A 144,179-nucleotide genomic window follows, 5' to 3' on the forward strand; every position below is an offset into this window, starting at 1 on the left:
AAATTTATCCTTAATACGATACGATACTTGATTTTTCATTATTGCTAAAATCGGGTTCTAAACCCCAAGCGTATATTATTCGGTTTCTAAACTGGAAAATATTGTAAATTGATAGACAAACATTGTATTAATTACTAAAAAAGATACGCCACTATGAACCTAAAAGAGGAAGGATGAAAAAATGTAAAGAAAATTCAGGAAGGAAGGGTACAATGGACTTAAAATTTTCCTGTTACCCAAAGTTATATAATCACGTTATCCTATCGTTAGATAAAAACCTTTGGATACTTTTATTGAGTTTTGAAAAGTCAGTTACTAACTAATCTACAGAAAGATTAATTTTGTTGATCATCATTGAGGATGTAGATCAATTTCTCATCATTTGTCTTATCCCTTAAAATCCCTGAGAAAATGTGTCATTTGCCAGCAACAATAGAAAGATAAACATTGTGTTGAATAGTTTCTAAATGAACTAAACAATCAGATAATTCATAACAGAAGCTTGCTCATGAAATCATGGCGACACAGTGCAATAAAATCTATCGAAAATGGACAAAATGAAAATATATTTGTTGTAAAATCATAAAAGATACAATCACAACCCAACTGTGAAAAAAATGAATATTATTTTATGTTAGAGCACTGTCAAATAATAAAATATATTAAAATTAATGGCTACGCCACTAAAGACCCATAGAAGCAAATAAGAAGCTATATTTTTATATGAAGAGAAATACAATTTACTTCACTAATATCATTTCTATGTGAAGTATTAGGTGATCGATTAGGATCTACTAAATAACTAACTTTTTTTATTAATTTTACTTTTTTTATTATATTGTTCATATTTAAATCCTACACTTCTTATGGTATATGTTGGCATCCTTGATACTCTTTAAAAAGGATAACAACATCCATAAAAGCGGAGCTATAAAATTAGAAGGTGGGACAAACGAACAATAACTCTTGTAGAGTGTCAAAATTTTATTTTTAAGTCTAAACAAAATTTTACATAAAGTTGAAAAATACTGTATAAGAAAATAATTTCATTCTTAGGATATCATACTAAAAAGTTGTTAGCAATTTAGCATGTTTGGAAGTACGGACTTTCTGGTAACTATTGTAAAGTTGCTACACTTCAAATCGTACCTAACTGTTATAAGAATAACCACATAAAGTTTGAAATAAATAGGACAATTATAACATGTCTTAATTAACTAAAAAAGCTAACTGTTACAGGCTACAAACTTAATATCAATAATTAAAGTAAGGCTTCGCTTTTAAAAATCATCGCCATATACATTCCTTCTAAAATAACGTTTAAATTTCGAGTAAAACATTTTTCTCAAAATTAAAATTATCCATTACTAAATAAGTTAGGAAATACAATTACTTTTTGTTAATAAATATTTGTTGTAAGTGAGAGAAAAATAATAAATTCTTTTAGAAAAAGTAATTTTGCCAAGAAAAACAGTTGAAGTAAAAAAAGTTTGAAAATTATATAGATGCTAGCAAACTATTATTTTGCAATGTGTTCCTAAAATGAAGCAAATCTTAATATTGGCAAAATTTTGATGTATTTAATTATTTTCAGAACGTATCCTATCCTATGATATAAATAGTAATTTTTTTGATTGAAGCTTAAGATCTCAATAACTACTGAACTGATTAGGTTATCTTTTTTGGTTCACATAGGTCTTGTGATGATTTAAGGTTATTATATCTTAAAATCTAAGTTTTGGTATGGCTTTAGGCTATTTTTCTAGCCCCCTTCTTCCCATTTGAATACAGAGCTCCTAGATGTTAGAGGCGCAGCCGCTAGTAAAGCATAAACTAGGAATATGGTATCTAAGGAAAACCTATCGTAAGCTAAACGAAAAAAAATATTTGAAGATAATTTATTTATCGCATCGTATTATACACAGATTTCCGCGGATATCAAAATGAAAAATTATAAGATTAAAATTAGTTTGTTTGACCCGAAGGATCTAACGCCCGGCTTAACAAAACTGGTATTAATTTTATGGTTTTTATTTCAATATTCGTGGAAAACGATGCTGTACATAAATTTCCAGTATGGATAAAACCGGTTCTAATCCAGCGGAATTTTTAAGCCATATTAAAAAAAATTCAATACCAAACTCTTTTTGGCGTATTTGTTTGGACACTTTATCTGGCAAACCTTGGGAACAAATTCTTAAGTTTTACCCAGGTTTTTTTTACCTGGTCATCAATGCATTTTTTTCTCTCAAAAAAAGCTTAGCTACTCCAAGTTTCAATGTGTAGTTAAGTTTGTGTGTAAGTTATGTTGGTACCAGAACAGATCTATAGAATAGATGTATATACAAATTAATACCTGCCCCCCTTTTCCAAGGACTTTTTTAGTCTGCTAGTATCTATTTTCTGCTACTTGGCTGTTTTAATATTACCGAAACTATTGGTTGATTTTCAAAGACCAAATTAAGAGTCGACACAAGGTCCATGGGATGGTCATACGTAGTTATTTAACCCTCTTCCCTCTCTAGTGATTTACTTTAATAGTACCAATTCCAAAGCTTCACCATAAATGTATTTTCCCTCGGAATAAGTGTAGCTACTCTATGTTTTACTGAGAATAAACGTTTCACTTTTGTCCTTTGTTATTTTAGATACAGTTACAAAATGTGTATAGTTTTCTTCGGGACATTTCTGTTAATGGAAGCATAATTAAACTATCTAGGTTAATGTACCTCTGTTTCTTAAATAAGTTTTGATGAGGTTTTTCTCATATTTTAAAATTACTCTATTGTATTAATTTAAAATTGGAGAATCTAAAGTTAAAATTTTAAATAGATATTTTTTAAATAATTGTTTAAGATAATAGACAGCTAATTTCGTAACCAATGAATTTAAACATATTTGTTTTATTTGTGAAGAGTTCTTACTGTGAATCAGTTATTTTTAAGTGTGAATTTTATCTTCATGGATTTTGTACATATATACTTAAAATTCTACAAATGACGGAAAGCTGGTTTGATTAAATTATTTCACTATTTTATAATTGAAATTAAATCATTGGGATCCTTTACTATTAAGTAGTAAGTATTTTTGTATGTGAGTCTTTTAAACGGCTGGAGCAACCATTCACCAATTTCTATAGCAACATTAAAGCTTCTTTAAAAAGTAAAAGAATTAAGGGTAAATGGTCTAAATAAATGTGGATCCTGTGCCGACTTTTAATTGGGTATTTGAGTTTCAGCCAATAGCGTCGGGAATATTAAACAGACAAGGCGCAACAAAAGATTGGAATCCATTTGTTAGGTCCCCAACACTGGGGCCAGTTAGATGTCTGGTTTATACATATTTAATTATATATTTATTGCCCCCCTAAAAGTTCAATTCCTAAAGGTGAACAGGGGTTACTAAATGCTATTTTCATAAATGAGCTTCGCTTTTTTTGAAGTAGTTATCCTTTTTTAAGTGTGTATTTTTTCCAATTATATTTGTATGGTGTTTATGGCGAGTTTTCACATACCAAGATTAGGTTACTCGGATGCTTTGTATTACATTTTTCAGATTCTTCATTTAGACATTGTTATTGGATTTAATTTTAATAGACATTTGTTGATTATTTAATTCATTTACTTTTATTTTAGTCTTTTCTTATCATGAATTGTAAGTTCTTGATTTTAATTTTAGTTTTTAATAACTGTTTATATCCAACGATCTAAGGTGATGAGACAATGGCCTAAAAATTGATGTATATACCCAATTATAATACACAAAATTACAATTTATGCAGATTAATACTAGTGGTTGAACCTAATTAACCTACCAATCAAAATTAAACAAAATTCCTCTAAGTTGTTAAGCAAACGAATAAGAAAGCGTTATCATGAAACTTTTAGAACTACTGTAATAAACATCCCAATGTCCCCTCCCTCCCTGGTTTCTATCCCAGGATAAAATGTAAACCAAAACTGGTAATAAATAGCTGCCACTAACTTCCCTTTCAACCAACTCTCTGCCAGGCTGCTCAATTTGTATAAGACAGTGTAGATATAGACTCTTAGCTTTTATTTAGTTTTTTTAATAGTAAAGGATATAATCTTAAGTTAAGAATATAGTTTTATAAAAGCTGCCTTATATTTTGATTGCACTTCTTTGGCAAGAAGTTTTAATCTTGTATTGGAATGAGTTGCATCTATTTATGTTGCAACTTTTTTATCGGATATAATTATCCTTCTCGTCTAATTTTTGGATACTAATTCATATTACAACAAGGTACAATGTTATAGGCAAATCATCTCTATAGTTGAGTCCTAAAAATGTAAGTAAACAGTGTTTTATTTTATTTAGATGTTGTGCAACAAATTGACTAACTTTTTGTTTAGACCTTTCAAAATATATTCTTCTAATTAAGTTTTGACATTCTACAAGTGTTGATGTTGTTTGTCCTACCGTTTCAGAGTTTCGCTTTTTTAGCCATCCTTGTTTTTTTTTGTAATAACAATGCATGTTATTTCTAAGCCTACTCTATTATTGCTCTAACTTTTAGGCATTTATAAAAATCTTTAAATTTAACCCTTACCAAAAATGAGAGAAAAGGATAATTTTATAATACTAAAACTAAACTTTCAAACAAGAGAAGTTATATTTAAAAGGCTTTTAGTAGTAATAAACCTTTTAAAAAATTATAGACAAAGAAGAACAAAGTAAAATACAGTATGAACCTGTTAAAAAATAAAGCAATATGTAATATATAAAAAAAGTGTAACATTTTAAATCTTCTTTTTGGAAGGTATTGGCAATAATCCACTGATGTTTTGATACAGCTTCTCAACGGAATATGTTTTTGGCTTATTTCCCTTTCCCTTTTATCTCACAAAGGATACAAAAAAAGATTAAATTTTGAGGTTAAACATGAAAAGTTTACGGTTAATATTTTTCCTTTATAAATGTTATATGCTTGTCTTATTGTGTTAGCAAATAAATAAGCCACAGTCAATACATTAAGGTTGGACTTTAGTCACCATCTTAAAAGTCAAACACTGATAACACCCCCCCCCCCCCCATAAAAAAAGAAAAAAAGCCTCCAGGAAAAGTTAAATCTTTTTAGTTGTGCAGTTCACATTGGATATATTTTTTGTAAAATCCTTTTGAGTTTAGCCTCCAAAAAAATGAGTTTAACAAAAAATATATGACAAATAGGCATATCTATAATACAAAGTAGCTTGATGTCTGTCTGTCCTTCCGTCTGTCCGTCCGTCTGAAGCTTAAGATCTTGGTAACCACTGAACCGATCGGATTCTACTCTTCAGGGTATATATCTATTGGTCCTGTGGTGGTTTTAAGCTATTTTCTTGGGGGGTGGGACACCCCCAACCCTCCTAAAAACAAAAAATCTCCCCCTTTTTTTTTTGCTGAAGATTTCCTCGGTCCTTTATGTTTTGTATAAGATTTCCTTGGTCCTTTATGTTTTGTATAAGATTTCCTTGGTCCTTTAACGAATTTCCCCTTAATTCTTTTATCACCTCTTGGGGCAAAGCCCCTAGAGGCTAGGGGCGAAGCCGCTAGTTCTATAAAAAGTAGATCTAAATAAGTTCTTCGGTTACCGAGATTTAAAGCTTCCTTCCTATTTGTAACTCAGTACTGAAACCATTTCTAACTAAGAGAGTTCAACGGATAAAGGAACACTATCGTAAAATTAGCAAAAGAATATTAAAAAAGATAAAGCAGTTGCCCTCAAAGTGCCTTGTCCTACAAAGAACCCTTATCCCCCTCCCTTTTTGAGTTAACGTGGGGTATTTTATATCTTTTAAATTTATTTTATTTTAGATCGAGTTAGGTCAGTTTAGTTTTAGATACATAGCTCTTAAAGTAAAACAGCTGGAGATATATTTATTGTTTGCTTTATTTATTTGCTTGTCTTTGCTGTGTTATTTAAGGACAAAATTGCCCATATTAATCAAATGAAAAAGTATTTATAAATTGATGAAAACAATTAACAATTAATTCAATTAAAGTTCTTTGAACCTGTTACTTTATTTTTATCTCATGGGATTTTTTCGTAGACTTTTTAGAATATTTTTATACACAATATGACACAAGGATTATAACCTCTGATAGTAATAACTGTAGTGTTATTTTACATTCATTTATTGTTTAAGAAAACCTCTATTGTTTGTCAAAATCATCACCACTGCCCTTTGCACATCCTTTACTTTCCTTTGATTCTATTTGCTCCTTGTTTTTAAACATCTAATCTTATCCATCTTATTATGTTTATACAAAACAGATTATCATCACTAATTTGAAAATAACTTTTTTCTTATGTTAAATTTATTTTGATCGATTAAATTCTGCATTTTTGTAACAAAAATATGTCATTATCCAGATCTATATATGATAAAAATCCGTTTTAATGAAGTAATGTTGTTCTGAAGGCTAATTTGACCTTATTATTTGCTTGATTCACTTCTACAAGAAACAAAATTAATTCAAAATTATTGATAAAATCGAAATATACCTTTATGTCTTAGCATAGTGTATTTTTTTATATTAAAAATAGAATCAAGACATTACTTTAAAAATCAAGCTTTTCTTATAAAATTATAACTATTACGTACGTATGTTATTCTAAAACTAATTTCTGATATTCTGATTTTTGTTTTTGATATTTTGGTTGGATTGTCTAAATACTGTGCTCCGCCTATTGCAAAGCTTATTTGTTGTTAGACAACTGTTATTTAATAAGTTTGGTCAGGAGGTAGGAGGGGGGGGGGGGGGAGGGTTGTGGGAAGAAGAGGTTATAGAGGCAGGAAATAGAAGGGTTGCAACAATGAGGACAACTCCATAAAAGCGAAAATCAATAAAAATTTCTTGGATGATGTACCAGATCTTTATGTACTCTAATCAATCATACTTGCAGCTGGCTAAAATTTCACTACCCCCATACCATTCCCATCTACTGCATGAACAAACTGACTAATAAATGAGGTCCATATTGGCAATCTAAATTGACGACAAATTTCCCCTTGTCAATATATCCATTTTGATTAAAAGAATAAACGGTGATAATAAATTCCGAACATTTATCAAATTTGAAAATGTTCAATAGTGATAAATTGAAGTTCTATCATGAATAAATTTACGAAAAGAGCTAAGCGTTTCGTTATAAGGATATATCTCAAAATTTAGAAAAGTTTCGCAATTAAAAAGTTGGGGAGGGGAGGGGGGGTTAGTAATAATTTTGGAGGTGGGAGCGCAAGCATTAATAGAAAGGTTCTCAGGCAATTATAAAATCCAACGACTTCCTCCGGATTTTTGGACCAGACATTTTTCTTCTATGTCTATCTATCTATCTCTTCTTTCTATCTAAATGCTTTTTTTAGAAGCAAAGCAATTCTAAAAGTAAACTTTCTCAGATCTAGAATATGATTTTTTACAATTTTTTACAAAAATTTTGACAACTAATACTATAATTTTATGATGAATTATCCTATTCATCTTATTTTTGGAATGATTTCTATGACAACAATGTACAATAATATAAGCGAAGCGTCTCTATAATAAAATCTTGATAATGAAGTTTCTGTATTTACGCAATTTTGCAATTTTACAAATTAAGGTTCTGCTTATAAATTTCTGATACTCTACAAGAGTTATTGTTCGCTTGTCCTTTCTTCTGATTTTAGAACTTCGATTTTATGGATTTTGCCATCCTTGTTTTGTAATTTTTATCCAGTTTTAATGATGGCATAATATCTATCAAACTATGATTATGCGGTAGTTTTAGTTTCAATTGACTTATTTGTAAATAGCCTTGATAGAAAATAAGAATGATTACGTTTGATTAGAACAAAGCTTTCGGAACAAATAAGAAAAATAAGAATTGGCGAAAAGGAAAAATAAAGAAAAGATATGCTAAAATAATCGATATATTATTACTTGGATGTTGCACCAGATTTTCATGTACTCTGATAAAGTGATGATCACAGCTGGCTAAAAAAACGATACCCTCCATCAGCCCCTTAATCCCATCCTCGCCCATCCTACTTGATCAATGCAATGAACAATAAATTAGGTCCATATTAGCACGCTAAATTGAGGCATTATATCCAGCATGTTTAAATTTTATAGTATTTTAGAACTATTTAATAATTAGGGAAAATTTTCATGTTTTATTGAGTATGTTAATCTAAATATAATTTAAAAATGTCATAATAAAGGATTTATTTACAATACCTATCAAAATTTAATATTCCTGTTTTTTATCCTTAGTAATTTAATTATGTTATTGCTGCGCTACTTATATAAAGTATTAAATAATACTTATTTTTTAATAATTAGCTAATTCATGCGATAAAGCTTTAAAAAATATTTTTCTCCCAATGATATTAGTTTCAAAATAATAGGTATTAAGCAAAATACTCTTAAACAAGAACAACTATTTTCATTGCTTTGACAACAACAGAAAAAGGGATAAAGGTGCAGTCAAATAATTATTAGAATATTCATAAAGTAAGTAAAAATGATAAAACATATTTACATAAGTAATAGTTATTTCTCGTATCGTATTATAAACGGCTTTCCGCGGATATAGAATGTACAATTATAAGATTAAAACTAGTTTTGATCTTATGATTGTACATTTATATATTCGTAGAAAACTGGATATAATACGATGCTAGACATAGTTTTTTCGTATTCATGAGAACCGGTTCCTATCCACCGGATTCAAATGAATACGAGAAAATCATTTTTCCTCGTTTTCATTCGAAACCGGCGGATTAGAACCGGTTCTCATCAATACAAAAAACTATGTCTAGCATCGTATTATATCCAGTTTTCTACGAATATAGAAATGTACAATCATGAGATTAAAACCAGTTTTTTTTATCCCGTGCCTTCGGTATCTCGGGGCTAAAAAAATAAATTGTACATTCTTTCTCCGTGGAAAGCTGTTTATAATACGATAGGAGAAATAACTTTTATGCAATACTATCATATAAAGTATTGTTTTTTTTTTCTACAAGATCTTACTGATTTAATACAAGGCATCATTAACAAAGAAAAGTTTCACAAAGGCCCCAGGATGGTTTTAAGCTATTTTGCTGCATTTTCTTTCCAAAAAGTTATTGTCATGTCACTAGTGTTCAATGAACTGTTTATAAAGTCAATTTTCCAACCTTGTATTAAATGAGAGCATGACAAAACAGATATAAAAAACAATTCCAAGCTATAGAATAATTGCACTGCTAAACATTTTTCATGTGCAGACTTTAATTGAATTATAGAGAAGGCTACGCTTTTAAAAGCTGGACCCACCAAGATGCTTTAATCCGCGATTATTTGTTGATAGCCATTCAATGATTTAAATGGATATATAATTACTTGGATGTTGCACCAGATTTTCATGTACTCTAATAAAAAGATACTTGCAGCTGGCTAAATTAACAATACCCCTCATACACCTCCTTTACTCCAGCCCCACCTACTTTAAGAACGAACTGACCAATAAATGAGGTTCATAGTGAAATCCTAAAATGACTACAAATTTTACACTGTTAATATATCCACGAATTATAAATCCATTAATAATATAAATGGCGGGGGTATTGTACACTTTTCAGTAAAGAGAAGGGTGGGGGGGGGGGTCAAAGGATAAAATTATGAAAACAGGATAAAAATTATAATAATAATAATAATACTTGTTGAAAAATTAATTTTATGTTTTTACAAAGCAGAAAATCTATCAAATTTGAAGTAAATAGAATAATAGTTAAAACATAAAATAAACATTTTCACCAAGATCAAAATCTATTCCGATAGGTATTTATTAAGAAAAACACGATTTCCTGCTTTATAGATATTAGATTATACAGTCAACCACCAAATAACTATTAGAAATTCTTTTAGTTTTTAGTGAAATACTTATTTTCAATAAATAATTCAGAAAACTTATTCCCCATCCCCCAAAATATACAAGTCATCTGTTGTTTCTTGAATAATTATTAATCATTGAGTACTTGATGATCTATTTTGGGGGATAAATTCAACCCTTTTTGTATCTTAGGCGCCGCGCTATTATGCAAAGGAGTCATGGATCTAGAGGGATAAGACAAGGGCCGATAAATTGATGCTACCCAAATTTACTCTTTATGTAGATTAATGATTGAACCTTTAGACACTCAACTAAATGAACCAACTGATCAATAGTCAAAATAGATATGACAACGTATGAGAAAACGTTGTCATAAAACTTTGGGGACTAATGTAATGAACAGTCCAATGTCCCGTCCTTCCCTTCAAAGGAGTAGTTATTGTTAGTAGGGTAATTTGAATAGGAAGGGGATTATTGAAATCAGAGTAATAGTTTAATGACAAATTATTTATAAATCAAGCTTTCATCTTTTCTAAGGGTGAAGCTTTCTTATATTAATGGTCAGTCCGTAAATGAATTTTGATTGGTTGATTCATTAGGTTTAGTGTCCAAATGTTTCAACCAATAATTGTAATCTGCAGAAGAGGTAATTTTGTGTATTATCATTGGGGATACTCATTAATTTATTGGTTAATGTCTTAGATTATAACATAATAATTCGTATCTAGGTTATAAAAAAGTAATAAACATATAAATTATTTTCAAACTCTATATAAAGCCAACACACTATTTTTATATGACTTTAACTTTGTCCACAATTATGGTCTATAGTCGCAATTAAAGCTTCCACAAGTTCCTAAAATGAGCATAATATTAGAATTACAGTAAAATTAACACCCTTTACAACCTTCTATCATGATGTGATTATAAGAAAACTTTATGACTTTAAAACCCCGCGAAAGATTTATCATTGTTTCAATCATTTGTCCGTGAATGCACTTATAAAATACACGTTCTTTCAAACTGTAAAAATTAATACTAAATGCTTTGATTATCCTACTCATCTGATTGTTGGGCTAATTATTCCTAGGACAACAAGGTACAGTATTTTAAACAAAGCATGTCTATAATCAAGTACTTAATAGTGAATAGGTATGTGCTAAAACAGTTTAATATTCTGCTTATTAAATTTTGATACTTTACAAGATTTAGGCTATTTTTAAATACAATACAATCAATTTATGTATATCTTTTACAAAGAACAATTAGCTATTTCCTATCAAAATATTGTTCAAATTAAGGAACACTTCTATTTTTGAAAGACAATAAATTAAAGTTGATTACTTACTGGTCTAATATTATTCTTATTATTACAGTATAATCTTTAAGTTTTAGAAGCAAACCTTTTGTATAATAAGTGTCAGCAGTACGTCCGCCAGTTCATCTGTCTGAAGTATCCTTATAAAAAAGTAATAAGATCTGTGTCTGTGCCGATCTCGCTTACCGCTATATCGATCTGGTTCTCCTTTACAATGTAGTTTCTCATAGGTTCTGGGAAGGTTTTAGCTATTTTGAGGGAGTGTACCACAACCCTTTTTTCTTTTTAGGACTAGGGGTCGAAATCACCCCCCCCCCCTCTCCATCTCAAGTACCCATAGAGGCCTTGAAAAAGAGAGGTCAAAGATTTCATTTTTATATAGATTATCTGATCCATAATTTTAGCACAAAGTTAAGTAAAACCATTTTTTAATTTGTAGAGTAGATCCGCTGTTCAAGAAATTGTTAATCTTGTTTTGTGTATAATAATCTTCTACTAGCATTAATTCTAGATTATAATGTTTTATAATGCTGTATTGAAAAAAATAATAAACCAACTTCGATCTAAGCAATTAGTAAATAAGTTAAGGGAACTTACTTCACCTCTAGGGGCACTTAAGAAAGAGGGAAAGAGTTAGGTCGACCCTCTGCTTTCAATTTATCCTTAAAAAGAAAAAGTAGAAATCCTTTTTTAGAAGTAGAGGATTTTTCAAGGGGCGATTTCTCTAAGGAGGGTGTATTAGATAATTCAAAACCTTCCATGGACCTACAAGCAGCTTTACTGTAAAGGAGAACCATATCGACACTGTAGTTAGCGAGATATTAAGCTACAGACAAACTTCACATTATGAATATATATTCGAATATGTCTTCCCTGATTGACTAATCTAAATGTTATAACTGCGCTTTTTATGGATATATTTGTGCTTGTTACTTCTTGTTGCTTAGAATTTTTGATTGGCAACGTTAATTAGAATTTGTAATTTAAATCCATAACACAATTACACTTTTATTATTATAGTCGCGTACTAAATATGTTCATTCAATACAGTCAATATAATAGCCTGAAAGAAGAATATGATGACAGGACGCACCACCTTATTTTGGTTTACCTCTGAACCAAATCTTGCTAAATAGGCAACCAACACTTTGATTGCAATGCCTTTGTCTGTAAATCATAAATGTGCATGGTAATGAGTTTTGCCTGTTTTGGGCCACGGCATTCCAACTACTCTAACTATTCTATATGTTATGCACCTGAATAGCAGTTGTAGGAAACAATTTTAATGTCTTTAGTTATGACGCGAAATAACAATAATGATAATAATAATGTTTATTTGGTGCTGCCAGGTACCCCCAGCTTAGGAGATAGCCCATACAATACTCTAAATTGCTGCTATCTATCGACAATTTAGAGTTTACATTATGATGTTTATTCTCATACAAAAATAAAATAATATAGACTAAGACTTAAGAGTTTAATTATTAACTAAGTATAAATAATTGGTGGAAAATAAGGAAAATTTTAATTTCAAAGTCTTAACTTTATGATAAATTATATTGCATAAAATCTGCTCAGGTCTAATATAAAGCTTCCTTAAAAATAAGATCCAGCCATTTGTTTTGTCTTACTGGACCTACGTAGAAACAAAGGCTAAGAAAACATTTTGTTTCCGTTTGGTATAAACATATAATTCGTCATTTCTTATTAAATTCTCAAGACATATTAAACATATTAACTTGTTATAAACTTCCGCATTTAAAGACAAACAAGGATTGCAACATCTATAAGTAGCGAATCTTTGAAATATAAACAATTAACTATAATACAAAGTAGAACGATATCTTTCAATCTCTGTTTGTTTGTAGCGAAGGATCTCGCTGGCCACTAAACCGATTGGATTCTCCTTAATAAGGTATTTTCTCATAGGTCCCGGTTAGGTTTCTAACTATTTTGGGAAGGATTCTACCACCCTCCCAAGAGAAATCACAAAAAATTGATTTTAAAAAAATATTCTCTTTTTTTTGCGTAGAGACTTGAACGCAAATTAGACAAATTATTTCTAAAATTAGATATTTGAAAAAAAAACACATTTAAATTGCCACTAGAGGCCTCTAGGGAAGTAGCCGCAAGTATTAAAATAAAGTAATTTATCTATTAGCCAAATCTTCACAAAAAATGTGCATTCTATCTCTGATACCATGCAAGTAGATTTGCCATATCTTTGTTTAAGCATGATTGATAGACCAACAAAACAATTATGTTTTATATTGAATAATCTATATGATGCTCTTTTGAAAATCAGTCGTATGTCTTTAATAGCAGCTAAGTAAACCACATTTACCCCATAGCTTTAGGGACTGCCGGACAGATACATAGTAGCTTCGCTAATAATAAGAGAACTAATAGATTGATTAAGGTTATGGACCTATACAATTTTACTAAATTGTACATTCTATATACGCTAAATTTTGCTGCTCTATTATTTTATCACTTAGGATTGCTAGAAAGTTATTAATGCCGAAGTATCTCGCCAACCACTAAACTGATATGATTTTTCTTTACAAAGGTCCTTGTTTCTTAATGATTCTGGGAAGGTTTATAACTATTTTGAGGGAAAGGTGGCACCGCCCTCTAAAGATATATCGCAGTTTTCTTTGGATATTAAAAGAAAATCATAATATTACTACCAGTTCTGTTAGACCGGGCCATTGGTTTCCAGAAATAATAAAACTGGTTTGAATCTTATAATTTTGAATTTAATTGCAAAAAGCTGTCTATAATACGATGCGATGAATAACTATTCTTCCAATACACTACATAATTTTGATTGGTGAGGAGTTGTTAATCCAATTATAATACTGACGTATTGACGCACGTACCACACGTCCGTACGTCCATCCGTCATTTAGGGATGGGAACAAATATACTCATAAATATATTGACCTATCAAAGCTCTATATTGATCGGAGCTATTTTCTGAAGGTAATTCAGCCTCCCGTGATTGATTTATAATAAAATCATTATTGGGAAGTCCCATCAGAGGATAGGGAACGACGCCAGTTTATCCTTCTAAAAATGTATCAGGATGTCTGTCTGTGTGTAGTGAAGGATCTGAACTGCTTAATCGATATGGTTCTCCTTCAGAGTGCAGTTTCGAATGGTTCCAGGAGAGGTTTATAACTATTTGTGTGGAGGATACCTCAAACCTTAAAAGATATTTCGTCAATACAAAAACAAACAAGCAATAGTTGATTTTTGATTTAATATTCATGGTTACAATTAACCCTTAACGGTCGGGGGGGGGGGGGGGGCGTTGAACGCCCCCCCTATCATCCGGTTTTTTCTATCTCATTTTCTGTGTGTGAAAGATAAAGAGCCCAAACTGCTTGACTTTTTAAGTGTGGGTATGAGACATAACAGAGAGTTGAAATTTTTTGAATATCTCCATCCTGGCGGGCACAGGATGCCAGCAAACCTGGCAGGGTCATCCAGGTAAAGAGCAAAAATATTTTTTTGACTTAAACAAAGCATTTTATCTTACCAAAATACTAAAATATCCTCTAGTAGTACATCCTCATATTAAATACAGGTGTTCAAGTCAATTTTAGGTTCCAGGTATGATCCTGCAGGTCCTGATCCTCCAGGTCTCCAGAAATCTTTAAAAGGCTCCTGTGGCCGCAAATTTTGACTTAGAGACTTCAAATTTTAAACTTAAGCTTATCTTACATGTCTACATAATGTACTAAAATTTCATAAAGATCCGCAGCCGTTTTCCCTGCCAAGTACAGCTGCGGCCGCTGAAATTTATATTTTTATGTTTCAAATATAAAATTTACATAAAGATAAACCTTTTCTGTAAAAAAATTTTTATTCTAGCTTCAAAAATAAAAAAATTACAGCCGTTTGAAATTTTTAAGTAAAAAAGTACCTAAAAACAAAGGTTGTTAAATAAAAGGGTGAAGGAAGCGAAAATTGACCTTGACTTACTTAAGGTCGGAAATTCATCATAACACAGGGGACTTGTACAAAATTTTTTAGCCCTCTAGCTTTAATAGGAACTGAGTTAACCCCCCGACTGATTAAGGTGCGGCAAGGGGCCCGACTGTAAGTGGTTAATGCAATACATGATTTTTCAGTATGGCTGAGAACATATTCTAATCCAGCGGATTCGAAACCATTCCGAAAAATTATTACTTTTGTTTTAGAAAACTTGTCCATATTTCTGATTGTCTGTCGGTCTATCCGTCAAGTCAACAACAACAATATCCTTAGGGCGCGTTGAGGTATGTAGGCACATTTAATGCGCTAAGAAATTGACTAAATCATTTATAGATTCAAACTAACTTTGCAGCAAATTGGGGAGGGGTTGGGTTCGAGTCTTGAAAAGCATACAGTCAAGTCGATTTATTGTCAGCTAAGTACACATTTATTTAATGACTAGAACACCTATACGTTTTTATGTTTAGTCAGTCTGTGAGGAAACAATAAAAGTTTTCATTCAAAATACTGTTTTTGCTGCTATACTTCAAGAAATATTGTTCTTGTTAATACATTATTTCATTTATATAACATTTTATTTAAAATCTTTATGAGATGTTTCACAGTGATAAAAGGGGGTGAGACAATGGCCGATACAGTAATATACATCCCAAGTGATGGTACACAAAATTACCCCTTCTGTAAAATACCATTAGTGGTTGAAACATTAGATAAAATTCCGCAAAGTTGTTAAGCCAACGAATAATAGGCCAACTTTTTGCCTACACCTTTGGGGACTAGTGTAATAAACAGCTCAATGTCCCCTCCCTTCCTTCAAGTAAATTTAATGTTTGATAATGGTTAATAATTATCATAGCAACACTTAAGTTTATAGCACCTAAATAGTTTAACAACTCAATAACTGTACTCAATTATAATCGACAATGGTAAATTTCAGGACTCGGCAGCCGCGCATAAGCCTCAAATTTAATATACTTATATGCAAAGAAATAATTCGAAAAGATGGATTGTCTGTTTAGGAACAAGTTAAGACATCCAGCTGAATTTCTTAGTTATAATATGACGAAAGTATTACAATAAACAGATAATAATTTAGAAGTTAGAATATTCATCAAAAATTTCAAAATGAATTGTTGACCCTAAAGACATAACTAAAAATATGCCGCACTGGAAACACCATACCTAAAATTTATTGAAATAAAAAATTAAATAAAACATTATAGGCTTACGATGATTTTTAAACAGAAAATATAGTAAATACAAGGATGACAACATCCATAAAAGCGAAGCACTGAAACGGTAGGACAAACGGACATTAATACTTGTATAGTGTCTGAACTGAATAATCATAATATAAAAGTTTAAGATTCGAAGCAAAATTGTAAGTAAATTTGTTGAAAAACTGCTTGATACAGGATAATGTTTATGGACATACTTACATCTTTAGGGCTTGATTTTAGAGTTGCTTCGCTTAAAATAGTGTTCTTTGTTGTCCCAGGAATCAATATACCAAATATCAGATCAAACGGATAATTAGATCATATAAAAATTTGTTGTTAAAAAAGTAGAAAAATCAACATGTTTAAAATGGACGTACGGACATTCTGGTAATGATTGTTACGCTTTCTAAATCGTACCTAACTATTACAGGAATAACCATGCAAAATTTGAAATCGATAGGACAATTCTAACATGCCTAAATGAACGAAAAAAGCTATTTAAAAAAGTAAAAAAATCAACATGTTTAAAATGGACGTACGGACATTTTGGTAATGATTATAGAGTTGCTACGCTTTCTAAATCGTACCTAACTATTACAGGAATTACCATGCAAAGTTTGAAATCGATAGGACAATTCTAACATGCTTAAATTAACGAATAAAAGCTAACTATCTCGGACGGACCGACCCTAATTATAGAAAAGCTTCGCTTTTAATAATATTGATAATAGACTAAGAGTGATAATAGATTAATTTAAAAACATTAATGAAAAGTTTGACATAGATAGGCTTTTCTTTCATGTGTAAGTTTAAGATGTTAACAAAAATACTATTGTAATTAGAATGATATATCTTATTTGTACATCAATTGAAAAACAATTAATATTGATAATAATAATAATATAAATTTTACTGTACAAACAGGATATGACTTTCTAAATTTATAAATGCTTAACTTTCTGTCAAATTTATAATTTCATATGAAACTGTAAATTGAATGAATTACCCCTTCTGTAGATCACATTTGGTGGTTGAAACATTTAGAAACTCAACTTAATGAACCAACCCATAAAAGTCTCCAAAGTTTTTGAGCAAATGAATAAGAAAAAATCATTATAGTTTGGTGACTAGTGTTAACATTACTAGACCATCTCTAAACATTCTTATAGCTATTCTGCAAATTGTATTATTTGTTTGCTATTATAATATTAATTTGTTTTGAATAAACATAAAAGTTAACATGGGAGTAAGCCATGTTTAGGACAATTACAAAATTGTTTAGGGGTGGTATAATGAAAGGGTAAGGGACAAATGTTTATTGCAGTGGGGGGGGGGGGGGGGGGGCATTTGATGGACAATTATACATGGACAGGATATTGTGGCTGGGAGGGAGAATTTAAACATTTAGGTTTTGTAAAATCCTATTTACTAAAGCAGTAGGATGTCTATCTGTCTTGAATAGGTTCAGTATTATTTTGAACACGGATAAACTACAGGGCAGGTTTTAAGCTATTTGGAACCAGTGATAGCCTCACATACATATAGCAAAATAAATTTGAGTAAAACACTTTAGAATTACAACTATTAACAAAATTTAAAGTATCATATAAACTTTATGTCTGCCTATCAACAATTCAAAGGCATACATATTTTAACACTTTTAGCTATAAAATGTTGTAAAACAAACAAACGGACATTCTAATTATCGAAAAGCATGAGTTTTAAATTATTTTTGTGTTGAGTATATCTTTTAATTGGTCAAGACTTCACAGTTAAATTAACCATAGAAATTAAGATAGAAAAAACAAGGAGGGTTGGGTTTTAGAGTATTTTTTTCCTGTTTTATCATATTTTGATAGCACATTGTTATGGACATAAATAGACTGTCATACTTTATTATTAAAAGACCCTAGAAATAACTTAAAAATACTAAAAATGCCTTTATCTTATAACAGAAAGATTGTCATTATATTCATGTTTTTTTGTGAAAAAATCTATGTTTTTGACAATGAAAAATCATTTTTGAAGTACTATAAGTCAAGATTTTATAAGCTCTGCAGTTATGTGGTGAAACTTTTGATAGTCATTCTAAAACGACCAAGCTAATACAGCTTGATTTACTATTACAAGAGACAAAATAATTATGTTTTGATCATGTTTGTGTGTCCTATTGCCTGGTTTTTAAGCTTTCATGGATGTTGTCTTCTTCGTTATGTAACTAGCAAGGCTTACATGAAGGAGACTAGCACCTAAATTGTAGAATGAAGGAAGCTAGCCTCAAATGTCTTAAAGTGAAGAAAGCTAGCCTCCCGAAATTCTATGATCTATCTAATCTGAATAAATGTAATAATGAACATATCAATTAAATATTTGCTTACTGATTAAATTAATAAAATCGTATACTATTAAATCAATAATTATATCATAATTACAATGGAAATTGAATAGATCAAACTGCAAAGACATAAAAAAAGACATAAAAACTTGGGATTGATATTGAAAATGGCTTTGATCCTTCTTAAATGTATTATGATATACGCCTCTTTATAATAATCTATAAATTGTTGGCTATATGAACGAACTGACCAATAAATGAAGTCTATTAGCAACTTGAATTGACACAGATTTTTTTATGTCAATATACATACATTTATTTTACTTCAGTTCTTTTATGGATTATGTCTACCTTGTTATGTAACAGGTTAAAATAGGAGAGAGGAAGTCAAGTGAAAGATATCACTAACCATAAATTAATGTTTATACATTTCTGCAAAATTTAATTTGAAAACAAATCATTATTACATTATTGATTGAAAATACAAAATAATAGAACTTTAATCTGAGCGACAACATCCTTAAAAGCGAAGGTCCAAAATCAGACGATAAGACCAACGAACACCAAAAATTGTATGTTGTTAGAACTTAACCCTTAACGGTCGGGGGGGGGGGGGGGTGAGTTTAACGCCCCTCTCCGGTTTTTTCTATCTCATTTTCTATGTGTGAAAGATAAAGAGCCCAAACTGCGTGACTTTTTTAGTATGGGTATGACACATAACTGAGAATTGGAATTTTTTGAATATTCATTATCAAACAGGGGATTTTTTAGCCCTATAGCCCCCCCCCCCCCCCCCGACCGATAAAGGTGCTGCATTGGGCCCGACTGTTAAGGGTTAATGAGCAGAATATGAACTATATTGTGTATGAATTTTTCTTGCTTATATTGCGTTTATTTAGAGTTCTGATAAAAGACATATTTAAATTCATTATTTGAAAATCATTATCTGAAAATAAGATAAATAGGATAATCACTTATACCATAACAAAAATTATTGCTGAAATTTTAAATTATCATGTTTTAGACGGACTTTCTTGTAACATATTGTTGCTACGCTTTAGAAATTGTACCTCACTATTATAGGGATCACGACTCCAATTGTGTAATCGATAGGATGGATCAATCCTAACTATAGAAAAGCTTTGCTTTAAAGAATCTATGTTGTTTTGTATTCTAGTTCTATTATATGAATACGCAGGACAAGAGCCCTAATCATTCATTAACCCTAACTTGTATGAATCAAAACCCGTAGGGGCGGCGGATATCAGCCAAAATTTTACGGGAAGGGGGGGGGGGGGCTATATCCCACCCCTGTGACCGGAAATTGAAACTTTAATAGGATAGAGTAGGAACGTGTGGGCTTCAGGAAAATAAGGATAAGTGGATTTTAAAATAAATAGGTAGCTGGACAAAGCGTCTACAAAATTAGCCATGAGACGTCATAAAAACGCGGGAGATAAAAGGAAAAGTGGTAAAGAAAACCCCTAATAAAGTGATTATTTTTATGACGCCACAAGGCTTGATTTTTGAGACACACTGTCCAGCTACAAAAGTAGTCACAATTTCTTTTGTGTGAGAAGACTGACTGACGGACGGACGGAAAATTTAGAACTGTAGTGTTTCTTCGCTACTAAAATATTGTATTGTAGAAATAATAGACAATTTTAAAAAAATTAATAATCTTTTTCCCTGCAGAAATTATTATTAAAAAGTTTTCCGTATAGTTCCTTTCGTGGCAACGCCTCTTTAGGGGCGATTCTTCTCATTTTCACAGTAGCTTTTCTTCTATTTCTAGCCCCTGCGGAGGGCTCTAACCCTGCGGGACAATCACCTAACCGAATATAACCTAACCTAAACTAAATAACCTATTAAGAGCCATTTTAAAAATACGACGAATCGCCCCTTAAGGGGCGTTGCCACGAAAGGGACTATACCCAAAGGTTTGTACTTTGAAGGGAAGTGGTATAATGTATAAGGATATAATATCTTGATGTTGTGTTTGATAACAAGTACGTCAATTCAAAAGTTAATAACAATAAGTAGCTTTCATAATATATGGAACATAATATATGGAACAATAATGTCAATAAGTTGCGCGCAGTAGTAGTTCTGGTAATTAGCATTTTTTTTATACGAAGCAAATATTTTCCGTAGGTAATTTTCCTACAAATAGGCTTAATGAAATAAGCAATACATCTCTAAAATTAAATGTCCTGCATTTTAGCTATGTAAAGACGTATTTACTTTTACTTTTTTGCAGTCACTGTTTTTTTTTGTCAATGTACGTCAGTCTGCTTTTTTTAGCTTAGCTTTTATGGATATTGTCATACTTGTTTTTTACCCTTTGCAAAATTAAATAAAAATATTTAATTTTCTTTTAATTTTTGTTAGCAATTTGAGTATCTTTTCCTATGTATTATAAACATGATAATTAAAGTATGACTATCAGTTATCTATCTATTGTATAGCAGTTACTACTTGTCACAATATACATAATATCCATGGATCTAATGGGATAAGAAAATGGCTGACAAATTGATGCACATTCCAATGATAGTGCACAAAATTTACCCTTATGTAGATTACAATTAATGGTTAAAACGTTTGGACACTCAACTTAATGAACCAATCAAATCAAAAGTTCCACAAACTTGTTGAGCCAACAAATAAGAAAACATTGGGGACTAGTTAAACACCCCAATGTCCCCTCCCTTCCTACCTGTATTATATCATTTATTTCCATCTTTCTCATGTTCTTTATCTCCCCTTCCTGTTAATTCATCTTATTATTTGACATTATCTTATTTTCTTTAGTATAGAATCTACGTAAGACTTATTCTAATTGATATATCATAATATGGATTTTAATGTACTATTTCATAATTGGTTAATGTTAATCAAATAACACTCAAGTGTAATAAACCACAGGGAGGAAGAGGACGTGGACTGTTTATTACTGAGTCTGGTACCCAAAGTTTTATAAAAGTTTTCTTATTTGTTAGCCTCACAACTTTGGGAACTTTTATAGAAATCTGATTGGTTTCAACCAATAATTGTAATCTATAGAAAAGGTAATTTTGTGTAACTTAATTGGGGATGTACATCAGTTTATTGGCCAACGCCTCATACCTGTGAATAAGGTACCACTATTACTTTGTTTTGTACTTGCGGATATGCCCCAAGAGGCCTTTTAAAGTAACAGTCGACATCCACTCATTTTCAATTTTAGTTTATGCTAAAAGAAAAAAAACTTTGTGGCGATTTATCTTTGAAAAGTGGTGTTACCATCTCCAATATAATTATAAATCTTCTCAGGAAATATTTGGGGCTACACTGCACTGTAAAGGAGAACCATATCGGTTGAGTGGTTACAGATATCAAAAGGACAGACATACATAGATCATTTTACTTTTATATTATTGATCACATACAATTTGAAAAAAAAATGGGGGAAGGGATTTCCAAAATAGTAATAAACCTTCCCAAGACCTAAGCGAATCTACACTGCAAAGCAGGACCATATCGGTTCAGTGATTAGCGATATGTTTCGGTACACACAAACACCCCGATCCTGATACTTTTATAAAGGGATATGTACTTGTATTACGTATTATATGTAGTTTCATTTTTTGCCGCTAGATATCTCAAAAATATAAAATAAACTACCATTTATACAACTTGTTACCAATGAAAGAAATACTAACTAAATAATTATACAAATATAATCAGAATAATTTAGAAACGTTGGTGAAAATGAAAATCTAAATAAATTGTACATAGGTAGTAAAAGCAAAAGAAACTCAATGAATTAAAAACATATTTTAACACCCATGTGTGTCACTGTGTGTTAAAAGTACAATAAACTTAAAAACAATTATTCATTATATGTAAGGATTCATCTTTCAGCGAAATAGAATCCAATAAATGAGTATAATTAACAGAATTTATATATATCTGTTTATACCTGAGGGTATCATCTCGCTAACCACCTGACCGATTTCTTATACAGTGAAGCTACTTATAGATCCAGAAAAGGCTATTAACTTTTATTTGGTAAAGTACCTCCAACAAAGACTTAAACAAAGCTTCCATAAAGGTTTTAAAAACCTCTAAATCCTTAGTAAGTATAAAGACGAATAATAAAAGGAAATCCCACCAACGGATTTATTATTACTTAGTTCTTACACCAGATTATCATGTACTCTAATAAAGTGAAACTTGCAGCTGGCTAAAATAACGATTCCTTCATCCACCCACTAAGCTCCATTCCCTCCCCTCCTACTGGATGAACGAATTAACCAATAAATTATGTCCATGCTAGCGACCTAAATTGGCAACATTATTTCCCTGTCATATTATCCACGTAATTCTATAGGTATTCGTTGTTTTTTTCTTGGTTAACTTCCCTCCCCTCCCTGACAAACAAAGACCAAAGCTTCCCTGAAAGATGAAATCCTCTAAACCCCTAGTAAAAAATCGACGAATATTAAAAGGGGCAGACAAACAGATATCCTACCCCTTTTACAAAAGGATAACTGTAAAATCCTTGTCATATGTTATATAGAAATATTCAGGGACGTAGAGATAAGACAATATATAATAATTTTATCTTAACAATTTCTCATTAAGAACTAGCTTTGTTGGTTAGTTACTCATGAGTTAAAGAAAGGGATTAAGTATGATTTATTCCCTATTGCCCTATATCTATTTCCCTGGGGAAATATTTTACCTTGCTAAGAACACCTACTGGGTTTAACCTTACTGTAGTGTCCAGTCATTGCAGCAAATTTTGAGTTTGTGAAAATTCTTGATAATCTTTTATATCATCTTACTGTTATTTACTGTATACCAATTTATTGTCCTTTTTATACTTGATTTTGTGGCTTAATGCTGTTATTATTTTAGCATGTATCCGTTCTTATCTTAAATAAAATTATACTTTTTTGTCGTTTTTGCTGGAACACCTGTAAAGCATAAGAGCTTAAGTGACAAACAATTTGATTAAAAATTGATGAAATTACAAAAATTCAATTTTGAGTGTATTCAATCATATGTTTACCATATAGGCTCAAGTAGGGGGTTAGGAACTTGTCCTTTTTGTAAAACCAAAATTATTTTTCTAAATTACAGAGCAATAATCTAGGAAGGGAAGGGTATCAGACTGTAAATTACATGGATACTCAAAGTTTTATAACTATATTATATTATTCGTTAGTTCAAATTTTTAGTTATTTTATTGAAGTCTATTAATTGGTTGCAAACTAGTAGTGTCCAAACTTTTCAACAGAGAATCTTTTAATTTATAGAAGGGTCATTTTGTTTTTCATCATTGAGGATGCATATAATTTTTTGTCCATGTCTTATCACTTAAAATACAAAAAAATGCCATGGAATTGGATATAGCTGACATATATATATGTCGACTATTAGGCATTATTTAAAAGAGTCCATGGCTGACATATTAACGATAAACTGACATTCTAACACCATTCTAGACTACATTATATTAGAATATTTTTTATACATATTTGTTAGTCTAAACAGACAGGACAAATCCAATGTTATAAAATTTACACTGATTCATAAGATTGTCTTCACAAAAAGAACCTGTTATGAATTATCATATTAAAATGTTTGTTATTTAAATTTGAAGAGATGATTTACATTAGGGGACATGTTGACCAAATAAATTTTAGTATTTCTATTATACAGCTACAAAAAAATAGAAAACAAACGATAAATTGATGTACATCCCTCATGATAATAAACAATATTGCCCCTTCTTTAAGTGAAATTCATTAGATGAAAACTTTGGACACTCTTATTCACTTTGAACAAAAAAAAAAGATTTTATATGATTGTCAACAAACTTGTAATATTTTAGGTACAAGTAACAGTTCAAAATTCCTCCTCACTTAGGTAATGTGATTTACTCATCTGATGTCAGTTAGAGTCGAATGTTTTTTTTTCTGTGAATATTCCCTTTAGGCAATCTAAGGACAAATAGAACAAACACTTATATTTTAGCTAAAGCAAAACAAAGTATTAGTTGTTTTATGCGACGTTTATGATTTAAACATATTTAACTAATCAAACATCAATAAAATAAAGCAACTATGCATGTAAGAATAACAAAAACTTTACAATAATTTAAATTGAACACAAGAATAATAAAACTCACAGTTGTAAATCTAACAATCGTAATTGAATTATTGTATTGCGGATTTGAAAACTCACCTTAAAGTTGATAATTAAGTTTCCCTAAAAAAGCCTAAAAAACAGGATTTCAAGATTTTACTTTTTGTGAGAACTATTAAAAAAATCATCCTAATTGATTTTAACCTCAACTTAAAAGCAAAGCTTTTCTATAACCAGAAAGTTTTTTGTGTCTATGGCTTTTTAATTTATCCTATGATTAAAGGCAAGATTACAACTATCTAAACACTTTTAAACCTTAAGCTCGACGATATGGCCTAAGTGAATAGCTGAAATGATATTGATATTTAAAAAAATGTGTTTATTATCATTTATATAACTAGTTCCTTTGCCCCTAGCCTCTAAAGGAGGAGGGAAAATCCAGAAAAGTAGCCTAAAACCAACCCAATATTATTATGAAGAAGTACAAACCATTCTGACCTACAATTTTCGAGATTTTTACTTTCATACTAAAATCTTACTTCTTTATAGTATGTGATGGCTCATTTATCAGCCGTATCTTTTAATTAACGCCTTATTATTTATCTAAAATGAAGAAAATAACTTTGTATTAGTAAAGCGTAGTTTTTAATGGAAACTATAATCCTTGTTGAATTTTTTTTGGCTGTGTTAACTATTCGTTATCAGGAGCACTATCTTTAATTATCTTTCTGTGTTTATCTTTATTTCAATTTGGCTAAGGTTATTTATATATCAGTGTGCATCAATTTCCGTATATAATCACATGCCATTAGTGTTTCATTTCACACAAAAAATTGTGGATATAGGGGAAGGGGAAGTTTTAGGGCGCTTTTACATGCGGTCTTCTAACCCTAAGAAACACACGTAAAACAACCCGTCCCTACCTTATTTTAAATTATTTTAATATAAAGGGGGTTCAGTGCACGAAAATGTGTTTTAAGTGAAAACACCAATAAATGAAAATGACTGATTAATGAAAAGCAAGGTCAATATGCGTTTTTGATGATTTGATGATATGATACTTTTACGGAGGTAAAGGTTTACCATTTATCATTAACTAAAAGAAAAGTCAAAATATTGCCTTTGAAGATAGATCTTGAAAAGTTTTCTTTTTTTATACTGTCTGATATTGATAACCGTAAAAGTTTTAATTGCCCTGTTTAGTAACAACCTTGCATAAAGGTTACTGTGGTTATGAGGTATAATCTAGTAAATAAAGCAACGTAATAATCATTTATATCTTCATCTAATACATAAAAAATAGTTTCTTGAATTAACCTCTCAAAGACTTAAATGGCTCATCAACTTTTAATATTTTGACCAACTTACAAGAAATAAAATCCTAATTTTTGTATGAACTTGTATCTTTTGAGGCAAGGAGCGAAGCCGACATATTTTCAAAATACGGCAATAACCCCCAAACATGTAAAAATTTTGATTTAAAGTAGAAATTCTCAAAACCATGAAAAACTAACCTAATAGATACATTACACAAGTATTATATTTATGTTTGAAAGAAAGTTGAATGATCTTAAATAGCTGTGGAAAACCACACTAACAAATTATTCATCTATCTTTTTATTAGGGAACGATCTATCTATTTCTAGTTTCAATAAATGGATATAGAATATACGTGGATATTATGACAGTGGAAAAATAGTCGTCAATTTAGGTTGGTAAATGGTTCTCATATATTGTATAGTTCGTTCATCAAGTGGGAGGGGAGGGTGTGGGGTTATCTTACTTTAGCCAGCTGCAAGTATCACTTTAGTATAGTACATAATATCTGATGCAACATCCTAGTAATTATATATCATTATTCATTCAAATTATCTATCTATCTTTTTATTATAGAACAATCTATCTATTTATAGTTTAATGGTAAGTCTATCTATTTATAGTTTAATGGTAAGTATGAGCACAAGAACGTCCAAGCTTTTTATTATGAGTGGGGTAAATGAGGGTTTCGGTTGATGTGAGAGGGGGGTAAAATTTTAAGGGGCTAAAATTAGAGTTTTCAAAGTTTGAGGGGGGTTATCATCCCTTTTACCCCAACCCGTGGACGTCTATGTATGAATATGTCTTTTAGAAACTACAATTTTTGTTATCTTGTTTCATTATTTTCACCTTAAGAAAGATTATTTAATGACTTTTTATATTTGAAATTTATGGTGAGAATAATATTTCTACCATTGTCCAATGTCCTATCTCTTTATCCCTGCAAACCACAGATTACAATTACTCTAGCCTAAACAATTGTTGCTAATAATATGTATGTAGTAATACAAATATGTTTAAATATCAGGGATCTAAAGGGATAAGACAATGGCAGATAAATTGATGCACATCCCTAATGATGATACACAAAATTGCAATTAATCGTAAAATCGTTTGGACACTGAACTTAATGAACCAAATAATCAAAATTCAATTAAAGTCTCCAAAGTTGTATCCAACGAATAAGAAAACGTTATTATAAATCTTTGGGGACTAGTTTAATTAAAAGCTCAATGTCCCCCCTCCTCCCTGAGTAATATAAATATGTAGTTTCTTTCTTTTCAAAAACTTTAAATGGTGTATTAACAACATATTAAAGGGACCTTCCAAGATTTTGACTTCGTAGGTTTCTTTGATTATGAATTAATTAACAAAAAACTCTTCTAATTTATATCTTAGTTATTCTTTGTAAAAAAATATAGTTTTATCTTTCTAATAATTCTAGTGTCTACATTTGTTTACATCGGAAAGTTGGTAAGTTAGAATTATCCTATCGATTTCAAACTTTGCATAATTTTTGATTATAATTTTTTTACAAAAAAATTAAAATTCCCATATAAATTTTAAACTGTTGATTCCTAAAACGTTTTGGCACAATGTTAAATGCAAAGGATCTTCAAGAATTCAATCTAACCCTCCATCCCCACTAAAAGTTGAATTCAAAGATGGTCTCTTTTTTAAAGCAAACATTAGTGAGCAAATTACTAAAATAGACCAGGGCTCAACAGCCGGGCGTCAGCCGCGACTAAGCCTCAAATTTAAACCCGTTTGAATGTCTAGAGACCATTTTTTAAAGAGAGATTGCCATATTTGGGTCAAGTTTAGATTTTAAGCTGCTTTGAAATTGTAAAATGTTGATTTGAGACTTACAAGCGGCTGATGCCGAGCCTTGAAAAATGCAAAGTAGTGTGTAATTTTGGTAAAGTAGATAATAATGTATTTATTTCTTAATGATATCTTCAAGCATAATTAGATTATTGAAATCATTCACTTTAACATTATCCACCTGCTTTATTTGTGTTTTAATGACAATATATTCTTTTAACAAGGATGATATAAGCCAAAATAAATACAAAATACACTGTAATAAAATAACAGGCAGACGAACTAAGCGAGTTATAAAATAGGATCTCATTTATTTGTGAATTTTTAATCTAAATTTTCCATATATACATGTAGTTTTAGTGGCATCAAGTTTTACCTTTATTACTTATAAGTCCCTGGTTGGTTTAAGGTTATTTAATTTTTTTCTAAGTTTGGTTTTAGGCTATTTTCCTACTTTCTTTGCGCCTTCAAATACAGAGCTCCTAGAAGGTAGGAGCACAGTCGCTAGTTTACAATTCTAAAGTAGTTACACCAATAAAGAAGCTACCAGAAGTTTATACATGTATGATTTTCTGCGAAGATTTGTTATTTTGATGGAAGTTTCATTATAAAATTTTTTTTTCTATTTTGATCGAAAAGGATCTATTTACAATCAGGAAGGGAGGTGACATTGGAATGTAAATTACATTAGTTCTTAAAGTTGAGAAAGACTAAACTACATAACTTTTGTGTCACTTTTGAGGAAGACGATTCACTTTTCTCCCATCTCTTTTGAAGAGATTTTCTTCCCCCTTCCCTTTTTATTTTCCCTTTATATGAAGTCAAATAGGAACCGTCTTCCTCAAAAGTGACACAAAAGTTATGTAGTTTAGTCTTTCTCCTTAAAGTTTGATATTTGCGTTCTATCATTTGTTGGTTTAAAACCTATTATATCTTAATTAGTTGGTTACAACTATCATTGCTCAAGCTTATAAACTAATGAATTTAATATACAGAAGGAGTGATTTTGTATATATCATCACTGGGAATCTATATAAATTTATTGACCATTGTCTTATCCCTTAAGATCCATGATTTACTATACATATAAATCTGTATGTTTGGCTATTTATCAATACCTCAACAACCAAACTATTGAAGATGTTAGCCATCTCATTGCAAATTCTTTTTTAAGCCCCAAAAGAGTCACATAGGGGAATGAGGAAGGGGGAGGAGGACTTTTATTAGATTTAAAAATTAAGTCAAAGGATAGAAAAAAACGCTGTATTCTTGTTTCAACGAAGCTTTATATCATTAAAACTAATAATTTGATGAATTTGCTATAACTTTTAGGAAGGTTGATTTATAAGCATACCTTAGTTTAAAAAGAATATTGGGCATTTTCACTTCACCTGTAAGTGGAACAAAAACACACCCTTGTGAATATCTTGGTAAGGTGAGGCTTGATGATGTAGCTTTACAAAATATGAAGGGTATTTATGAAAATAACATTGGGGGAGGGGAGAAAAAGGGGGATGGGTGGTTCAGTGGATCACTCGTGTGTTGATGAAATTATTCTGCCTATTGTGTATTATATAATCATCAATTTTATTCCAAATATTATTAAAGCTTTTTTATGGGGGTTCAATGCAAGAAAAAGGAGGTTATCTGTACAATATGGAGCGTAGGAACTCTAAAATTTACTCTGTAGCACAAAAGCTTTTGCTTTTTTTTTTTGCAAAATATCATTCTAAAACTTCAATCAATTAATATTTGATGATGTTTAAAGCATCCTTCAGTATTTTGTCAGATGCTGAAGACCTCATAATTGTTAGTCCTTTAATATTTAACAACGGCCAAAGGCAGCTTTTACACATTTTAAAATGGAAAAAAAACTTGGTTGATTAGTGTTCATTTTCCAATCCCTGTGCTCCCATAAATATATTAATGGATATAAGATATTCGTGGATATATTGACAGGGGATAAGTTATAGGCAATTTAGCTTGCTAATATGGGCCTCATTCATTGGTCAGTTCGTTCATCCAGTAAAGGAGAGGGAATAGAGTACAGGGGTGGATTTGAGGCATCGTTATTTTAGCCAGATGCGTTAATAACTTAATCAGAGTAAATGAAAATCTGGTGCAACATCCAAGTGATAATATATCGATTATTTATTATATTGAATACATAAATACCTGCATTTGACCTTTTAACAATACAATTCAAAGATGTTTTATATTTAAACTAGCGGCTGCGCCCCTAGCATCTAGGGGCTCTATATTTGAAAAGCAGATAAATAGCTTAAAACCATACCCAGACTTATTTAAAAGAATAAAATATCATAAAACCATCTTAGGGCTTATACTAAGCTTCCCTCTAAAGAAGAACCATGTCAGTTCAGTGGTTAGCGCTATTTCCTTCGCTACAAACAAAAAAGCTTATTACTTTATATTATAGGATAGCGTAGCTATTCCCAACTTCCCGACGCATTGAGGATAGTAGCGTGTCTTTTATGTTGCCTGCCAGAAATTAAAACATTTTTATATACTCCTTATTTATTACGTTTTAACAACTCTGTTATAAAAGTAATATGATTGTTGCCTGACTGTCTGTGTTTACCAAAGATTGTTGATAACCGCGTAATTGATATGGTTCTCCTTTTTAGTGTAGCTTCTATAGGCCATGGAAAGGTTTAAAACTATATTGGAGCAAATACCGACACTTTACAGAGAAATTGTCTCTAGAAAAAAACTCCCCCCCCCCATCCCCCAAAAAATTAATTTTCAAAACAGAAATAATTCATCTTTCCTTTTTAGTAAGATTTTCGATTTCATCAAAACTTGAATACACTAACCACTTTTTTTACATGCCCAAAAAGTGAAATTTTTTGTGTAAAAAAGGGTATACATATATTTATTAATATATCCATTGAAATTTAGAATTGCGTGTTAGACCTTGTTTCAACATTTTGGAAAGGCTCAAACATTTTGTTGAAATTGTATCTTGATGCTTTTAGATAATTTCCATTGTAAATCAAAAAGATCTTACTTAAACCCACCTTATCATTATGGAAAAACATACTTTAAAAATCATAAGGTTAAATATTTATTTGCAAAAAATATATAGTAATAAGATACTTTAAAAGTAGATATATTCAATTTCTGGCCTTAACATACCCATAACAAATAAAAAATCAAATTTTAAAACAATTATTCTCGCCGCTTCTAGATCTTTCAGAACATACTGATAAGAGTTATATCAATAACATATTATATCATAAAACATAGTAGACTTATTAACAAGAAAAAATACAATAAATGTTAAGACTCTTTTAAAAATTATGTAATCAAAGTATTTAGTTATATGACACAAATTATTCAAATTTTGGCATATTCAAGAAAAAAAGAATGAGTTTTTAAAAGTTTAAGATATTATTGAAGTTGAGGTTGAGGATGAGGGGAGGGGGGGGGGGGAACTAAAACAGATATAACTATAAAGGAAATTGCCTGGTTTACCCAGGGTATCTAAGAGCTTATCTGGCTTGTGTTGAAATATTTTTATCTTTCTTATCAGTATTTCTTTAAACCTGATGCTATAGCCAACAATCCTATTAAACTTTGATGTTGCTATTAGTGCATTGCTGTAAAATAGGAGATTTCAAGTCAAGCAAAGAACCTCCCTCCAATTCCAAAATAAATTAAATTTTTCTGGGGAGGGGGAGGGGGCGCACTCTTTTATTTGTTTGTTTGTTACTTTAGGTCAGGTTAGGTTAGGTTATATTAGGTACAGGATAGCCACACATGAATAGACCATTGAAGGAATATTTTATAGTCCTGAAAGGTTTAGGGCCCAAAGCATATGGAGAAAATATTAATTTTATCAAAATACAGTGGGGGAAGGGGAAGGGGTGCCTTTTTTGCTTTCAAACATAAAATTGATCGAATTGGTTGAACAGTCATGGCCACTTTTTTCATTGTTGCCTTGTGATAAATAAAGCTTAATCGTTTCAGTAGTTACTGTGATCTTAAGCTTCAGACGGACAGACATACATCGTTTTACTTTGTATTATAAATAGTGTGTCAACAGAATTTTCTACGTTTAACCAAGATAAGTTTCTTGACTACTTGATAGAGAAAATATTCTGAAAAATGTTTTAGAATCTTATCATATACTTTTTAAAAGCGAAGCTTTTTATAATTAGGGTAGGTCCGTACGTCCGTCCGTACGTCCGTCCGAGAAAGATAGCTTATATTCGTTAATTTAGGCATGTTAGAATAGTCCTATCGATTTCAAACTTTGCATGATGATTCCTGTAGTAGTTATTCACGATTTAGAAAGCGTAGCCACTCTATAATCATTACCATAATGTCCGTATGTCCATTTTAAACATGTTGATTTTTCTACTTTTTTAACAACAAATTTTTATGAGATCTAATTATCCGATTGATCTGATTTTTGGTATATTGATTCCTTGGACAACAAAGAACAATATTATAAGCGAAGTAACTCTATAATCAAGTCCTAAAAATGTAAGTATGTCCATAAACATTATCCTGTATCAAGCAGTTTTTCAACAATTTACTTACAATTTTGCTTCAACTCTTATACTTTTATAAGTGTTAATGTCCGTTTGTCCTACCGTTTCAGTGCTTCGCTTTTATGGATGTTGTCATCCTTGTTAAACTTTAAACGTCGCTAGCCTCTAGCTCACAATTAGAACGAAAATAGCCTAAAACCAAAAAAAATTTATATATATATATATCTTGATCAGGCCAGATATTTCTGAGATATATTACTTAAGACAAAAAACCTTTTACCTATTCTTTAAAATTGAGATAAATTGATAGGATTGACGATAAATTAATTAAAAACAACAAATTCTTATTTGCAAATTCTGCTTATTTTTTTATTAAATTGAAATTAGAGAAATGACAAAATAAAGAATAAATTGATATATTAATATTTTTAACTTAAAAATATATCAAGTAAACAACAAAAATAAATTTATGGAGCATTATCGAATCTAACCTTCTTAGAACACGCTATGCATATTACATTTTCCTCCTTGAATATTTTAAGCTTCTTATTTACATACACTAACACACAAATTTAAATTTTTTATTGTTAGAAAAAGGTATCCTTATGTCCTGAGGAAAAACGTCTTAGTTTATAGTCTAAAGTACATGAATTAATTAAAAGTACATAACTCTATATTTTTAGGTATTAAATACATTCTAGTTATCTTTTTAGAGGAAATAAAATATATACAAAATTTTTTTAATGAAATTAACATTAAATTATTTAGTTAAAGTTACAAATTATAAAAGTTAATATCGTATTTTAAAATGTAGTAAGGTTTTTTTTGTCTTAAGCTTAATACCTTAATAACCACTGAACCTATTGGATTCACTACTTTTGGTAAGATTCACATAGGTCCTGTGATTGTTTAATGTTATTTTGATTTTGGATTTAAGTCTTGTGATGGTTTAAGGCTATTTTTCTAGGCCGTTCGTGCCCCCAGATGGTAGGGCGTAGCCGCTAGTATTAAATAATGGAAAACGTAAACATATAAAGATCTTGTTTAAATATTTGCTACGCTTCCATAAACTATCGTACAGCGAAGACCAAATATGTAAGTGCTTTTACATGTAAAAATTTTACCCTTTTTACATCATATTAGATGTATATACTTTAAGGGATAAATGGATAATTAGGTTTTTTGATAACATCTAGAATTCATTGATTTTAATAGAAAGTTTTGGCATAGTCAATTTCTTGGAAACGCCTCTTAATGGGCGTTTCGTCATATTTTCACAGTAGCTATTGATAGGATATTTTAGGTTAAGTTAGGTTATGTGATTGCCCCGCAGGGTTAGAGCCCCCCGCAGGTGCAGGAGAAAAACTACTGTGAAAATACGACGAAAATCCGAGGGACTATATCCGCAAGTTTTAAATGGACGTATGGACTACATAGATTATATAGTTGCTACGCCTATAAAATGTAACTGTTATAGAAATGATTATGCCAAGTTTGAAATCGATATGTCGATTCTAACATGTCTTGTATAATTTAACGAAAGAGCTAAATATTGCGGACGGACGGACCGACCCTAATTGTAGAAAAGTCTTTCTAACAAAGATTTGGGAAATTAACATACACAAAAAAACTATTTTAAGAAAAATGGGATAGACATACAGATGTACACATTATTTATAGTGAAGCTGCACCAATAACAATCTTACTGGAAAAGAAAATGGACGATAAACTATTGTACACCCTCAATGTTTTTGAACAAAATTACCCTCTATGTTGATTGAGATTATTTGTTGAAAGTTTAGACACTTCTGGTTTAAACCAACCAATCTATGATTAAACAAAAGTTCCCAAAATTAAGAGTATGTTTTCTTTTTAAGCTTTGGGCACCAGTTTAATTCAAAATTATTTTCTAAAGTAACTATCCCTATATTCAGGGTTCGGAAGCCGCAGCCGCAGCCTCAGCCTCAGCCACCATCAGCCGCGCGGCTTACGAGAAGCCTCAAAATCAGCCGCGCGGCTTCCTCAGCCACCCAATAAGCCTCAGCCTTAGTCGCAGCCGCGCGGCTTAAAGAAAACATAAGCCACTGTAAGCCCCAGCCGCATTCAGCCACTGTAAGCCTCAGCCACAAAACTCCAATTCAGCCACATTAAGCCTCAGCCGCACTAAGCCTCATTCAGCCAACGCCCCTCTAAGCCTCAGCCGCAATCAGCCGCGCGGCTTATAGTTGGGTAAGCCTCAGCCACACTCAGCCGCGCGGCTGTTAATAATTTGAAGCCGCAGCCGCACTCAGCCGCGCGGCTTCAAGAAAGCCTCAGCTGCAGCTGCAAAGTTATGATTATGCCGCAGCCGCAGCCGCGCGGCTTGATATTTGTAAGCCGCAGCCTCAGCCGCAGCTTAATTTTTTAAATTCAGCTGCAGCTTTGACACAGCCGTGCGGCTGAGATATTGTAAGCCGCAGCCGCAGGTGCTAAATTAGTACAAGCCTCAGCCGTCAATTCAGCCGCGGGGCTTAATTTTCATTTAATTTTGTCTGTCTGAAGCTTAAGATCTCAGCAACCACTGAACTGACAATGTTGTCCTTCTCAGGAATCCTTTTACTAAAGTAACAGGATGTCTGTGTGTCTGTGTATCTGTGTGTCTGTACCGAAGGATCTCGCTAACCGCTGAACCGATCGGGTTCTCCTTAACAGGGTAGCTTCTCATAGGTCCTGGGAAGGTTTATAACTATTTTTTTGGGGGTGGGACACCCCCAAACCCCCCAAAAAATTAAAAATCCCCCCCCCAAAAAGAAAAAAATTTTTAAATTTTTTAAACTAAAATTAAAAATGAGGGGGGAGGCACCCCCCCCCAAAAAAAAAAAATTCTCCCCCTCAAAAAAATTTTTTTTTTTACTTTTCTTTAAAAATTTAAAATAAGAAATTGGGTTATTAAATTTGACTCTCTCTTCCTCAAGTGCCCCCTAGAGGCCTCTAGGGGCGTAGCCGCTAGTTATATATATATTGACATTGGATGGTTTTGAGCTAATTTTGGGGTGGGGGTCAGACATTTCCATCGCCCAAAAATAATTTTTTTAAATGTATTTTTTTTTAAATGTTATACTTTTAAATTTTTTTATATTCTTTTATAAAAATTTTATCTTAATTTTTTTTTTAAATTACAACATAGAAACTACCATCTCGAACAACTACAAAAAGTTTGAACCTGTAATGTAAGAGCTCCAGTGGCGCAATCAGTTAGCGCACGGTTCTTCTACACTGTTATGCCAGGGTTATAAGTTCGAATTTCACCAGGAGCAATACGTTTTTGAACGTTGATACTTATGAATATTATTGAATACTATTTATAGGGTAACTGCCCTACTGACGTTTGCCTAATTTTATTGTTTTTAAAAGATACAAATTTTTCAGAATTTACTTAATATTCACTATGAATTTGTATTATCTTAAATTTTTTTTCTTGTACAAGTGGCCTATTTAGCTTAATGGTAGAGCACTCGTCTTGTAAACTAGGGACCAAGAGTTCAAACCTCACAGGGGGCAATCAATTTTTGTGATACTCAAGTTAAATAGTAGCTTCTCTATTATTTTTCCGTTTAGGTACGCAATACTTGTTCTATATAATTAAGCTTCTCCTACTTAGATATTTCTTCAATTTTAAATGTATTTAATACTTTGTGGTTGATGAGAGACACGAAAAAGTTATGCAAAAAAAAGATTTATACATATTTCATTTTTCATAGTATTTTTAAATTAATGAAAATAATTAAATTAAGATTTGGGGAGGGGGGAGGGTGTGTGTGTGTGTTTATTTTGAACACAAATTATCCTAATATGTTTTCTAACAAAAAAAATTTAAACAGCGATGTATTTTACTTTTTAAAGTTGGTTAAAAAAAGGTCTGTAAAATGCAATAAATTGTCCTGTATAATATGCAAAAAATCTACATAATCTTTATGTACTCGATAGATTGAAATAGTTAAATGATTATCATATATCATCCGATTTTGTTTATTTTACAAAGATGCTTACTAAAATTGATTTTATTTTCAAAACTGCAATTATTATAAAAAAAAATGTTTCTTTATCTTTATCATTATGTTATACAATTTCTGAATTTATAAGCAATACATGAATCGATATATTATTACTTTGATGTTGTCCATATTTTCATGTACTCTGATAAAGAAATAATCTCAGCTGGCTAAAATTACAATAACCCCCATACACCCCCTTTAATCCATCTCTCCCCTCTTATGGGATATATAAATGAACTGGCCAATAAATGAGGTCCATAATTTTATTAACAAATTTTCTTTTTTTTTAATATATCCACATATTCTATTATATAAAGTGGTAATGTGAAGCTTCTTATTGATCCAGGGAAGGTTTATAATTTTTTTGGGGAAATGTATCTTTTCTCTCCCAAAAAAAGATGACCCTCAAAATAGATTATTTTTGCTTCCCTTAAGTATTCCTAGAGGTTTTAGGGGCGCAGCCACTAGTATCCTTTAACCATTAACTCATTACATATTAAAACAGGTTTTAAAAGTATGTACATAAGAGTTATACCTATGAAATTTAGCACCCAATAATTTATTATAATTGTGATATTTAGACTTAAATTTTTCTTCAAAATTTCTGTCACCTTTGGTCTCGGGGTTAGTGTGGCAGTCGTGTGTTGGAAAGGTTCTTGGTTCAATTCCACCAAGAATTGAATGTGATTAAAGTTTTTATTCTGCTATGGACAATGGACAATAATTTTTGTTTCCTCTCATTTATATTTAGTTATTTTCCTCTAAAGTTGAAAAAAAATTATAAAAGGAGGGTGGATATAATGTGTAAAAAAAGATTAGAGGTGATTTGTTCTAGGTAAACTTACTTTATTTGTAATATTATTAACTAAATTTTAATATAAAATTGCTTTACACCTATGTTCTAAGGGTTAGTGCACAGGGAGTAAAGGAGGGGACAATGGATCAAATATTCAATTTTTAGGAGTCTCAGACTTTGGGGACTGGCTTAAAGGGAATGTGCAAGAATTTAGCAGTTTCTGACTGAGTTTGGGGACTTGTGCATGAAATGCCGCTACTCGTTATGTATGTTTTGAATATTGCAGACGGGGAGAAGGGATAAGGGAAGTGGGGGCAAGGGAAATAAACACTCGTTGTGTTAGTTTGGAATGTAGCAGACGGGGAGAAGGGAGAAGAGAGGTAGGGGCAAGGGAAATAAACAGAATAAAAAGGGGCAGTCATATTCTTGCTAGCAGCTGGCCGGGTCCAATAATCTTTTAAGTTATTTTGTCTGTAGATTAAGAATTCGATAACTACTGAACTAATGAAAACTTTTTAAATTGCACACTTTTCCTCAACAGTTTAGCGGATTTAAAACCAACACGCAACAAGCGGTCAATGGATCCTATAAATAGACACATTTGCTGAATCAAAACTGGTTTTACCTAAATTGTATCTGTTCCTTTTTCAGGATTATAGAATTTCAAAGATTTTAACCAAAAAAGTGCGATGATTTGACTTTAAAATAGCATTTAATCTTAATGTTCATGGCTTAGTAATATAAGTTTGTCATATTTGTTGAGGTTTTAAAACAATATTTCTATAGACAATTCAACACTGCATATTTAGGATTTATAACAATGATTATTTTATGCATTATGAGTGATATAAAAAGTCATATCAAAAGTACTTTTTATATATTTATTCTAATTGTTTAGATACTTTGCCGTTTATTACACAAAAGTAAATATTTTTGTTCTAAACCATTTTGAATTTTTATGGATAAAATAATTGATATAATGAACAAGGATGACAACATCCATAAAAGCAAAGCAATGAAACGGTAGGACAAACGGACATAAACACTTGTATAGTGTCAGAACTCAATAATCAGAATATAAAAGTACAAGAGTCGAAGCAATATTGTAAGTAAATTTGTTGAAAAAACTGCTTGATACAGGATAATGTTTATGGACATACTTACATTTTTAGGACTTTATTATAGAGTTGCATCGCTTATAATATTGTACTTTGTTGTCCCAGGAATCTATATACCAAAAATCAGATCAAATGGAGAATTAGATCACATAAAAATCTGTTGTTAAAAAAGTTGTTAAGTTATCGACATGTTTTAAATGAACGTACGGACATTCTGGTAATGATTATAGAGTTGCTACGCTTTATAATCGTACCAAACTACTACAGGAATGACCATGCAAAGTTTGAAATCGATAGGCACAATCGCTATTTTTTATATTGAGCTAGTATATCTTAATTAAACACCAAATTATTGTCTTGTGTATTTAAGATTATTTAGCAATTAAAAAAAATTATTATTTAATTTTGTATCTTATTTAAGAAATTGCAAACTTTTTTCAAAATGTGATCATAATCTAAATAGGTCAAAGATTTTGGTCCTTGTTGATCTATAATTATATTTTTTTTTAAAACAAGACTCTTTCAAGATAAAGAATAAGGAGAGAAGCATGTACATACAACAAGTATCTTTAATAATGCAGGATTTTACGTTAACAAACTAATAAAGGTTAGTCATTAGGTTAGATTAGAAAACCTTTACATCTCATTTCTGCTGCTTGATTTTAATTTCTTTTATTTTTCTATATTTATTGTTCGTCTGTCTGTCCATAAAGGATAGATCTTATCGTTAATTTAGGCATTTTATAATTGTCCTATTTTTTTATACTTGGCATGGTTGGTTATTTCTGTAGTAGTAGTAAGGTACGATTTAGAAAGCATAGCAATTCTACAATCATTGTCTATTTACAAAAAGTTGATTTGAAACATTTTTTATATTCCTACTACAAAAAGGTAGAATGTTATAAACAAAGCGTATCAAAAATGTAGGAATGTCCTTAAACAGTATCCTATATTTTGCAACAAATTTACTTTTATTTTTTTAGACTTATACATATACATATATGTATATTTGCTTTTTCAGTTATGACACTCTACAATTGTTATGGTTTTTTGTCCTACCCTTTCATAGATTCACTTTTATGGAAATTTTCATCCTTGTTATTTAATGTATAATCAACTATTAAGTTGTTAACTAATTTGACTCGGTATACTTATTAATAACAGTCCTTTGATATAATCAATTAAAGGCCTAATGTCTTCAACAATCTATTGTTTATGTGGTTGATAACTTAATACTATCGGGACTTTTTTACATACAAAATTCGAGCGTCAATGCTAATTGTTTCTATGTAAACAAGGATGACAACATCTATAAAAGCGAAGCTATGAAACCGTAGGATAAACTGACATTAACATTGTGCAGTTTAAGAAGTGAATAATTAGAATATAAAGTTATAAAAGTCGGAACAAATGTGTAAGTAAATTTGTTTAATTGTTTGTAATTAAAAAAACTGTTTAAATACAGGATAATGTTAAAGGACATAATTACATTTTAGGACTTGATTATAAAGATGCTTTGCTTTAAACATTGAACTTTGTTGTCCTAGGAATCAGTATTCCAAAAATCAGATCAATTAGATAATTTTTACACATAAAAATTTGTTGTTAAAAAAAGTTAAAATCAACATATTAAAAATGGGCGTATGGACATTCTGGTAATAATTATAGAATTGATACGCTTTCTAAACCGTATCTAATTAGTACAGGAATAACCTTGCAAAGTTTGAAATCGATAGGAAAATTCAAACATGTCCAAGTTAATGAAAAAGGTAATTGTTCCACCTAAAAAGCTAACTGTTACTGACGGACGGACAGACTAACCGACCCCAATTGTAGAAAAGCTTAAATTTAAAAAAAGTATATGTTGTAAATCAATTGTGCCAGTATTTTTAGTTAAATGATAATGTAATTTTTTATTACTGTTTTTACTTTCAAAGTTTAAAATTTCAAGGTAATTTGAAGAAAAACAAGCATTAATTAAAGTCAGAAGTTACCCCCGTCGACAATTTTATAAGTTATAATTAATCTACAAAAAAAGGTTTTTAAAACAACTACTACTTTCATGTGTTAAGGGTAATATACAGCATATATATTTTACATCAAAGGCCATTTAAAAGTCAAATCATCACACAATTCTTGTTAAAATCTTTGAAATTCTATAATCGCGAAGAAGGAACAGATACAATTTAGGTAAAACCAGTTTTGATTCAGCAAATGTGTCTATTTATAGGATCCATTGGCCGCTTGTTGCGTGTTGGTTTTAAATCCGCTAAACTGTTGAGGAAAAGCGTGATTGCCTTTTCCAAGTTTTTGAATTTTTAAAAAAAAATCAACCAAACTCCCCCCTATTTTCCCATAAAAAATTAATAAAAGTCACCCTTCATCCCCCCCAATTTTTTTTTCTTCTGGGATTCGAACCCGGATGATAGATGGTTCAAAGCTGTTACCGTACCAAAAAGCTATCAGAGCTCCAATATTTCAAAATGAAAATTTGTCTTATTTTTAGATCATTAAGTATTATGATGTCTGTTTGTTTGTCTGTCTGTTTGTTTGTCTGTCTATCTGTTTGTACTACAGGATCTCGCTAACTACTAAACCTATATGGTGCTCAGGGTAGTTTCTTATAGGTACTGGGAAGGTTTACAACTATTGTGGGGGAGGGTACCATCACACTACCAGAAAAAAATTGCCTTAGAAAAAAAATTAAACATCACCCCAAAATTAAAAATGGGATTTACTCGCCCCGGCCCTCCCCCCCCAAAATATTATTTTAATTCAGTTCTTCTTTTTCCAGTACCTATTGTTTAGTATTTTTGTAATAACTTCATAATTACATTTGTCATTAACCCTTTACAGTCGGGCCCCTTGCCGCACCTTAATCGGTTGGGGGGGGGGGGGCGTTCAACGCCCCCCCTAATTATCTCAGTTCCTATTAAAGCTAGAGGGCTATTTTTTTTTGTGCAAGTCCCCTGTTTGATAATGAATTTCCGACCTTTTATAAGTCTAAGTCAATTTTCGCTTCCTTCACCCTTTTATTCAACAATCTTTGTTTTTAGGTCTTTTTTTATTTAAAAATTTCAAACGGCTGTAATTTTCTTATTTTTGAAGCTAGAAGAAAATTTTTTTCCCAGAAAATGTTTATTTTTATGTAAATTTTACATTAGAAATATCAAAATATAAATTTCAGCGGCCACAGCTGCCAGCCGCCGCAGTCGGCGGTCGGCGGGAAAACGGCGGCGGATCTTCATGAAATTTTAATACGTTATGTAGACATGTAAGAAAAGCTTAAGTTTAAAATTTGAAGTCTCTAAGTCAAAAATTGCGGCCACAGGAGCCTTTTAAAGATTTCTGGAGACCTGCAGGATCAGGACCTGCAGGATCATACATGGAACCTGAAAGTGACTTGAACACCTGTATTTCATATAAGGATGTACTACTAGAAGATTTTTTAGTATTTTGGTATGATAAAATGCTTTGTTTTAGTCAAAAAAATATTTTTGCTCTTTACCTGGATGACCCTGCCAGGTTTGCTGGCATCCTGTGCCCGCCAGGATGGAGATATTCAAAAAATTCCAACTCTCATACTTAAAAAGTCAAGCAGTTTGGGCTCTTTATCTTTCACACACAGAAAATGAGATTAAGGGTTAAGATTATGTGACATAAAAAGTTTGTCATAAAAATTATACCCATGAATAATTGTAATAAAAAGCACTTTTGTAAAAAAAAACATTTTTCATAAGAGGTAAATTAGTAATACATTTATTGCAAGTGTACATATGATAAGCATTTTAAAGACGATTATTTTTAAGACAAATGTAACCTGCGTACCATGGCCCAACATGTAGCGCATCTGCTTGTCATCATGGAGGTAATAGGTTCGAATCTTGGCCAGACACTGCGTGAAAACTGAAGACGTTAAATGGTTCCTACTGCAGCTATGCCAGGTATGCAACATGTAAAGTTAGAGTATGAGGATTTCCTTGGCTCGTAAACAGGTGTAACTCATTACCATAGGACTTTCTGGCAGGTAGTTGGTTGCTGGATAGATGTCACTTAAATTGGAAAGAATTGGTTCCCCTTAATTATCCAAGGTTCAACAAGAGGCGCATCTGCTTGTCATCAGGGAGGTAATAGGTTCAAATCTCGGCCAGACACTGCGTTATAACTCCTATTCTCACAACCCCTAACCACCCTCAACTCTCCAAAAAATGTCCTAGAATGCATTTAAAAAATCCAATTTAGCCGAAGCCTCAGCTGCAAAGCTTATTTTGTAATCAGCCATAAGATCAGCCGCAAGGCTTAATATTGTATTCAGCCGCAGCCGCATTCAGCTGCGCGGCTGAATTTAATTCAGCCACAGCCTCAGCCGCACGGCTTTCAGTAAGCCGCAGCCTCAGAATCAGCCGCGAGGCTTAATTATGTTATCAGCCACTCTCAGCCTCAGCCTCACTCAGCCGCGCGGCTTAATTTTCCAATCAGCCACTGTAAGCCGCAGCCGCTATGAGCCGTGCGGCTTTCAGTAAGCCGCAGCCTCAGCCACAAATCCTTCAGCCACTGTAAGCCTCAGCCACCCTCAGCCACTGTAAGCCTCAGCCGCTCGAAGCCTCAGCCACAAAATTCCAATTCAGCCAATGTAAGCCTCAGCCACCCCAATTCTTATTAAGCCTCAGCCGCATTCAGCCGCAGCCACTCTCAGCCGCACTAAGCCTCAGCCACTCTCAGCCACTTCCATAACTATAAGCCTCAGCCACATCAGCCGCAGCCGCAGCCGCAAATTAGGATTCAGCCGCAGCCGCAGCCGCGCGGCTGATAGCGCGGCTTCCGAACCCTGCCTATATTCGATATAATAATTACATATAAGTGTTATTTTATGGTTCTAACTCACACATTATATGATACTAGCGGCTTCGCCCCTAGCCTCTAGGGGCTGTGCCCCAAGAGGTTTGATCAACCTAATTTTTCGTATTTTAGATTTAAAAAGAAAAAGTAAAAAAAAATTTTTTTTTGGGGGGGGGTGTTTTTCATTTTTTGGGGGGGTTGGGGGTGGCCCACCCCCCAAGAAAATAGCTTAAAACCATCACAGGACCAGTAGGTATATTCCCTGAAGAGTAGAGCCCAATCGGTTCAGTGGTTACTGAGATCTTAAGCTTCAGACGGACAGACAGACGGACAGACAGACAGACAGACATCGTTCTACTTTGTATTATAGATACTATACTATGTATATATGTCAGGAGTCTAAAGGGATAAGACAATGACCGATAAATTGATGTTCATCCCCAATGATGATAAACAAAATTACACCTCCTGTAGATCACAAATCGTTTGGACACTCAACTTAATGAACCAACCAATCAAAGTTCAGCATAGTCCCCAAAGTTGTTGATCCAACAAAAATAAAACTTTGGGGACCAGTGTATTAAACATCCTAATGTCCCCTCATGATGTAAGTACTCATATATACGTTACTCGCGCTCAACCCACATAACTGGGACAATTATATACATAAGTAGCGAAGAAATGATAATAATAATAAATAATAGTAAAAATTAGCATTAGAGTATCCGAAGAATTCAGAGGAAAGAAATAGTTTAAAACCAACTAGGGACCTATGACAAGATTCCCTAAGAAAGACAAAAATTAAGATTAAGATCTCAATAACTACTGAACCAATTTTTAGGGAAGCTTCATATAGCTGCCTTTGAATTTTATTGGCTATTTCATTTTTGTATATTTTGATCTTGGGATGGTTTTAGGCTATATTCTGATTTTCATGCCTTCGTTTACAGAGCTCTTAGATGCTAGTGGGGCAGTCGCTAGTATAATTCGTCAAAGCAAAAAATAAATTATATAGAAGCTGCGCTACTAAAAATATTACGGTTCATACACAACTGTAATTCTTAGTTTTGATTCGATGCCTTTGTTTTAGTAAAAATTCAAACCCCCATCTCTCAACCCTTTCCATTTTACACCCACTCCCCTTTGTCTCTTTACCCTTGTTCGTAACCCTTTCAACTTTCCTGCTTTTTGGTCAAATGCCTTTTCAAAAATTTTGACTTTTCAAAAGGACTGTATTTTCGAAAACTATTTCTAATGTTAAATATTATCCTATTATATAAAGTAGTAAGCTTTCTTGTTTGTAGCGAAGGATCTCACTAACCATTGAACTGATATGGTCCTCTTTTAAAGTGAAGCTTCTTATATGTCCCGGGATGGTTTTAGGATATTTTATTTTCATAAAAAGTCTGGGTATGGTTTAAGGCTACTTTTCTGACCTTCCCTATCCCCTCAAATTTAAAGCCTCTAGATGCTTGGGCGCAGCTTAGTATGTTTTCAAAGTGTAGTAAATCTATTTATAATTAAACTTGACGCTTGTGCATAAATAGCCTATTTTATTATCCTGAATTATACATTAGCATTCTTTTTCTATACCAACAATTTGCTTGCGACTTGTTTACAAATCTGAAAATGTGACTCACATTAAAAATAAATAGACTTTAAGAATTTAAAGTTTGTTAAAAATTTAAAACGCACGGTCCTTTTTATTTGCACCCTTTTGGTTTGAAACTTATGCTTTTCCTATTTTCTGGCATTATACCCTTGTAATCGATATACTATTACATGGATGTTGCATCAGATTTTCACATACTCTGATAAATAAATGCTAGCAGCTGGCTATTACCACGATACCCCCCTCATCCACCCCTTTACGCCATCACCTTCCCTCCTACTGGATGAATGAACTAATCAAGCTAAATTGACGACAAATTTTCCCCTGTCAATATATCCACGTGTATGATATATCCATTACCCTTGTCTTGTCTTGTGTTTCCTCCCATACTACACCTTCCCTTTGTTGAACACTTGGAAAATGGGTTGAAATAGGCGAAAATTAGATATTTTATTGTTTCCAGTTTGGTTTATTCTTTAGTTTATATTGCCATTTCGGCTCACATGAAGGAGACTAGCACCGAAATCGAAGAATGAAGAAAGCTAGCACCAAATGTCTTAAAGTGAAGAAAGCTAGCACCTAATGGTTTGACCCTTTTTAATTGTATTATGTATTAATCCTATTATATAAAGTAGTAAGCGTTTATTGTCTGTCCCGAAGGATCTCGCTAACCGCTGAACCGATATTGTTCTCCTTTACAGTGAAACTTCTTATAGGTCCTGGGAAGGTTTTAAACTATTTTTCGAGAGGGTGTCTTAAACCCCCTCTCCCCCCCAAAATAACTTTTTATAACTCTTTGGAAACTCAAATTTAAAATAGGATGAGGTTGACTTTTCTTCTCCTACCAGTGCAGTGCCCCTAGAGGCTTCTAGTGGCGTAGCCGCTAGTAATACATAAATTGCTCCTCCATCTTTCTCACACAAAATATGTCCCGGCCCTTTTTCACCTAAAATCCCTCCCACTATTAGAAATCCTGTAAATCTTAAGGATGAAGTACCCTACCACCAAATGGTGTAGAATGAAGGAAACTAGCACCGGTCTCCTTCATGTGAGCCGCCATTTCTAACTCGAAAACAAGTTTAAATATTATTTATTTTAAATAACAGTAAAAATTTAGGTAGGATAGTAACTTGTTGATTATGATTGTTAAGAATAAATAAAATACCTTTTTCTACTGAAACATCATGGATAGCATTAAAATATAATATCAAAAAAATACATGGCTCAAATACTAACCCCAGGAAAAAACTCAAGCAACTTCATTTCAAGATTTATTTAAGTTCCGTGGAAATTTGTTTTTATCATGCGTTTAAAAATATACCTTGCATCTTCTTATAGAAATGTATAATGCTTATTTTTCATTCTAGATCGTTGAAACATCAGTTTGAATAATCATGTTTTTTTTGTCCATTTAGTAGCATAGTGTGGCCTGGCTTTAGGTGAAACAGGTGAACTTTCTCGTTCCATAGGGAGGGGTTAAATTTAGGGGTGGGGGTGAAGGAGAACAGGTGTTTATACAAAGTCAATAATCTTAGTGGTGGAATTTTCTTCAATTTAGAAGTCATTATCAAGATAATCCAGAACACAAACCCTTTGATTGCACGACATTTGTGTAATAAGTCCTGTCCATGCATGGTACTGCGTCGCGCCCGTTTATAGACCAAGACATCCCCCTCTACTCTAAATATTTATGCCGCGTAACTGTCAAAGCAGCTGTATGAACTATTTTTAGCGTCTTTAGTTATGACGCGACTTCAAGCCGAGATTCGAGCCTCTCCGATACTGATTTGTGTATTTTTTCTTCACATGACGATTGAGATTGAAAACCTTAGTTTTAGAAATATATATTTTGCCAGTACAAAAATGTTACTTCGATAAAAATAGCCTTGTGTTAAGATGGATCAATAACTTTATAGTTTAAATATTACATATTTTACTAAAAGTATAATAATAAATATATATTAAAAAGATATATCTCATTTTTATTGTTCTTTCAATAAGAAATAAATGAAATATTAAACTTTATCATGATTTTATATTTTGGCTATTTCGATTTACATATTTATCTGTATATTGTATAAACACATAGATAGATAGGGGGGGGGGGGTGAGGGATATGAACCATGCAATATTATTATTATCATCAAACCTACAAGTATACAAGTGAATTTTAAACTAGGGATAAAGTAACAAGCAAAATGTTGCTTTGTTGGATAATAACCGGGACACAACCCAATCTCTCCCGATTTTGTATCACTTTTGAAAAGTGCGATTCCTGTGACGTCATATAAAAAGGGAAGGGGTGAAGAAAATCTCTTCCCCTTTCTCCCATCTCTTTTGAAGAGATTTTCTTCCCCCCTTCCCTTTATCTTTCCCGAAACGTATATGACGTAACTGGAATCGCACTTTTCAAAGTGATACAAAATCGGGACAGATTGGGTTGTGTCATAACCGGTACTCAATCTAGAAAACTAGAAGATTTTTAAAGTTGTCCATAGAAATTTAAATATATTTCTTTATATTCTACCCCTTAAAAATATACATATACACATGATAAAATTTCAATGACTACTATACCGATTGATTTCCTTATTTAGAGAAAGCTTCACATAGGGCCTGGGATGGTTTTAGGCTAATTTGTTGTTATATTTAAATTTTTGGATGGTTTTGGGCTGTTTTTTCCATACACTATCGATTATAGAGCTCTTATATGCTAGGTGCCGGTCGTTGCTGCTAGTAAGGATACATTTTAGTGTCAAAAAAGATTTCAAAGCACTGTTGCATTTTGTAGATTTTTCAAAATAGATTATTTTACACATCCACTATTTTCCTGTGTTTACTACAGGGTAGAAATTATATGATATGTGTAGGCTATATAATATTTAGTTTGAGTATTTTTAAAACATTTTCCAAATATTTACAAAGCTTTAATAAAATTTACTTTGTTTGGATTTTAACAAGAAAGTTAGAATACATTTTACCTTAAATAACTCTAGAACCCAAAGTTTTACTAACATGATTTGTCATCGGTTGGATAAAAACTGTGGGTACTTTAATTTACCTTGATAGATTGGTTCAAACCTGACGTGTCCAAACTTGCTGATGAATAAATATAATCTACAAAAGAGTTAATATTGTCTATCATCATTGGGTAACTTCATCAATCTATCGTTATTTTTTTTTATCTCTGACTTTTAATCTAATTTATTAAAACAGAGCTAGTTGCTGCGCCTCTAGCATCTAGAGGCTCTACATTCTAAATTTGAAAACTCAATTGGTTCAGTAGTTATTGAAATCTTAGGCTTCAGACACAAAACCTTGCTATACAATAGGAAGTATGTCAAGACGGAACCTTTTTAATTTAAGTCTGTATTAAAAGTCTTAACGTTTTTGGATGTATTTGCTTCTAAAGATCTCATAAATGACGGTGTTAAAACTAAGATTGCTTATTTTGAATATTCAGTAGTTTTTAACAAAAATTTAAAGGAATTAAAAATATCCAATCTTATCTCATCATTTAATCCTGTTTGGACTTTAGTTTATAAAACAAAATTCCTATCTAAATACTTATAACTAACTAAAGGCATTGTACTCGAAGGGCATGTAAAATAGCTTAGAATCATCTTAAGACTTATACATGAAAATAAAAGCCTAAACTCACATGGAACCTATGTGAAGCTTATCTAAAATAGAGAGCTCAATAGGTTGAGTAGTTATTGAGATCTTAAAATTCAGACAAAACACCTTTCTACTATATTTAAAGATATTTTTTAATTTCAGATTTCTCCTTTAAAAATGACAGGGGAGAAAAAAATGTTTATGTTTTGAAAAATGTAGAAAACAAGAAATAAACAAACTGTTTGATTTTTCATCGTAATTCTAAATGCATAATAAACAAGCATACGTTTACAAATTCCTCCCCCTTTAAATTACAACAACTAACCCCTTATGCTTTGTTTTAAATCCTTCCTTATTAAACTTGTAAGCATTATAACCCTCCCCCCTTAATCCCCTACCACCCTTTAATGTAAATCCACACACAGCTGCAGTTAAAAATTTGCCGGACGAAAATTTACAAAATCCTCGAACTTTGTAAAACGGAAATCCATGAAACTGTGTGGAGAATCCCACCCGAAGCAAACACACACACCACGCACGCACACGCCCAGTGTAGTAGGTGCGTGCGCCTTACAATTTTACTGATTCAGTTGAACGATTCTTTCCGTGCGCGTCAGAAGTCAGCACGTCAATTTTTATTTTATTTACTAAAGTGAACATTACAAAAATTTGTAACTTTAACGCTTCAATAGCGAGACATCGCTTGTACAGCAGTGATAAACAAATAAATAAAATTAAAGTGAAAATATTAATGCAATGAAAAAATAGCAAAATCTTTTATAACGGTGACAACATGTTTAAATGGAAGGTTTCTCGCCTAGGAGGCTCCAAAAAGGAGCGAAATAAGCAGAAACTAAACAATGAAAGCAGTGATCAGATAAACTGTGCAGGAGAAGATATTTATGCCAAGAATAACAATGTTATCAACAAAGAAAGGTCAGTTATAATCTCAATGCTTCTTCTTCTTTTGGACTATAGATTTTGACTTCTGCTGCCGTAAAAGGATTTCAGTTCAAATTTTCTTTTTTTTTGTTCATAATTGTCTTGAATAGAGTTATTTTTAAATGTGAAATTTTAAAGGTACATTATTTCGATTTTAAAAAGAACTGAGATGTCTTAAAGAAATTTTAGATTACTATTTTTCTGCTAAGAACTTAGAATAAAACATTTTTATTAGAATCTGAAAAGTTTAAACAGAATAAAATTGTTATGATCTATTAAAAATGAATATAGAAAAAAATAAAACTAACTTTTTAGTTTAAAGTAATTATAAGAAAGAAAAAAATTAAGTTGATTTTAAGGTACTAAAACACAACCAAAAAAGAAGAAAATTGCAATTATGAACAAAAATAGTAAGATCTTTAATTTGACACCTTACTTTTTGAATTCTGTTGAGTAATTATTGAAAAAACCTATTTTGTTGAACCCCTTTGAATCAAAACTTGAAACAAAATCACAAAAGTTAGGACACGTTCTTTAAGTAATTATTTCAATTTTCAAATGCTCTAATGCCCCCCCCCCCCCTAATGATAATTTCATTTTTCTTTGAATTTGTTCCGAGAGAGTAAAATGAGTTTCAAGTTCCTTTCAGAGATTTTTTGTTTGTTCTTTCTTTCTTGGTAAATATTGGAGCAAGAAGATAGTTCAGCAGCGCGGCTACGCTACATATATATGTGCTTGTCTGTTGGGGCTTTTATTATTCAATCGTCATTTGATATTACAATGGAGTTATTTTTACTTGGATCTTACACCAGATTATCATATACTCTAATAGAGAGATCTGACTAATAAATGATGTCCAAGTTAGCAAGGTAAATTGAAGAAAACTTTCCCCTGTCATAATATCCACGTATATTCTATATCCATTTATTTGATATTGATAGTTACAATATGACTTAAAAATGCACACAAGAAGTCAATTTATAAAGTTTTGCTACTACTTTTGGACATCCTTGTTCTTGGTGTAACTCTAGACTTATTTAATTGAGATGAAACTTCAAAGTTGTTTTTATGTGCTTTATGGATGTAGAAGATTTAGGAAAAAATACAATTTAACATAGGTGGTGCCTATTTGTTACTTTAGGTCAAGTTAGCTTTTTTATTGTTACTAAGTAGCCCCATAGGGTAAGGGCACTGCAGGGTTAAAGCCCGACGCATGGGTTAGTCATAAGAAAAACCTAAATTTATTTATAAAATTTTTCGAACGGACTTATAAAAAATGAAGTTTTGGTAATATAAGTTTCCGAAACAATTTGTCTCAATACAATTGTAAAGGCTTTTTCTATTAATGTAGGGCTTTTAAATTGAATTAAAGAAAAAAAAGCAAGACTCATGATCATTTACCTATCTTAGAAAGCTTTTCTTTTATTATTTTGTACATCTAAGTGATTTATATTTTTTTCTTAAAAATACATTTTATGTGAAAAAGTACATGAAAGTGTTAAGTGATTTTTGGAATTGAAACTTTGACATTTTGCGAAATTTGGTTTTGAGAATTTTCCAAATCAGTTGAAGGATGAAACTTTAAGGATCTAGGTAAAATACGTACGGTCTACTGAAGAAAAAATAAAAAATTTTAAATTTATTTTTTTACTTAAATCTATTTGTCTTTAAATAAAACAAGCTATCCAAACAGATCAAAAATCCTCACCTTAATTTATGCCTTTTATTTTTAATATTTTATACTGCACTTTAAAATTAATATAATTATATTATTATTGACCATGTTTTGATACTTTTTTTAACGATAAAATGAAAAGAAATAAATGTTGTAATTGCAAATAAAAGAAAGTAAATTTAATTTTGTAAAGATGTTAGTCTGAGATAAGCTGTAATTAAGGGTGTCCACAACATTTTTCTCTGGGTGAAAAGTTACAAAAATGTTATACATTCATTTGAAAAAATGTGACGTTGAAGAAAAAAGAAATAGAACAGATTTTTTATGTTAGTCAGTAAATCACTTAAAATGATTAAGGGGGTAAAATCAACCTAATCCCCCCACATGTTTACGCCTATGGCTGTAATTAGAAAACCTTTTCTTTTTAATTTAATTTGATTACAATTAATTGCAAGGTGCCGAAATTTCGCAAGGTTGCCACACAATCTTACATAGCAGAAAATTGCAAATATTACTAGCTAAAAAAAGCCATTATCCTTCTTTTAAACTTAAACTTTAAATGTTGTACTCTTACATTTAACAGATGAATATTATCATAGGCGTCCAAGGGGGGGGGGGGGTAATAGGGCGATTACCCCCCCCAATTTTTTTTTCATTTACCCCCCCCATTTAAAATTTACCCCTACCCTGGGGGTGCCGTAGGTACCTCCAACCATTTAGGAGGGGGTATTTACCCCCCAAAACAATTTTTGGGGGGGGGGGGTAAATACCCCCCCCAAAATTGAAAATCTCTTACAAAAAAAATTACCCCGGGGGTAAATTTGGGGGGGGGAAACAAGTTTTACCCCTGCCAACAGATTTCAGGGGGGGTAATTACCCCCCCAAGCAAATTTTACCCCCGGGGTAAAAATTTTTGGGGGGGGGGTAAAATTTGTTTACCCTCCCCAAAATTGAATTCCCCCCCCCCTTAAAAAAATTTTACCCCCCCCAAAATAAAAAGCTTGGACGCCCCTGAATATTATATATCTTATTTCAACAGATTTTTTTTATAATATTATAACTTTGACGGTTTTTTAAATCTTTTGTTTTGAATAAACATATCTGTTCCTATGGTTGACTAGGTATCTCTCTCCACACACTGAAACACAGATTTAGGTAATTTCCCTCAAACAGTTAGTGGACCACTTATATCACCTCTCTATTTATGTTTTGCTTTGAGCAATATATTTATAATGTTATGCTTATTTTCGGCTGCATAACATAAAGTTTAGATGTCCAAGCCAGAGCTAAAGAAACAAACTTAATATATAATTAGATATAAGAGAGGAGGGGGGGGGTTTGTAATTGGTCCACAGTTGATTTTTGGGAAGTTACCCAGATTTCTATCTGTAAATTTTGTGGTTAAAGTGTTTAAAATTATCAGTACTAAACTAAGTTCTTTCCTAGACACATTCATATGTGTATTGTTATGTATGCTTTGGTTAAAAATGTGTGTTTGTTAAAATGTAAGGTAAAATTTTCTTGATATTACGATATTTTAGAGAAATCATTGTTTCATTGTGGTTTTCCTTAAAGTGCCAAGTCGATCTTCTATTTAAAAAGAATTTAGGCTAGGTTAGGTTATATTTGATAAAGGGTAGCCCTTCAAGACTAGGGCACTAAAGGTATTGGTTCCGCAGTCTTTGGGCCTCCCCCCGCAGAGATTACACAATTAGAAAAAAACTATCCCTCCTTACACAAAATTTATTCTAAATTGAAAGGGGTTTCTGTGCTCGCTTGGCACTACCAGAGAAAACACTATCATTAAAATTGCTTTTGAAACATAAATGATTGTTCTTGATAAAATTGGAAACACATAATTTTAATAATAAAGCTATCGCAAAATATTATTATAAAAATATTGACACATGTCAAAGCAACTATAAATTATGCTATCAACCATTAAATTTTATACAAAATTTTAAAAGAACAAGGACAATAAAGTCCATAAGTTTAAAATTTTACCAACCAATTATTATTTAATTTTAAACAACTTTTTTTTTAATGTTAGATTCTTGCTAAAAGTATAGTATCTTAAGAACTTAAGAACGTGTTTTGTTTATAAGGACGTTAAAAGAATGTACGGACAGACCCTTGTTGTAAAGTAGCTACGCTACTAATCAATTCTGGAAAATTTTAAAAATTATATGTTGAAAATTAAGGAAAGTTGTTAGAGATGTTTTAGTTGATAAAATATTCAGGTTCAATGATTTATATTTTATAATTCAGAAAATGTCACCAATAACTTAAAAAGCATAATATAGTTTGATAGAATTGTTTTACAATTTTTAAACTCTGTTCCATTTTTTCAATTGATTTATAAAAGTTGCATTTAAGTATGTTACAATTTGATAAATTAAAATTTTCTCTTGCATATATCAATTACATAAGGATTTATAGCAAATATTGATAGTGTTTATTTTTGATTTTAAAGTTTTATCCTATTATTATCTATTAAAAATAGTACGGTATTTTGTCTGAAGCCTAAGATCTCACTTACCACTGAACCGAAAGAATTCTCCATTTTGGAGAAGCTTTGCATTGGTCTCGGGTTGATTTTAGGTAGTTTTATTTTTCAATTTAAGTCTTGAGAATTTTTCATGCTTTTTATGCATTTTTCTACCCTTCCAAATAGGGCCCCTAGAGGCTAGGGTCGTTGTCCATATAGCTATCTAAATATAGCTGAAAAAACTTGACAATATTTGTTGTTTTGTGTGGATGAAAAATTAGTTATTCTGTGTGCCAACTCAACAGTGGTAAAATGTCATTTTATCTCCTGACCAATGTTCACATAAAATTGTAGAAAATTTAAATTTTTGCTTTTTCTTCTCTTTTTATATCCAATCCTATACCTATCATATTATGTAAAGTAGTAAGCTTTTTTGTCTGTAGCGAAGGACATCGCCAACTGTTTAACCGATGTGGTTCTTCTTTTGTAAAGCTTCTTATTGATCCAGGGAAGGTTTAATTATTTTTTTTAAAAATTAAAAACGAGTGGGGAAAGGTCGGCTTCCCTTAGCCTTATGTGCCTCTAGAGGTATGTAGGGGTGTAGCTGCTAGTTTGCTATAAATGAGTGTATAGATATAATGACTATTTCCAACTACGTTGCCGAATAATCTTAATCTACAAAGATCACAAAACTGGATTTTGCAAACAAGAAGAGAATAACACTCCTACAAACCACTCAAGTTTGTGAAATGCAAATTTTTGCTAGCTTAATGTTTTGTGGAATTGTATGAACATCTTTTTTTTTTCATTTCTTTCTCACTTTACTGTGACTGACTTCCTTTTTCCTTTTTCTCTCTTTGTTTCTCTTTATCCCCCTCTGCCTGCCCCTCCCTCACATCCTCTGTTTGTCCATTAATTTTATTCATGTCTAACATTCTCACTTCCAAATTTACAACAACTTGATTTACTAATTTCTACTTCTTTTTTATGTTTTCTATCATATGCTTCATGTAAAATTTATAGGGTGCTAAAGTTAAAAGCAACCAGCTTGGGGTTTAATGAGTTTTATTGGGACAAAATATACTTTTAATGTTATTAAACTCTTACTTTTGAAGGCACTAAAAACATATATATTCGTATCCCTCTCTAAAAGCGTCGTGATGTTTAAAACAGAGGATTTTTTAAATGTTTTTTCCAGGTACAATTTAGTAAAAGCTGTTTGTTAAAATCCAACTATGCATAGTTTTACATTTAAAACCAACTTTTATTTGTTTGCTAACTTTCTTGTTTATACACATTTTAACGCGTTTGGCTTGATAAAAATAGCCTGTTAAATATATGGCTTTGCATTTTTTTTGTTTGTTTGTGCTTTTTTACAACAAGAAAACTTTCTTTGCCTAGCTTTTTTTAACAAATTAGAAGCGCATATACTCAATAAGATACATTTTATAGCATTGTTTAAAATTACTAAATTTAACTTTACCCGGGAAGTTTATCAAGGATTTTTTGAAAATATAATTTGTTGGTTTAATTCGACTTCATGATAAATAACTTTTTGTTATTTTTTCCCTAATGCAGGATGAACGAACTGATGAATATTAGCAACCTTAATTGACGACAACTTTTCCCCTGTCATAATATCCTTTTAAATATTATAATTATGATGATTTGAAAGGAGGATGGCTATGTTTTTGAACATATATTTGTTCTTGTGTTAACCAGCTAAAAGGTGCAATATTTTACATTCAATTGTCCAAAAAAATGCATATTAACTAACGTATACACACAAGCACATAACAAGTGTAATAAAATAATCCATAAATAACATGCATAAATTATAAACCAAATTACACAAGAATGCCATAAAAAATACGTATTTAACAAGGATCACCTAATCTATTGCATCTTTTATTAAGAAAAGAAATTTTCATAAGTGACACAGTATTAACATACACTCGATACCTAATTAGATTGATTGTCAATTTTTAAAACAAGGATGTTGTATACTTAATTTTTTTTATTGCATTAAAGTGTAAATACAAGAATCTAAGCGTAATATATTAAACTATAGAGTAGCTGCGTTAATTATGAATGAATAAGGCCTAAGTTGGGTTCTTAAAAAAAGAATCAGATAACTAAATATAAATTAATTTGAACTATCATGATTTAAAAGTAACATGCTGTCTGTCTGTCTGTGTTGTAAGGACCTTACTAAACGTTGAACCCTCAAGGTGTCTTAATCTTGCGGGGATTTCCAGTGTCCAATATAACCTTACCTAAAGTTATAAACAACCAAACAAAAAATACCACCCCCCCCCCTTGCATTTAAATGGAAACTGCCTTTGGTTTAAATAAGCAATTTTCTGATTGCATTTTTTAAGAATCCAACCCTAAAAAGTATAGACTAATAAAGAACGAAACGAAAATTTCCCCTTTCTAGCACTTAAAAGGAAACTTCCTTTGGTTTATATTGAAGCTTCCAAAGAAGGTTTATCTTGATAGCGCTGCTAACTATAAGCGATTTTCTGATTTCATTTTTTAAGAATCCAACTGTGGAATGTATGTATTTGTATGTACATAAGAGCATACTTTTTTTTGTGGGTGTAAGGTTAGTTTGGTAAACATATTAATCTCAAACATTTATCTTTGCTTTAATGACACACTTACAGGCCATAAATGGACCATTTACAATCAAAAGTGTCCCAACAAAACAGCTAAAAACCTGCCATTTTTCGATTTATGAGTTGAATTGAATTCGGTCCCTTTTAACTGATAACCAATTAGCTTCACTAGATAATAGTGTCTTAAAATAGCACAGTAACAACAGTAAAGTATCATACAGTAATATTACAGTCTTTCAAATAGTTCAAGTTTGATTAGCAATAGTAAGGACAAATTCCATTTTAAGCAATTTATGATTACTTTCTATAAAATTAATTTATAAACCAATAACAAAACTTTTTTGATAATTAAAAATTATCCATATGGTAGAAACACTAACCCTAGCAAAATGTTTAACAACCCTATATCACTCTTATTTGGCCAAGCGCAATTTTTTTCAGTCCCACCTTAATTTTTTTGACCACCAAACTAGTGTTTATAAATTTTGTTGAAAAATCTAAATACACATAAAGTATAATACAAATTATTTTAAAGTTATAGGACAGTGTAATCAATGTTTTTTTAAATATTTTTTTCGCACATTTGTAGAAGCAGCAACTTAATTATAACCCTTTTATATGTACCGTAGTTTTATTCAATATAGGAACAAGGAAATCTATATCAATAAGTAGCGCAGCAAAAAAAATCAAAATACAATGTTTCCAACATTTTAACGTTGAATCAATTATTTAAAGTTGACAATTTATTATTCTATGAGTTATAATTAACTAGATATTTACGTCTACAAAATGTCCAATTGGGAGGGAGGATACATTTGGGCTATTTATTACACTAGTCCACAAAGATTTATACTAACGTTTTCTTATTTATAAACTCAACAACTTTGGTGACTTTTATTAAGTTTAAATACGTTGGTTTAATAAGATGGGTGTCCAAACGTTTCAACCACTAATTGTAATCTTCAGGAGGGGTAATTTTGTGTATCATCAATTTGTCGGTCATTGTCTTATCCCTTTTGATTTCTGAATTATAAGTATTATTATTTAAATAACATCACCAAAGATTTATAAACACTTAATAGTGTTTGATTTTAATTATAGAGTAGCTGCGCTACTTAAATCATACTAAATAGGCCTAATTACATAATGGCTTTTTCTTGTTCGCGATTACGGTGTATAGTCATCTAAATTAAACCACTTTTAAAGCTTAGGCTTGTTGGCAGCTGTGTAACTACTCTATATTATATATTTGTATTTAAGTTCTAGCAGCTCTGCTCTCTAGAGGAAAATTGACCAAAATTGAGGCTGTAATATTTTTCGCATTCTATTCTACTTTAGCATTTAAACTGGTAGAAAAATAACAGACAAATAATATTTTAGTTATGGATTATGTCATTCTTGTTCATTTTTCGGTTGTTTAACTAATTTAATATTACTGATTAGGATCTAAAATATGTTAAAATATAAATTGTATTTAAACATACCTACATACAGATTAAAAACGGTAACTTTCACTTTTAGAATTTTTGTTTTACAGACAGCTTTCTTTTTCATGAAGCTTCTCATAGGTCTTGGGAAGGTTATAACTACCCTCTCAAGAGAAATTGCACTTAGGGACCTTTAAAGGCATAGCCGCCAGTACTAATATAATATCATAACTGCTATGCTGCTTGTCCTCAAGTAATTTGACCTCAAAGCAAACAAACATTAAATGTTTAATGTCCCGAAAAAAACGAACAACTTTGAAAGTATTATAAGGTCATAATATAAAATTAGTTTCTTTTGTCTTGATTATGACAAAACATTACTGAATAGTGGGGTATATATGTGACAAGGATGACAACATTCATTAATAGCGAAGCACTAAACATTATAAATTGACACGCCGAGCAGTTATAGTTACAGATGCTCAGTGGTCACAACAAGAATATAAAAACATGTCCGACTTACCGACCGTCGGTAGTTTTAGAATAGAAGCTCGAAGGAGTAAATTTACTAAAAAAGAATCACCATAATATTTTTAATAGCAGCAGAGAAAATCATATCTCTCTAAAAGGGTTTCGGACGGACTGACAAAACGATTTATAGAGAAGCTTCGCTAGCAAAAAAGTATAGTTTTGACGTGTGTCATTTAATACCTTAATGTCTTACAGAGTTAGGCCAAGGGTATATAATAATGCCTATGTTTTCATTTCAAGCAATGCCGCTAAAATTTTTTAATTTTAAAAGAGGAGTACTTTACTAACTTTTAACTTCTAGCGGCTCATATATTAACATTCTTTTAAAGCTTACCTACCCAATGCAAAATGGTCTCAAACCTTCCTAGGCCAGGGTCGCTATTAAGGCTCCGGTAAAGTTAAGAACGGAATGGAAGAGCCGTAGACGAGATCTTTTTGGATATAAAAGTATACATATATCCAGCTACTTCAGTAGAGAGTAATCTAAAACTTTCTTACACTTTGCAAGAACATAGTTTACCCTTCATGGATAATTTTTAACAGCCAATTGTTAGTTTTTCTTAAAAACCTGCAAATTTTATTTAAATAGCAAAAAGTTGAACAGGACATTCAAATATTATTGCTCTAAGCTAAGTTAATTTTAAATCTTTTTCTGAAATGATCTAAAAATGTGCATAATCATATTTTTGCTATAGTTTATTTTTTCATGATTGTGAAAATTCCTCGTATTGTTTCGTAACTTTGTTGAACATTATTATTATAATAACCCTTTTATAGCGTTTTTAACCGACATGAATATGTATAGCTGTTCGGAAGAACAAAATATGTCCAAAAAAAATCTAAGTCTCTCTGATAAGCAGAACCCTGTAACTTACACCAGATTATCATGTACTCTAATAAATGAAACTTGCAGTTGGCTAAAATATTGATACTTCTATCAACCCCCTTTACCACCCTCCTCCTGAATGAACGAACTGACCAATAAGTTATGTTATATTTCCTCTATTATTCTATATCCATTATATTAGCAAAAGATAGAAGACAATATATTTCCAGAGCTGGATCTTTAAATCATTTTAGTGGTGAGCCAGATCGGGGTGAGCCAACTTTCCACCAATGAGAGCACAGCATTTAATGAAATGCCACGCATGTGATTGGCTGACATTCGGCTCACCCCGATCTGGCTCACCACTAAAATGATTTAAAGATCCAGCTCAGTAGACATATCTCTGTCCTTGTGTTTATGTAGAAAACCTTCAAATGTCATTCAAATGTAGGGAATGTGACTGCTTTTTTCACAGACAATAAAATGTTGCGACGAAGGGTAAAAAAGTAATAACTAGGGGTGTTAAAATGTTCAATAAAAGTGTCTTTTAGCTGGATAAATTGACCTATAAAAGTTTAAACATTTTGACTCAAGGACAGATTTATTGAAAAACAATTACTTTATTGATATCCAAAAGGATCTTTGTAAAGCTTACCTAATATAAAAACAAGCCTCAACCCAAATAGTTCAGTAGTTAATGAGATATTCAGCTTCATACGAAACACACTTACTACTTTATATATTGGAATTTTGTGGACAATATTAATGAAATAACTGCATCAATATGCATTGACAAAAAGTGGTAATAACTGACACATTTTTGAATTATTAAAACAAAATTTCCTTACATTTTACATATAAATGTCAACTTAAGTGACTTCGCCTCTAGGGTTTACAAATTTTTCTTTCGAGAAAATAGCATAAAACCTTCCTCTAGCATTTAATTTGTAAACCCATTTTCGAGAACTTTTAATGCATTAAAAAAATTCACTAGTTTATATTTTTTTCGAATAGTTGTTACTTTTTTAAACTACGCATAAACAAAAGAAAAGACAAATGAACTTTTTACAAGTGTACTAAAGAAATTAAACCAGCAACATTGTATTTTCTTAAAGGTCGTTTTCTTTTTTTTAATTGAAATATTGCCTGTGAAAAAAATCATTTGAAAATAAGCTTCAAAATATTGTACAATTAGTAAATACCAGTGTTGCGGAGCCGGAGCCGGAAGCCGTGGAGCCGCCATATTTTGCTGGAGCCGGAGCTGGAGCCGTAATTTTCGTTAAAAAACGGCTTCGGCTTCGGGCTAGATAAACAATGAGATTTTTTTAAAATTATAATTTGGTAACTCTGTTTTGTCATGTGCAAATGCCCGTTTTAAGTTTTTCAAGTCCATTTTTATCAAAAATTTAACTTTTAAAACCTTCAAAAGTCAAAAATAGACGTAGGAAAAAAATATGTCGAGTATTTCTTGATCTTAGGTCGGAGCCTGAGCCGGAGCCGCACCAAAATCAAACGGCTCCGCAACGCTGGCGAATACCCAATAAGACTAAGCACATTGTTACATCGTAAATAAAAAGGCACAATAAAATTGATTTGGCTGCCCTGTTCTACTATCTTAGACTAGAAACCTCGGTTTATATTGGTCTACATTTAAATAGGCTAAATTCTGCAAATCTTTAAGATAACATTTAAAGAGACGTTGTCTTTTGATGCAAACTTTTAAATTTTAAAACAACTACATTTTTGGCCTGGTAATCGTTTTTTTGGCAAATTAGAAAATATAAATCTTGATAGCTTGAAACAGATAAGGTCATTTTTTAGTGATTTGATGAACCTAGCTCCCATTATTTTAATAAAAGGTTGTTTGTCAGTTGTTGCTACCCTTTTAGACGACATAATTGTCCTTGTCAGACCTAAAAAATGAAAAAATGGCACTGTCTCTTTACTTAAGTCCAAAAGTGCTTGTAAAGATCTTGCATAGAGATGTTTTCACCATAGTGGCTGGGCTCTAAACACCTTTAGTTTCAGATGATTCACATTAGTTTTGGAACCTAGTTACCCGTACATAATGCTGTGATTATATGGTAAAAAGGGGCTAAAAAATCTGCGACTTATCAAGCAAATATACGACACTATAAAACTGTTCAGAGTTATCTTTTTTAGAAGGTTGGAATATTACAAAAAAGAACAGAAATGCATTTTTTTTTTTAAATTATATCCCAAACGATTAGAATTTCTTTTTAAAGGTTTTGTTACAAAAAATCACCGAACATGACATATCAAAATTAGGGAAAATGTGATTATGACAAACAATTCTAAAGGAAAATTTCCCCACAGCCCCATTCCTTTTATTCTTACCCACTGCCCTTCAGTTACATAAAAACAAGATATAAGCTAACTTTACCCCAACAAAATATCAAATTTTGCGGCAATTTCGATTGGAATTAATTGGCTGAATAGCAGCCCCTTATCAAAATCAAATTAGAATATGTATAAAATCAACGCAAATTACAATTATATTACCAAAAAAAACAGATCAACGATTTCCAAAACCAACAGTCATGTGCTTGTTATAGGGTAGCTCCACTACTAAAAAAAACATATTTCAATAATGACTGACCGGACATAAAAGTTTAGAGAAAAAAAAACAAGCATAAATGTTTCAAGTTAGTCCACTTTAAATAGTTTATGTTCGTTGTAAAAAAAAGGTTAAATCTTTTTTTCTTATTACCTTTTGAAGAACCCCATACATGATAATGATATGTTAAACAGAGCAAAATATAACATGTTGCGAAACTTCTCTAAAATCTTAGTTTAATAAAATATTGATCAATTTAAAATATATTTAAAATGTGATGCACGAAAAATTAATAAAAAACACTTAAAACCTACATCTTTTTTTAAAACATAAACACCTGATTTTTATATCTTTCTTTTACAAAGATTAACATTTTTACCTTTTATATACATATACTTCTACCTATTATTATGATATATCTATTTTTTAAACAAATGCTAATTTAATTATAGATTTTTTGATCTTATCTTAATAAGGAAGCATTTTAGATTTATAGACAAAGAATATGAAAAAAATCTTCAGTTTTTATGTATCAAAGTATTAACAAGCTAACATTTTGTTTGGAAAAGAGAAATTTTTGCTGGTATTGCCAATCAATCACTTAATTTACATTTTATATGTGAAAGTACTACTAAATTAATTTAGTTAAGCAAAAAATCTTTTAATGCAATGGCTTGTTGGGGATTCTACACAAAAAATATCAAATGGTTAAAACATATGTAAATATATTGGTTTTCTAGTATAAAGTAGCTGTTCAACTAATATTTTTTTTTAAATCCTTATCCCCACTTCAACTAAAGAAGCGTCTTTAACCCTTCGAATATATTCATATCTTAAATCTTTACTTGCCTTTAAATAATCACGAGTCTCATTTTCATATTATTACAAGCGCAGCAACTCTATAACTAATCACTTAGTTTGACAATTGTTTTCAACTAAAAATTGACCAAATACATTTTTAAAGCCTATTGAATAATCAGGATTAGGTTGAAAAAAGGTTGGAGGGGGGGGGGGGGGGGATGAAGAGGATGATCTATTCATCGATTCAAGATAAAAGAGAGGGGTAGGTTTCTGGTAGAATCCGTAAAGGTGTGTGTTAAAAATAGTAGTAGAACGATAATATTCACTAAATTTGTGTATTTCTTTTTGAAAAGAATTATAGATAATTTTTTTTTTTTTAAAGTTAACCTAAATTTTTATCGTTCTACTACTGTTTTTTAACTTATAACACATAACCTTTACAGATTTTACCCGAAACCTACACCTCTCTTTATTATATAACTTCTTTTACAAACTATTTATAAACAAGATTGTTCTTGTTTATGTTCATATTGTTTTGTATTCGCAAGTGATGGAATCGTCGTGGCAGTGTCATTACAATGTTATATGTACATTAAGAGATATAAGTTTCCCGCAATTTTAATGTAGGGAGGAGATTTAAAATCTGCATCAAATTTTAAGGATTTTTTTTTATAAAATTCGTTTTTTGTATAATTCTTTATCTAAAAGCGGAAATAAAAATTAAGTTAATTAGTTTTGGCATCCGTGATTGGTGGATTTAAAAAATCTGCGCTCTGATTGGATGTCGTACATCATTCAACCAATTAGAGCGTAGGTAGTTTAAAATCCACCTATCCTATTGGTCAAAATTAATTAACTTAAAATGTATTTCCGCTTTTAAATAAAGAATTATACAAAAAACGAATTTTATAAAAAATCCTTAAAATTTGATGCAGATTTCAAATATTCTTCCTACATTAAAATTCCGGAAAACTTATATCTCTTAATGTACATACATGCTAAGATTATTAGTAGCGAAGCTACTCTACTGGTGGTACTTCAGTTAAGGTCTTTATTTAAGGAATAATCAAATACCCATCTTGTCTAAGGACAATTAACTTTAAAAAATGTTTTTTTTTATTAAAATATTTATCTTTTTATTAATGTTTTAGGTATGTATTGTAGAAGCTTCTTTTTTTGAAAATCAACGAATTTCATTTAATATATTTGAAAAATATACACCGTTTATCAAATATCAGAGATAGGTAGATAATCATGGTATTAGACAACTGATAATAAAGTTTATTTATGCCTAGATACAACTTGATTCTAAACCGAGGTATAAAAATGAAGTTTATTATGTATTTTTTTTATAGATTGCTTTCAAAAAAATAAATCAATTTTAGATATACAGAAAACAAATTTATTCTATGATTGTCTTTTGTGTTTTTATTTTTCTAAAAACATATATTGAATAACTCTAATAAAACTCTCTTGGACGGAGTAGGTGAAATGTAAATGAGGATAATTTGATTTTGTTTCTAGCCAGGGTAAAGGCATGTTACCAACTTTGCGGGATGAAAACAACCCCATTAAAGGGTTAGAAGGGAAAAAGAAGTAACTGGATAAAGTGTCTCAAAAAATCAGCCATGTGACGTCATAAAAATGAAGGATTATCCATATCTAATTAGGGGGTTTTCTTTGTCACTTCTCCTCTCATCTCCCTAATTTTTATGACGTTACATTTTGGAGACACTTTGTCCTGATACTTAAAAGAATCTTTATACTTTAGAATTTAAAAAGCTGTTATTTTTTTAAAATTTATATCTTATTTGAATGGGGGTGATTTGTATCTTCATCTGTTTTTCATGCCATAGGTCGCCTTTACCACTCAGGCCACAAAATTTATTTAAGTGTCGTCTTATCTTGTTGGGTTGTTTAATGTTTATTTATGTAAGATTTTCATGTGCAAAAGGGTAAAAATAAAATTTTGTCGGTTGTCTTAAAATCTGAACTGATTTTCCAATTAATTTCAAATAGTTTGAATATTGGTGTATTTGTTAAGAAAATTAATAAATTTGCCTATTTGTTTGTTACTTTTTTATAAAAAATGTTTTACATTGACTTGATAATATAAGTCAGCAAATTAGCAGATTAAGATATTTGCAATCAAGACAACTTGCATAAAGGAAATAGTAACCATTCAATTTATAGCAATATCAAATGAAATAGTGTTAATTTTGTAATTTACTGAGAGACAGCGCCAACAATCTAATACGAAATGATTGCCTTGCTCCTCCCCCTTAAATTTATCCCCTTATGATAGATATTCATACAATCTAACAAAAAATGAGAAAACGTAAAAAACATTTCCTATTTAAAAATAAATAGATGGTGTATTTATATTTATACAAAATTTATACTGTTTTAGTGTTTAATAATATTAGGTTATATTATATGGCCACCAGTTTCCCCAAAAAATAATCTGCTGAAAGACAAAAACATAATTTGTGATACGCCTTGTGAAGGATAGAATTTTCCATATTTAATGCCTTACATTTGAATTTTCACTATCTACTCTTGGCTACTTGGAATCATATATATGCCACGATATTTTAATAAAATTTAGATGAAGATTTCTTTTAAGTTTTTATCTCATATTATATTTTAAACTTAACCATAACGTCCATAAAAGCGAAGCTATACAAATTAAGAATGGCTAAAATTTGCTTACATGATGCCTAGAATTGGACGTACTTACACTTTTAGATTGGATTATATTGATGCTTTGCTTACAGCATTGGGACTAAGTTGTGAAGTTAAAAACTTTAGGGACTAATGTGATAAACAGCCCTTCCCCTCATGCTTTTGTTTTATGTCTGATTAAAGTTGTAGTAATCATATTCTAAAAAATATAATTCCTATGATATTGGATTAATGAGGACAAAAAGTGTTTTAATGTTTTTATAATGGGATCTAGTCTACACAATGTATTCAAATTCAAATTACACTCTTTAAAATGATGAAATTACTCTATAACTCACTTTATCTGTCAGTGTGTCGTGAGGGCAAATGTGATTTACTCAGCTATTATTAGAGATAGTTGGGTGTTTTTTGTTAAGAATAAAAAAATCATTGTATCTATAACGTCTGAAATGCTAAGAAGCTAAAAAAAACATAAAACTCTTCGGAAAATATGTTTTTTAATCTGAAGAATTTCATATCCATTAAGCATAAAATTTTGTTTGCCAATTCCTCCATTATAAATTTGATCTTTGCTAAGAATAAATGTTGTCATCCTTGTTGAAAACTCAACAAGTACTTTACTTTTATTATCATAAATCATAGTCAAAATACTCTAATAACAGCTTTCTAGTTTAAATTGCTATTTATAAGGCATGTACTTACAATTTCTAGTAGCGCAGCTTCTCTATAAATATGATATCATTCTATAATACAAAGTAGAATGATGTCTGTCCGTCCGTCCCTTAAGATCTTGGTAACCACTGAACCGATTGAATTCTACTCTGAAGGGAATATACCTACTGGTCCTGTGGTGGTTTTAGGCTATTTTCTTGTGGGTGTTCCACCCCCCCCCCTCGAAAAACCAAAAAAAAACCCCAATTTTTAAAAAGAATTTTTGCGAATATAATTACTTAACTTAGCTGAGCTACTTATGGACAAAATCATTTTTGTAAAATTATCTATCTATATATTTTTGTGTACATATTATAAATTAGAAAATAATATCACACAGATACTTTTACTTACAGTGGCTTAGAAAAGGCCAAAATTATTCTATTAGATTGTTGCCTGTATAAGTTTATACATTTGTCATTATCCAGTAAGACTTCGAAACCGATTAATATTAGAACGGGTTCTCAGCCATACTGAAAAATCATGTACAACATCGTATTACAGACAATTTTCTACGAAAATACAAATAAAACGAATAAAATAAAAACCAATTTTGTTAAACAAAACAGAATTTAATCTTATGATTTTTGTTTAATATCCGCGTAAAGCTGTCTATAATACGATACGATAAATAACCATTAGAATGTTACAACTTTTTAGTCCAATAATCCCTTTAGAAAAAGTGACTTTAATGGCAGATAGAGAAGCGTCGTTTTTATTTCTGAAAATCAAACTTGTCCCAATGTGACAAGAGTTGATCATAAGTTGCATGAGAACTAACCAGGGGGCAAACACAAAGTCACACACTCTCACATATACACACACACACACACACACAACCATTACATACAGATGGACGTACTGACGGACAGACAGACAGAGCATGGGAAAGGTCGCAATGCAAAATGCCTAAATTATCCATACTCAAAAAGAAATTGACTTTGCAAGTTTTCTGGCACTGCAAGCCTTTATGTTTCTCATTTGAAGGATATATTTCAAGATACATCTTTTTATGCGAAGCTATTGTATTCAGGGATCTAAAGGGATGAGACAATGGTCTATAAATTTATTTACATCCCCAATGATTATACATAAAATTACCCCTTCTGTAGACACTTAATAAACCAACCAACCCAATCCAGTAAAAGTCCCAAAAGTTGTTAAGTCAACAAATAATAATTATTAATAAAACATTGGGGACTTGTGTAATAAACAGCCCATTGTCCCCGTAATTTTTAAGAATGTAATTGTTAGAAAATAATTTTTCTAAATAAGCATATTTTGTTAAATCATTATATTGGAAATTATTAATTTAACTTTCTTTATTAAATCATAAAAAAATAACTTAATTAAAAAATCCTCTAAAACCAGAACCCACCCTTGCTTAATTATGGGACATGGTATATGTGCATGGTACGCCCTCCCCCCCCCCCTCTATCTTTATTCTTTCCTAGTGCGTGGGGCCACGCCCCCTTTTCTTTCCTTAATTTTGCAGACTCACTTAAAAACAAACAAAACGCCCTTTAGAGACAATTTCAACCGCCCTGTAATGGACTTTTATGTATGTACATTAAATTTTAAATTAACTTTTTATTAGCTTTAATAAGCAATTTTGCCTCTCACGTTATGAGCAAAAACTAAATATGTAAGGAAAGTTTTTTTTTGTTTTGTTTGTATGTTTGTTTTTCTTTTGGATATTTTTAAAATCGATAGTTTTGGACAGGGATCTAAAGGGATAAGACAATGGTCTATGATTTGATGTACATCCCCAATGATTATACACAAAATTACACCTTCTGTCGATTAGTGGTTGAAACGTTTGGAGACTCAACTTAATAAACCATAAAAATTTCCCAAAGTTGTTTAGCCAGCAAATAAGAAAACATTATTATAAAACTTTGTGGACTAGTGTAATAAACTGCCCAATGTCCCCCCCCCCCCCTACCTGTTATGTTTGTGTATGATGACTGATGGGGTAGAAAAGTTGACACGCCGGCAATTAGGGTTTAGGGATAATTAGAATCAAGCTTGGTGGATTTTTTACTTCCTCTCAGCCTTTTTGAAAGCGCAGCTACTCTGTAAATAGGCTGGCTAGGTCCGTACGTCTATTGGTATCGCCGAGTAACTTTTTATTTATCTAATAATTCAAGATTGCTTAAAATTAGTTTTTATTTAATGAAAATATATTTTTTGATTTATTGATAGTAGCCAAAAAGAATTATAAATCTGTGCATTTTTAAATTTTTAAAATCTATAATACTCTACTCCTTTAGGTATCTATTGAATATTTTGGTTGTTACTGCGCTAATTATGGATAAAAATTGTCCTATCCCCCCCCCCCCCCCTATGTATTTAGGGCACCGGAAATCAAAACGTTTAGGCTTTTTATTCATATAGCTTTCTTTTTAGTAGAGCAGCTACTTTGTTATTCTTCCTTCCCTTTGTTATATGATAGGAGTTATTATAGACAGCTTTCCGCGGATTTCAAAATGAAAAATTATAAGATTAAAACCAGTTTTGTTAGCCTGAAGGGGAATGACCGGGCTAAAAAAAACTGGTTTCAATTTAATAATTTTTATTTTGATCTTCGTGGAAAATTGTCTATAATACATGCTCTACATTTTCCTTCCTTATCGCTGAGAACCGGTTCTAATCCAGCGGAAATTATTTGGTTTCGAAGCCATACTGGAATAAATATTTATATTTGTTGATTTCTCCTAAAATCAGAAATCATGAATGTTGTGAAATTACACATTGATAATTATTATCTTAGATAAATGTGTGATGGAGATGATAATTGATAATAAAGGAGTCTTTCCAAAAATAATCTTATAACTTTCTTTTTACGTGCACTCATTTTAATCTACCAAAATAAAAATTTCGTTTGTCATAATTGGTGGGAATAATGACATAATGCTATAACCCTCAAATGGATATATTATTTCTTGGACGTTGCACCAGATTTTCATGGACTCTGATACAGCTTGTAAAATAAACCCCCTTTCCTCAATCCCCTCTTGTTTTACTGGATTAACGAAATGACCAATAAATAAAGTCAATATAAGCAAGCTAAATTCACGAAAAATTTTCCCCTGTCAACATATCTCTGTATATCTTATATCCATTAAACCCTGACGATTAAGTGATTACGCCTAAGTACTATTACTTATTAGTAAATGTTACTATATAGAACATGTTTCCCTAATCATTTTGACTTAATTACTTCTGTAGATAACAAATCAGCACTATCAATTTGAAGTGATAATTTTGGTAATTTCCAAGAAAATAGAATTGGACCAAGACATTCCCCCCCTTGCATGCTTATCTTTAGAATGACTGTATGTACATAGATATATAGTACAGAATAAAATAAGTTGAGTGCCTTAATAAATTTAGTTTGCTTGAAAAACAATCTTGATTATAGTTCATTCCTAGACAACCACCTGTTTCCAGTGGTAGGGACCTTATTCGTCTGCTACCAAATTGCTTTCTGTTTTTTTTTTGTAGAGATTCGACTTTGTTTCTATTTCAATGCTATTAGCCAATTTTAGAGACCCAATACAATGGGGACTGGGTCCTCGCCCTGTGGGCAGAGTTCCATATAGCTGATGCCCCCTCTATTCTTTTACTTAAATGCTAGAATAATTGCAATAATTTTGAGGGTAAATATTTTGACTTTATCTAGTGTTAATACTGATTAGTTTAAGCACTAAATTTTCATCATTTTCTTTGAGTAAATATAACTTAGATTCTTAAAAAGTATATCATATTCAGAGCACAATTAACGTTTTCCTATTTGTTGGCTTATCAACTTTGGGAAATTAAAAAAATTAGATTGGTTGGTTTATTAAGTTGAGTGTCAAAAGTTTCAACCACTATCAGTAATCTACAGAAGGGGTAATTTGGTGTATAATCATTGGGGATATACATCTATTAATAGGGTGATTGTATTATCCCTTTAAATCCCTGACAATTAACAATATATCTAGACATTTTAAGATTTTTTTCAGTCATTAATTCATATCAAATCCAAGCAATTTTAAACTTGAATTTCTGATAATATCTACAAATCTATGAAAATTAGTTTGATATCTGATATACCTTACTATTTCGTCTATGGAATTGACACAATTTTGGTTCACAACAACGTGCTAATGGTTCATAGATAACTATTGATTTCTTACCACCTGAGGGTGATTTGTAAAAATTGTTATGGTACAAATCATATGAATATAGGAATTGATATAGAATACGTGGATATTGTGAAAGGGAAATTTTGTCGTCAATTTAGGTTGCTAATATAGTCTTCGGCTAAAGGTCTATACGCTCCTTATCATGGTCTTGGTAGGGATCGGGTAAAGTCATTAGAAGAAGGGAGTGAGATATAGTCTTATTGGCAAGACGAGAGAAGCATTTTATCTTGGTACACGAGAATCTATCGCAATATCCACGTGTTCTATATCCATTTGGCTAGGTTACCAGTTTCTAAAAACTAAAATAACACAGATTCTCATTTTATAGGAAAACAACTCTTTAAATTAAAGGTAGAATGTCTGTTTATGTGTATTTGCATTTTTCTGTCTTTGCCAAATGATCTCAAAAACTGCTGAACTGATTTGATTCTCTTTCTATGTAAGTTATTCTTATATAAAAAATACACACAACTAAATCTATATTATTTTCAAACACCCTTAAATTAAGAAATAAAGTTGTTCTCTCTCTCCGGCTTATATAGACTCTTATGCATTAGATGAACAACGCCCAGATTTTACACAACTTTCATAAGCACATTTAGACCATAGATTGGTTAGAATGGTCCGAAAATTGGTATCATAAAGAAGCAGCTTATGGTGCTTATTAAAAAATGACAACATACAATACAAATGACCAATGATATGCAAGTATACATTGTAATTGATCAATGGTAAAATATTTACTGGTCATCATTGGTTATTTGTATAAAAACTTGACATTTTTTCTTAATTGTAATGATAATTTGACTGGTGGAATAGTAGGAGGATATTATTTTAGTGAACAAGTCAAATATTCTATATTCAAATATTTTTTTTTGAAACCGGCTAACACTCATACAAGCATACTTACATGAAATATTCCTATATTTTAATTGATTTCATTTTATTTTCACCCTTTTCTATATTGAAAATAATAACATATATCCTAGGCGTAGACACTTACACATGTATAACAATAATGTATATATAAGTTATTATAATTGAAAATAAATTTATTCATTAAAAAATAAATGTACATATAAGGTCATAAGCATGTCTGTAATGGATATAGAATAAAGGTGGATATTATGACAGGGGAAAAATTGTCGTCAAATTAGGTTGCTAGCATAGACACCGCTTATTGGTCAGTTCTTTCATCCAGAATGAGAGGAGGGGATGTGGTAAAGGGGGTGGATGAGGAATATCGTTTTTAGTTTCACTTATTAGTGTACATGATAATTTGGTGTATGATCCAAGTAATAACAAATCCATTATTTCTGTTCTTAATTTATTCGTCTGTCGTTCATAGATTTCTTGATATATTTTTTGTATATTTCTTTGTGTTTCACTACTAAGAAAGGTTATCATCCTTGTTAAAATACTAATTTTGTTCTTTTAATTAAAAAGTTATATTTTATTCTCATAATCGATGCATGATTACTTGGATGTTGCACCAAAATTATGTATTCTAAAAAAATTATGCTAGCAGCCGGCTAAAATAACGATACCCCCTAGCCACTTCATTTACCTCATCCTTCCCATCCTACTGGATTAACATACTGACCAATAAATGATTTTCATATTAGCAACCTAAAATGACGACGCTTTTCCCCTGTCTATATATCTATATTTATTATATCCATAATTCTCCTGTCTATTGTTGCCACAGAACAAAAAAAAAGAATTAAATATCAAACTCAAACTTTGACAGATGATTTATAATAAAAATTCATTTCTTTGTGTTTTTTTTTATCATCTATTTTTTTCTCAACAATTTTTCATGTAAGATATCAAGATCTAAACCAACTGACCATCTTTATTTGTAGCGTAGCTTCTGTATAAGCGAGAGTTGTATGCTCATCCTTCAACTGTGCTTAAGTAAAGCTCTCTTTCTCTCTCTCCCTGTTGCTTTCGCTAGTTTTATAATTTGAAGCATCTTATATTAATGCCAATAAAAAAGGCGTCATACTATACAACTGAAAAGTATAGGTTCGGGGTGGTGCTATGCTATTTATTGACTTAAAAGTAAAACCACTTCGTGTTGTTGCCTTACTACTTACTAAATTGTCCTTGTTCTTTGATAATTTTTTGTTTGAAATGGTCAATACGAAGCAAAATTGAAGATTTAAAGAAAGATATGATTTTATTTTGATACTATTATCGAAAATACAATAAAACGTCAGAATTTTGTAAATGTTTGGTTCAATATTTGTATTGAAATTTTGACTGTATTGAAACATTTCTTATTTATGAAACTTTTTTATGCTTGTTATTGACCAAAATGATAATGTTGACTAATGTCTTGATGTGAAATTAGGAAAGGTCATGTTAATTAAATTAATACTATGAACAGTAAGGGGAAGGGTGAAGGGATGTGAAAAAAAATCAGAATGGTATGTTAGTAAGAAGTGTTTTTACCATATCGCCAATAAGATATGTCCCCAAAATTTTTTAGGTTGTTATCAATAAGGATTGATTGGAATTTTTAACTGATCATGCTTTGAGACTGTTTGAGTGTCGAGGCATTTCCTATTGATGTAATGCGCTGGATAAGAAGTACCCTTTAAATATTTAAAATTTGTAGTTTTAATAGAATTGTGGTATGTGAAAGATAGAGTTTCTTGTTGAGATTTTAATTAGCATCGATCACACAATGTCAGAATCACATAGAATAAGGTTTCTAATAATTGTAATATCCAAGTGTTACAATAGATTTACAACCCTTTCATCCTTCTAATTTTCTGTTATTGTAAAGTGATTAGTTGCCTATAGAACTCAAGTCTATTTAACTCTCAATGTGTTAATATATTCTGCTTGTGTAAGAAAGGGTTGCTTCTAGGTGTTTAGGAATAAGACAATAGACGATGAATTGATACATCCCCAATGATGATACACAAAATTTTACATTATGTAGATTACAAATAGTGGTTGAAACGCTTGGACGCTGAACTTAATGAACCAACCGATCAATCAAAATTACATAAAAGTCCCTTCTTTTTCTTACTAGTATATTTATAAGCGACATTATTTTCCCTTTTATATTGAACATAAGTTTATTATAGAGGAGCTACGTATCTAAATATAAAAAATGCATTATGCTTAGGTTTAAATTACATAGGTTTTTAATAAAAAATATGCAGAAAAAAATTGCAAATGTATTATTTTCAATTTATGCATCTTTCGTATGCTATTAGCTAAACCTATCTTGTTAATAAATCTTGAAACAATTTGAAAAAAAAGGATGGCAAGATCCACAAGAGCGAAGCCTAAACCTTGTGCAATTTTTTTGATTTTGGTAGGGAGGGAGGGGACATTGGGCTGTTTATTGCAGTAGTTCCCAAAGTATTACGATCACATTTTCTTATTCGTTTGCTTTACATGTTCGGGACTTGGTTGGTATATTTAGTTGTGTGTCCTAACGTTTCAACCACTAATTGTAATCTACAGAAGGAGTAATTTTATGTATCATCATTGAAGGATGTACATCAATTTATTGGCAATTGTACTACCCCTTTAGATCCCTAATTTCTGGTTAATTATTTTCTAATTTATGTCAAAATAACAATTGCTAACCGTTGATAAAGATTGTACAGACGGGACAATATAAACTATAGAAATTCTTCGCTGTAAAAATATTCTATTGTTTTACTAATGGATAATTATTATTTTCTTCCTATCTGAACTTTTAACCTCTCCCATAGTACGGGGCTAGTAAGAAATAAACATTATGTTAAACCTAAAGCTATTATTATATCAACATATACATGTCATTTAGAGATCTAAAGGGATAATACAGTAGCCGATAAGTTGATGTACAAACCCAATGATGATGCACAAAATTACCCTATCTGTAGATTAGAATTAGTTGTTGAAACGTTTAAACACTCAACTCTATAAGCCAACCAATCAAAATTTACTAAAGTCTCCAAAGTTGTTATACCAATGAATAAAAAAACGTTATTTCAAAACATTGGGGACTAAATTAATAAACAGCCCATTGTCCCCTTTCTTTCTGAATGTCATTACTAATTAGATATAGTGTAATGATGGTCATAATTTCGAATATCAGACTAATATGTTTAATAAATTGTTGTCATCAATAGCTACTTATAGTCAGTTTAAACATTGCAATTGTAGGACAAAACAATGACTCCAAGTTTAACACGTGGGGTCTTTTCGATAATGATAAATTATGCCTTTTTAACTATACCTTTAAGTATTTAAAACAAATTATATGTATGTGAATAAATATATGTATAACAAAAACAAACTTGTGAATTAATAGGCTCAAGTTTAACCTATTAATTATGGCGTTAACAAGAATGAAAAGAAGTAAAGTACGGACATTGTTATGCCTAATTGTTATAAGTATCTTCAAGAAATAATTCGCAAATTTGGGATCTATGATTGATACGCCCCAAAATATGTTAAAACCTTTTCTGGCCATAGATTTTAAAAGCAAAAAAATGCAAAAAAGTTTTGCTTTTTTAAATTTTTAAATTTAATTTAATGCTATTTTGTAGTAGATCCTAATATTTTATCGATGATAATAAGAAATTGTATAGAAATTGACTTGCCGCTAATTTATTTTGATATCAGTTCAATCTTCACATTATCTATCTATTTATCTACAGGGTGGGACGGGATATTGGGCTGTTTATTAAACCAGTCACCAAATTTTTATTATAATGTTTTCTTATTCGTTGGCTTAACAACTTTGGAGACTTTGTGCATTAAGTTACATGTCCAAATGATATACCTACTAATTTTAGTATACATAAGAGGTAACTTATATAACATCATTGGAGATGTACATCAATTTATCGGCCATTGTCTTATCCCTTTAGATCCCTGATTTATCCATCATATTTTTCAATCTATTTATCCATCTTCCTTCAATATGAAACGCGCGTGCCTTTTCTTCAAGAGGCGCGTATTAGTAACGGATATTTTTGCTTCGATAAAATAAAAGAAACAGTATTAAGTTATTTATTTACTCAACTGATTTCCACAATGTTTAGGAAAGTGTTAGCTATTTTGCGAATGGTATCCTATTTTTTAAACAAAAAGTTTATACATTATTCTGCTAAAATTTATAAATAATCATATTGAGTGATTTATTGAGAAACTGGTCTTGTTATTGCTGCGCTTCTTATGGATATAATCCTCCTAGTTGATGATATGAGAGGAGAAAGTTTATCTTTCCTTCCTCAATCCAAAACAATCAAAGAATCTCTCGAGATAGATTTAAATTACAATTTAAATTCAAAATATAGATTACCATTCACGGTTCGCGGCAAAATATATGCTATTTTCCCTCTCGAGTTAAAAAAAATTCACTATCGCATCTTATCGGAGACAGGTTTCGGTGGATATTAATATGAAAAATCTAAGATTAAAATAAGTTTTGTAGGATTAAACCGAGGGGCCGAAGACCCGGGCTAACAATACTGGTAGTAATTTTATTATTTTTACTTTAATATTCGTGGAATATTTTTAAATTACGATGCTATTCATGATTTTTGCATAATGGGAAAATTAATTTTTAAAGCAACATTCATACTACAAAAAATCTAAATCTAGAATGATGTATTTAATAATCACGAAGTTGTTTTTAACTGTTGAAGTTATAAATAACACAGCTTCTCTAAATAACAAACTGAAAGTAAATTTATAATTGTAATGTATAGGCTTATGGTCAGTATTGTTCTTGTTTTATCAACATAGCCAAAGATTTCAGGCCTTTAAACGGTTTTTAAAGCTCAATGTGACTGAAAACAAATAAGCTTATGCCTTGTGTATGGAATTTATTATCATGATTTCAAATAGAAAATTATTTCATTTCTTATCTGGGCACGACAATCTAATCCGCGGACAATAAACAAATACATTTTCATACTTACTTTTTTTAAAAAGCATAGCTATTCTTTTATGAGACCTTTACCTGCGGTTTCCTACCCCTGTGGGGTTACCCAGTAACCAATATAAGATATACTAATCTAAGCTAAAGTAATACATAAACTAATGAAACCCCGACTCCCCTGATTTTCTTTTTTTTTCGAAATAAGAGTTTGGGGGGGGGGGTATGTGATCAACTAAGCACGTTGGGGAAAATTGTCTATTAACTTGTTGTTAGCTTGTTATTGCTGCGTCTATTAGCGACATACATATTCTTTTTTTAAAGATTCACTACAAACTACAATTTTAAAACTGTACTTAAAAAGTACTCTCAAAAAAATTTCTGTATTAAATTAGAATGAATTTTTGAAAAGATTTAAGATACAACAAGGAAGGCTGTTAATAAATTATTAGTTGTAATGGTTGACATCATATGTAAAATGAAACAAAAATAGTTGTCTACAGCATAATAATTGTAAATGGCAAAATTGACAAAGAAATATATTGATTGGCAAAATGATTTTAATATCATTTTAATTTTAGATTTGATTCCTGATACATTCAACTAGTTGGCTTCACAATCTATTTTGATTGTTCATTATTTTTTAAAGATTTAATACAGTTGCAATAACAAGTACAAATTTGTCTATCGTAGAACAGCTAAAACCATATTTACGAAGACAACTATGAAGTAGATTTTCATTGTTTACTAAACAATATACCGCCAATATTTTAGAATTTAAAATACCTTCTAGATTCATCCTATGCTGTTTGAAGCCTAAATTTCTAGATGAAGTGTCGATGTAAAGATAGATGTATATACAACTACCTTGCCAAAGTGGTGGGAACCTTTTCCGTCTTCTAGCAAATTGTTTTCTGATCTTTTGTAGCGGCTCGGCTGCTTGTCCTTTGCCATTTGCTGATATTCAAATACCCAATTAAAAGTCGGGACACCTCGTAGTTAGCGCTACATATGGCTCGTGCCCTCTCTATTCTCTTACTTTAATTGTATAATATTAACCACAAACCTAATAAATATTCTATTTTCAGAAACAAGGACAGCACAAGTTCACCATCACCGAAAAAGTTTGGCATATTTGCTCAGAGACAAGGAGGACAGGATAAAACAGACAAGGAGAATGGAAACAACATGACTCTCTCCAGGGTTGGACAAAGGTAGGCAAAAAAATTTTCTTTATAATCAAGAACAAAAATTTCCATATGTTATGACAGGGGAAAAATTGTCGTCAATTGCTAACATAGATATAATTTATTGGTCAGTTCGTTCATCCAGTAAAAAGGGAGAGGATGGAGTAATAAGTTTAACTTTATTGGAGTACATGATAATTCGGTGTAAGATCAAAGTAATAATAGATCTAACTTACTTTGGGAAATGATGGACTGATGGACATACTTTAGTTGTAAAACATCTGTTTGCTCATATGAGATAAATTAAAGAATACATAGAATAAAAAAGAAACATTTTAAATATATAAAATCAAAGGCGTAGTTTCACGAAATGCATTTGAACTTAATTTAGTGAACCACATATTTTATCCTGGTTAAATGGTTAATCTACATTTATATAGCATATTTTTAAAAGAATTTTAATTTTCTACCACGTAGTTTTTAAAATATCAAGACTTAAAAATCTTCTTTTTAATTTGCATATACCACAAAATGATCAAATGATAAATTATTTTCAGGTTAGCAGTGCCCCATCCAGCTAATACAGGCCTTGCCCTGTCCAGTGAAAACTTACTCAGTGAAATACCCCCTCCCCTGCCCCTTTTCGGGGACAGTCTTCCCTCCTCCCCAGTTATGATGGGGAGGGCTGGTGGTGAGGGAAGGGGTGACATGCCTCCCCCCGTCCCCCCACTGAAGCCAGAATGGCGGTCAACACAAATGCAAAGACGACATTCTCCTGACCAGGCAATGATTACAAAAATGAAAAAATCTTCTAAATTAAACACAAAAATCTTTCAATAGTAAAAAAAAGGGACAGAGAGGGACAAGAAAAAAGACTTCAATCTGAAAACAAAATAGCCTAAATAAAACCATAACAGTACCAATGTGAAGCATAACTAAAATAGAAAACCCAATCTATCAGTAGTTATTGAGATCCTAAGCTTCAGACAAAAAACAATTATTACTTTATATATCAGGATTTAAGATTTCTTGTTATATGAAACTAAATAAGGAAATGATGATAAAATAACATTTAATGAAATATCAAATTCAAAACTTCCAAAAAAGGAAGATAAACTTAAAAAGGATGATTTAATTAAATGGTAGATATTGTTTTATCTAAGGTCCTATCAGGAAGCAAAGTTGTATAATTTATAATGAATAGATGTCAAGCCTAGCCTTAAATTTAATTCAAAACACTCTAGGGGCTGATATTAGAGGTTTTAGAGTATTCTAATATAAAATTATCATAGTTATTTTTTTGTTGGGATAGGTAAATTTTTATATGAAGAAACCCTTTTAGCCTCTAGCTTTTCTGTGAATCAAAAATAATCCTGCCTATCATATTTATTGTAAAATATTTTTAAGCAGTCGATGGTCATTCTACATTTTCTCTATTGAGACACATCTAATGTTTTAGAATTTACACATTTATAAAGATTTATCGGTTTTATTTAAATTTATTGGCAAACACAGCAAAAACATTTATTTTTCTTGTTAACAATTTATTCCACTTTTCCTTTTTAAGAATAGCGTTTTTAATCATATATTGTATGGTTATAAATAAAAAGATATAAAAAATTGTATGCACTATGTCAAAGACGTAAAAATATGCAGTATCTGAAATAAGAGGGATTGCATTGGCTTATGACTTATGTACAGGCATAGCTCACTTGTTGCCCAGATTGGACTTCAGGAAATGGTTTCATTCTCTATAATACCAAAGGAGGTTGCCAACTCCAGCCTTGTGAAATATGACAAAAACATCCTAGCTTAACAATAAATATATTAAGTATAGATCATCTATAATATATGTATAACCCAGACAACTACCTGAATCCTGTGTTAGGGACTATTTTCGTCTGCTAGCACATTGATTTCTGCTCTTTTGTAGCGACTTGGTTGTGTTAATATTCCCAATGCTATTGGTATATATTCCAAGACCCAATTAAAAGTCGGCACAATGTCCACAGCGCGGGGACATTCAGTTATTATTCCCCCTCTATTGTTTGAATTTAATGTCAGAGTCATTTCAAAATCTTTCCAAAATCTAATACATATCAAAGTCGGATTTTTAATTATTTTATTTAGTTAAGAATATTTCATCTTCAAAAGTCGCACCCCTGTTTATGTTATAAATGTTGGAGTTAATTCTCGGAAACAATAGCAACTTCTTATGAAACATTAATCTACTTTTCTAAGTCAGAATTTTCTCACAGGGGGAAGTTTACTCATTCAATTCCATTCAAATTTCTCCAAATAAAAATCCACAAAATGTTTAAGAAAATCTTCTAAAATCGACTAGAAAATATAATGAATACAGTAGATATGAGAGCCTAAGTTTTTTTTTTTTTAAAAGGTATAATTTGATATACTTATGTAAAGATAAAGATTTAGTTTTAATTTTCTCAAAAGCTAATGCATTATTTTTAGGTTTCTTGATATTTAATAATGATAAAGTGATCTTTTTTTGCATGTAAATAAATCATGGCAAAAAAGCTATTTTTATTGTGAGAAAATCCTCATATTTTTGGCATTCTTGCTATCTTTCCCACTATCTCCCCCCTACTATCTATATGACTATCTATCTTAGAGACTTCCTTTATTTCTCTTGATGTGAAACTAGAGGCCCTAATTGTAACAGTATATATCACAATCGGTATTTATTCATTGCAACTAAAAATAGATACCAAAAATTGTAGATAGGATTTTTAAAAACTTTTCAATTATTCAAAAAAAGGTTTCTTCTAAAATCAAAACTGCATGGTTCCAAAAGACCAATATTCTTTCCAGTATGGCTTCAAAACCGATTTATATCCGCTAGATTAGAACTAGAATTAAAATTTTCCACAAATATTTACAGCCAAAATCATAAAATTAATACTAATTTTGTTAGCACAGACCTTTGGCCCCTCTATAAAAAGCTGTCTATAATAGGATATGATGAAAACTATTTCTTGGTTGGTTTGAAAGGAAGAAGTTAGCAGTACTATTTTGATTTATAGCGGAAGTTTTGAGGGCTTCGGGGCCCCCAAAATTTATCCATCCATCCTTTTAAAGCTGAAGGGATAGGTATTTGTCAGAAAATTTACATTCTCCATAAACAGTTGTCCAATGATAAGAAAATGAAACTTATAGGATAGGTTTCCTTTTATTTATTTTGCGTTGATAATTTTTCTTAAGCAATAAGATATTTCAAGTTGTTGTCAAATAGTTTTTCTTGTAATTCTTTTTACTCTAATTTCAGTCAATTTGTCAACTATTTTTCCTGTGTTAGTTAAATATTCCTGTATTTAATGTATAACCTTTAATTACAGGAAATAGATAAAATTGGTCTAGTTATATATCATATATATATATACATATATACATATAAGGTACAGGGAGGGAGGGGAAAAGGGGCTGTTTATTACACTAGTTCCAAAAGTTTTGTAATAGAATTTTCTTATTTGTTGGCTTAACAACCCTGGGGACTTTTATTGGATTTGGTTGAATGGTTAGTTCATTTAGTTGAGTTTCCAACGTTTCAATCCTTTATTGTAATCAACAAAAGGGTTAATTCATTGTATCATCATTGGAGATGTACATCAATTTATCGGCCATTGTCTTATCCCTTTAAATCCCTGTATAAGTTATGATCTTCATAATCTATCACATGCTAGATTTGATAGATAATATAAAAGTATACATCAGTAAAGAAAAAATATGTTATAGGAATAAGACAAGAACCACCTGCAAATAGATCATATTTATAACCCTTCAGACAAACGGACATATAACATAGGTGCGCTCCTAAGTATAGCCTGTCTAAAAATCCATTGATTTCTCTTCAATTAAAATATCATAAAAATGCCAAACATATCAAAAAAAATAACTTCTATGCATAAAATTTAATAACTTTTACTTGAAATATTTTGATGAGCATAGCTACTCAAAACTTGTAAGGTGGTTGTGTGTACGTCTGTCTTTATTTGAAAATCTTTAAACACAATTTGTTGATTTTATTAGCTTCATGTAAAGAAATTTACTAATTACACTTTCTTATTGAAAATGTTTAAGCTGTTTAAAGCTGCTCTTTATTTGGACATATATGACATTGTTGAAGTAAAGTCTTTGGAGGAAAAATTGTTATGATTTAATAAACTAATAATTGTATCTTATTTAGCAAAATTGCATATAACACTGCCCTTCAAAAATTATTTATATTTCTTTAAAACAACAAACCAATTTGGATATTTTCCAGCAAAAATTCCACCCTCGAAAAAGCATTTAGAACAAAATAATGATTATTTATGCTTGCCGCGGATATTAAAATAAAACCAGTTTTTTTAGCCCTGATTGGCCGAATTGGTATAATTTTTATGAATTTTATTTTAATATTCGTGGAAAATTGTCTATACTACGATCAGGGGCGTCCAAGATTTTTATTTGGGGGGGGGGTAGAAAATTATTAAGGGGGGGGTAAAATGGCGCGCGAAGCGCGCCGCAAATTTTTTCTACCCCCCCCAAAAATTTTTACCCAGGGGGTAAAATTTGCTTGGGGGGGGGGGGGGGTAATTACCCCCCCTAAAATCTGTTGGCAGGGATAAATTTAGTTTATCCCCCCCAAAATTTACCCCCGGGGTAAAATTTTTTGGGGGGGGTAATTTAAATTTTATTAAATATATAGTATTAAAAATGCGCGCTTTTTTTATTAGAGATTTTTTATTTTGGAGGGGGTATTTACCCCCCCAAAATTGTTTGGGGGGGTAAACACCCCCTCCTAAATGGTTGGGGGTGCCTACGGCATTTTAAATGGGGGGGGGGGGGTAATCGCCCCATTACCCCCCCCCCTTGGACGTCTATGACTACGATGCCATACATGAATTTTTTTGTAAAGCTGAGAAAGAACCGGTTCTAATCCAGCGGATATTAATTGGTTTTGAAGCCAAACTTGGTAATGTGTATTATAAGTTAATTAAAAGGAAACCATTTTGACCAGCAGAAAAATATGATGCAAAACTCAATATTTTGCTAATCAAAAGTTTAAACAAAAAGTGAGGAAACACTTCTTTTTAATTGATACCATTGCAATGTATAGAGAGCAAAGAAAAAATGCAAACCATAGCAATTAAAATTTACATAAAAATGTAATGTAAGACATTATAACATAATACATAACATGTGGCTGGATAAAAAAGTTCATTGTTTTGACACATTATATAATGTCGAAGAGTCGAGCTCTTCTAGTTATTTTTTATCAAACCAGAAAAAAAATATCTATTCTTCTATAAAAGTAATGGGATCTCTGTCTGTTTGTCTTAAGGATCTCGCTAGCCCCTGAACCGATATGGTTCTCCTTTACAATGTAGTTTCTCATAGGTCCAGGGAAGGTTTGAAGGTATTTTGGGAGAGGGTGCTCCCTATCTCCGATTTTTTGGTTAAGAAAGTGCCACACCAAACAAAAATAAATCAACTGTTTATAAACAAGAAACTTGGGCCAGAGGAACATACAAACAAACAAAAGGACAGACATCATTCTTCAACAAACTGTGTACAAACAAATTCTTACTTGTTACAAAAAAAATAATCTATTAAAGTTACAAAATTTGCGGTTTTGATAATGCCATTGTTATCAAAAATTACAGTAGAACATTAAAATTAAAAATTATCTGATTAAATTATTTTTATAAATTGGTTGATTTTTTTTTAGAAAACCCAAATAAGATGTATTTATATTTAGACTAAAACATTTTGACTAAAACAGATCAGTAATTGGCTTCAGTAAGACTTTTTTGGAGACATCATATTATAGACAGCTTTCTTCGGATATTAAAATGAAAAATCATAAAAAGAAAAACCTCGGGACTATTCATGTATTTTATTTTATTATTTGTTAAAGCTGGATGTTATACATTATTTTTCAGCATGATATTTCCTAATTACATAAAAATGCATAAATACAAAAGCAAATTACTGGTTAGGTCCAATTTTAACTACTTTATTTCAATAAGCAATAGAAAATATAACATTTACACACATTTAGAACCAAGGTTTTTAAATTAAAAGTTTAGAAAATTATTATATAAAAGTAACAGGATCTGTTTGGATCTGTATGTTTGTCTGTATCGAAGAATCTCGCTTACCGATACGGTTTTCCTTACAATTTAGCTTCTCATAGTTCCAGAAGTTTGACCTTAAATAGGTTCTATCATATATGCTTGCTAATAAATGTATAAGTATAGATTTGCAACCCAGACATCTACCTGGCCTAAGTGGAGAGGACCCTTTTCGTCTGCTAGCAAATTGCTTTCTGCTTTTTTTGTAGCGACTTAGCTGTGTTTTTATTCCCGATGCTAATGGCTGATATTCAAACTCCTAATTGAAAGCCGGCACAAGGTCCCCACCCCGTGGGTAAGGTTACATATAGCTAGTGCCTCCTCTATTTTTTTACTTTCATTGCTTGTCAATGAACTGGTATTATCCATAAATACCTAACTTTTCAACTTGCAAGTAAAAACTCCTTTAATTTCCCTAACCAACCTTGTACTCACCCCGGGGCCAGAGTTTCAAAACTGACAAATTCTATAGAAAAATGAAAAAAAAATGTGTAGGAAAAATGCGTTTAGCGGGCGCATTTTCACTCATACACAAAAAAAATGAGAAAAATTTGCTTCATAATTTTGTAATAATGCAATCTTTAGAGTATTTTATGAAGGTATTAGTTATAGAAGAGGGTGATTTATATTATATCATATGCAGTTAAACTGTTCAATTTATGAAAAATAATATGATTTTAGAAAAAAGTCACTAAAGCAAAGAAAGGTGCAATTTTATGCGTATTATTTCAATTTTCGTGGAAAATTGTCGGTAATCAATGCTATACATGATTTTTCAGTATGGCTGAAAACCGGTTCTAATTCAGCGGATATTGATAAGTTTGAAAGCCATACTGGAAAGCTTATTTCAAATTGTCTTTAAATTTTCATTAATTTTTTATATATTTTAAACAATGATAATAAAGTAAATTTTTTTATTAACTGATAACTCTGATTCTATGTCAATGTAGAGTTTATCGAAAATACTTTTTTGTTTAATAATAGTAGCGCAATTTGTACTTCTGTGGTTCAAATATTGTTTCACGTTGGTCAATTTTCTTTAGAACACATATCCCTATCATGCATTTATTTCACAAGATAATTTTCTGATATATTGGTGACGTTTTCAGAATTGAAACGTCATTTTTAACCAAAAACATTGCCATATACAATACTCAAATTATGTTCAAGTTGTAAAAAAATCCACAGAATAACCTTTTTGGTTTCTTTTGTCTTCACAAGTTTTTACATTTTGAAGCATTTTTTTGTAATAATTCGTTGAATTTTCAAATTTTAACATGCATAATGTGTCTTTTAAGGCTTAGCATCTCCTATTCTGTATGTCTTTATGCAATAAAGGCTTATATTCTCTCTCCATAAAGGTAATATTACTTTTTGATTTTACTTTTATCTACCTATACGTGTATTAGGGAGAGAGGGGACATTTGGCTGTTTATTTCACTAGTCCCAAAAGTCTTATATTAACGTTTTCTTATTCGTTGGCTAAACAAACTTGGAGACTTTTTATCGAATTTGATTGGTTTGTTTATATAGTTCAAACCACCTACAGAAGGGTTAGTTTTGTGTATCATCTTTTGGGATGTACATCAATTTATCGGCCATTGTCTCATCCCTTTAGATCCCTAACACTGTATACAGATGCACATACAAAAACATATTAACATTAACGCTAATATCATATTCATTATAATCATATTTGTAATCCCAACCTGGCAACTAGAATGAGGGAACCGAAGCCCTGCCCAGCGACTCCCTGTACGCCATGCACAGAAACAACTCACGCGCCGGGGATCGTGCACAGACCTATATGCGCCCCAAACAGCAGCTGCCACCGCCGCCTCCACCCCATGGCATCAACTCCAACACAATGGATTCGCACAACGGCGACCGCAGCAGCAAATTAAACCATTCAAATTCCCGCGGCCAGGCGGATTTTAACGGTCAACGCGGCGGCGCCGCGAATGGTCAGTCGCAGGCGGATCTAGCGCATTGGTCGTCGCATGGTTATTTGGCGAAGGCGGATGGACCTGAAGCATCAAATGAAAAAGGTGAGAGGCAAATATTTGTTTATGTATCTTTATTTCTATCTATCTATCTTTCTATCTAACCCTCTATCTTTTTATCCTTCTATCTACCTATCTATCTTCTTATCTATCTACCTATCTATCTACTTATCTATCTTCCTATATCTCTATCTATCTATCAATCTAATTGAAAGCAAATAACTGGTGTCTGATGAAGTGTATAATAAGAACCAACTAGTCATATTTTATTAGGCAAACAGGGATGGTAATATCCATGATAGTAAAGAACATCAAATCATACAGTAATATCATTTTTTTTAAAGAAAATAATTATATCATTTGTCTATGAATTAATTGCTAAACATTTTTTTATAAATCATTTACCTATCCTTTGCTCTTGAATTTGATAGAAAGATGTCTATGTAAACAAATTTAGAATTACTAGGTGCTCAGACAACAAACTTATTATATAGATGTTCTATTATTCCATCAAATTTAAAATAGTAGCGAATCTACTCTTTATTTTTAAGGTAGGTCAGTACGTCTAACTAGGGCTGTTTATTACTCTAGTCCCCAAAGTCATATAAAAATGTTTTATTTTTATTATTTGGCTTAACAACTTTGGATACAATTATTGAATTTTGATTGGTTGGTTCATTAAGTTGAGTTTTTAAACGTTTCAACCACTAAATGTAATCTAATTGAAAGGGTAATTTTGTGTATCATCATTGGGGTTGTACATGAATTTATTGACCATTGTCTTGTCCCTTTAGATCCCTGTAAATCTCATGAAATTAAATAGCGGAAATGTTTGAACACTATTATCTAAACCCTAAATTTAAACCCTTGTAAATTATAATAGGTAGGTTCATATTGAACAAAATATTATAATAATATCCTTTACACACGGTCCGCATATTTTATTTTTTAAGCCAGACTTTTCTATAATTAGGACATGTTTATTTGCTAGACAAAATAGTTAGAGGCTATTATAAAGTAGTTTTATTGTTTGTCCCTTACGATCTCGTTAACCACAGAACGGCTCATTAGAATACAGAGCACAGAGAACCGTTAATGAGATATAGAAAGAAAACAATTTGGACATCAAAAATCTTGTACTAAAATCTGGGAGAAGAAAAGAGCTTATATTAATTTTAGCTTAAGTGTCCTTTCCCTCCTTTCTTACTTAAATAAAATTAATTAAGAAAAAATACATTTAACTAAATAGTAATCATTTTAATATTATATTTAACAATTTTCATGTGTTATAAAAGTGATTGTAAGAATTTTATTGGCCATTACGGATAACACATAGGTGGTTTAATAGTTATTTCTCGCATCGTATTATAAACGGCTTTCCGCGGATATAGAAAGTACAATTATGAGATTAAAACTAGTTTTTTTAGCCCCGAGGTGCCGAAGGCAACGGCTAAAAAAACTTGTTTTAATCTTATGATTGTACATTTCTATATTCGTAGAAAGCTGGATATATTACGATGCTAGACATAGTTTTTTCGTATGAATGAGAACCGGTTCCTATCCACCGGATTCGAATGAATACGAGAAATGTGGTTATCCTATACATAAACAATTTTATACCATTAGGTGTAGCCCATGCGTTATCTAGTGTATTTAGCGATCGTTTTATATTAAACTAGCGGTTTCGCCCCTAAAATAAAATAAAAAATAAAAAAATTGGTTCCGAACCATACTCCCCCCCCCCTATTTTTTTTGAGGGGGGGAAATTTCATTTTTTTTTTTTTGGGGGGGGGGGGGTTGGGATGTCCCACCCCCAAGAAAATAGCTTAAAACCACCACAGGATCAATATGTATATACCCTGAAGAGTAGAATCCGATCGGTTCAGTGGTTACCGAGATCTTAAGCTTCATACGGACAGACATAAAGCTACTTTCATATTATAGATATCATCTAGGGGTTATATTTTCTAGGGGAGGAAGGGAAAGAAATATAGCGTTAAAACATTATCAAGCTTAAGTTTGTTAAAGGAGGGTAAAGGCAATACAATGGGTCAAAAACCATTCAAGGACCTAAGTGAAGCTTTACTGAAATGGAGAATTTAATTGGTTCAGTAGTTAGCGAGTTCTTGAAACAATTTTTTAACAGACCATACTACTTCATAACACATAGTTCTTACTTCTTACTTATAATTTAGTCTCTTTAAAAAGATTCAAAATGCAATCATATATTGTAAAACAATTGTCTGCCATTAATAAAATGTTAAAAAGTAACTTATTTACTAAGTATATTTGCGATTACTTTTATTTAATGAAATCTTCCAATTTTTAACATGTACAAAACGGCCTGCTTAATTGCTTCAAGATCCATGTCAGATCTATATAGGAAATAAATGTCTATAAACGAGCTCAAGTTTTCCAAGGAATATATGATTAAAACTCATAGTGCTCCAATAATCCATAATAAACTCTCATTACCCAGAACGATAAGACCCATTATTTTACTTTATTAAAAATAAATTCATTTTTTTCATTTCATGTTGCTATTTACCTTATATTGATGTATTTAATTTCTAATCATAAAAAAGAAAATTTAAATTTATAATATGATAAATTTAAGAAAACTATGTTTTAAAAGAATTCGATTGTGGCGACATTTTGTGTGTTCAAATATTAAACTAAAATTGTAATCATCATCATTAACCCTTTGGTGATGGTAATGTAAAGAAAAAAATATAATTTAAAAAAATCTTTTAAAAATCATTTAAATCATTAAATATTTACTTTCTTTTAGATAGTAATGCCGGTTGAGGAAAATAGATTTATTGAGAAATAGATATGCATATAGAAAACTAGCCAATAGGGAGATAATTATATCGAGCCAACTCTAGTGTTTATATATATACTACTTTATATAATAGGACAATTAAATGCATAATGACCTAACACTAGTTTCAATTGGTTTTAAAATTTAAAAGTTCACTGACCAATAAATAGAAATTTTACATTAAGCTTTTTTAATGTTTTATATTATCATGTAATATCTTTTATGGCTATCTAAAAGTTCATTTTTATGTATTATAAATATTTAGATAAAATTTTTTTCAAAAAAAGTTAATTTAAAAAAAAAAAATTAACTAGTATTTAATATCAGCCGCGCTGATTAAATTATTTTTTGCTTGTTTATTGATTGCAAAAAAAATCTGTAATAATTATTAAAATTTGAAAGTGTCGTCTGTTTATCTATCTTAACTATCCTTCTATCTACCCATGCATATATATAGACGTCCGAGGGTGGGGGTATAGGTATTTTTACCCCCATCAATCTTTGAAAGCCCACATTTTACCCCTACAATTTTTTTAGAAATATAATACCCTCCTCAAACTTTCGAAACCCCTTATTATACCCCCCCATCAAAATAAAAAGCCTGAACGTTTCTGAATCTTTTTAAGCTTTTATTTTTCAGGGTATATCGTGTTGAAACGGCAGCAGTTGGAGCACCGTCAGTCCCAGGTTCAGTCACCAGGTGGGGATAGAACTCAACACACGCTTGACCAAAGCCAGTCACCATTAGGTAAGTAAATAAATATTATAACAGGACATATGAAGAATTAAGAAAACATAAATCACTACGTATTATAGACAGATTTACGCGAATATTAAAATGAAACATTATTAGATTAAAACCAGTATCAAATTCATGATTTTTATTTTATTATTGGTGGAAAATTGTCTGAAATACGATGCCATATATGATTTTTGATTTTTCAGTATGGCTTAGAATCATTTCTAATCCAGATATTAATAGCCAGTCTGAACAGTAGAACAGTAGACAAAATTGAAAAGACAATAAAAATGAATCTTAGAATAAAAAAAGGAGTAAGGTCTGATGTAAAAGATCGCCAAAACAGGCAGAACAAATGCATTTTGCTTTATAGAGAAACATCTATATGCAATAAATATATTATTTATTTCTTGGATCTTACAGCATACTATCATCTCCTCTAATAAAATGAAACTTGTAGTTGACTAATTTTTAGGTTACCATGAAGAGTCAAGACAATTTTCATTTGAAAGTGGAGTGAAGCGGTCACCCTCCTCCCCAAATAAATACTTCTCCGTCAAAGGTAATTTTTAAGATCATCTTAATCTACCTTAAAGTAATTTTATTTGTGTTGCATAAGATCAATAAAACGGCAATTTATTACACTAGTTCCCAAAGTTTAATGATAACGTTTTCTTATTCGTTGGCTTAACAACTTCGGGGACTTCTATTGACTTTTAATGGGGTGATTCATTAGGTTGAGTGTCCAAAATTTTCAACCACTACTTTAATTTACAGAAGGGGTAATCATTTGGGATGTACATTAATTTATAGGCAATTGTCTTATCCCTATATATACATGGATAGATATGTAAATTCTTAATTGTTTCATGTTTAAGGTTTTCAACAAATGGTTCAGCTGCACAAGCCCCAAGAACAAAATGAGAAATATTTTTCTGTCGACGCCTCCTTTCTGTCCAACAACCCCGACGCCCGCCAAAAAATCCGCCAAAGCGTTACCGCCGAAACGTACAAAAAGCCCGAATTTGAAGGCCTCTACAGTAACAGTGAAAAACAGCGGGACCGTGAGCCGTTACCCGAATACATCAAACCGCCACCCCCGCCAATTACCGCCAAAAAGCCGGTGTTTGACAACAGCAATCCGCCGCCACTGCCCCCATACCAAAGACCGCCGCCACCGAAAGGATTGCGGGATCAACAACAACCACAACATCAAAATCCGCCGCTGAATCCGGAAAATCCGCAAAGGACAGAAAGTGGAGAACGCAGCAATCTGGCTGATAGCAAAAATATTTCAGGTATCAATAGTATAATCTCTACACATAATTGGTTATTTGAAAATCACGAAATATAGAATTTCATCCTTTCATCTAATTTATTCCAGCATTGCTTCGAAACCGATTGATATCCGCTGGATTAGAAGCCATATTGAAAAATCATGTATCGTATAGTATTATATTCAGTTTTCCACGAATATAAAAATGTACAATCATAATATTAAAACTAGTTTTATTAGCCTGTGCCTTTGGCATCTCGGGGTGAACAAAACTGGTTTAAATCTTACAATTGTACACTTTTATATCCGCGGAAAGCTGTTTATAATATTATTAAATTACCATTCCTGGCTTTAGTGTTCTATATGTTCATTTTTTATTAGGTTCCGTATCTTGGTTAGAATGGACACAGCAACTGCAAGCCTACATCGCCTGGGTCAACTCACAGCTTAGGAAACGGCCGGGACTCAAACCTGTCAAGGACCTGAGGACTGACCTTCAATCTGGAGAAGTTTTAGCTCAGCTTATTGAAATTATATGTAAGTTTTTTTTTCTTTAAACTTTAAAGTAAAATAATAAAGGGGGCAGGGGTTGAATAAAAGTATGGGTGGAACCCTGTACCTACTTTCTATTGGGCTGGCCGTTCCTTCGGCATCTCGGGGAAAAAAAACTGGGTTTAATATAATAATTTATCATTTTGATATCCACGAAAAGCTGTCTGTAATACGATCAAAAATAACTGTTCTGTTTTAGCTGGGGAAGAATTGTATGGAATCCAGTACAAGCCTGAATCATTGCAAGGGATGAGAGAAAATTTAGAAAGAGTGCTTCAGTTTATGGGGACTAAACATATCAAGATGCATAATATTACAGCCAGGTAAAATACACATTGATAAATAGTTTGACTGATGGATTGTTGGATAGATAGAAAGATAATAATATTGCTAGATCGATTTATTATTACTTGAAGGATGCTCCAGATTATCGTGTAATCTGATAAAGTGGTGCTCGCAGCTGGCTAAAATAAAATTACTCCCCATCCACCCTTATTATTCCATCCCCTCACCCTGATTGAACGAAAAGAACTAATAAATGAGGTCCATATCAGCAAGAAAGTAAGATGATTAGACAACTTGATTTTTTTTTCATTTTTTAGGGAACTGTTAGAAGGAAACCTGAAGTCGGTAATGCGGCTGATCCTAGCCCTAGCAGCACACTACAAACCACAGTCTGTCAAACATCATGATACTAGCATGGATAGTAACAGCAATAGTAATCAAGATAACATCCACAAGACAACTGGCAATGGCAGAGTTGCTGACAATGACGATGTTGTAAACAGGTAACATTAATGTAATATTTGTCTTAGACAGGTTTTAGGCTAGTTTTGTCGTGCATAGTGGAGAATTAAGCCTTTAAGTTAAATAGCTACAGTTAGTTGGGTGACGCTTTAATTAGAGAGGGAGAGGACATTGGGCTGTTTATTAAACTAGTCCCCATAGTTTTCATATTCGTTGTCTTAACAACTTTGTTGACTTTTATTGAATTTTTATTGGTAGGTTTATTACGTTGAGTGTCCAAACGGAAATCGTAATTTTGTTTTTTTATTGGCCATTGTCTTATCCCTTTAGATCCCTGCTCTTAAATCCCCTCTATATAATTTAAATGAAGTGTTACAGAAAAGAAAATTATAAAAATGATAATTTTTCCAGGTATAAGAAGCGACAACCAGCTGAAAGTCCTAAGACCAGCGTCGAGACTCAAACAATGTCCTCCATAATTGCCAACCGACCTCACCCCCATAACAGTAATGGACCATCATCCCTTCCTGTCCTTCCCTTGGGGCCGCTGCCACCTCCCCCCGGACATTTTAATAATTTAAACAAGAATGTCAACATGCTGGGAAGCACAGCTAACTCTACAAACACATCAACCTCAACGTCTGCAAGCACTGCAAATACATCCACCGAAAGTAACACATCCAGCGTTGCCTCGCCGCGGTCACCAACAATCGGCCTACAACGCGGCCTCACCAACGAAGGTTTTGTCCGCAGCGGCTCGGGCCGCAAGCTGCCGCAAATCCCCGAACGCAACCGCAGCAACACACTGCCCACACGAAAACCATCCGATGATGGCGATGATGATGATATTGAAAGCGGCAATGATTTAAGCATTGATAATGCCAACATCAAAATTGCGGCGAACAGCAAGAATAGTAATAACAAACCAAAAGCGCTGGAGTTTTGGGAATCTATGGAAAATTTGGAGCGGAATGATTTCAGATATAACACGATACATCGAATGTCTGTTGGCAGAAGGATGCTGCCGAAGCCGCCAAATGCAAGCGATGCCTGCCATTCTAGGTTTGTTTATCACTCTTAGATCAAGATGTTAAGGGAGGGAGGAGACATTTGGCTGTTTATGACACTAGTCTCCAAAGTTTTACTATTTGCTAGTTTAAGAACTTTGGGGACTTTTCTTGAATTTTAATTGATTGGTTCATTAAGTTAAGTGTCCAATCGTTTTAACCACTAATTTTAAAAAGCGGTCATTTTGTGTATTATCATTGGGGATGTACCAAATTAAACGGCAATTGTCTTATCCTTTTAGATCCCTGAAGAAATTACGTTCTGATGGATAAAAATAGAAAAACAGACAGACTTACTATAGTATAGACAAATAGATTTTGAAGATTAGACAAATTGAGATGGGTACATAGATAGATAGAGACATACATAGATAGATATTTATGTGTATCAAGGTTACTCAGTACATGAATTTATGTTTTATCATTAACAAAAGAGAAATTGCAAAAATAATGACAATACTATTACAAAAAAGTCCAATTTCATAGATACAGTGATATGACATTGAAAGAAATTCTCCACCGCTATTACCCCGCATATTAAATGGGCTGTTTATTAAACTACTCCCCAAAGTTTTATAATAATTATTTCTTATTCGTTGACTTAACTACTTTGGGAACTTTAATGAATTTTGATTGTTTGATTCATTTAATTGAATGTTTAAACGTTTACTCCGTAAATTTTCATCTAAAGAAGGGGTATTATGTGTACCATCGTTGGGGATGTACATTAATTTATCGGCAATTGTCAGATCCTCTGGGGAAGATGGGACTATTTTATCTGGCATTGTCCCTGCCATCCGTCCCTGTGTCCAAACTACACATGATTCTATATAATGACAAGTCATAAAACACAAACAAACACATGTATGTATGGATTAGTGTTTTCTAAATGTAACATAGATCTTTTGAATCAAAAAATGTGTTCCATATGAATGGCACATTGACATGTTTGGAATTAAAAAAGAAAAATTATTAAATTGGTCTGAAGCAGTTTATAGTACCTAATAAAATATGACGCTATTTAAAATATGACAAATGATAGGCCAGAATACATTTATATTAACCAATAATAAAATGTATGCTGGCCTATCATTTTATAACAATTTTCTACAATATGTTCTAAAAACTAATAAAAATTGGTAGTTTTTTGTTGATACCAAAACTACATACATTTTGGTTAAATTGATGATTTGGCAAAACGACAAGCTACATCAATGTCAATTATTAGTAGGCGTCCATTTAAAATCACCCAATAAATCGTTTTATAGATTAGCTAATAGCAACTAAAAGTATTTGGACTGTTTTAATTAAAAGTTTTACTTATAATGAATAGCGTCATATATTTTAGTAAGGGTAGATTTTTCTTAAATAATTGTTTGCTTTTAAATATTTGAATTTTCTTTTAAATAAAATTAATGGTAGCACTGTATGGACCTATTATTAGGTATACTAATATTTCGGCTGTCATTGTAATTTTTAGTTTTACAAATGTATTTTTGTATCTGTCTTTCCGCCTATATTTACGCAGGGGGCATTGATAGATAAAGAGGTGGATAGAAGAATAGATTTATTATAGCTTGGATCTTATCATGTACTCTAATTAAGTGAAACTTGTAGCTAGCTAAAATAAAATCCGCCCCTTTTACGTAATAATTAACCTAAAACAATAGAGTGATAAACATGATGACCAATGCTAGATCTCAATCCATTGACCGCGGGGATGACAAGAGCAGCCTCAATTCTAGCTTCGCCTCTGGCCCGGCGTCTCTACCTATACATTCTGTGCCCCATTCTCCAAGGTAAGAAATGTTTTTTTTTATATTACAATATTATTAATTTTAAGATTTTTATTGTAATATACATGGAAAATTGCCTGTATTACGATGCTTTACATGATTTTTCAGTATGACTAAAAACTGGTTCTAATCCATCGGATGTTAATCTTGAATATAATTTCTGAAAATTGAAAAAATGCATTTATTAAACTACAATTACTACATCTTACCTACCTAAAAACTATTTATAGAGTAACTCTATTGCTTACAGCAGGTTTTAAGCTAAATCTTAATACAATTGGACAAATAAAGCCATGAAACTAACTCCCAGACATTACAGTGGTCGAGGTGTTTAATTAAAAAGTTTTCTGAATATTTTGTCGCGGTTAAGAAATTCCAAACACACATTCCACACATAAATTTCTTAAACGGCTGGTTTCCCAGTTATACAGTATATTTATAATAACAGTACAGTTAAATGGTTATACAAAATGTGATTTTACACAAAACAAATCTTATAAAACCCGCCAAAGTGACTTTCATGGAATATTGGTTTGTTACTGACTTTTAATTTTTTGTACTTTGGAATTTTAACAAGGACAAAATTTCCATAAAAATATGCCTTACCCTATGAAGAAAATAACAGTTTTTTTTTATAAAAAAATTGCATTTTACTTTTTATTATTAGCAATAAACTTTTTTTTTATTGTAGGTACCATAATTTTATGTTTATTTTTTTTGCAAATCACCAATTTAACATGAAATAAAAGCAATAATTAAAAGAAAATAAGGAAAATTATGCCCATTATAAGTGCAGCAATAAAAAATTGCATGAATTAAAAACAGCAAAGTGTTATACAGTAATATTAAGAGAAATATGAACCTGTAATCAATATTTACTAAATCCTTATATATAAGTTACAATATCTAGTTCTTTCTGTCTATACAGATGGATCTCGCTAACCGCTGAATCTATATGGTTCTCCTTTACAGTGCAGTGTAGCTTCTCAAAGGTCCTGGTAACTATTTTGGGGTAGGGCACTACCACCCTTTTAAGAGATATAATCCCTAGAAAAATTATTCCCTGCAATTTTTTAACTTTTTCTCTTTTTCTTTTTAAACTAAAAATCAAAAGTAGTCGACTTCCTTAAACCTCCTCCAACTTAAGTGCCCCTAGAGGCACATTAAGGCGTTGCCGCTAGTATCTTATAATGCAAAATTGTCAGTCTATTGGAAAGACTGCAGTACCTTCCTACACCTAACTTTAGGAGTAGCTAATTCACTTAACATAATATTACCTAATAACTATTGTAGTGTTATAACAATATACACTTCAACAATTTTGTGGTGAGTAGCACTGGAGAAATTTTTTTAAATTGCAATTTTTGTTCTTCAAGGATTAGGTTTCCCTACATTTGTTATCCAAGCCTAAATGCTAGATTAGTTATTTATCTTATCTTATTATAGATAGCTTTCCGCGGATATAAAAATGAAAAATTATGAGATTAAAACCACCGGCCTAACTGGGCTAGCAAAACTGGTATAAATTGTTGGATTTTTGTTATAATATTCGTAGAAATTTGTCTTTAAAACGACGCTATCTATAATTTTTAAGTATGGCCTAGAACCAGTTCTAATCCAGCAAGTATTAATCAATATTTTTGTAAACATATCTGTCTTATTCTTCATATGGTTTCGGTAATTGCTGATTTATTGTTCTTGCACAAAAAAAAAAATTTATTATAATCCTTTTTCCCTAAAGCATCCATTAAAAAAACAAATATCAGAAAAGTATGAAATGGCAAATAGAGAAAATTTCAATAACTATAAATCATAAAAATGTCGAAAAATGTTAACTTTCTTTTTTGTCGATTTATTTCTTTTTCTTAATTTTGATCATATTTTTTTCCTCTAAAAAAGAAATCGAAAAATGAATTTTTTCTAATAATTTTGGAATTTGGAATTTAAAATTTTAAAACAAATCTTCCGTAAATTATTGAAGAATGTGGTTTGAATATTAGGCATTTTTCTCATTTATCCCCAATTTTTTATGCTTGATAACTTTGAGGCTTTAACTTTTCCGTTTCAAAAGCATATGCTAAATTAGATAATGATATTTGAACTTAAATAACACCGTTAAACATGCTCTATTAGTTTTAAACCCCCTTTTGCAACTCCATGTATGGTTACCTTGGTCAGTACCAGGGATCTAAAGGGATAAGACAATGGCCGATAAATTGTTGTACATCACCAATGCTTATTCACAAAATTACCTCTTGTAGATTACAATTAGTCGTTGAAACGTTATGACACTCAACCAAGGAACCAAATAATCAATTAATCAGTATTCAATAAGAGTCCCTTAAGTTGTTAAGCCAACAAATAACAAAACGTTATTATAAAACTTTGGGGAATAGTGTAATGAACAGGCCATTGTCCCCTCCCTCCCTGGTTAGTACAGAGAGGTTGTGTATTATTTATTGCTCGCCGGACTGTTTTCTCCCAGCAGGAGCCAAACTCTGACAAAATAGTAACCAACATGTTTCAATTTATCGTATTTTTGTCAAAATAAGTAGATTGTAATTTTCTACCGTGTAGTTATTGAACAAAATTTCTTGAAATTTCTGAAATGATATACTTGAAAATGATTGTGTTTTTGTGACTATACCAATCTTACTTAAAACATCTCTGAACTGCATTAATTGTTTTCAACTATGATTCCTTTTAATTAGATTGAACATTTAAGCACAAAATAAAATAAAATTCATTAAACAATCCTTCCAATGATAAGAAAAAGAGTACATTTTAATTAATAATAAGAAATATGCTTAATCGTATGTCAATAATCATGAATTAATAAATGCTATTCTTTTTCGGCCTTGTTAAAATATCTTCAGCATTTTTCCAAAGTTGATGCCAATAGTGATTAGCAAGGTTTTCATAATTATTGCACAGCTCTCTGGTTTGTTAAGTTGGCACAATTATACTTACACTGTACACATGCATCTTCATAAAAAAGATTATCCCTAGGAAACTTTACTAAAATGATTGGTGCATAGTAATCTTTATTTGAACTGGAATTCATACTTACAACTGCTATTTACAATTTCAATTTTGAGTAATAAATGTTTTTTGAAGCAAAATATCCCAAAAATTACCTCATATTTTCGGAGAAAAATTGTCAATGCATATCTTTGATGGTTTTATACTATTTTACCCATATCACTATTAGGGGCAAAACAAACCCTTTTCAAAATGGATGTATTATTATAATTTCTTTATCTATATTAAATTAACATTAAAGATTAGTAGTACCAGTGTAGTATATAATATTTGAACTACACTGAAAAATCTGCAAATCTTTCTGAGACAAAGAATTTTTAACACACAATATTAAAATTACTGTTGGATAACTCCCAAACAAATGCAATTTGAAATGAACAGTTATTTGGAGTCATAATTTTAAAAGTGTCAAAATAATATATTACCTTTAATTTTTGTGTTCAAATAAACATACATTTAAAAGTTTTTTGTTTATACTATTGTAACTATTATCTCATTTTAAGATTTTCACAGTTCTTTTCATCTTTTGACCATTGCTAATTTTCTTAAATTTTCCCTTAATTTTGTTTACCCTGTTTCTTTGGTTTTATAGATACTGGAGGTTGTTCTCTTGGCATGAACCCGACACATAGTTGATTGTGGTGAATATAGATAGTCTTATAAGATATAATGCCATAAGACATAATAACTACATAAACACTAAATAGCCCCTCCAAAATAATTTACTTTCAAGGCCGAACTTTGTACATTTAAAAAGTAAATTTTTTTTCCTAACATAACTACAACAATTGTATTAGTACTAGCGGCTCTGCGCCACTAGTTTTTAGGTGCTCTATATTGAAAAAATATGGAAGGGCAGAAAAATAGCTTTAATCCATACCTACCCAGACTTTTTATAAAAATATTTTAGCCTAAAACCATCCCGAGACCTGTAAGAAGCTTCACTGTAAAAGATGATTATATCGGTTCAGCGGTTATCGAGATCCTTCGCTACAGACATAACAGAGCTTACTACTTTATATATTAGGATAGATGTATAATCTAGAAAACTACCTGAGCTGGATCTTTAAATCATTTCAATGGTGATCTAAACCACCCCGCGCGAAATTTCAGCCAATCACAGCGGCTGATTTTTAAAATGCGCCGCTGTGATTGGCTGAAATTTCGCGCGGGGTGGTTTAGATCACCATTGAAATGATTTAAAGATCCAGCTCTGGTGTAAGGGGTGGAACCCTTTTTGTTTGCTAGTAAATTGCTTTCTGTTCTTATGTAGAGATTCTGCTTTCTTAATATTTTCGACGCTACTAGCTGATTTCAAAGACCCAATACAAAATAGGGACAGGGTCCTCACACTGCTCCCTATATTCTTTTACTTTAATATGAATACTATGTTTATTAGGAAGTGAAGGGGGTTGATTTAATATCCCATATAACCTGCATAGGATAATGTTATTATAATGGTCATGGCAAATCATTGCGCCCATACATCATACTATTGTTTAAACCCTTTAACTTTTATAAAATGTTCATACATAAAAAACCAAACAATGAAGAAGTATAAAATTTGGGATAAACAGGTGTTTATGATACCCCTCATTTTACCCCCCTCAAATTATTTTAAATACATTTAATTACCTCCCGGACCCTTATAGCTTTTAAATAAAATAATCTTACCCCCTTTAAAAATAAATGCTTAGATTCCCTGGAAGTTGGTATAACCATTCCGTTAGATATGTATATATATTTTTTTGACAGTTTTGCATGACGTTCCAATTGTCTATTCATCTTTTATTATATGCCGCATCATCAAATAGTTGCGCATTTTAGAGATCTTAAATAACATGAAATCACAGCAAAACCCATACTTTAAGTACCCTAATAATGTGTTAAAATATCCCTGCAAAAGAATGTTTTTGGAAATCTGTTAAAGTTTCTTTTCTTTTTCTCTTTTGCATACCTTAGCACGGTTGCAAATTTTTTGCTTAAAATTAGCGAGCTTCTACAAATTCCTTTTAATTAAGTACATGGAAAGACCCCCCCCCCCCAAAAAAAAAAAATTAAGGGGAAGACGAAAAAATATTAGTTATCTTTAGTATTAATGAAGGTATTTAAAATGGAGATTTCAGATTAGACATTTTTTTGTGTTCATCTATGCGTAATACCTTTACATAAAATGACACCTTAAAGCTAAGGATAGGGAGAAAGATAAAACTAAAATATGAGATCAAACAGACAAAAAAAATAGTATCATTGATTCAGAAAAAAAATAAACTTTGCTTTATTTTTCTTAAAGAAGGGTTGCTATTCTCCTTATCTTTTATTTCATTAGTTTTTAAACATTAAATAATTTTAATCAGTTTAAAGCTTGCAAGGAGAAAACTATCGTTATTTAAGGATGTTAAAGTCAAAACAAAATCAATTTTAAATATGCTTGAGAAAAAAAATAAAATAAGTTTGAGCAAGACGATGTTAAATGCATTATCTATAAAAAATAATTATTGACGGACAAAGTTAATTTTAAGTTTCAAAACGAAGTAGTGAGTAAAAAGTTAAAGTCATGAAGTTGTGAAATGCAACTGAAAGGACAAGTATTCCAAAAATATTTTCCTTTTCATTAAATTTACACAATGGGGGGGGGGGGATCCTTATTTTAGCCAGCGACAAGTTTCACTTTATTGGATTACATGATAATAATAAATTCATTATTATTTGTTTATTAGAATATTTATTCCAGCCAATGTTGAAATGAAAAGCTATTATACAATTAAAGGTTGTATGCATAGCCACAGGCAAGAAAAGTGTCGCTGTAATCATTTAATTTCTATGTACAATTTCAAAAAAAAGTCTCATTTAGTTTTTACTAGTACTTAGAGTACAATTTAAATAAATGGATTTCCTCGTATTCATTCGAATCCGGTGGATAGGAACCGGTTCTCATTCATACGAAAAAACTATGTCTAGCATCGTATTATATCCAGCTTTCTACGAATATAAAAATGTACAATCATAAGATTACAACCAGTTTTTTTAGCCCGTGCCTACGGCACCTAGGGGCTAAAAACAGGTTTTAATCATATAATTGTACATTCTATATCCGCGGAAAGCCGTTTATGATACGATGCGAGAAATAACTATTCTTTTAGGTTTTTAAAACAAACTAAAGAGCTAGAAACCATTGATCCTAATGAATTTTATGCATAGTACATTTCTTTTACGTTGCAAAAATTTTAAAACTCATTTTAAATGCAGTCTATTCTGTTCAATATTTTATTACTTTCGGCACTGAAAAAGACATTTATCTAAGATTAAGTAGGAGGGAATTTGTTGTTACATAATTTTATGTTAAAACTAACTCAGATACATTTATATTTCTTTATAGTAAAACTTGTTTTTGCAAAAGACATTAAAAATTATATTTAAAAGTTATTTTAAATAACTAAAGAGATAGATAGATACATAGTTGTCATAGTTTATCAGTTCGAAAAATATCTTACTCCCAAAATTTAAATGATTTTGAGTTCTGAACATTTTGCTTTGTTTTGTGGTAATCAGAACATAAAATATTAATCTTACAAATTGTAGTATATGTTAATTTTTTGAATTCTTATCTTTTGAATTTGAGAGTGGGGATGGGGAATTATTATTCACTTTTTTCCATCCCTGTATTTATTTTGGCATTTAATGACAAATTTCCCCTGCCAATATATCCACCTTTATCTTATATCCATTGTTAGAAAAATATCTATTTCATTTTAACAAGAGTTATTGTAAAGAAATCAACAATAATAAAGTTAGATAATTAATCAGTACAAAACCATAAATAGAACCCCAAACCCCCGCAGTGCATATTTTAACAGATGGAGCAAAAAAAGGATGATTTTGAACACCCCTGCTTAGCGGGTGTTACATAGTGAACACCCCTAACCGAGTATTGCTTTATTTTTGGACGCCCCTAGTGAGATTTGCCCCCTAGGTATATATCTATATTAGCACGTGTGGTATGTTTGAAAAACCAAGGAATAGAGAAAGTTATTCTGAAAACAAATATTTAACTTAATTGAACAAAGTTAATATCATTATCCCTTTGAATATAAAATTATCTTTTAAAAAATTTGGTAGCGAGTTTTTTTTCTAGAGAATATTTCTCCTGGGAGGGTGGTGTAAACCACCCTTAAAATAGTTTTAAATCTTTAAACCTGTGAGACGCTACACTTTAAAGCAGAACCATATCGGTTTAGTGGTTAGTGAGTTCCTATGGTACAGACAGACACATAGAAAAGAAGGCACCCTGTTACTTTTATATAAGAATTATAATCTTATCTAATAAATTTTCATTGGAATATTTATCTCTGTCCTGTAAAAACCAGAGTTACAAAATTTTTGTCAAGTTTATCCACCCTTCCCCTGGTTGCAATATTACCACATACATTTTTTTAATAGCGCAGCTACTTTAGAATTAGAGCCTGGCTGTACGTCCGTCCGTACGATACTGCCACTCACGCAAACTTAAACTTTATTCATCATAAAAGTTGTCGTTTAAACGAAGCAGCTTATAGTGCCTATAAAATATAACGTCATACAAAACCAATGAAAGGCCAGTATACATTGTAATTAACCAACGGTAAAATGTATCCTGGCCTATCATTGGTCATTGTATAAGCTGCTTCCGTTTAAACTAAACATTTACAAGTAAATTCGGTTGATATTGCTGCACTACATATGGGCAAAATTGGACTTGCTCTTATTTTTATATAGTTATCAACGTAAAACTTGCTTCAAATTGGCTTAAAAGAGTTAACTTATAACTTGATGGAATAAAAAAAGTTTTTGGGATCTTGATACTCAAAATGAACAAATTATAAGAAACAATTCAATTAAACCCTAAAGATGGCATTTTTACAGTGTCTTTATAAGACTGGTGCCAGATATTATGTATAGATTAATTTCTAGGGACAGGAAGATGTTTTCCAGTTTGGCTTCAAAATCGATTTATATCCTTTAGTTTAGAACCGGTTATCAGCCATACCGAAAAATCATGTATAGCATCGTATTATAGACAATTTTCTATGAATAATATGTGAAAATAATCAAATTATAATTAGTTTTATTCGCAGGGCCTTCGGTCTCTCGGGGCTACCAAAATTGTTTTAAATCTTTTTTCATTTTAATATCCGCGGAAAGCTGCCTTATTTTGTATCAAAGAATCGATCAGATTCTCCTTTTATCCTAAGAATACCTAACCATGTGAATGTATATTCTGTTGGGGCCAAATGTGTCACCATACAACTATGATTGAGTACCCAAATTTTACAAAACAGTTTCATTCAAATATGCGGCAAATAAGATGTTTCTTCAATATAAATAATTTGAAAAGTTTACCAGTTTTAAATTACTTTGAAACTAGCGGTTATGCCAAAAAAAGGCCTCTTTGTAAAATCGAGAAAAGTAATTTTTTTTGAGTATTTATGATTTCTCTTAGAAGGGTGGTGGTACCCTCCCCCAAAATAGTTAAAAACCTTTCCGGGACCTATGAGAAGCTACCCTGTTAAGGAGAACCTGATAGGTTCAGCGGTTTGGGAGATCCGTCGTTACAAACAAACAGACAGACAGACAAACACTTGTCCTGTTACTCTATTTTAAGGATATCAATAATAAGTTTATTTGATATATGGCTTTCAAACTGATTAATATCCGCTGGTTTACAACCGGTTGTCATCCATACTGAAAATTCATGTATAATATCGTATTATATACATCCTTCCGCGGATATTAAAATGAATAATTTAAAGATTAAAACCAATGTTGTTTGCCTCAATAATAATGCGATGTATAACTATTCAAATTTTGAAAATGAAAAAAAAACATTCTGGTCAATCGTAAATGTTTTGCTATTTTTTGTTGTTGATGTTAGGCTTGAACATTAAATACAAAAATTTAAGTTATTAGAATAAACATGCTTTTGTCCATTTCTAAATTTTTACAATAGACTTGTTTCAAAAGTGACAGTTAAAGTCAATTTGTACTTTTTTTCTAACATAGAAAAATTATGCATATTTTTGTTCTTGTTTAAACCAAAAATGAAGGACATTTTAATAGATTTCACATAGCATCTTCAACTAAATCACGACAAAAAAACTTTAAATTTCATGTTAAAAATACAAGGTTATTATTTTTATTTTTCCAAATAAGAAGCATCTTAGTGCCTAATAAAAAATGACGCCATACAATACAAATGACCAATGATAGGCCAGTATGCATTTTGCCATTGGTCAATATAAATGTATACTGGCATCTGATGTCAATTTTATTAAGCATTAAAAGCTGCATCCAAAACAAACTTACATTTTAAAATGCAGTTTAAATTGTACAAAACAAAAATTCCCCCACTCTTTTACTAATCAATAGTTGTATATTTAGAGGGCTGCACAAGAAGATCCCGCCAGACGGAGCTAGTCTCCAGAGTGAGAACAGTGGCTCTGATATGGAACAGAGGAGAGAGGGGGAGGGATCCTCGGACAAGAATTCTCCCCCCACAAGTGTGGTCCTGCTGGGACAGGCAGATACAAATTTACAGGTAATAAATTGTAAACAAAAATAAAAATTAGTGGCGAGGTAATGTATATAGAATACGTGGATATAATGAGATGGGAAAATTTGTAGTATATCTAGAGTTGTTAATGTGAACCTTTTTCATGGGTAAGTAGGTCCATCCAGTAGGAGGGTAGGGGTTAAGGTTATTTTAGCCTGCTGTGAGTATTACTTTATTAGAGTACATGAAAATCTGATGCAACATCCAAGTAATAATATATCGATTGACAGACGAGAAAAGTGGACAAATGATCAAACAAAAATCTCAAAACTTTGACGTTGAAGGTTTAAAAACCAGCAAATTCAAAATCTATAAGATATTTATATTTTCAGGACAAATCGTATGAGTGGGAGAGCCGTGGGTATGACACAGGGAAGTGGGGCCAGTACGAGTCGGAGAAGAACTGTGAGCGCCCCGTACCTTACTCCGTCCTACTCCAAGAATTAAACCATGCAAAGAAACAACTTGAAGAGCTTTATAATTTGGTAAGTCACTTGTGACATGGTGTTGGACATTTTATTTGCAATTTTTCAAAGAATTTTTTTTTCATATTTTCACAATGCAAGCACAAATGAGCATTTTGATTTTTTACCACTTTTGGCATGAATAATTTTTATTTTAGGCTTTTTAACTTATTTCATTATAAAATTTGGCTTTGGCATCCTTTTTACTAACCCATTAACTTAAGGGACATTTTTATTAGTTTCCATTAATATCAAAAAGAAAGGAGACAATTGGCTGTTAATTTCACTAATAACCAAAGTTTTGTAATAACGTTTTCTTATTCGTAGGCTTAAGAACTTTGGGGACTTTTAATTGGTTGACTCAATAATTTAAGTGTTCAAACGTTTTAACCATTAATTTTAATCTACTTAAGAGGTAATGTTGTGCAGCATTATTGGGGATGTACATCAATTTATCGCCCATTGTCTTATCCCTTTAATTAAAACAATCTATTATCAAATTTAAAAAGAGAACAAATTTTTAGTTGCTCCATCCCTTGGATATTGAGAATAGTATATATATTCCCGCCGGCACCCACGGCCACTCCGCCCAGGTTGGTCACACACCCCATTGCACTGACAAATATGCAACCTAGCACAGATAGACAAAAATGCAATGGTGCACAATTGATAATTGTTTGATTGTCTGCACCAGAAAAAAAAGCATCTGCATATTTGCATTATCATAAAAACAGTTAAATGTGCTTCAGACAATTTGTTTTTTTGCCTGCGCTTGAAATAATTGGAAATATTTTACAGCACTTTCAACTTATTAGTTATCAAAAACATGGCAGTGTTTGGATTTTTGGTGACTGACCACTTGCCTGAGCAATATATATTATTATTTTTAATCACTGCACTATAAAGTATGGATCTTCACTAATAGGCATAAGGGCAACAGATGGCTTTTAGGTGGTTGCTATAATGGTTGTTTTATCATTAAAAGTATAGACAAAAGTACAACATAATATTTTCTGCTAGTTGCTTAAAACTGTATTCGATTTTTTTTATTTTAAAAACAATTTGATGACATATTAATTATAAGTTTTTTGCACTATAATCAGCATGTTAACATAAATATTCCACCATGCATGAAATTAAGTATGAACATCCGTATTCATAATTTATAATTAAACAAAACACAAAAAAGGATGAATAAAAAAATATAAAATCTTTTTATATTGTTAATACATAAATAGCTTTCTTTTAAAAACTTCTTTATGGTACTTGAATTATACCTAAACTACCCATACTTTTTAACCTAAAAAAGTTTTTAAAAATACACTATTATAAAATGTAGGGTACAGTGGGGACTAAAGGGCAATGGCATATGAATAATTAAGCAGTTTTAAGGACAAAACTTAATTAATCTCCATTAACATATTTCTATTTCCCAAAACTACAAAAATAATAAAAATAAACTAATAATCATAAACTTACAATTGGCATGAACTTAAAACCTAAAATACTTTCTTTGTTATTTTAATTTAAAATCATATTTTTGTTCATAACTTTTAAATTCATTTAGGGTATCCCAACGGATTCAGATTCTGTTTCTCGTTTGAAAAGCCTGTTGAAGGCCAAGACAGAGACCAAGAGCGAGTCAGAGAGACGTCTGATCAGCGGAGATTTTAACGAGGAGCTTCAAGTAGCCAGGGAGGCCATTGCTAGTCTCAGAACCATGTTCAGGTATAGATAGATAAATGGCATCGTATTATAGACAGCTTTCCGTTGATATAAAAATGGAAAACAGTAAAAGTGTCTGACTATGAACAAATTAACAATTAACCAATGAGAGGCCGCTATATATTTTACCATTGTGAATACTGGCTTCTCATTGGTTAATTGTTAATTTTTTCTGACGTCATAGTCCGACACTTTTACTGTTTTCTAAAAATGAAAAGGTATATTATTAAAAACGGTTATGTTAATGATAATTTAATGATTTTTATTTTGATATTCGTGGAAAATTGTCTGTAATATGATGCTATACATGTTTTTTTTAGTATGGCCGAGAACCGGTTCTAATCCAGCGGTTATTAATCTTTAACTATTTCGAAGCCATACTTGAAGAAATTAGATAGAAATAGATTCATTGTTAGGTCAAGTTAGTTTTTACAGGTTTAGTTTTGGTTAACTACCGGAATTCAAGGCGTCCTACAGGGCAATGTCCTTGGGTATAGATAGTGGGTTCAATTAAATTGAAACATATATGTTCCAACCAAATCAATTCAGTGGTTAGTAAGATCTTTAGCTACAGACAAAATACCGTACTACTTTAAATAATTGGCTAGATTGATAAATATTTGAATAGAAGTGTATTTAAATAAAATATATACTGAAATAAAAAGAAAGATAGATAGATATAGAAATGAATACATAAAGTTACTAAGTATTTCTCTATTGCAGGGAATCTGATCCTGGACACCACATCCTCGACACCCTGGACCAGTGTATTAACATTATTGTAGAGAAGGCCTCCAACTCAACACCCTCTGTAACTTCAAACACCAACGAATCCTCAACGAAAAACACCGCCGTTTCTTTAGCGGCCGACAGCGGGAAACCATCGGCGGATGAGACGGAAAAACAACCGCCGACAACCAAAATTATCTACTTCATGCCACGGTCAGCCACCCCGTTCATGACCAGTGTTGGCAAGCCGGTTGGGCAGGTGACCCTGCGGGATTTCAAGGCGGTGTTTGACCGGCCTGGGTTTTACCGGTACCACATCAAGAATACGGATACAGAGTATGGCATGGTTAAAGAAGAGGTAAGTTTTATATTCATTATAGAGTAGCCTTCCTATTTTGTCCGTATGATATCTTCATATTTTTTTCCAGAAGAGTCCATAAGAAAATCGATATATAATTATTTGGATGTTGCGCTTGATTTTCAAGTACTATAAAGGGATACTCGCAGCTGGCTAAAATATCAATAACACCTCCAATCCCATCCACTCCTTTATCCTATACTCTCTCTTCCTATTGTATGAACAAACTGACCAATAATTGATGCCTAAATTGAGACAATTTTTCCCATATCATACTATCCACGTATATCCTATATCCATTACTTTAACACAAAGACTAATACGATTTTAAAAAGTCATGTATCCGTGTTATCATTAGAAATAGATTTATACCATTACAAATTATTTTACTGTTTTGTTTTTTGATGTCTTTTGTTAGCTAGATAGCTAGATAGATAGCTAATGTGATAGATAAACAAGAAACATGATTTGAAATGACTTTATTTGACACTCCTTTTCCGGTATATATTTGAAATAACAAAAAAGATTATTTGATTTGATTTTTTAAAATCTTCAAAACAAAAACACAAAAATGTACCAAATGTCAAATCATCTAGCTAAAAAATATCTTAAATGTGGTTTTAAAACATTTGGTAAACCTAATATATTTTTTTTATAGATAAAACGAAAATAAACTAAAGATCAGCTAAACATTTTACAAAACAAAGTCATATATTTCAATTCCAGGGTTTATGTTTAAAAAAAAGAGTTATAAGGATAGACTTAAACTTACTTATTTTATTTAAATATCCAAACCCTTAATAAAATATGATTAAATCAGCTGAACAGCAGTCTGACTGCTAAATATTTTTTTTATGCTTTGATACATGCTATATATTGAGAATCTACCCAAAAAAATTAAGATATATGTCCTTTCTAGCTAATGACTTACAAAGCAAATTACATTTTTTGTTACGGATATACTTCTCTTAAAGAGAAGCCCCACTAATTTTTTGGGGCTATTACATAAACAATAAATTTTGATCAGCAAGTGAATATCTAATCTAAAACGGTGGACAAGTTTATTAAATTCAATGAAGCATAGAGTAGAGTTATATTGACCTTATAAAGTCAAATAAAATTGTAGTTTTAACCATTATACAGCAGTTTTGGATATTAAATATTGTTAAATATCATCTTTTTGCAATATGTTAAAAAATATTCATGGATTTTAAAAAGTTTGTAGATATGTTTCTTGTTTTTTTTTCATTTTATATTAAGCCTTATTTTTTTGCTTAAATCATTGTCTAAGTTTATTTTTCTTCATCCTATCCTATTTTATAAAGTAGTAAGTGGTTTTTGTCTGTCCCGAAGGATCTCGCGTACCGCTGAACCGATATTGTTCTCCTTTACAGTGAAGCTTCTTATAGGTCCTGGGAAGGTTTTAAAATATTTTTGGGGAGAGTATGTTCACCCTCCCCCCCCCCAAAAAAAAAATTAATATCTTTTTACTCTTTTGAACACAAATTTGAAATCGGATGAGGTCGACTTTTCCCCCTCCTACCTTAAGTGCCCCTAGAGGCTTCTAGGGGGCGTAGCCGCTAGTAATTTATAAAGCTATGATGCAAAATAATTTTATTGGTGTACTTTTAACATATTTACCATTTTTAATTTTTTTATCTATTGAATACTTGTGATACTGTAAATCTACCAGTCTAGCAGTTTTAAGATCTTAATGAACACACAGACACACATCAGTACACGTGTTCCATTCTTAATAAATTTTTGGCATAATTCAGCATGTTTTGGCAAATAGTAAAGTGTTTGTAATCGTGAACCTTAAAATTATTTTTCAACTTAATTCAATTTAGCAAAAGTCTGCTTAGTAAAGTACACCAAGACATTTTTTAACAGGGATCTAAAGGGATTAGATAATGGCTGATAAATTAAAAAAATACCCCAATGATGATACACAAAATTACCCCCTTTGTAACGTATTATTAGTGGGCGAAAGATTTGAACACTCAACTTAATAAACCAACCAATCAAAAATCCCCAAAGTTGTTAAGCCAATGAATTAGAAAACGTTATTATAAAACTTTGGGGACTAGTGTATTGTACAGCCAATTGTCTCCTTTATCCTGCACATTTAACCCTAAGCCGTATATCAATACCCATTATGACGGTTTTACGGATAGATTTTTGTTATAAGGAAGCTGCGCCACTTTTATTACAAATATTTTTTTGTTGGTTTTAGGGAACCTTATCAGAGAAGAAAGGGGCAATGGGCTATTTCTTACACTAGTCCCCAAAGTTTTATAATGACGTTTTATTAATTGTAGGCTTAACAACTTTTGGAACTAAATTTTGATTGGTTGGTACACTAAGCTGAGTGTTCAAACGTTTCAATCTACAGAAGGAGTAATTTTGTGTGTAACCATTGGGAATATACAACAATTTATCGGCCACTGTCTTATCCCTTTAAATCCCTGGAACTTTATGGTAAGGGTTGCGCACCAAACATAACCTTTAAAAACCATAAAAAATTATCGGTCATGAATTGGGGATATTTACTTACACACCGAATAGGGATAACAGTTCTAATTTATTCGATACTAGCGGCTTCGCCCCTAGCCTCTAAGGGCTTTGCTCCAAGAGATGATACATTTTTTTTTGGCGAAATACGTAAAAGGACAAAGGAAATCTTCTACAAAAAAAATGTGGGGGGATTTTTTGTTTTTTGGGGATTGGGGGTGTCCCACCCCCCAAGAAAATAGCCTAAAACCACCACAGGACCAGTAGGTATATTCCCTGAAGAGTAGAATCCGATCGGTTCAGTGGTTACCGAGATCTTAAGGGACGGACAAACGGACAGACAGACGGACAGACATCGTACTACTTTGTATTATAGATATTATTACTTGGATGTTGCATCAGATTTCCATGTATTCTAATAAAGTAACACTCACAGCTAGCTAGAATAACGATACCAAGCATCAACCCACCTTTTCACCAACCCCTCCCCTCCTACTGAAAAAACTTGCTAATAAATGAGGTCCATATTAGCAACGTAAATTACCGACAAATAATGTATCAATAATGATTTATCACTTATTCCACATCCCTTTCTAAATCAAAAAACGTAGATATCGGGCATATTAGTTCAATGTATAAAGTATGGATGTATAATACAGGACAACTACGTGACCCAAGTGGTGGAGACTCTTTTTCGTCTGCTAGCATATTGCGGTCAGGTTTTTTCGCAGGAACTTGGCTGTTTTTTTTCTCATGAACTATTAGCCCCCTATATTCTTTTACATTAATATTAGTTCTAAAAATGTATTAAAATATTATTTTTGGAACACCTTTCCTTATCCTGAAAATTGAATGCTACAGTTATAGTTTGCTAAACATTTATACCAAATTTATAGTTTATTTATTTATTTTATCTTGAATAATATAAAAATTAACCTTTATAGTATTTTAGACAACAAAAATTCATAAATTTGTTTTTGTCGAATATAAATTATTTTGACATCGAATTGCAATATCGTTAATTTTAGCACGCTGGAAACTTAATCACTTTATTGGAGTACATACAAATTTGGGGCAACATCCAAGTGATTGTATATCGTTTTCTATATTATTAATATTATATAAAACTAATATACTATATACTAATAAATAAAAAAATGTATCAATTAACTTTTATTTTATTTCAGATCTCCGAGGATGACCGAGTTCTACCTGGAAACTCTGGAAAAATTGTTCTCTGGGTTGAAGAAGAATAAAAACACAAAAAATACAAAGTTAATAGGAGCCCTTTAAAGCTCTAACTTGTTATAAAGTAGCTTTGCTACTAAAAAGGTAGTTAAAAATACCTAAAAAGAACAGTTTAAAAGGCGAAATAAAGCCTTGAACCTCGCACTTAGAGCTTTATTTAAAAATATGTAAAAATAAAATTTCAACAAAAAATTTGTGAATGTTTTAGAATCTTTAAAATTAATGCAAAAAGTTAACTAAATTTTTAAATGCACTGTTTGTTTATAAAACTTAAATAATTCTCTTTATTTTTAGACATAAAAATAAAGAAGAAATATGTAAAAAAGAAACAGCACATTAATGTACAACACAAAAGAAATAATGTAATTTTATTAAAAAACTAAATTTAATTCATTTTTTATCAAATGAATATACGTAAAAAAACTTGGTTAATCTGTGATAAATAAAAATATTTTTACTGTAAATTATAAAAAATACAAATTGTTTGTATGTAAATATTTGTTTTATGTACTATACATATTTCATAATCATTAATAATGTATTATTTTGTATTTTTACCTTCCAGTTTATATGAAATAAAGTCTTATAATCAAACATTTTTGAAAGTTTATTTCAAACAAGTTTGACAACATCCATAAAAGTGAAGCTCTGAAACGATAGAGAAACGAATATTAACAATTGTATAATGTCATAACTGAATAAGCAGAATATATAAGTCTAAACAATTGTTAGTAAAATTGTTGGAAAACTGCTTACTTGCAGGATAATGTTTGAGGACATACTTATATTTTTAAGACTTGATTATAGAGAGGATTCGCTTATAATGTTGTAAATTTTTGTTCTAGGAATCAGTATTTCAAAAATCAGATTAATCGAATAATTATAATGTATAACAAGGATGACAACATCCATAATAGCGAAGCTCTAAAATAGTAGGACAAACGAACATTAATACTTGTAGAGTGTCAAAACTGAAAAATCAGAACACAATTGTATACATGTCGAATCAAAATTGTAAGTAAATTTGTTTTTAAAAATGCTTAAATACAGGATGAGTTTTAAGGACATGCTTATGTTTTTAAGACTTGATTATAGAGATGCTTCACTTATAACATTATACTTTGTTGTCCTATGAATCAGTATTCCAAAAATAAGACCAATCGGATAATTTTATCACATACCTACAAATTTGTTGTTAAAACAAGGATGACAACATCCATAAAAGCAAATCACTGAAACAGTAGGACAAACGGACATTAACACTTGTTTGTTGAAAAACTGCATGATAGAAGATAATGTTTATGGATATACTTACATTTCAAGGACTTGATTATATGGATGCTTCACCTATAACATTATACTTTGTTGTCCCAGGAATCAAAATACCAAAAATCAAATCAATCGGATAATTTGATCTCATAAAAATTTTTTGGTAAAAAAGTAAAAAAAATCAGTATGTTTAAAATGGACGTAAGGATATTCTGTAGCACAAAAAATTAATGGCAAAAAAGAATGAAAAAAAGCAGCTAAAAAAGCGTAACATCAATGGTTGAGATTGCGTAGAGAGATGTACTTAGTAAGCACAGGCTTTTATGGCCAAATTGTGTTAACTAGCTCAAATGACTCAATCAAACAGATATACATTGGGACACCCTATCCGCCCCTATTTGATTATATCTAATAACAAAGTTTTTAGTAGTTCTTATTCTATCATTTGTTGGCTAAAACTTTTATTAAATAACAATTAGTTTGCAAAAACTACAAGTTTCTAATCTTTTTAACCAATAAACTGTATCTATAAATGGGTTATTTTGTTTCACATAATTCAGCGTTTATTTTCTTATCTCTTAAGACCCCTGTTTTGATTAGTAATGAAGTAGCTGCGCATAATGTGATGAGTTCTAAGCCGGTCATTAGAAAACTTCTTGGATATGTGCAAAGAGTTCTTATATAAGGTTAAACATTTATTCCTACACAAAATAACCTCGTCGTAGCGCGATTCTCCTTTTATTTTCAGTGTTCATCTAAAAAAGAAAAAAGAACATTATTCGCTTGTTTTGGGATACAATACTCTAACTCAACCAATCCTTTGATCGCACGACCTCTGTCTTAAAGTCCTATTTGTGCCTGATAATGACTTGCGCCTGTTTAAGCTCGAAACCATCTAAAAATATTTCCTTAATTTAATGGCATTAAACCTGATAAATTTGTAACCTATAATACCAAACCCTAATAGGACTGTTTACTATTAAGAATTGGTCACGTAGACAGATAAAATTAAACTATTTTTCAAGGGATACAGGGAAAGAAAATGAATGATAAATTAATCTTCTTCTTATTTCTAAAAGGGAGTTGACCCATCATTTATCAACTATTATTTTCATGGTTTAGGTGAAACAAAATTTATTGGAGGTTATTTTTTCTTGGAGGGTTGGGGAGCCCTCCACCCAAATAGTTAAAAACTTGCCCATGAGAAGCTACACTGTAGAGGAGAACGTTAACGGTGCAGTGGTTAGCGAGATCCTTAGGTCGTACAAAAAGACAGATAGACATCCTGTTACTTTTAAATAAGGATTTCACTATCCCTTAATTGCGGATTTTCTCTTCTTTAATTGGAAGATTTTTCCGGTGCTTACCTGCACTCTAATAAGGGGATTAGCATTAAACAAAGTAGATTTTAACGAGGATGACAACATCCATATGATTAAGCTCTGAAATGGAATGACAAACGAACATTAACATTGTAGAGTTTCATAACTGAATAAAAATAATGTTGATGCATTAGTCTAAATATATCGGGAGTAAATTTGTTGTAAAACTGCTTAAATACATGATACTGTTTAAGGACATACTTACATTTTTATGACTTGATTATTAAGATGTTTCGCGTATAACATTGTAACTATTGTAATAGTAATTAGTATACCAAAAATCAGATGAAACAGATGATTTTAACATACAAAAATTTAGTGTCAAAAAAGTAAAAAATCAGTATTTTTTTAATGGACGTATGGTAACGATTATAGAGTTGCTGCGCTTTCTAAGTTGTACCTAACTGTTATAATTATGCAAAGTTTGAAATCGATACGACAATTCTAACCTGTTTAGATTGACGAAAAGAGCTAACCGTTACGAACGTACGGACCGACCCTAATTATAGAAAAGCTTCGCGTTTAAAAATTACTTTTTTTTAGACTATTACAATTTAAAATTAAAAATATATATTTTTTAGCATAAGACACTGTTTAATAGTTATTTATCTTATCATAGAGAGCTTTCCACTACCTAGAAAAATAGGTTAAACTTGTATGACCCCAGGGTAAATTCACTGAAAAGCAGAAACCTATTAGTCCAGTTCTTTAACTTCTATATATATACATATAAGGGTATCGTCCCTTTCGCGACAACGCCTCCTAAGAGGCGTTTCGTCGTATTTTTAACAGCGAAGCTTTTCTATAATTAGGGTCGGTCCGTCCGTCCGTACGACCGTCCGTCCGTCCGTAACGGATAGCTTTTTTTTGTTAATTTAGGCATGTTAGAATTGTCCTATCGATTTCAAATTTTGCATGGTGATTCCTTTAATAGTTTAAGATTAAGAAACGATTAAGAAAGCGTTGCAACTCCATAATCATCACCAAAATGTCCGTAAGTCCTTTTTAAACATGTTGATTTTTTTACTTTTTTTAACAACAAATTTTTATGTGATCTAATCATCTGATTGATCTGATTTTTGGTATATTGATTCCTGGGACAACAAAGTATAATGTAATAAGCGAAGCAACTCTATAATCAAGTCCTAAAAATGTAAGTATGTCCATAAACATTATCCTGAATCAAGCAGTTTTTCAACAAATTTACTTACAATTTTGCTTTGACTCTTGTACATTTATGTTACGATTATTCAGTTCTGACACTATACAAGTGTTAATGTCCGTTTGTCCTACCGTTTCAGTGCTTCGCTTTTATGGATGTTGTCATCCTTGTTACGGTAGCTTTTGGTAGGTTATTTTAGGTGATTGATAGAAATAGAAGAAAATCTACTGTGAAAATACGACGAAACCCCCCTTAAGAGGCGTTGTCACGAAAAGGACTATACCTAAATATACTAGCGGTTACTCCCCTAGGGAACTTTTGGGTTGTTTGAGGTACAGGGAAGGGGGGGGGGGTAGTCATTTTTTCAAACGAATATTTTTCATCGGAGATTGGTTGTATCCTCCTCCAAAATATTTATACACCTTCAAAGGACCTAAAAAAAGCTAGAGTATATATAAAGGAGTACCATGTCGGTTCAGCGGTTCGCGAGATCCTTCGGTGCAGACAGACACAAAGATACAGAGATCCTGTTACTTAATTATTACGATTAAAAGTTTATAGAAAATGCTATGCATGTTAAACAAAACATAAATGTTTAACCCAAATTATTCCAATAATCTAAATATTTTGTGATGAAAACTAATGTTCAAATTTTGTCCAGACTGAAAGAAAGTAAAAATTTGAATTGTATGAATGACCAGACACTTACCTCAGAAAGAAATAAACAAAAAGCAAAAACAAAAGCCTATAATCTCGGTAACTGCTGGATTGATTTGGCTTCTCTTTTCAGGAAAATATAATTATTGATCCTACGGTGGTTTTGGACTATTTAAGTCGGACTATCTTTAACACAAAGTAGAATGATGTCTGTCCGTCTGTCTGTCCCTTAAGATCTCAGTAACTACTAAACCGATCGGATTCTACTCTTTAGGGAATATACCTACTGGTCCTTTGGTGGTTTTAGGCTATTTTCTTAGGAGGGGTGGGACACCCCAAACCCCCCCAAAAATAAAAAAAATCCCCCCCTCAATTTTTAAAAATTATTTAGAATTAGTGGTAGAGTGGGAGCTTCTCATCAGGTATTTTTTTTTAATTATTGAAAATTTGTGGGGGCATCTCCAGAGGTAATTATTTTTTTTCTTTAATTACCTCTTAGGGCAAAGCCCCTAGAGGCTAGGGGCGAAGCCGCTAGTTCTAATGTATAAAGTAGTATGCTAATTTGTCTTTAGTGAATGCTGAAGCGATATGGTGAAGTGAAGCGTCTTATGGGTTAAGGAAAGGCTTATAACTAGGGTTTTGGAGAGGGTATATCAACAATCTCAAGATGAATCGACTCTAGAAAAATCATTGCCCCCCCCCCCCCCCCCCAAGAATAAAAACATTATTTTGTTTTCTATTCCTATTTAAAACCAAAAATTGAAAGGCCAACCTCAAGTGTCCCTAGAGTCTTCTAGGGAGTATTCGCTAGTAAAATCATAAATAAATTTTGTGTCATAAATAAACATGTATATGGCTTAACAAACTGTCTTTTAATGATTAGTAAAGTGCCACATTAAAACTCATTCGATTTTAGGATAATTTTTCTCTTTTAGTGAACGAAAAAAATAATATCCTTTTCATGACTAAATCAAGTTAAGACCTTGAAGATTTTTGACAGATCAAATAAATGGTCAGAGAAAAAGTACCCACAAGGACGTAAATATTCAAAAGTTGCTAAAATATCTTCTTTCCTTAGTTTTTGTGAATTTTACACTTTTATTTTAAACAACTATATATTTGTATTGTAATGAGTTGCACCTGCTTAAATACAATGGCATTCACCCAACACTTATTTTACCAAAATGCATATAACTGCTAGAAAAGATGTATTTAGAAGCAGAGAGAGGGGGGACAATGGGCTGTCTTTTACACTAGGCCTCACGGTTTTATAATAATATTTTCTTATTTGTTGGCTTAGCAACGTTGGGGACTTTTAATAAATTTTGATTGGTTGATTTATTAAGTTGACTGTCCTAACGATTCAACCACTAATAAAAATATACAGAAGGGGTAATTTTGGTTATTAACATTGGGGATGTACATCAATTATTATTTCGTCTCTTATGACGTACAGACAAATCCAATTGTTGAATTGCTACGCTTCTGCGCAGATCAAAATGCATAACATGATCTTGAAATTGTAATCATTTTCTAGACTAAAATTACGTTGTTTTATTTTACCAAATTATGCCAAATTTTTGGCTAAATTAGATACTTTAGATGAAAACACACATACATACATTAGTACACATATTAGTCATTTAGCAATAATTTGATCAAGTGTATTCTAAGATTAGCAAGATCAATTTATTTTTATCTGAAGCTTAAGATCTCATAACTACTGAAGCGATTTGGTTCTCTATATTAAGCAAGCTTCATATAGATCGTTACTTTTACATATTGAGATACTTTTAAGCTATTTTTAGCCCCTCTACCACTTCTATTACAGAGCCCCTAGTTACCAGATTTCTCTTGAGAGGGTGGCGGTACCCTCCCCTAAAATAGATAGAAAATACTTTTATATAATTATTTCATGAAATGGATCCGTTACAAGATTTGTGTTGATATTGTATTTTAAATAATTTTCTGGCGCTTGGTATTATAAACAGCTTTCCGCAGATACTAAAATGTAAAGTTGTAAGATTAAAATATAAAAAATTATGAGAATAAACCACTTTTATTAGCCCAAAGGGGCTGAACGCCCGGGCTAACAAAATTGGTTTTATTCTTATTAATTTTCATTTTAGTATCTGTGGAAAATTATCTGGAATTTGATGCTATACATGATTTTCAGTATGGCAGAGACCAGGTTCTAATTTAGCGGATATTAACCGGTTTTGAAGCCAGACAGGCGCAGGTAGCCAGGATATGTCATCATCATAGCAAATTAATGGGGGAAATATTCGTAAAAACATTAAATGTATAAGTATAGATGTATTATACAGGACTACTATTTGGCCCCAAGTGGTGGAGACCCATTTCGTCTGCCAGCAAATTGCTTTTTTTTTGGGGTGTTGGCTGTGTTTATATTTCCCACGCTATTATCTGATTTCAAAGATCCAATACAAAATTGGGACAGGGTCCCCACCCTGTGGACAGAGTTACATATATGATATATCTCCTCTATTGTTTTACTTTAATATACACACAAGGATGATTATGCTAGTATCAGTGCAGCTTTTTGAATAAAATAATGCAAATTTACAATAATTCTTAAATAGAAAGTAATAAGGTTTTAAATGTATATTAATGAAATAAGAGTACGATTTAATTGCTCAAACAGATAACTTTTATAATATCCTAATGCTGCTAGTATTTTTATAAGAAAGAAAGTTTTAGATAAAAAAATCATCATATTTTATTTTCACTCAGAGTGAATTAAAACAAAATGATAACACAAATAAGCCCCTTAACAGAAAAGTTGAATGACATTTTTTGGGAAGAAATTTTTTCTTGGAGATACCCTTCACAAAAATAGCTATAAATTTTCTCTGACCATATTAGAACTTCACTGTAAAGTAGAACAATTTCGGTTCAACAGACAAACTTCCAATTACTGTGATAATTATTTGTGGCCAAAGAAATTAAAACTTAACAACTGTTTATAAATAATTATTAATTCTAACTGTAAACTTTTGACAATTATGGACAAGAAAAGCAACACTAACAAGGGACACTCCTATGTTCAGGGTTTATTTCGACAGTATGTGTTTGATAAAAGTGTTCGCCACTGACAAATAATCGTCGTGCTATTTTTTTGGTAAGATTTGCGTTGACAATATGGCTTTAATAAAAGTCGACTTGTTGAAGAAGTATTGACATATCAACAGGCAAATGAATTTATAGGCATCATGTATCGGGAAAGTTGTTTTTGTAGAAAATTGTTATCATAGTAGCGAAGTAGAACCAAATATCCGTCATGTCATGTCATGTCAGCTAAGATTATTGGGAAACGCAATTTTCCTTCAATTTTTTTACTGTAGTACACTATCTGTTTATACAAGTTAATTTGTAATTTTATAAATAATGATATGAATCTTGTCACTAACAGGAACCTCTAAGGTTTTTATTTGAGGGGGGTAAAATGAAGGATTTCAAGGTTTTTTTTGGTTGCAGTCTAATATATTTTAAAGAATTCTCAGGGGCGAGGGGCTTCAAGTTTAAGGAGGAGATAACAGCCCTTTACCCCCCCCCCCATCCTTAGACGTCTATGGCCACTGATATCTTTAAATTAACAGTGGGTTATACGAATTTTACATAAAATAAAAATTAAACCAAAGAGTGTCCTATAAATTGCATAAAATCAAAATTCACAGCATATGTTATAAATGGATTCAAAAGTATACAGGCATAACACGGATTCTTTCTTCTGTATATTAGCTTCTACTATAGCTAGATGCAAGGACTGGACGTTCAATCTGTTTTTTTTTGCAGGGGGGGGGGGGGGTTACTAATATACTTCTAAAATAATAGGGGATAAAGGTTTTTTTTCCCACCTCTCATCCCCACCCAAAACCAACGTCATAGATGGCAAAATAGTTTGATTTTTTGTTTAGAAAACAGTTCTATTCAGTTAAATCTAGTTTTGCTTTTAATACTCATTTATTTAACAACCTTTGTTTTTAAGTCCCTTTTTATTTTAAAACTTCACGAAAAAGCTATATAATTTTTTTTGTTTAAAGCAATATTTTTTCAACAGATCTCATATCCCTCTTAATTTTAATGTAATACACGATATATATGACTTGGATGTTACACCAGATTTTAATGTACTCTGATAAAGCAATAATTACAGCTGACTAAAATAAAGATACCCCCTATCCATCCTCTTTATCCCGTCCCATCCTCTCATTTTGGATAAACGAACAGACTATTAAATGAGATCCATACAAGCAAGCTAAATTGACAACAAATTTTCTCTTGTCAAAATATCCACGTATATCCTATATCCATTATTTGAATGTAAGTATGCAATTATTAATCATTTAAATGGACAATATTTCATATTTCAATCACTAAACCATACGAACATAAATCAAATATTAATTCCCGTGTAAATATTTTGTACAGTTTTTCTATCAACATAAAGATTCAAGCTTGAGAAAAATCCATCAAAACATATTTTAGCGCATCGCGTCAAAGCCCCTTTTTTGAAATAAGAAGATTTTTAATATTTCATTAATGTGGGCTTTTTATGTATTACTAGGGGTAATTTGTCCCCCCTCCACAAATTAAATTTAACCCCATCCCCCTTTATTGAGATTTCCTTCCCCCTTAATTTATGTGTTGTTGTTTTAATCAAATTAAAATTTTCTAAGCGTTTTTTGGATTAATCTTGGTCTTTTTTTTTCATAGAGAGGGAGAGGACATTGGGCTGTTTATTTCACTAGCCCCTAAAGTTTTATAGGATTTTTTTCTTACTCGTTGACATAACAATGTTACGTACTTTTATTGAATTTTGATTGGTAGGTTGATTAAGTTAATTGTCCAAACGTTTACACCACTAACTGTAATCTACATAAGGGGTGATTTTGTGAATCTTAATTAGTGATTTACATCAACTTACAGGCCAATGTCATATCCCTTTAGATCCCTGTGTTTTTTTTCGCCATTTGTACTGAAAAAAATGTAAATTAAAAGTCAGATTTTCTGACATTTTATGTAAAATTATTGTTAATTAAACGTTGTTATTTTTTGCAAGTTATAAGATTACTTGTGTATGTATGTATGGTAGAAAATGTTTATCTACATCATAAAACTGAGATATTTGTTATAGAGATTTAATAAGGATAAAAACACCCATGAAAGGAAAGACCTGAAATCATACCGTAGAACAAACGAACATTAACGCATGTAGAGAATTTAAAAGGTAGAATATTAATTAATAATACTAACTAAATTTTATTTTAGATTTGTTGCAAAATTGCGAAATGCAGGATACTTTTTAAATACTGTAACTTGCTGTCCTAGGACACATTGCTCCAAAAAATTCAGATGTGTCTCTGATGGACGTACGGAATTCATAACAACGATTATAGAGTTGCTTCGCTTTTTAAACCGTAAACAACTGTTATAAGAATCATCATGCAGTCATGGAAATCGATAGGACAATTTTAACATGTCTAAATTAACAAAATTGGCTGATACAATAAAAGAGCTTCGCTTTTAAAACCTTTAATACAAATACTTGTTTATCTAACTATCTAGAACATTAAGATGTTATTGTGTTTAAATCTATTTCTTATACCTCTATTAAGTTATATATTGTTGTATGTTATTAGAAAGCATAACTAAGTTGTTTTTATAGCCGCTAGGTCTAATCCCTAATTTAGATAATCATACTACTTTCAATTAAAGGCCGGGCCTATGTATAAATCAGTCCGGCCCCTAAAAAGAGATATTGTTTAGAGTTGCAAACTTCAGTTAATACAATAGGTGTAAACAGTGTCCAAGATTTTTGACCAATAACTTTAATAACTTATTGTATTATATGTTCAGATTTGTTAAGTTATATGTAGACTCTAGAATCTCAGGAATCTATAGGGATAAGACAATGGTCAATAAATTGATGTATATCCTAAATGATAATACACAAATTTACCCCTTCTTTAGATTAGTGGTTAAAACGTTTGAACATTCAACTTAATGAAACAACCAATTAAAAGTTACTGAAGTCCCCAAAGTTGTTAAAACAACGAATAAGAAAAGGTTATTATAAAACTTTGGGGACTAGTGTAATAAACAGCCCATTGTGCCCTCTCTCTCTCCAAGAATTTAGACTGCATAAAAACTAAAATTATTTTAAAATAAAAAAAGATGCTACCTTAGTGCTTTTATTAATCTCTATTGTTAAAGTTTAATGATACAACTATTTTTGCAACGTTATTAACCATTAAATACAATATAGACTCATGTTATATACGTAATACTCGCGGCTGTGCCCGTAATATCAAGGGGCTAAATACTCGAAGGGGTAAGAAAGTACAATAAATAACTCAACACTAACGAAAAACTTAAAAGTAAAAAAAAATAACTGAAAGATCCTCAAGACCTAAACAAAGCTTCCCTATAATAGAGAACTTGATCTGTTCAGTAGTTATCGAAATTATATAGTACTTTATATGAAAGGACAAGGGACTTACCAATGGAGGAGGACTTAGGCATAGGCATGAGCTAAAGAATGGGGGTAGATTAAAAACTACTAAGAACCATGTACATCTTAATTTTGGAACATATACAGGGTGAGTCAGAAAAAACTGAGTTTTTAGATTTTCAGAAACAACCAGAAGGAATACAGAAAAAATAATTATATGTCCTTGTTCTCTGTACAAAAGCACATGAAACTTATAAAAGGTGTTTTTCATTATCTCTAAAAATGTGGCCTCTATGATAGGTGTATGGTGTCAAAAAATGCCTTGTGTAAAAAATGTTGACCAAGAAAAATTAAAATAACTCATCTATTTTGTAAAAAAAAATCTTAAAATTTCAATATTTATTTAGAAAAAGGTCTAAGAAAAGTACTTTAATGAGTTTTAAAGGTAAAATTCTTTTTGGCTCCTCACAAAAGCATTTTTAGAATACTGTAATTTGTCATTTTTTCATATTTCTTGATTGTGATGCATGTGATTTAAAAGAATCTTCTATAATAACGTAGCTTATAGTAAAAAGAAAAAAAACCTTTTTATTTGACAAAAAAATCTCTTAAGATAAAAAAGTTATCAAGGTTTGAATTTTTAAAATAAAAATGCCTTTTAGAAACCCTACCCTATTTAAATGAAGTTATTATGATGGGTTATAACACACAAGTATAATTTGTCAAAAGTGGGCGGAGATTTTGGAGATTAAATCCAGTCTTGCACCAAATATAGAGGAAATTCAGAAGAGGGGGGAGGAATTTAAGTAACAAGATGAAATATTTCCGGTCATGAGCTGGTTTTCCGGTCATGGGGTATTAAATCTTAACATTAGATTACAACAAAATATTTGATTTATAATGTGATAATTTAATTTTAAAAAATTGCATTTTTAAGATGTTAAATATTTACAATCTGATGAATAAAAGTTTTAATAAACAAAAAAATATGTTTGTTTATCTGTTTAGAATGGTAGCCTTTTTTATTATAAATAAATCTACCTGAAAAGTACAAAATAATGGCCGAAAAAGTCATCACACACACTTTTTGAAATCTTTATGCTCTAAAAAGAGCCATTGTTTTCAGAGATATTCAAAAACACCTTTTCTAGGTTTAATGTATATTTTTATAGAGAACAGGAACCTATAATTGTTTTTTCCATATTCCTACTGGTTGTATCAGAAAATTGGAAAACTCAGTTTTTTCTGACTAACCCTGTACTTTCTCTTAAAAGCATAGAATAGTTACTATTATAGGTTTTTTTGTGCTTATTTTTAGTGTAGATTCGATATTTGTAGCCAGATTAAATAGAGGATTTGTAGTTTTTGAGATATAAGACCTAATTAAAAGCCCCGTATCGATAATTGTTTAATACAAACAAACCTTTAAAAATATTAACAACAAAATAGGCTTGATGCAAAAATTGTAAAATTAATGGTATCAATTAAAAAAATAATATTTATATTTTTGTTTACTGTACAATAAGCTTTTGCTGCGTAATATTGGGTTTAAACATCCTAAATATTAGAATTACAGTAAAATATAAGTCTAATAACAGTTTATCAGTACATACTTTTTTGAGAAACAGCATAATTTGCCCCTTTTTTCTTGGATCTCCAATATTTCTAGTTATCTCCTTTCTTTCTCTTTCTTCATTATATAAAAAAAAATGGCATGTCTAAGTAAGGAAAGGATGTTGAGGACTTTTGATGCATCATATAGAATAGTGGCACAACTCCAGTCTGTATTGCATCTATGAGGCATGCAAACCCACAAAATAGGAGTTTATTTTACAATTTAAGGCAGATTGTTAGGTCTAGTTTAGAAAAATACTTGAATTTATATGAACAGTACTAAGATTTCGTCAGCACAGCCTAAATGCATTTGTAGGAAGAGCCAATAATCTAGGAACGTAGACGATATCATAATATGAAATTATTGGTCAAATCTAAAATCTAAGTATGGCTAATAATGTTGTAAGATATAAAAAAAATGAAGACCAATAGATAAATTGTATTAAAAGGTATAGGTTGGAAGCATCTATGTTCTAGAGGCGCAGACGCTATCATAACATAAAATTGGTGGTAAAATATTATGCATATTAAAAGTGGCTAAAGAATAAAGATAAAAAATACTCATGTAAGAGCAAGACAATCCTATTATATTAAGTATTTTTTTTTTGTCTGAAGCTTAAGATTAAAATAAAAACTAAACCAATTGAGTTATTTTTTTAAGGAAAGTTCACTTAGGTCCTGGTAAGTTTTTTGCTATAGTTTTAGATTTACGTCGTGGGTTTTAGGCTATTTTCATGTTCCCTTCTAATCCCTTCAAATAAAGCAAATAAAGATTTTAGGGGCGCCGTCACTAGCATTATAAAATTATTGGTCAAACATTATGTTTAAACATGGCTAAGAAATATTGACTGATGATGTGATTAATATAAAATAAAGAATAATTTTCTAACCGAGATTTTGGTACCAGGAAAAAAACAATTTTTCCCCTAATCCCATGAATATATAGGGATAAGACAATAGCAGATACATTGATGTATATTCCTAATGCTTATACACTAAATTACCCCTTTTGTAGATTACAATAGTAATTGAAAGGTTGGGACACTCAACTTACTCAAAATTGAATCAATGTCCCCAAAGTTGTTATGCAAACAAGTAAGAAAAGTTATTATAAAACTTTAAGGACTTGTTTAATAAACAGCCCAATGTCCCCTCAATTCCTGCTTTAATCTACTTCTTAATAAATGGACAACATAACTATTGTTATTCTTGAATTTTTATACTTTTGTCTACAAGGACCTGGCAGACAATTGACTGTAAATATTTTTTTTTTAGTTTATAAACCCATTTTGTCATTAATTAGCTTGAAAACTTTATGGTTTAATAATGAATGTTAATTGGGTTGTATAAAGTAACAGTTTTCAAACTTTTAAAATTCATAAGAGGTAATTTTGTTAATTATAATGGGTCTGGGGTGCTTACTAATCTCTTGTTTACAAATATGAGGTACTAAAATCTTGATTAATTTTAATCAAAATTGCTTGTCGACAATTTGATGAATGATAAATGATTATCTATTCAAACATTATTCTTAGAATTAGTGAGGTATTTAAGTGGACTATTGTTTACTTTCTCCAAAATTGGAAATTATTATCTTACATCTGAAGGAGTGGTAATAGGTTTAAAAATTAGCCTAAAACCTTCCCTGGACTTATTTTAAGCTTCGCAGAACTCAATCAGTTCACTTGGTATTGTAATTCTGACAATAAAAACGTTCTACTTTATATAATAGGATAAGCCTTTTTTTTTAGTTAAATTGTGTTACTTCTGTAGCTAAATGATTATGAAATAGAAGAAAAAATACTTGTCAAAATAAGATTCTTTTTAAAATAGATATCTACCTTTTTTGTGATACATATAAAAGCTAATGTTTGGTGTATTTGTTAAATAGTAAACAACGGCCTATGCAAATTCCATACTGTTTTATGCAGACTTTAAACATAGGGGATAATATTACAGCTTAATAGGTATTTTGATGGATAGATAGATAGATAGTTAGATAGATAGATAGATATATAGATAGATAGATAGATAGATAGATAGATAGATAGATAGATAGATAGATAGATAGATAGATAGATAGATAGATAGATAAATAGATAGATAGATAGATAGATAGATAGATAGATAGATAGATAGATAGATAGATAGATAGATAGATAGATAGATAGATAGATAGATAGATAGATAGATAGATAGATAAATAGATAGATAGATAGATAGATAGATAGATATATAGATAGATAGATAGATAGATAGATAGATAGATAGATAGATAGATAGATAGATAGATAGATAGATAGATAGATAGATAGATAGTTAGATACTAAACAAAAGGTCAGTTATAATCTTACTGTTGCTCAAAGAATTAGCATCAAATCTCCAATAATTTGATATTAAGGGGAGGCATATCAAAATATACATTTTTGGGGTTAATCTTGATTCTTCATACTTGGGACGTAGCTTTTAACAAGATTAGATAGTTGGGAAATGGGACAATTATCCTGAAATAATAAAAAAAAATAAAAACAGTAATGCAGTTACTATACAATTGTATTCGTTCGCCTGTTCGTCAGTGCTTCAGACATATTTTATACATTAGATTAGCTGAGACATTAGAGTGTAAATTCTCTCATTGTTTGGCTTAAATTTGATTGGTTGGTTAAACCTGTAATGTCATAATTTTTCAATCTCCAGAAGGGGAAATACATGAGTTATTGTCTAAAGTTGGCTAAACACTTACCTCCCTGAATTTTAATCGTATCCTGATTTTAAGCATCTTTTTTTCAATCATAAATTTTTTATTTTGTTTTTAAGATGTCTGTATTTTACATTTTTCTTTATTCTAATATCCGAGGAAAGCTGTCTATAATACGTGCGATAAATAAATAGTCTTATATAGAACATAATAATCGACTTTTAAACAAACATGCCACTCTCCCTGCAGTTTCGACAAGATTAAACTTTGAAAATTAAAGGATATTTTAGATTGCAAAAATATCTAACATAGCCTTTAGTTTTTAAAGGTCATATGATTTGACTCTTGATGCTATTTTGGAATAAAAAAAATAACATTCATAAAAGTGAATCTTAACAACTCAGACGAAAAAAACAACATTGACAAAGAAAATAACTTGAATATACAGTTTTTTCATTATTTATGTGTCACCCAATCGTACAAGGAATCACAAAATGTTCCAAAAGCCAAAGTGCACTTGCAATTGCGATTATTCTGATTATAGAGTTGCTATGCTTTTAAAATTGTACCTGACTGTTACAGGTATCATACTGACATACAGGTATCCGTTATGGACGTATGGCCCTCTAAAAAGAAAAGCTTCGTTAAAGATCATTGGCTTGAACAGGGTTTTGCCAGCCCTAAGTAGGCCGCTGGTTTGTATGTATTCAAATTTGACAAAAAAATAATTAAGCCTTTAAAGGACCTACAAGAATGGATGTAATATATACGTGGATATAGTGTCAGCGAAAATTAAGTTTTTTATTTAGATTGCTACTTTTGTCCTCATATATTAGTCCAGTATGAGTGGAGGAGATGGGGATGTCGTTATATTAGCCAGTTGGAAGGACCATTCTATTAAAGTAGGCGAAAATATTTTTTTGGTTAACACTTAGTTTATATCCTTTTATATAAAGTACTAAGCCTTTTTGTTTGTAGTGAAATATCTCGCTAACCATTAAACCGGTATGAGTTTTCTTTGAAGGGAAGTTTCGTATAGACCCTGAGATGGTTTTAGGCTTTTCTTCTGCCCTTCCATATCCTTTCGAATATAGAACCCATAGATGCTAGTACTATATAAACGCTTAACGAAACTTTATTGGAAGCTACGCTGCAAAAATGTCCATAAATAAAAAAGTTAGAAAAGACAGTAGACAATTTACATTAGAATTAAATTATGGCGAAAATAACATTTTCACCAAATTATTTAGTCCTAAATTGCACCAAGATTTACATATTAAAAGGTTAGATAAATGGAATACTTTGATAAAGCTGGTACCAACTCCTATGCAAATGTGTGTATCGTATTGAATCGAAGAAAATTTTCCTCGTTAATTTAAATAAAAATCATAAAATTAGTTCAGGTTTTATTGGCCCCAATTGGACTATTTTTTTCTATCCGTGGAAAACATCCAATATTTAACAAGATGCCATAAATAAACGTTCCTTTTTAAAAATCATCCTTCACTTTCAATTTGACAACCATAACCTCCTCAGTTTGATTCTTATTTAAAAATATTCAGTCTATATATGTACATAGGTTTAGATCTTCTAGCTCTAACCATTTCTTCTTTCTTCTTCATAATAATAATAATTTGCTTATAAGAGTTTGTGTTTCTTTTCCGTCCAGAACAAAATCGCCCCAGTTAAAAAAATCTTGTATTTATTTTTTTATATTTAATAATTTATTTCAAAGCTCCTAAGAAAACAATTAAATAATCGGCACAGCAGTAAACGAGATGTGCACAGCAGTTTCAAAAATCTTTATTTGCCAACCTAAACGTGCACAGTCCTTGGTGTCTCTATTTATTTTTATGGACAATTGCAATTACTGCTAAAAAAGAGCACTTAAGTCATTATTTTTAAACTGAAAAATTTTAAATTTGCTAAAATATGGAAATTCATTTAGAGAAAACGGCGCAATAATAATACTTAGCGTCGTTGCTACTGTTTTACAATTGTCTGTACGCTCGTCTGTCATTTATATAAGACTCTCCATTTAAATATACTCGAAAGATCGCAAAGTAAATGAAAATTATCATGCTTATATTACTAACGATAGTCAAATGTAAAATATGTAATCGTATTTCAAAATGGCTTTTGATAGGTTTTTAAAGTAATTCCAGATTTCCATCTAAAATAGCAGTCAAGCAAATCACATTTCCTAATATCAATTCAACGTTCCTCCTACCATTCCCGACAATTGGTAAATTAAAACAAAATTATCTTAAATAACAGCTAATTATTCATATAGCTTTAGTGGGACAATTCGAACGAAAATTTTAGGTTATAGAGAAACTTCGCTAATGGTACAAAAAATATTTTAACAATCTATGTATTATTATTTGGATGTTGCACCAGATTTTCATACATATTTCTGATAAAGTAATACTCGAAGATGGCTAGAATAACGATATCCATCCCCTCCCCTCTTACTGAATGAACTAACTGACCAATAAATGAGGTTAACATCCAATCTAGTAGCAAATGTCGCTTATTGTTTATCACAACGCGATTATAACGTACAGACAGACAAACAAACAAACGATTAAAAGCCTGTAAAGAACTTTCGCAGACAAAAGAACACTATTTTGCTTTTATCTAAATTTGCATACAATACTGAATCAGCGCATTTTAGACATACTGCATTTAATGTATATTTATTTTATGCTGTTCAGTAATTTCCGCATATTTTAATAGTTATTTCTCACATCGTATTATAAACGGCTTTCCGCGGATATAAAAAGTACAATTATGAGATTAAAACAAGTTTTTTTTTTACTAAAAAACTGGTTTTAATCTTATGATTGTACATTTCTATATTCGTAGATAGCTGGATATAATACGATGCTAGACATAGTTTTTTCGTATGGATGAGAACCGGTTCCTATCCACCGGATTCGAATAAATACGAGAAAATATTTTAATATAGTAACACAATTTCAATAATTTTTGCTTCACTCTTATAGATGTAAGTAAATCCCTTATTTTGCTATTTTGAAAAGGGATCTTAGAGGACATAAAATATAAACAGACATATAGATGTTAGAAGTAAATACTAGCGCTGTCTATGACCCTAGAGGCCTCTAGGGGCACTTGCATTTAACAATATATAATTTTTGGGGGGTTCTTTCTCATATGAGGATGGTGTTATCATCCCCCAAAATAGTAAAAAAAAATACCAGAGCTGGATCTTTAAATCATTTTAGTGGTGAGCTAGATCGGGGTGAGCCGAATTTCAGCCAATCAAAGCGCGGCATTTCATAAAATGCTGTGCTCTCATTAGTGGAAAGTTGGCCCACCCCGATCTGGCTCACCACTAAATGATTTAAAGATCCAGCTCAGGATCTATAAGAGGCTACATGGCATTGTAAAGGAGAATGGTATTGGTGCAGCTGTTAGCGATATAAACTTAGATACAAAAGACAAAAATACATCCTGTTACTTTGATGATATGAAAACTATGAAGATGTAATAAAATGCGAAATTAAACGCACAGCTTATTTTATACGATAACAATATGGATATTTGTGCAGCTTTTCTACAAACATGGACAAGACTGTCAGTTCGACAAGTCATCCACACATGATATACATATATTTAATATTTTCTAACTGTTTTTTTCCCTTTTTTTATGGCGGTTTCCTCATATGCTTATATTCTGTAAGGTTAGGTGAAGTAAAGGTTAGAGGAGCCCCGGAATGGATAGAGCCCCGAGAAAAAAGTACCCAGTAGACCTGGACGTCCAAGCTTTTTTGTTATTTTATTTTGAGAATGGTAAAATGGGGGGTTTAAAAAGTTGGAAATGGTATTCTAATGTATTTTGAAAAATTTAAAAGGGAGTAAAATAAAAGCACAATAAATAAAAGAGCAGAAAGCAATTTGCTAGCAGACAATAAGGGTATCCACAACTTGGGGTAGGTAGTTGTTTGGATTATACATCTAAGCTTATACATTTATTTTGTACACACGTATCCTTGTTCAACATATAATTTGCATATATCAAAAGAATAAGTACCTTCGGAAAGATATCATTTGACAATAACAGATTTTCAGAGGCCATTTGCAACTTTCTAAAACAGCCTAAAACCAGGAGGAACATATGGTAAGAGGATATAAAAAAAATCCAAATTTTTTTTAAAAGTTTCACAATAACTACTCGAAATAGCCTGCCTTTACTAAAACAATATATCCATGATTTGAATATAATAAATACTTGAAATACTTTATATAAAAACACTATAAAAGATTCAATGTTTTTAAAAACATTTCTTTAGTAGTTCTCTTTAATAGAACTACTAATATTTGTCTTCATGTATGTTCAATAAGATCTGGTAAAAAGCTGGACCATTTTTCAGGTTGTTTGAATAAACTTCCTCATTTTAGGTTTTAAATGTCAAAAATTTATCTATTTTGTTAAAGAGGTTTTTTTAGGAGAAGGGGGAGGGTGATGTTATGTAATATACATCATCAACATTTCCAAAAAAAATAAGGGGTGTTAAAGTCACATCCAATGTTTTTTTTTTTTTTTGGGGGGGGGGGGTTGAATCATGTTTCCTTAGTACTCTGATATTCCAGATTTGCATGTACTCTGATAAAGTAACAAAGTGATGCTAGCAGCTGGCTAAAATAGCAATAGCACCTTTACAAAATTCCCCTTCCCACATACTGGATGAACAAACTGACCAATAAAGGAGGTTCATATAAGCTAGCTAAATTGACGACAATTTAACTTGAACAATAGCAGATTCAAATTGTAACTTGGATGTTGCACCAGAGTTTCATTTACTCTAATAAAGTAATGCTCGCAGCTGGCTAAAATAACAATACCCCTTTTACATAATCCCCTCCCCACATAATGGATGAACAAAGTGACCAATAAATGAGGTCTTTATTGACAAGCTAAATTGATCCAACAATAATATTTTAAGAGTGCATGCATATCAAAGAGTTATGAGCATGAAATTACTCTGTCACAAAAGTACAGGTTACCAAAACCATATGAAAAAAGGGATGGAGGGGACATTGTAAGATAATTTTACTTTCAAATCATTGTTTTATTCTTTAGAAGGGATACTTTTGTTCATCATTATTAGGGTGTGCATACATTTATTGTCTTCTCAATTCTTATCCATTAAGATCTCTGATGAAAACCAGGACAATAATGTCCTTAAGTATCGCTGCAACTTTTCTGTAATATGAAATTGCACTGTCACAAAAGAACCAAGAACATAAGCAGATACGTCTACTTTTATATGTTGATTGGTTGGTTCAAACTGGTTCAATGAAGATACACTTTCTGGTAATGATTTTAGAGTTACTGCTTTTCTAAATCCTACCTAAATGTTTTAGGAATCATCATTCCAAGTTTAAAGCAAAAAAAACAATTCAGCCTATATTACCGATAGCAGCTATGCGAATAAATATTGTAAATATTTATGATTTTAAATGACAAATTTATTGTAAGGAAGTATTAAATGTCTTTGTAATAATGTACCTTCACATAAAAAGACGTAATATTATTTTAAACGTCTGATTTCCATAAGCAGTGCAGCAATGATGATAAGTTAATATTATTTTTTCTAATCCTAATACAGATCGGGTTCTCCTTAACAGGGTAGCTTCTCATAGGTCCCGGGAAGGTTTATAACTATTTTGGGGGAGGGTACCACCACCCTCCCAAGAGAAATCACAAAAAAAATCTTTAAAAAAATTGAAATATTCGTAGATAGGTATCGTAGAGACTTGAACAAAAAAAAACATTTCAAGTGCCACTAGAGGCCTCTATTGGCGTAACCGCTAGTATGATATAATTAAAGTAGCAAGTTTTATTTCTTTAAATTACAATAGCTACTTAACCTATTAAGTTATACTTTTTAAGGAAATCTTAACATAGGCCCTAGGATGGTTTTAAGCAATTTTAGTTTAAGATGTAGATCTCAGGTTGCTTTTAGACTCTTAGACTATAAGCTCGAAAATGAGCACTATTACATCTTGTATGTCTAGAACTCTCAAATTAATAAAATATGGTCAGGGTGCAATACGGACATGCCCTTTATATGGTTAAGCTGTAATTCTTAGTAAGAACAAACAAGTATGTGCAGTACTGTGCTTAATAATAATTTTCCACGTTGTGCCTTTTTATATAATGTGACATGAGGTTAAGATCATTGATAAAGGATTGCAAAAAAAAATCAAAAAATGTACTAGATATAATTTAAAAATTAGTTGGCTTAAGCTGTTTACGTGATCTTATTGGACATAATATAAATATAAAAAATATAATAGTTATTACTGTCTACTTGTGACTCAAAACACCAAAAAAAACAGCGTCTGTCTTTTGCAAATAAACTCTGAAACGGCTGTACAAATTATATTTTCATTTTAGAAAATCCTAGGAACACATAACATATTAAAATTTTTTTTGAAGATGCCGTTTTCGAGATCCTAATTACTGCAGAGACATACATAATTAGGTGTTAAATACTTAACATGAAATGGCAAAAACAATTATTGACTATATTTAAAATTTAGAATAAGCCTACCCATCCCGTTTTCGTAGGTTGGGTTAGATTTGCGGAAATCTAATGAGGTTTTTGCATGTACTAGAGTCATGGAGTGTTCATAAATTTGAATAAATATTCTAAAATAGCAAAATTTCAAATATCATTTATAGAAAATGCTTTGGTGTCGCCTAATGGTCATCAATGGTAATAATCGATATATTTTTACTAGGATGTTGCACCAGCTATTCATGTACTCTTTTATAGTGATACTAGCAGCTGGCTAAATAGCTATACCCCCCTCTCCTTTACCACTAAAATAACCTACCCATAAATGAGGTCAATATAAGCAATATAAATTGATGACTAATATACCCCTGTCACAATATCTATGCATTCTTTATCCATTGTTGCAATGGTTTTTTAAATCTTATAGATCAAAAATTTAGAAATTACACAAATAAGTTACAAGGTATAAACTCTGTAATCATGAACAGAAGCAAAAGTAGAGTTCAAGGTTCATATTCTTATTATTATATACATACATCTTTAGACCAAATTTTTTGAAAAATATTATTTTGACATTTTGTCTCACTAAAGACTTTTTCTTTGCTTTGCATTTTAAACATGTTGTTTGTTTGTTTCTTCTGTACAGGAAAAGGATATACTTTCATTTTTGATTTTTAAATTTGATCATAGAGATGCCTCGCTTACAATATTGTACCTTGTTGTCCTAGGAATAATTATAAAAAAAATTGGATGAATAGGCTAAATCTGTAATACAAAGTTTTATATAGACTTATGAACTCTGGTAACGATTATAGTACTTAATTGTAATTGAAATAAAAAAAGGAAAGTTTGAAATCAATAGGACAATTTTAAAATATCTTAATTAACTAAAAGAGCTCACTGTTAAGGACATAACCTAATTATAAAAAAGCTTTTCTTTAAAAAATAACAAACAAAAAAACATGCACATTTATGTAGGTTCAAAATTTTCGGCTGCTATTTAACCCGTACGTGTAAGTATATCGTAATAAGGCCTACCATTGGTTTTGACAAAGTATACAAAATAAAGTAGGTAGAGGATACCCACTTAAAATCTGGATTATCTATTTATAAAAAGAAAGAAATATAATTTTTTGAGTGTTTTTTCTAGGGGTAATTTCTCTTGGAAATTTCCCAAAACAGAGAACCACCATATCGGTTCAGCGATTAGCGAGATCATTTGGTATGCACAGACAGTAAGGCACACATCCAATTACTATAATATATGGATAATTTTCTATCAATGTGTATATCCTATTATATAAAGTAGTAAGCGTTTTTTGTCTGTCCTAAAGGATATCGCTGACCGCTGAACCGATAATGTTCTCCTTTACAGTGAAGCTTCTTATAGGTCCTGGGAAGGATTTACACTATTTTTGGAGAGGGTGTCTTTACCCCCCTCTCACCAAAAAAATATTTTTAGAACTCTAAATTTAAAATGGGATGAGGACGACTTTTCCCCCTCCTACTAGTGCCCCTAGAGGCTTCTAGTGGGCGTAGCCGCTAGTATATTATATTATCGCTCTACCATTTCTATCTATTTACATTTTCTTAATACTTAATAAATATTCTTTGAACATAATAGGGCAAGTTTAAGATAGATGGATGGTTAACAACCAGGAATCTAAAGGGATAAGACAATGGCCGATAAATTTATGTACATTACGGATGACAATACATAAAATTACCCCTTCTGTAGATAAAATTAGTGGTTGAAACGATTGAGCATTCAACTTAATGAATCAACCAATCAAAATTCACAATAGTCCCCAATGTTGTGAAGCCAACGAATAAGAAAACGATAAAACTTTGGGGATCAGCGTAAAAAAAACAGTCCATTGTCCTATCTCTCTCTGGTTAACAACACAGAGTGAGAGAGAGAGCACATAAGTCCACGGATATAAGGATACAAAATAAACAAAAATATTCAATAAAGTATTTCATTAAACCTTATCAGGCGCGAGTCCCATTCTTAACCCTAATAAACTATTTTAGACTGTAACACAATCATAGTAAAATTTTGATTCCTTCATCTCTATATTTAACAACCTTTGTTTGAGGTCCTTTTTACGTTAAACAGCTTGTAATTTTCTTAATAAAAGGTGGTTAATTGATGAAGAATAATGTAATATATAGCAAAGATCTTAAACAAACAAGAAATATATATGCTAATAAAAAGGACATAAGTACATTAAAATTGAGTTTTAAAACAGAAAAAAAAGAAAGACTTAAAATATCATATTTTTGAATATATAAAAAAGAAAAATCACCTAGTAGTAAATGTATAAAAATATTCCCTTTTTCAATCCCACAATTCCTGATAAAAATTACACGAAAATTATCATATAGTCAAAACTTGAAGTTCAATGTTAAGCATGTTTCTTTACTCAATAGATATGTTAAACTAAGAGGTTCAAACATCTTCTTGTGATACATTTTTATTTTTGAAATAAACATTTTTCTCGTATTCATTTGAATCCGGTGAATAGGAACCGGTTCTCATGAATACGAAAAAAACTATGTCTAGCATTGTATTATATCCAGTTTTCTACGAATATAGAAATGTACAATCATAAGATTAAAACTAGTTTTTTTAGCCGGTGCCTTCGGCACCACGGGGCTAAAAAAACTAGTTTTAATCTTATAATTGTACATTCTATATCCGCGGAAAGCCGTTTATAATACGATACGAGAAATAACTATTAACACTGCCTAAAGTTTTGTCATTCTATAAAATTGAAAAGTTCAAACATCTTCTTGTGTTATATTTTTTATAAATAAGTTTTTCTGTAATTAGGGTCGGCCCGTACGTCCGTCCGTAAGGGATAGCTTTTTCGTTTATTTGAGCATTTTAGAATTGTCCTATCGATTTCAAACTTTGCATGGTGATTCCTTTAATAGTTAGGTACGATTTAGAAAGCGTAGCAACTCTATAATCATTACCAAAATGTCCCAACATATTGATTTTTTTTCTTTTTTAACATCAAATTTTTATGTGATCTAATCATCTGATTGATCTGATTTTTGGTATATTGATTCCTGGGACAACAAAGTATAATGTTATGAGCAAAGCAACTCTATAATCAAGTCCTAAAAATGTAAGTATGTCCATAAACATTATCCTGTATCAAGCAGTTTTTCAACAAATTTACTTACAATTTTGCTTTGACTCTTATACATTCGCATTCTAATTATTCAGTTCTGACATTATACAAGTGTTAATGTCCGTTTGTCCTACCGTTTCAGAGCTTCGCTTTTATGGATGTTGTCATCCTTGTTTTAAAATGAACATTTTTAACACTGTCTAAAGTTTTGTCATTCTATAAAATTGAAAAGTTCAAACATCTTCGTGTGCTATATTTTTTATAAATAAGAATTTTTAATACTGTGTTAACTTTTAAATTTTGTCGAAATGCAATTTTAAGGTTTTTTTGTTGACCTAAGCCTTTTATAACAAGGGAACTTGGCTGAGATGATATCGCCAAGCTATTTTTAGATCATACTATTTTTGACAATATTTATGCTTGAAAAAATATCGGCATATCAGTCAGATTACATTAAAAGTACAGGGGGGAAATTGTCGTCAATTTAGGTTACTTAATAAGATATATAAGTTTTCCGGAATTTTAAAGTTAGGGGGAGATTTGAAATCTGCATCAAATTTTGAGGATTTTTTATAAAATTCATTTTTTCTATAATTCTTTATCTAAAAGCGGAAATGCAATTTAAATTAATTAATTTTGGCATCTGTGATTGGTGGATTTAAAAAACCTGCGCTCTGATTGGATGGCGTACATCATTCAACCAATTAGAGCGGAGGTAGTTTAAAATCCACCTATCCTATTGGTCAAAATTAATTAACTAAAAATGCATTTCCGCTTTTAGATAAAGAATTATACAAAAATCGATTTTTTATAAAAAGTTCTTAAAATTTGATGCAGATTTCAAATCTCCCCCTAACATTAAAATTCCAGAAAACTTATATATCTTATTACTTAAATATACATCACTTATTGGTCAGTTCAATCATCCAGTAGGAGGGAAGGGAATGGTATGAAGTGTGGAAGGGGAAGATCGCTATTTTAGCCAGCTACAACTATCAGCAATCGTAATAATGAAAATGGTACCTAGCAGTTTTCCTCAGTGTGGTATGGTAATATTTTGCCGTTTCTATTTTTCTAGTACCTTTATTTTGAACACGATATTGAATAAGCAGTAGAGTGGCCTTTACTTTTTAAAATGTCTTTTCATAACCTTATATATTGCTAGACGGTTTATTACTTTGTGGGAAGAGAGTCAGTCCCACCCTCCGAGAGGAATAGCCTTTATAAAAAAAGTCAACTACCCTTCCATTAAAAAAAAATTTTACCTTTTTCCTTTTTATAATATTAATTAAGACTTGAAAAACGACTTCTTATTCCCTCTTACCTCAAGTCTCACTAGATACTTAAGGGGCGTTGCCGCTGGTTTATATTTTAATACAAAGTAAAATTATTTAATTTATTGTTGTCAATACTAAATTTCATATAAATTTGTTATGATAAATAAAAATGATTTTAAAAATGTCAATGACAAATACCTTTATTCCTTATCGGTTACCCTTTCCTGTAACTTGTTGTACATCATTATAGGCAGTAATTTTCAGGGAAACAGATAATTAATCTAAAAATAACTTGATAAGTTAATTGTAGGAAAAAATTTGACTTTTAAGTTTTTAACAACTTATATTCTTAACTGCTTATTTTTAAACACACAAGACAAGTATGACAACATCTATAAAAGCGAACAATTAACAATTAAGGAGCAACAACCCATTTAATATTTAACATTTTTAAGAAGTTGAAACAAAAATTCCGTATCTATCCTAAAATACTATAATACAGAATCCTTAATACGCAATGGACTTACTAATATTTTTAAAAGCGAAGCTTTTCTATAATTAGTGTCGGTCCGTCCGTCCGTAACGGATAGCTTTTTTCGTTAATTTATGCATGTTAAAATTGTCCTATCGATTTCAAATTTTGCATGGTGATTCCTTTAGTAGTTAGGTACGATTTAGAAAGCGTAGCAACTCTATAATCATTACCAAAATTTCCGTACGTCCATTTTAAACATGTTGATTTTTTTACTTTTTTAACAACAAATTTTTATTTGATCTAATCATCCGATTGATCTGATTTTTGGTATATTGATTCCTGGGACAACAAAGTATAATGTTATAAGCGAAGCAACTCTATAATCAAGTCCTAAATATGTAAGTATATCCATAAACAGTATCCTATATAAAGCAGTTTTTTAACAAATTTACTTACAATTTTACTTCGACTCTTATACATTTATATTCTGATTATTAAGTTCTGACACTATATAAGTGTTCATGTCCGTTTGTCCTACCGTTTCAGTGCTTCGCTTTTATGGATGTTGTCATCCTTGTTAAATCATAATTATAGAGATGCCTTGCTGATGTCGTTGTGTCTAATCGTTAAAGAATTCATTGCTTTTTCACTATTATATTTGAAACTACAATTGGATATGAATTTAGTAATTATCTTATTCGGGAATTGAATATTTTTTTTGGAATCATTTTCTATGTCGCTAGTAACATTTCCGTTTCTATATGTGTATTAAACAATGGATATAATTTACGTGGATATATTGACAGGAAAAAATAATGTTTGTGTTTTAGCTAATATGGACCTCATTTATTGGTTAGTTTGTTCATTCAGTAGGAGGGGATGACACGTGGTAAAAAGGGTATAGTTATTTTAGTCAGTTGCGAGATTCACATTAGTAAAGTACATGAAAATCTGGTGCGACATCCCCAAGTAATATTATATCGATTGTTGAACATTAAGGATACCCTTTCATATTTCAGGAAACAGACAACAGATATAATTATATCTCTTGTTATTATACATGTATAGTTGATGGATATTTCATCTGAAGGAATATCATTTTGTGTTGAATTATGTTAAAAAACATAGAAAAAGAATTAGAAAGGCCCAAGGAAGGTTTTAGGCTATTTTTTCATTAGATTTAAGTTTCATAGTGATTCCAGTTGATTCTTAAATTGTAAAAGGTCTTTGAGACTTACAGGCGGCTGACTTGCAGCTGCAGAGCCCTGCTAAAAATTAAATAGAAGCCGTAAATATCATATTTCACCCAAAACGTTTAAGATCAACCGAAGATGGATGAAATCATAGAGTAGAGGAACTTCTCACAAATGACTGATCAGTTAAGGATTAATAATAAAAATCAAATTGACAAAATACCAAATTTACCAGATATTTTGATGAATACTAAAAAGATGTTTATGCTGCTTCATAATGTATTATTCTTGTGTTTAATCGGTACCTTTAATGTTTAAAGAACAAATAAAGTAACTCTTTGATTACAAAATACCAAATAAAAAGTTATTTAAACAAGGAAGGCAATATTACTAAAAGCAAAGTTCAAAAAATCAGAGAATAAGTAAAACATACATATAAACAAAAGTCGGATGATAAAGAAAAAACATTTTAAAAGAGTAAATGTTATTTATTATAACTCCTTTATTCCTTTGTATAGGTAACTACTTTGTTTTCTAACTGTTTCATATTGTGCCTTATCATCCTGGGAATCGTCATCTGGATAATCAATGTAATAAAAATCTGCTATCATTTTCAATTGGTTACATAAATTAACAATTTGTGTAAAATTTACGAAGGTCTTTCTGTTAAGGATTATATAGAGTTACTAGTCTTTCCTAATATTGCCTAATCAAAATAGGAATCCTCCTCATTCCTCATGCAATTTTGATATTGATAGAACTAATCTAACATGTCTAAATAATCATAAGCTGAACAGTCCCCAAATGTAGAAAATCTTTGCTTTAAAAAGTGAAGATTAAATTTCAAGTTTGTTGCCATAAAAGGCAATGTTTACAAATTACTTGAAACATTTCCAGATATAAAGTGATCGAAAACAGTTTTTTTTTTACTTTTCAGGTTAGACACCTGATTTTTTAGCGAAGATTGCATTTATCAATGAGCATCTATTATATAATTAATTGGTCCGTCTGTCTGTAGGTCATGCTTCATAATCATAAGATATATACCTTGTATGATCTTGTATCAAAGGTTTCTTGATTTTCTACATAAACATTTATTATTTTTGTCTCTCTCTGTTTTTATGATCACTAAACATCTGCTCTCTAATTCACTTCGTCTGTTCGTTTTTCTATTATCCTTGTATTCTATGCTACATATGGTTGTTGCCATTCCTGTTCAATAATTAGATTTTCTATTCCTTTATTCGTGAAGCAAAAATATGTTTGCAAATAATAAACTGAAAACCATCTTATTTGCTTTCAACCAATCCGACTTTATATTTGTGGATATAGATAAGTAATAGACATACCGTTCTTTGATGAATATCTAAATAAAAGACACATAGCTTACACATTTTTATTATAACGCCATTCTGATAATCATTAATAATGTAGATTTTCGGGAAAAAACTGACGACTCACAACAAAAACTAATAAATAGAAAATAGTTATTTATCGCATCGTATTGTCAACAACTTTCCGCGGTTATTAATTTTATCAATTTTATTTTAATATTCGTGCAAAATTGTCTTTTATGCTACATATAATTTTTTGTTCTAATTTAGCGGATATCAAACAATTAAACCACTAATTCCTTTTATTATACATTTTTATTTATCATAAATTACTTCCCTATCTAAAAATTTAATAATCTTATTTAAAATTGCACCGATTTCTTAAATTATATCCATTCATCTAATTTTTAAGATGAGCGAACCTTTACTATAATTTACATAAACTTAATAATTTATTCATAAACTAAAGCGGCTTTAAATCAGGGATCTTAACTTCTAATGGGATAAGACATTTGAAGATAACTTGATATAAAATCCCAAATATACTTCCCAACCTCTACACTTTATTATAAAAAGTACAAAAGTCTTTAAAACCCAACAAATGAATATGTTATATATATGTTATATATTATATTTTAGGCTGTGCAGCTTTTCCGAAGAAGAGGTTCATCAAGTGAATTCAGCTGCTTTCAGTTGTTTTATATTATCGGAAGCTGCAGCCGACTGCATGATTAATACAACGTCTGAATATGTTCTATTTGAAACGCTGGTTTATAATTTATTCTGGAAAAAATTGCAGTATGGTTAAGAAATCGATAAATACTGTTGGATAAGAAAATTTAACAGCTATACTAAAAAATCATGTATAGCACTGTATCTCATATTTTTCCCCCACAAATCATAGAATTAATAACAGTTTTGTTAGCCTAAGACTTCATGGGGCTGTAGACCTAATTAAGGTTGGTACTTAGAAGGGAGAATCTACACCCTTAATTTTCAGAGGGGTTGATACAACCTTTTACACCCCCATTATGCATATTTCTATTAATTTCTTTCTTGGAGTCCGATTCTTAAAGGTTAAGTCCTTCATGAATCGTAAAAATCAGATATTGTCTAGTTTCAAAAAACATCTTTCTCCATGCATGATATTAAGTTAGTAGACAATAATTTGCATGATTTTAATGTCTATATATTTAGGGATACAATATTTTGATATGCCCATATTTCAAGGTTAATAAAATATTTAGGTCAGTTAAAAACAAGGATGCAATGACAACATCCATAAAAGCGAAGCTCTGAAACGGTAGGACAAACGAACATTAACACTTGTATATTGTCAGAACTAAATTTTTAGAATATAAATGAATAAAAATCGAGACAAAATGGTAAGTAAATCTGTTGAAAAATTAAATAAATACAGGGTAATGTTTAACGACCTACTTAAATTTTTAGTTCTTGATTATAGAGATGCTTCGTTTTTTACATTGCACTCTGGACATTCTAGTAACGATAATAGAGTTGCTACGCTTTTTAAATCGTACTTAACTACTACAGATGTCTCCATGCAAAGTCTATAGGACGGACGTACGGACGGTCAGACGGACAGACCTGACCTAGATGAAATAAAGGTATTCTTTTAAAAATAGGATGCTTAAAACAATCAAAAGTAGTACATCAAATGTTAAATATGAATAATCTAAATGCAGATAATTGCGAGTTTAAAATCAAACTGAGAACGGCTTGCAAAGTTGGACGAATATAACCCCCCAAAGCAATGTATGGGGGAAAAAATGTATAGTGTTGTTAAATAAAAGTGGTATATGGATTTAGACTTCTTCTGTGATTATAATCAGGATTATAATGTACGTTGAAAACAAAGAAAATGAATTGTATGTATGAGAATGTCAAAAATAGCCTAAAGCCAAACTAAGTCATAAATATAGCTTCCATGAAAAGTTCAACTATTTGGACTATGATTTTTAAGACCTTTAGCTACAGACAAAAAAAATTTCTACGTTATTGTACATGAAAATGAGGGATGAGGAGAGGAGGAGTGGGAAAGAAAACCCTTTAAAAGAACATGGATAATCTTTCATTTTTATGACGTTACATTTTTGACCGACTTTCTTTACGTTATTAATAGGAAAATCATAATTCTATGTTATGATTTCAAAACTCTAAATGAACAAAACACAGAATGAATAACAGCTAGAATTGTAATATATTAACAAAATTTTTAAACAATTTTTGCAAGTTATAATGTAATCAGTTTTTTGCAGGGTGTGAAAATAATTATTGTTACAGATCTGTAGAAAGATTAGCAGGGTTCGGAAGCCGCAGCCGCAGCCTCAGCCTCAGCCACCATCAGCCGCGCGGCTTACGAGAAGCCTCAAAATCAGCCGCGCGGCTTCCTCAGCCACCCAATAAGCCTCAGCCTTAGTCGCAGCCGCGCGGCTTAAAGAAAACATAAGCCACTGTAAGCCTCAGCCGCATTCAGCCACTGTAAGCCTCAGCCACTGTAAGCCTCAGCCACAAAACTCCAATTCAGCCACATTAAGCCTCAGCCGCACTAAGCCTCATTCAGCCAACGCCCCTCTAAGCCTCAGCCGCAATCAGCCGCGCGGCTTATAGTTGGGGAAGCCTCAGCCACACTCAGCCGCGCGGCTGTTAATAATTTGAAGCCGCAGCCGCACTCAGCCGCGCGGCTTCAAGAAAGCCTCAGCCGCAGCTGCAAAGTTATGATTATGCCGCAGCCGCAGCCGCGCGGCTTGATATTTGTAAGCTGCAGCCTCAGCCGCAGCTTAATTTTTTAAATTCAGCCGCAGCTTTGACACAGCCGCGCGGCTGAGATATTGTAAGCCCCAGCCGCAGCCGCAGGTGCTAAATTAGTACAAGCCTCAGCCGTCAATTCAGCCGCGGGGCTTAATTTTCATTTAATTTTGTCTGTCTGAAGCTTAAGATCTCAGCAACCACTGAACTGACAATGTTGTCCTTCTCAGGAATCCTTTTACTAAAGTAACAGGATGTCTGTGTGTCTGTGTATCTGTGTGTCTGTACCGAAGGATCTCGCTAACCGCTGAACCGATTGGGTTCTCCTTAACAGGGTAGCTTCTCATAGGTCCTGTGAAGGTTTATAACTATTTTTTTGGGGGTGGGACACCCCCAACCCCCCCAAAAAATTAAAAATCACCCCCCCCCCCCAAAAGAAAAAAAATTTTTTTTTTTTACTTTTCTTTAAAAATTTAAAATAAGAAATTGGGTTATTAAATTTGACTCTCTCTCTTCCTCAAGTGCCCCCTAGAGGCCTCTAGGGGCGTAGCCGCTAGTTATATACATATATATTGACATTGGATGGTTTTGAGCTAATTTTGGGGTGGGGGTCAGACATTTCCATCGCCCAAAAATAATTTTTTTAAATGTATTTTTTTTTAAATGTTATACTTTTAAATTCTTTTATATTCTTTTATAAAAATTTTATCTTAATTTTTTTTTAAAATTACAACATAGAAACTACCATCTCGAACAACTACAAAAAGTTTGAACCTGTAATGTAAGAGCTCCAGTGGGGCAATCAGTTAGCGCACGGTTCTTCTACACTGTTATGCCGGGGTTATAAGTTCGAATTTCACCAGGAGCAATACGTTTTTGAACGTTGATACTTATGAATATTATTGAATACTATTTATAGGGTAACTGCCCTACTGACGTTTGCCTAATTTTATTGTTTTTAAAAGATACAAATTTTTCAGAATTTACTTAATATTCACTATGAATTTGTATTATCTTAAATTTTTTTTCTTGTACAAGTGGCCTATTTAGCTCAATGGTAGAGCACTTGTCTTGTAAACTAGGGACCAAGAGTTCAAACCTCACAGGGGGCAATCAATTTTTGTGATACTCAAGTTATATAGTAACTTCTCTATTATTTTTCCGTTTAGGTACGCAATACTTGTTCTATATAATTAAGCTTCTCCTACTTAGATATTTCTTCAATTTTAAATGTATTTAATACTTTGTGGTTG

General features: G+C 31.3%; 1 protein-coding gene across 2 annotated transcripts; it reads left to right on the forward strand.

Moving 5' to 3' along the window:
* Positions 1-49,052: 49,052 nt before the first annotated feature.
* LOC145328062 (dixin-like) lies at positions 49,053-111,521 on the forward strand. 2 transcript variants are annotated; one of them, XM_080171615.1, is made up of 18 exons: positions 49,142-49,489; positions 77,019-77,144; positions 77,675-77,900; positions 84,975-85,302; positions 88,722-88,829; positions 89,296-89,382; positions 89,699-90,118; positions 90,478-90,633; positions 90,848-90,971; positions 91,251-91,436; positions 91,807-92,457; positions 94,160-94,261; positions 103,718-103,874; positions 104,222-104,374; positions 104,878-104,946; positions 105,921-106,081; positions 106,802-107,165; positions 110,867-111,521. In XM_080171615.1, the coding sequence occupies exons 1-18, from the start codon at positions 49,347-49,349 to the stop codon at positions 110,933-110,935; spliced, it is 3,630 nt and encodes a 1,209-aa protein (XP_080027741.1). In that variant the 5' UTR covers positions 49,142-49,346; the 3' UTR covers positions 110,936-111,521. The 2 variants fall into 2 exon arrangements, with proteins under 2 accessions (XP_080027742.1, XP_080027741.1); XM_080171616.1 differs by lacking the exon at positions 104,878-104,946 and having other exon boundaries at positions 49,053-49,489.
* The last annotated feature ends 32,658 nt before the right edge of the window (positions 111,522-144,179 follow it).

Source organism: Acartia tonsa, chromosome 9 (genome assembly GCF_053477335.1).
Source record: "Acartia tonsa isolate MP-2025a chromosome 9, ASM5347733v1, whole genome shotgun sequence".
Taxonomy (NCBI): Eukaryota; Metazoa; Arthropoda; class Copepoda; order Calanoida; family Acartiidae; genus Acartia; species Acartia tonsa.

Excerpts from the sequence above, each read along its gene's own strand:
- LOC145328062 (XM_080171615.1), top strand. The coding sequence starts at position 49,347 with ATGTTTAAATGGAAGGTTTCTCGCCTAGGAGGCTCCAAAAAGGAGCGA. Across the intron at positions 77,145-77,674 it reads CTCTCCAGGGTTGGACAAAG|GTTAGCAGTGCCCCATCCAG; the intron begins GTAGGCAAAAAA and ends AATTATTTTCAG. Across the intron at positions 90,634-90,847 it reads TCAGCTTATTGAAATTATAT|CTGGGGAAGAATTGTATGGA; the intron begins GTAAGTTTTTTT and ends GTTCTGTTTTAG.